The sequence below is a fragment of the Gobio gobio genome, assembly GCF_949357685.1.
Source record: "Gobio gobio genome assembly, chromosome: 22".
Classification (NCBI taxonomy): domain Eukaryota; kingdom Metazoa; phylum Chordata; class Actinopteri; order Cypriniformes; family Gobionidae; genus Gobio; species Gobio gobio.
In genome coordinates, this window is record NC_137118.1 from 6,389,508 (window position 1) to 6,533,686 (window position 144,179).

General features: G+C 38.0%; 4 protein-coding genes across 33 annotated transcripts in view; 2 read left to right on the plus strand and 2 right to left on the minus strand.

Annotated features, from left to right (window-relative positions):
• The window catches only part of sytl2a (synaptotagmin-like 2a), a 31,233-nt gene extending 24,926 nt beyond the window's left edge, over positions 1-6,307 (minus strand). For 2 of the 5 annotated variants that reach the window (XM_079804154.1, XM_079804153.1), the window contains exons 1-2: positions 6,053-6,307; positions 2,943-3,202 (exon numbers count right to left, since the gene is read on the minus strand). In XM_079804154.1, the coding sequence (XP_079660280.1) occupies positions 2,943-3,043 (101 nt within the window). In that variant the 5' untranslated portion in view covers positions 3,044-3,202; positions 6,053-6,307. The remainder of the gene's footprint in view (positions 1-2,942; positions 3,203-6,052) is intronic. The other 3 variants (XM_079804155.1, XM_079804152.1, XM_079804156.1) reach the window with 2 other exon arrangements.
• Positions 6,308-17,104: 10,797 nt separating this feature from the next.
• picalma (phosphatidylinositol binding clathrin assembly protein a) lies at positions 17,105-89,312 on the minus strand. Of its 26 annotated transcripts, none has more exons than XM_079805142.1 (25): positions 89,100-89,223; positions 88,725-88,979; positions 62,202-62,344; positions 60,764-60,839; positions 56,434-56,536; positions 56,257-56,350; positions 55,986-56,097; positions 53,018-53,124; positions 52,896-52,937; positions 49,885-49,970; positions 49,064-49,187; positions 48,826-48,959; positions 46,544-46,644; positions 44,058-44,210; positions 42,128-42,211; positions 41,822-41,902; positions 34,770-34,877; positions 33,869-33,964; positions 32,520-32,550; positions 32,336-32,435; positions 30,189-30,212; positions 27,093-27,152; positions 23,848-23,952; positions 21,154-21,257; positions 17,105-17,801 (listed from the first exon to the last, which is right to left on the minus strand). In XM_079805142.1, exons 2-24 carry the CDS (start codon positions 88,852-88,854, stop codon positions 21,165-21,167), a joined length of 2,187 nt encoding a protein of 728 aa, XP_079661268.1. In that variant the 5' UTR covers positions 88,855-88,979; positions 89,100-89,223; the 3' UTR covers positions 17,105-17,801; positions 21,154-21,164. The 26 variants fall into 26 exon arrangements, with proteins under 26 accessions (XP_079661268.1, XP_079661258.1, XP_079661247.1 ...); XM_079805132.1 differs by having other exon boundaries at positions 33,869-33,985; XM_079805121.1 differs by having other exon boundaries at positions 33,869-33,985; positions 48,826-48,965.
• Positions 89,313-104,931: 15,619 nt separating this feature from the next.
• Positions 104,932-113,512, plus strand: zpld1a (zona pellucida-like domain containing 1a; the record flags this gene model as incomplete). Its single annotated transcript, XM_079804428.1, has 10 exons — positions 104,932-105,037; positions 105,119-105,339; positions 105,685-105,866; positions 106,191-106,263; positions 109,123-109,220; positions 109,633-109,713; positions 109,804-109,975; positions 112,607-112,703; positions 112,954-112,983; positions 113,337-113,512. The coding sequence occupies 10 exons, from the start codon at positions 104,932-104,934 to the stop codon at positions 113,510-113,512; spliced, it is 1,236 nt and encodes a 411-aa protein (XP_079660554.1).
• Positions 113,513-129,800: 16,288 nt separating this feature from the next.
• LOC307119149 (zona pellucida-like domain-containing protein 1) lies at positions 129,801-139,970 on the plus strand (the record flags this gene model as incomplete). The annotated part of the gene is made up of 11 exons (XM_079805228.1): positions 129,801-129,810; positions 129,906-130,031; positions 130,193-130,413; positions 130,639-130,823; positions 131,108-131,180; positions 131,268-131,365; positions 131,450-131,530; positions 133,222-133,390; positions 133,720-133,831; positions 133,930-133,950; positions 139,816-139,970. 11 exons carry the CDS (start codon positions 129,801-129,803, stop codon positions 139,968-139,970), a joined length of 1,251 nt encoding a protein of 416 aa, XP_079661354.1.
• Between the last annotated feature and the right edge of the window lie 4,209 nt (positions 139,971-144,179).

The following is a 144,179-nucleotide window of genomic DNA, read 5'->3' on the forward strand; positions in this document are numbered from 1 at the left end:
TGAAGCGGTAATTTTCTGTTCTTATTCATAAATCGGTTGAAAATTACATGGACAGACGAACTAACGTTTGTGGAACAATTTCCTGCGGTTTGGCTCATTTTATAAATTGCATCACTGACAAAATGGATTTTAACAAACAACAAACAAATCCCTGCACAAAACCACAGCAGCAAAAGTCGCATTAATGGTAAGTAGTGTTAAATTCACTTTTATGTATATTGATACACCGTTTACTATTACTATTTTATTTATGAAACTATCAAAGTTAAGAAAACCCAAGTGACTGGCGAAATGGTTACGTGAAAGGACTTTATTATACTATTTTTGAATATTATGCAGCATTATGAAATAAGTCTCTTATGTTCATCAAGCCTACATTTATTTGATAAAAAACAGCAATATTGCGAAATATATTAAAATAATGGTTTTCTATTTTAAAATAATTTAAAATATAATTTATTCCTGTGATCACAGCTGTATTTTCAGCATCATTACTCCACTCTTCAGTGTCACATGATCATTCAGGAATCATTCTAATATGAGGATTTAATGTCAATGATGGAAACTGATACTCTTTTCAAGATTCTTTGATTAATAAAAAGTTAAAAAGAACACAATGTAATAATATTTCACAATATTAGGCTATTGTTTTTTCTGTATTTTTGATTAAATAAATGCAGGCTATATATACACACATGTATATATATATAGCTATAGGCTATATATTTACATATTGCCCCTTTTTTACATTTGAGCCCCTGCCCCTGACGAACTCTCTGCACGGCCCTGCTACAGAGAAAGTCGAACATGACCTAAAACAGCCACTAAAGAGACTGATGAAAAGAGGGGAAAACATCATCCTACACAACCATTAATTAAGCTTTTTAATCTACTCATGACCACCTTTACTGGAATCGATCACATTCTATTGTATTTATTGTGGTACATTTTGATAGCCTAGAAATCTAGACGCACCCTAGCGACAGCAAATCTAATTTGCCATGAGTGTAGTCTAGAAACTCTCGGTAGACCTGCGAGCTGGAAAAAACAAACTCTGGTCAGGCCAATCACATCGAGTCGGTGGGCGGGCACGTCACGGCAGAGTTGCGGTGGTTCTGCTTGCTACTCATAAACAAAGAAGCTGGCGAACAGCGGTCTTTCGAATCGGCTTTGGCCGCGACTCTGGAAGAATTGGAGTTAAGCTTTTCTTTGAGAAAAGAACAGCACTGAAGTCATTCTTAAAAAAGCAAGATGTGTTCGGAGGTTTGCCGACCGGATACGTAGAAAGTTTAATCTATCAACTAGCTCCACTTCACGTTGCTCTCTGGTTGGTTGTAGCGCTATCCTATTGCGTGCAGAGGGAATTTGAAAGACAACCGTTTGTCCCGCCCCTCAGATTGAGCCCTGCCAATGGTGAGTTCCCAGACCCAACATCTTGATGTGGGTCTGGCTTGTCAAGCTAACAATGTGACTAACTTGTTGTAGAATTTATAATAGATAAACTGTCAGGGGAAAATATTTTTCAAAAAAGATTTATATTACAACTGTGGCATGTTGTAGCTATAGTTTCTATGCGTAGGTTGCTATTTGTCATAACAAATGCTATATATATATAAAAAGAAAGAAAGAAAATCGTTAGCCTTAGCATGGTAACGAGGAGCCGCCAATGGTCTTACCTGTAACTATATACTTATTGTAACAAATGCAATAGTCAAACAATTACAAGAACTAGCCTATGTTAGGTTACTTTTTCATAAGGACAAGCACAAGTTGATCAAGATTTTTAAAGTTTGGACCTTCTTGAGTTATTGACTAAGTGTTCTGCTAATAATGACAGATATCAGGGAAAAAACTGGCTTTCAGATATTCCATGAGATGACAGGATATTGACTTCCCATGGCACTTTGTAAACAAGTGATTGTTAACTATAGGCTACTTTATTGCAGTTAAATTATCAACCAACTTTGCATGTGCAAAAATAAATAAACATCAAGAGGAAGCATATGCCCTGGGATCCTATTAAACGGTTCACACTTCAACCCCCCGATGTTCAAACCAAAACTACAAAGGAAGACAACCAATCACCCCATAAAAACACCCAGAATTTTGACCACCTGACCACCAATTATTACCCCCCGTGTTGAAGTCACTACCTGACTGCCTAATCCGAACCTCACCCCTAATCCTAACCCCTCCCCCACACCTACTCCTAAACCTACCAATACTAGGGGGGTAATAGTCTGGCAGGGGGTCAGAATTTGGCACAACACCGGCACTTTATTTTCTCCTCTTTGAACAGCAGTACAGTGGAAATGTGGTATGTTCTGTGCGAACGGCCCATTAGAGTGAAAATCGTATTTGTTCTTAAAGGGGTGGTTGCATGCGATTTCACTTTTTTAACTTTAGTTAGTGTGTAATGTTGCTGCTTGAGCATAAACAGTATCTGCAAAGTTACAGCGCTGAAAGTTCAATGCAAACGGAGATATTATCTTTTAAAGTTATGGCAATTTATTGCCTTCAAAAACGTCCGGTTTGGACTACAACAAGCTTCTTCCCGGGTTGGTGACATCATAAACCCTTGCTATAAACATAAACACTGCCCCCGCAAACACGCAACAAAGTGGGCGAGGCCACGTCGCAGTCATTACGAAAGAGAGAGAGCTGTTGCAGAACTACAAACTACATTTGGCCATCTAACCAATCTAAGACCATTGCGTTTTTCGGAGGGATGGGCTTCACAGAAGCAGGAAGCAAACGAGCCGTTCAAAGGACAGTGGAGACAGCGGTGTGGAATAAAGGTAAAATATAAGAAAAATATGGCGTTTAAAAAAAAAAAGAAGTATTAAGACATGTTATACTGCGACCCATAAACACAACCAAGCCTAGAAAGAAAACACGGAACCACCCCTTTAATCCACCACGAATCTTTTGCCTACACTCACTTAATCCTCTGTTCTTCCGACTTCTTCAGCTCTGCGTCCCTCTTCAGCACCGTCAGGATCATCTCTTGCTCTTCCTCTGTCAGGTAACTCAGGTCAATCATGATGAATGGCTTCGGGGTAAGTGATAACCGATGAGTGTCAGATCGCCTCGGACTGGTTCACTGAAAGTGTCAAGAGCATCACTGTGGGTAACTTGAAGGCTGATGCTTGACAAGTCACTCCATCACATCATGGAGACCATCAGAGGAGACTTGTAGCACCTGCACCAGACAAACAGCAAACGTTAATAACCACAAATATTTAACAAAGTATGAGCTCGGCTCACAAAGAACTACGTCTTCCCAGTGAATTCTTCTGACCATTAAGACATCACATGATCTGTATTGTTTCTAATGAAGCCGGGCTATCAAGACGTTGAGCATCATCTACGCTTCCCTACACATTTGTAATGACATACTGTTTCTCCGAATCAGCTCCGGTCCATACAGTATGTGCTCAACACTGGACATGTGACATGGCATTGTCAGATGACTATCTGAGGATTTGGGTATTGGCTGCTTCTAAGAGCAGAGAGCACAGTCAAAGACTCTTTTATTCCTAAATCAAATTACACTTAACTCAAATTAGGTGGCAGCACACAAATGGTATCAATTTGAACAGTCTGCTTTTCTCAAAGACAGTATAAAATAATCCATGAAAAAGTAGAAATATGACTAAAACCATTTTAAATAACTGGAATCATGATATTTTTGGAGGTTGGCAGAATTCCACATGTCTGGATAAGGTAACATAACGCATTTGAGGGGGGGCTCTTTTTCCCTAAAAGAGCTTTCTATAGTAAAAAACGAATTCGTTCTCATTTAATTTGGCCAATGATTTTTATCGATAAATTGTCAAAATGGCTAAAACAGATAAATGCCTTTTGCCAGAGACACTTTTTTCATAAATAAAGGATTTAAAATTTGTTTGTTTGTTTATTTATGCATATTTTATCATGACATTCAGATTTCAGGTTATCCTGTCAGGCTTGCATGATTGATTGCAATCAAGCTACATTTAAAGTAACATGCTTATAATAAACAGGTTAAATTAACAGTTTCTCCAAAACTCTTGCACGGGCATATCTAGATTTTTAGATACAGCCATGATACATTCCAGCCAAAGAGGAAGTTTGTTGTTACTTTCCTATTTTGGAAACCTGTTCCTGAGTCTTTTTCACGATTGAGTCATTTCCTTTAGAAACGCCTCAACTACAACAAAAATCCTTGCTCCAAGATAGCTAATATGATTGTATAATAAAGATTCTCTAGTCGTTATACATTTTTAAATCTAAATTTCTAATCTAACCTCAAAGCACACCACTAAATGATTTCTCTCAGTACAAACCAGATTTCAAAATGACAGAAAGCATTTAAGTGTCCAGTCGTTCTGAGAAAGGCATGTCATGACAACGTCGGAGGGATGATTGCCTGAGGCGGGATCTGTAAATCATAACTTTTCAAGGGATGCATCATTACCGAAAGAGAGAAGAACTAGTCTCATCCAAACACAGTAAACATTAATAATGCATGTTAACCGTTTGTCTATTCCACATCCCTTTGAGGCATGTACCATAACAAAGAGTTGCCACATGGTTTGGGTTCACTTATTACAGGGGCCAGTTAAATAAAATGAGCCACTATGTTAAGACTGAGCCTTAAGAGCTAGTTTGACTAACTAGCAGTTAACAAAGTGGCAATCAGTCATACTTTTCCAGTTAAAATTAGAGCGATCTACTTTTTTTATGTAACTTACTTTACATAAGTTAGGACCAGTCTTGAAGAAAAAAAATGAGATTACTAACTTTTAAGACTGGTCTAAGCAGTTTATGCAACCGGCCACAGTTTTACTGTATTGCAAAGAATTTTGAAAGGGTTTTAAGCACTTGTGCACATTTTTTTTTTCACAGTGACAAAAAATCCTACTGTACATGTTGTGTTATACACTCTAAAAAAAAAAAGGTTCTATATGGCACCAAAAAAGGTTCTTGGCTCGTAATCATAGGGGAACCTTTTTTAGAGCTATACAGCACCAATTTTGGTGCTTCAGTGGTTCTTCAGCGGTTCTTCAGAGGCGCTATATAGCACCTTAGTCAAAGAACCGGTGAAGAACCACTGAAGCACCAAAATTGGTGCTATATAGCACAAAAAAGGTTCCCCTATGATTACGAGCCAAGAACCATTTTTGGTGCCTTATAGAACCTTTTTTTTTTTTTAGAGTGTACCAGCATTATCAAATTACAACTATATAATAACATTCAGCTCTGAACACTCCTTGTCAAGTGGAACATAGGCCTATATTTACACACTCTAAAAAAAAAAGGTTCTATATGGCACCAAAAATGGTTCTTGGCTCGTAATCATAGGGGAACCTTTTTTAGTGCTATATAGCACCAATTTTGGTGCTTCAGTGGTTCTTCAGCGGTCCTTCAGAGGCGCTATATAGCACCTTAGTCAAAGAACCAGTGAAGAACCTCTGAAGAACCGCTGAAGAACCTCTGAAGAACCACTGAAGCACCAAAATTGGTGCTATATAGCACTAAAAAAGGTTCCCCTATGATTACGAGCTAAGAACCATTTTTGGTGCCATATAGAACTTTTTTTTGTTTGTTGGTTGGTTTTGGAAAATGCATATCTTAAACCAAGACGTGCTTCAAATTGGTATTTTTAAAATGTAAAATAGATGCTTTAATATACTTTCCTGAGGAAGAAAATGTAATAAACTGGTTCAGAGACAATAACCATAAGAGTCATTGTGGAAGTGGTCATGTAACTAATCACAGTTTGATCTGGATGTAAATAAATACTCTGCATTCTTTCCTAAATAGCTTTACACGCATTAACAGATTAGGGAAGCAGGAAATGAGAAAAGATTGAGAATGGCTCCAGAGATAAAAAAGCACAAAATTCCAGACATGAAAACAACTTAATGAAATGAGCGCCTGTTGAGACAGAACCCATCCCTGTCACAGCATGCAGCAAAACTTCAAACTCAACGCAGTGAAGTTCAAATCTTAAGTAAAAACAGTAAGTATTACGGCAAAATAAAACAGCTGACAAGAGAAGGTTTACCTGAACTCTGCTTGTGTGGCTGCGTTATTCTTTCAAGACTGTTAATGTAACATCTGAAACACCAGAGGAGTGTATAAATCCATTTGCCAGACACTTGCTGATATGAACCGAAGCATTGAAGTCTCCAGCTTTAAAGTGAGGCGTGTATTTCTACCGGTGTGTGTGTGGGGGGGCTTCTCAAAACCTAAAGGGCTAAAAATGCTGTAGAATGACTTGTGGTGAGTTCCGAACGATATCCAGAATGTTGTCTAGGTAGGAGGTTCACTACAGTTTTGACACGCTTATAAAGGCGTGGTCACGCTCTGTCACTTTCATACACTTTTAATTGTATATCACACGCACGTGCCATATGCATCATTGTGTAATTAAATGTCCTCTCGGTGACAGCACAAAACATCATGTTCATAATTTAATAACGAGACACGCATGGAAATGAAGCATCATCCACTCCCTGTGAATCAGAGTTTAATGAAGGTGAGTTCACGTCATTCTGATCTCCCTAAACATCAGCTTTAAAAATAAGAATATGTTTATATATTATATAGCCTACAAGTACATTCTGATATTGTGATGAAGCCTAATATAGGCCTATGATAAATAAAACAAACTGAAAACGTTTGCCAAATGTGCTTAATGTATATAATTTATCCAGCAACGTCATAAGGTTTTTTTTATATATATATATATATATATATATATATATATATATATATATATATATATATATATATATATATATATATATATATATATATATATATATATATATATATATATATATATATATATATATATATATATAAATATATATATATAGCCTATTATTCAAAATAAAAAAAGCATGCATGACCACCTGACTTTCCCCACTTTAAATCCTGACACTATTGGTTGGTAAGTTTGTCCAGGAAATTCAAATAAATTCATGAATAAATAATAATAATCAGTTTTATATACACTTTTCTTGTTCTCCTACATTCGACCGCTCCAGACAGACACGTATTCGCGTCCGCCATCTTGCAACGGTCAGCGTGTCGTTTTGCTGCCTTCACAGTTTCCTAATAAAAAAAAGTGTACATTATTTGCACAGCTGCTGGTCGTGAAACCGCCAAGATTTAAATTCCTATGTAATGGGATAACATTTTACAGGTGATATTGTGTTGGTTTGTGTTTTTATATGTATTAACTCAATATTACATGTTTACTATGGTACTTTTAATGTTTTTACTTTTACTATGGTAACTTTTTAATGTCGTGTCAGCTGACGTATTGTGTTAGTTTAACAAAACCATCTACCGTCTGAAGCCCATTTCAGATATGCAGAATTAAAAAAAAAAAAGATTGTTGAGCTCTAAATTGAAAAATATATATTTTTTTTTCTTCAGGTGCGTAGACGCCGTAGAGCCATAGATATATCTTATTTTATAGATTGCATCGTGCACAACGTGCAAGGTGCATGTAAAAACAAATGAACAAGAGCAACGTTTCAGCACATTGCTATCTTCAGTGCTCGTTTTATACTGTATATATAGATATTCATACATGCGTCTAAGGTTCACGGACCGCTCCAATATGGCTGACGGCTAATGATGAATCTATGTATATGTGTCTATGCCTGCACCGTTTTGTGAACCTGTAATGTCGCCCCCTGCTGATCGAGTTCGCAGCGGCAGTTAGTTTCCATAACAACGTTTAAACATACGATTAGGAAAAAAATAAATAGGTAGAATATAAAAAGAAAACACTCGCAGATAACGGGTAAGATCGCTCTCTTACCCACAGATTATCTTAACACGGCCTGTTGAAAGGTTTAACGTTAATACATTTAGTTTTTGTTTGGTTTTCATTTCAAGGATACGATGTAAACAACTTGTGTAGGCCTATAAGAGAACATGAGCAAGACATCAGATACAACATCTCTAGCAGAGGCCGTCATACAGTTCCAGTCAGTACTTATTGTGTTTCATTGTCTATCTTAGTGCTTTACCTGTTCTCATGAGTTAATATGATATATTTGTATTTATTTCTAATAGAATTCAGGTTAAAAAGAAAGAAATCCAAGATTTTAAGCACGAAATGTCCCAGCTAGAAGATGAGAAGCAAAAACTGATGAAGCTGGTAAGTTGAGTGGTGAGCTTATGTTTGTGAAGATGATGATGAAGAAGAGGAGGAAGGCTCAATTCAAACACCTGTATCTGCAGCAGGAGCAGCTGAGAGAAGAGCAGAAACGTTGCGTGGTTGAAGTAAATAAACAGATACAAGAGCAGGAGAGAAACCTGGAGCAAAGGCAGCGGGAAGATGAAGAGCAGGTGAAGCACACGACTCAAGAGAACCTGGAGATAAAACAAGAGCAAGAGAAACAACTAGAAGGTACCTGAGGGACACAACACAGTTTTAAGGGGATTGTACACTTAAAAATCAAAGACTGTCATCATTTCGCTAGCTTACTTTCTTCTGTGGAACACAGGGGAAAAAATGGTGTTATAACATTCAGTTATGGGGACAAAGTCTTTCAAAGTATAAAAGAAGTGTAATTTTTGATAAAAATTATGTGGGTACATTAATGTAATATTAAAAATAAGAATGGTCCATTTCGGTTTTCATGGTGACTTTAATGTATAAATATAGTTTTTTTTTTAAATACCTAAATTCAGCACAACTTATTAATAGTAACACTAGAAAACTGTTCCGTCATTAATGAATAACTACACAGGAACAAATGATTAATGCACTATTAACATTCTAGTAACGACTATTACCTAATAAGAAACTCTGATTAACAAATTACGTGTTAGTTCACTAGTAGTTAATTTATAACTACTATTTTTCACACCTCCCAGAGGACTACTAAGAAGTTGAACTACTGCATACTATTGTATAATAAATGTGAGTAATGCATAATATATAATTAATTCTGAAGTGAAGGTCATAGTAACCCATTAGTAATGACTCAAGTATTACCAAATCCTTCAGAAGGAATGACTAATTATTTGGATCAGTATTGTAAAGTGAAAAAGTCAATAACTCTCTAGTTATGATTGAAGTCACTGTTAGATTTTGAAGTTTTTGAAAAGTTTTGGATATTAATGACTGAAATTTTACTACATACTTCTATAGGAATGACTAATTATTTAAATCAGTATTCTAAAGTGAAGATCATGGTAACCCACTACTAATTACTCAAGTGTTACCAAATCCATCAGAAGCCATTACTATCCAAAATCTTACAATGACTTCAGTATTTACTAGAGAGTTATCATGATCTTCAATTTACAATATTGATCCAAATCATTACTTTGGAAGGATTTGATAATACTTGAGTCATTACTAATGGGTTACTATGACCTTCAATTTAGAATTAATTATATATTATGTATTATTCACATTAATTGTAAATCTGTATGTAGTAGTTTTTAGTAGTCCTCTGGGAAGTGTGAAAAATAGTAGTTATAAATTAACTAATAGTGAACTACATTACTAGCGGGTTACTATGACCTTCACTTAAGATATAATTATGCATTATTCATGTTCATTTTGAATCTATACAGGGGCTGGTCATATAGAATATCATCAAAAAGTTGATTTATTTCACTAATTCCATTCAAAAAGTGAAACTTGAATATTATATTAATTCATTACACACAGACTGATATATTTCAAATTTTTATTTCTTTTAATTTTGATGATTATAACTGACAACTAAGGAAAATCCCAAATTCAGTATCTCAGAAAATTAGAATATTGTGAAAAGGTTCAATATTGAAGACACCTGGTGCCGCTCTCTAATCAGCTAATTAACTCAAAACACCTGCAAAGGCCTTTAAATGGTCTCTCAGTCTAGTTCTGTAGGCTGCACAATCATGGGGAAAACTGCTGACTTGACAGTTGTCCAAAAGACGACCATTGACACCTTGCACAAGGAGGGCAAGACACAAAAGGTCATTGCAAAAGAGGCTGGCGGTTCACAGAGCTCTGTGTCCAAGCACATTAATAGAGAGACGAAGGGAAGGAAAAGATGTGGTAGAAAAAAGGTGTACAAGCAATAGGGATAACCGCACCCTGGAGAAGATTGTGAAACAAAACCCATTCAAAAATGTGGGGGAGATTTACAAAGAGTGGACTGGAGCTGGAGTCAGTGCTTCAAGAACCACTACGCACAGATGTATGCAAGACATGGGTTTCAGCCGTCGCATTCCTTGTGTCAAGCCACTCTTGAACAACAGACAGCGTCAGAAGCGTCTCGCCTGGGCTAAAGACAAAAATGAAAAAAAGTGGTCCAAAGTTATGTTCTCTGATAAAAGTAAATTTTGCATTTCCTTTGGAGTCTGAAGGAAGAGAGAAGAGGCACACAATCCACGTTGCTTGAGGTCCAGTGTAAAGTTTCCACAGTCAGTGATGGTTTGGGGTGCCATGTCATCTGCTGTTGTTGGTCCACTGTGTTTTCTGAGGTCCAAGGTCAACGCAGCCGTATACCAGGAAGTTTTAGAGCACTTCATGCTTCCTGCTGCTGACCAACTTTATGGAGATGCAGATTTCATTTTCCAACAGGACTTGGCACCTGCACACAGTGCCAAAGCAAACTCGCCTGACCTTAACCCCATAGCAAATCTATGGGGTATTGTGAAGAGGAAGATGCGATATGCCAGACCCAACAATGCAGAAGAGCTGAAGGCCACTATCAGAGCAACCTGGGCTCTCATAACACCTGAGCAGTGCCACAGACTGATCGACTCCATGCCACACCGCATTGCTGCAGGAATTCAGGCAAAAGGAGCCCCAACTAAGTATTGAGTTCTGTACATGCTCATACTTTTCATGTTCATACTTTTCAGTTGGCCAAGATTTCTAAAAATCCTTTCTTTGTATTGGTCTTAAGTAATATTCTAATTTTCTGAGATACTGAATTTGGGATTTTCCTTAGTTGTCAGTTATAATCATCAGCCTGTGTGTAATGAATGAATATAATATACAAGTTTCACTTTTTGAATGGAATTAGTGAAATAAATCAACTTTTTGATGATATTCTAATTATATGACCAGCACCTGTATATAGTAGTTCTTAGTTGTCACCTGGGAAGTGTGAAAAAAAATTAAGCTAGTTAATGATTAGCGAATAGTGAACTACCACATTCAACTAAGCACTATTACTTACTAATTTGTTAGAGATTCTTGTTAGTTACTAGAGTGTTAATAATGCATTACTCATTTGTTCCTGTGTAGTTATTCATTAATGATGGATCAGTATTATAGTGTTACCCTTATTAATAAAACATACCTCCTATGTACAAGCTAGCAGATGAACCCAGAATATGAACACCCACATTAAGCCTTGAAATTCAGCACACTACACGTATGGACTAGCTACTTTTATGATCATATGATACATTATAATAAATGTAGATTTCTGTGCCTCAGTGAGCCTTTTCTTGTATGGTTATGGGGTATTGTGCTAATATTTGTTGTGTGTGCATTTGTGCGCGAGAGAACTGCGCTGTAAACTTGCAAGGCTGCAGGTGCAAGTGGAGGAACTGAAGACGGAAAGACAGGAATGGCTACAGTACAAAAACGAGGGCAGCATGAAAGACCATCGAAAGATAGAAAAACTGGAAAAGTATATTGACTTATCAAAAAAGATTTTCCAGGAGTTATCAGGTGTGTTTACCATATTCTGCTTTAACTGTACAGCAATAAGTACACAAATATCTGTTTAAATGTTTTATTACATACAATTTTGTCACCGGTTCACCACTGTTCCTTCCTTGGAGCACTTTTGATAGATACTGACCACTACAGACCAGGAACAATTGCAGTTTTGGAGATGTTCCGTCTCATTCGTCTAGCCATCACAATTTGGCCCTTGTCAAACTCACTCGAATCCTTACGCTTACCCATTTTTCCTGCTTCTAACACATCGACTGTGAGGACAAAATGTTCACTTGCTGCCTAATATATCCCACCCACTAACAGATGAAGAGATAATCAGTGTTATTCACTTCACCTGTCAGTGGTGATAATGTTATGCATGATATATTTATTATTGATATTGATTATTATTTATCACCACCCTGAATAAACTATTTGTTTATGAGTTTCTTTTATGTCCTGAGTAGAAAAAAATCTATGAATTATCACAAAACATAAAAAGTCGTGGATCTTTCAAGTAAAAACCACAGTATTAAGAATCAAGTGTATGTAAACTTTTGAAATGGTGTGTAAATTGAGCCACAGTTTTGTCTTGTGGATGATGTGCTTATTGAGGGCAGTACGTAATCATTTTTACAAATGATTAACATTTTGCAGACGTATGTAAACTTGTGACCACAACAGTCATGTTTAAATGATACACAATTGAATAAAAAATATTTAGAATATTTTCAGAAATCTTTGGCTGGGATTGTTGAAGAAACCGAGCAAAAAGAAGCACAGATAACTGAGAATACACATCAGCCTGCCTTAAAGGTACCGCAGTCTGCAGACACACTGTCTAGTATTTCTGTTCTGAGGTACTGAAACTGTCTTTACGTTTCAGACAGCAGTTGAAAACTGGGAAACCAGAAAAACATTGATTCAAGAAAAGGTGAGGTGAGGTCAAGATTTAGGTTTTATCATCCATGCGTCCTATCGTACGCGCAAAGATTATAAAGTACAGCTAATCTCCCATGTCACCTTTCCATAAATATTATGAAGGTCGCAAAGTTGGAATCCACCATCCAGCAGTTGGTAGAGGAAAACCTGGAACATGTTGATAATCTGATCAGGTATGAGTTTGACTTTGAAGCTGTGAGACTTTTCTGGACCATAAAGTTTGAATTCATAGTGTTCTGTTGTTTCCCTCAGCCAAGACGATGAATTTCTTGCTCAGTCTGCTAGCCTTGGGTCCCATGACACCCGTGGTACGGACAGGAACATAATGAAAATAAGCCTTGAGGAAACATCAGGTAATCCAAACATTGCTAATAATAGCACTGCTCGGTCTAAGAATATAAAACAAGACTTAACTGAACACCTGCCGCGCTTTAAGCAAGCAGCATTGCCATTTTATAACCAATAGATGGAGCCATAAACATACTGAAACAGTAAAGAAGAGCAGCATAAGTATAACCGGAGAAAGCACCCATTATTAGCATTCCCTCATTCATCTCAATGGCAGTAGTTCTGACTCTTGGAAATGCGTGATTTGAAGTCTTTGTTCATCCATCATCTTTGTTTAAGGGAGCTCAGTTGTGCCATCAGATTGTTTTGAGCCAATCACCTGTATTGTAAATACAATACAACTATTTACTCCAGCCTGGAGACAGAAATGTGACATCATGACAATGCTGATTGGCTAATGGAACAAACCCTAACAACCATTTCTGAGGTGGAACTTCAGGGATACTATGTAAGAATTACAACAATTGCCCGATTTGTTAAAGGGTAACTAAACCTTAAAACAACCCTTTTTAGTTAATGATCTGCAAGACTGGGCTTTATTGTTGCTGTTCATTGATTCGAGTAAATGTTTTGACATTTGGGTATAAAGTGTTTTAATTCTACAATTTATGGTGTAAAAACCATAGACTGTAAAAAAATATGGACGTAGTGTCCGTGACGTCACCCATTGGATTCTGAAGAGCAGTTTTGAAGTGTAAAGTAGGGTCGAGCTGGCCGTTGCCACACCTCGATAACTGAAAATGGGCAAAGAGGCGGGACGTAGGCGGAGCTGAGGTGATGTGATGACTAACAGACAGCAGACAAACGGCAATCCACCTGTCACTCAAAGTGGCCACGCCCTTAATTGTGGAGAACTTTTAAGGTTTTGTATAATTAAACCAATGAGTGAAAAACATTCACCCCCCTCACAGTTGTCATGAAGGGCAAAATTAGCCGTATAGACCAAAACCACAATTTGTACCAGACTGTAAACATGTGTTCTTCTGCTGTAAAGTTGGGCATTTTAACATGGAGCTCAATGAGATTCTGCTCCCTTCTGGAGCCTGCCTCTAGCGGACAGTCGATGAATTGCAGTTTAAGTCACTTGAATTTCAGTGAGCATTTACATTCTGTGCGTGAGATCCCACCCCTGTGGGCGGGTTGAAAACATGCGGAACGAGCTCCTTCTACTGGCTGTAGTCTCTAGCCTCTGGCCAAAAAATCCTCAGATGACGGAAAATGAAGAGAAATGTCCAGAAATAAAATGCATCATTCTTTCATGAGGGGGGAAAGTACGATAATTCGAATATACTACCGGGTTTCTACTGATACAAAGCTTAATGCTAAATTGCTGAAGTAACCCTTTAACCCTCTGGGGTTCTTATAAAAAAATTTTTTAAATCGTAGCTTCATCAGAATGGTCCGAAACTTGGTGACTTTATTGGTACTTGGTATATGAACACCCAAAAAGACAGGATTTGAAAAGTCTAAGTGGTCGTAAAAAAATAGTCACACTCAGGACCTTCGGGTCAAAAATGACCCCCATAGGAAATGAATGGGAAATTGGCAAAAATATGAAAATACAGAGTTTTTTTGTGCATGCAATCTACATATTAGCCAGGATGCAGAAAAAAAGGACTCAACAGTGAAGGGGTGAATCTATAAAACATCAAGAGTGTAAAACAGACAAAAAAACTCTCACACACACACACACACACAATTAGCTTTTGGAATGGCACGCTTTAATTTGTGTGTGCGTGTGTTTTTGTGTGTATAAGTGTGTGTGTGTGTGTGTGTGTGTGAGTTTTTTTGTCTGTTTTACACTCTTGATGTTTTAGAGATTCACCCCTTCACTGTTGAGTCCTTTTTTCTGCATCTGATTTGTAGATTGTCAAAAAAACTCTGTATTTTCATATTTTTGCCAATTTCCCATTCATTTCATATGGGGGTCATTTTTGACCCGAAGGTCCTGAGTGTGACCCATAAATGAAGGACCCCAGAGGGTTAATTTGTGTTCCGAAAATGAACGGAGGTCTTACGGGTGTGTAACGGCATGAGGGCGAGTAATAAATTACCTTATTTTTATTTTTGGGTGAACTAACCCTATAAATCAATAACGGCCATTTAAAAAAAACCCACAGGAAATATGCCACATTCTAATTTTCTTCTGGAGATTCAAGATTGCAAACTAACCAGCTCCATTTAATTAGCGCTAAACTCTTCTTTGCCAAATAAAATTAAGCAATAAGACTTTTATTGTAATCATATCACAAGTACAACACTCTTAAACCAATCATGAAAAATAAATAAATACAAATTCCACAGCCCAGAATGACCAGTTTGGGAGACTATAACTAAAGTAGAGGAAGTCTTGTCATTATATCCCCAATACTTTACAGGGCGGCGGCGTTTTCATTAGCACTCAAAACTTCATATCCTCAGCAGTTTAAACTTAATGGCCTCTGAGTGCATGCTATAGAGCCAACAGCCACACACCTCCTCTATACATTGATGTTGGTCAGCAAATACAATCATGAATCACATAATGTCCCATTTCATTCCAGAATTGGACAACAGACCCTCATTTTCCCTCCAGCCATTAGAGGAAGCTGAAGGGGCTCAACAGGAAAGGGATGGCACAAGTCCTTCCACCCCACCTCACCTCAGCGAGACATTCAGTAGTCAGACCAACTTCACGGTAAATTGTACTACATTCATAGACAACGCTAGCTGTGTTCGCCCCACCTAGTCACATTCAAAGTGAAGATGGCATCAATAAACAAGCATTAATTTTTGATTAGCAATGAATGCATGACTAATAACACCGCCTCAGAAAGGCCCTCTGTGCTTGTTTATAACAGATATTATCAGACGAAATACCCAGAAAGGCTCTCTGCCAAAGGCAGCAAATCTTAAATAGGCCCTCTCAGTGGCACATAAGGGAGATAAGGCCAGTGGAAACACAGTGTCTGTGATTTTCCCACTGCCAGTTCCAGGCATCGTGGGCTAGAATATAGATGAAACAAGCACGGGTGGGGAACAGTCACTGCCCTTGTTAATGAAGCCAAACTGGAAGCCGATTTAAGCGCGCTGCGTTTGTGTTTGTGTTAAGGAGCCGATGCATCTGGACTTGCAGGGGCGGAGACCGCTGTGCGTGATCGGTAAAGCATCCCCCCTGCACACCCCGACGGATGAGAGCGAGGAGATGACCTTTGACCTGATGCAAACTGCAAAGTGGCCGGTTACAACACAGATCATCCATAGCAAGTTTCTGCAGTCATCTGCACAGTCTGAAGAATGTGATGTATCCGTGTCCAACAGAATCAAAATTCAGCAGTTGTGTGATGATTAAAATACAAGAACGGCAAATCATTTTCATGGATTCCAAAAAAACCCTAATACAATTATATAAAGAAACGCACTTAGTCCTGTGGAAGATGCACTTTATTTGAAAATCACCCAAATTCTGCTTCATTTTTTTTGTCACATAAACAAAATAGAATCTGCAGGGATGATGCAGTAAATATGCTAAATCAATGGATAGAATCGCCCTCATATTTGGACCACCCTTTGTGTACTTCCCTATGGGACAGGGCCTGTTTTATGTACACGGAGCACTGATCAACAGCGCATCCTCTCTTCGCTCTACTGGGCCTACAGCTAGACACTACCGACCCCATCCGTTTCTCACTCACATTTACACACTCGCACCCACAAACACACACGCAACTGCTCTCGGATGGCCCGAAAACGAAGGCGACTCTGCACATTCAGGTTGAAAAGGCAGCCATATAACTGTCAAATGTAAAATAATGACATGCCAAGCAGAAAGCAATACAGATCTTCCCCAAATGCAATGCTGCTGAATCACAAATGTAGTGCTTTGCTAAATGCTCCCTCATGAAACACACCCGCCCACCCGCCACCCGGGGCACAGAACTGACTATGGTGGCATAATGATTGGTATATTTTTTCCTATGTCCGTTACAAATGGAGGGCAGTGAGCGTTTAAGCAACAAAGAAATTGCACTAGACATACAACTGCTTCTGAGAATACTTAGTGCTGTATCAGTCAGTTTATAGGTGTCCATTTCCCCCCATTTTTTTATATTATATATATATATATATATATTTTTTTTTTTTCATAATTCAGTCACTCAAATCCGAATTATACAACCAATCATACCCATATGAAAGCATAATTCGAAACATAAGGAAGAGCTCAAAAGAAAAAAAAAAAAAAGATTATAAATTTCTTTCATGTCCTCAGTGGGTAAATCATAAATAAATACAGACAATACACAAGGAATGTCTACTGCAAATGTCATAACATAATTTTTTTTGAATAAAATAGAAATAACAGAAACCGATGTTAGAATTTCGAATTGGAGATGGTTAAATCAGGTAATGCTTGATTGATGATCGGATAAAGACAGAACTCCACCCAAATCCCAGATCCCTCGGTTCGCCATTCCATGGGAAAAAACCGTGAAGCCGTTTGTGTGAAAACCCACCACAGTCCTGCACTCGCGCTCTTTCGACATCCTCGCGTTTCGTTACAAGACAAGACGCAGATCGGTGCAATAACTGTTACCGCGTTAGACAAATTACAAAATGTCCTCCATGTCTGGGCAACCGAGTCTCACCCCTCCCAACCCCACCCATCGCATCCCATAATGCCCCTCCCACCCCTCCCTCTGATTCCTGTACAGGTTTGTACTGGGGCAGAACTCTCCTTAAAGAGCCGAACAGCCGACTGGAGAGAGATTAAAGGTTTGAGATTTGCCGTATAAATCATCCTTGGGAAGCGTCGGCCCTCCTTCACCTACATGAACTGCATCTGGAATCAGAGAAACGCACATTACTGAGACATTTCAGGACCACACGTTATGATTAACAGAAACATTATGACGTCGTAGTGTCTGGGACAGTATGTTTGGAGGATGACTGACTGAATATCCTGATTTTTGAGTCACATAATGAACTGAATATGCAAATATATCCAGTAAAGCAACCAATCAATGATGAGATGAGTATATGAAGCTGCAAAATTTAAAGGGGTCATATCACTTTTGCCAGTTTTATTTGAAAAAATAAAAAACATTACTAGTGCATTAAATGACCAGCTTTCTTAAAGGGATAGTTCACCCAAAAACGACAATTTTGTGTTTTTCTGCTTACCCCTAAGGCATCCAAGATGTAGGTGTCTTCGTTTCATCAGTACAACACAAATGAAGATTTTTAACTCTAACCGTTGCTGTGTGTCACTCATATAATGCTTGTCAATGGAGACTAATTCTATTAGAGTAAAAAAAACATGGACAGACAACTTCAAATTAAACCCCGCGGTTCGTGACGACACATTGATGTCTTAAGACACGAAACCATCGGTTTCTGAGAGAAACCCAAGGGTATTTATGCAATTAATTTCACCTCATATCAGACGAACGCTTCAGCTCTCCAGACTGCCATCACTTCCTGTAGGTGAGGTCAAAATTCCGTCCGGGTCATAGATATGTATACGTAGATTCCTCATTCGAGAGATCCACGCCATGATCCACGCAGGCACTAATGAGGTATCTATGTAAATATCTATGACCCGGCTGCTATTTGACCTCACTGACAGGAAGTGATGGCAGTCTGGAGAGCTGAAGCGTTCGTCTGATATGAGGTGAAGTTAATTGCATAAATACCGTTGGGTTTCTCTCAGAAACGATCGTTTCGTGTCTTAAGACATCAATGTGTCGTCACGAGCCGCGGTGTTTAATTTGAAGTTGTCTGTCCATGTTTTTTTTACATCATCATGATTCGGATCATGTGTCAAACCGCCAAACTGGTGAAATCACGTGACTTTGGCGATTCAAACCGCGGAATCGACTCACTGATTCATAACGCTTCGAAGCTTCATGATTCCGTGTTTTGAAATCGTCATCACTATATAAGTCGTTATTTAGGGTTTTTTTGTGCACAAAAACTATTCTCGCCAATTCATAAAGTTATTGTAGAACCACTGTAGTGAGATGGACTTTGTAACGATGTCTTTAGTACCTTTTAAGGGCCTTGAGAGTGTAAAGTGCATTGTGCCAATGGAGGCCTTTCAGAGCCATCAGATTTCAACTAAAATATCTTCATTTGTGTTCTGAAGATGAACGGAGGTCTTACAAGTGTCGAACGACATGAGGGTAAGTAATTAATGACAGAATTTTCATTTTTGGGTGAACTAACCCTTTAAGGTATGTTGAGGATAACACTTACTGAAACGTATAATATTTTGTGTAATCGCTCAGTGTTTCAACCGCGGAAAGACGTCAAACAGCTTAAACAATGTCACGCAGCATCATTTAGCTCAGCGTCAGAAGTCCTTCAGTGTCCACAGCTGTTAATTCACTAGAGAAATCAACTCTTTCACTAAATATATGACCTATATTAGCCTATAAATATATTAATTCTACTAAACCTGTTAGTGATGTCTTGATTATTTAATGTATGTTTAGATAAATCTGTCATGAAAATGACACTCACTGTGTATAAATGATTATATTTCAACAACGAATTGGAGAAAAAACAATTTTATAATTAGATTTAGGAGTTAATGCAAAAACTGCCTTATGTGAAGTTTACATGTTTGCACACAATGTGTTATTTGAGTGTTGATTATCCTATATCTAAACATGAATATCAGCTGAATATGCTCATAGTTTGGGCTCCATAACCTTTAATATTATAGTAATAATGTGCAAGTAAGGGCTCCCTATATAGTTTACAGCATCTTTAAGAAACTTTTAGTTATAATTTAATTCATTTAATTCAGACGCAATTTTTTCAATAAACCACTGTTTAATAAAAAATAAATAAAAAGCCATTTTTTAAACTGCTGTACCGAATCCGTACCGAACCGTGACTTCAAAATCGCGGTACATACCGAACCGTCCGTTTTGTGTACCGTAACATCCCTATTGGTTACTAGATTACCAATACCACCGTCATCAGTAGTGTTGTAGTACTCGAGACCGGTCTTGGTCTTGAGACTGGTCTTAAGACCATTTTTTGAAGGTCTTATCTCGGTACTCTGGATTTTGTTTCAAGACCGGTCAAGACCACAACTGCTGGGATATTACTAAATTGCCATTGCATTGTCTGATTTAATTATTATCAATAATGTGATTGGATGTAAAACTTACTGCTTCAGATGCAATCAATATCTTATTTCTACTTTGAATTATTTATTGTGCCAGTTCAGAAATGAGGGATTGTGTCAAAAACGACACTAAAATGAATACAAATGCTCACAAAATTCAAGATATTGTTGCAAAAAAGTATTTGTATGAAATCTGGATTTTTATATTATAACGTGATATAATGAAGCAATATCACCATGACAACAAACCTTATATTGCTTTTATGCCAACATTAAATAAATAAAATAAAAATTCTCAACATTATTTATGCATTTGTAATTTACCAATTCAGATGCATCTTCTGTACCACCACCAGTGCAAAGACGAGCATAATTATGTTGTTAATGATTTCAATTGATTGGTATAACAGCTGTACATATAGTGTCTTATACTAATTATGTTTATTGATTAAAAAAATAAGTCATTTCTCAGGCAATAATGTGGATCTTTATGAATTTAAGGAGTGCTGGTCTGGTCTTGGTCTCGACTTGGTCTCGCCTTGCCTTGGTCTCGACTCGGTCTTGGATTAGGTGGTCTTGACTACAACACTAGTAGTCATCAGTTCAAATAACTTGATGGAAACGCACACAATACGATTTAGTTTTTTGCCAACTTTTAAAAGATTTGGTTCATGTTTGGATGGAAACCCGGCTAGAAATCCGCTTCATTCGGATGTACGTCACAATACTGAAGAAAAGATCTGTCGCTACTTCCATTACATTGCGATCTTGAAAGATTCGACTCCGCATGATATGACCTCTTTAAAATCACAGGGAAAAACTGAACAAAATCATGCATGATTTGTAAATGAACTTCAAGAGCTCTGTAAAAATGGCTCCGTTTTAAGGGAGAACATTTCAACAAGCTGAACTGTTATAAATCATATCATGACAGTATTGCAGCACATGGGGAAAAACAGGAGTATGAGTTTTGACAATAGAAACACTGTTATGAAGCAAGAAGCTGCCGATCACAAACACACACACACACACACACACAGCAGACATGCTGTACCTAAAGACGCTCTAAAGGAAATCCTTCAAAGACAGCTGTGCAAAAGGGTCCTGTCCCGGAGCTCTGAGAGGACTTGAACTGGAAGGACTAGAGGCTGTAGAGAGCTAGTTCAGAAAGAACGAGAGTGATTGAAGGGGTCCGAGGATAGCCAGGAAACACTCACACACACAAAAGGAAAATTCAGAGCCAGACAGGCTAGAGAGTAAAAGAGAGGCTCAGAAAGAGAGAGTTTTGCCTGCCACTAAAATCCTTCTCGTTCTGCAAGGCTGTGGGATGCTACCGATTTCCTGCGCTAACACTGCTACAGAAATGAAGCAGGGGTGGCAGGGGGCACGATATGCATTTCGAGCTGAGAATTAGGTGCGAGTGTGAAATACATATGCTTCCCCAGAGATGTGTGAAGGCCACCATGCCAGCTTTCATATTCAGAACAGCGCTGCGATGGCTCATGAGGGTGAACAAACTAGAGCGCATTCTGAAGAAAGCCTTTGCCGTTCAACAGCGGCTTCTGGAATAGAGCATGATCAGTCAGGGTTGAGCTGATAGCTTTATTCCTAGAAGGATCATGGGGCAGGATAAATGCAAAAACAGAGGAGACCCATGGATAACTACTGTGCTCTAAAATGGGCAAATATGTTTGGATTAAGGTGTGGTCACATTACCGAAATTTTGGCGGAATCTCATGGGCAAAAAAGATCAAATATCTGTTGTCAATAGTATAGTGAAATCACTTTCAAACCCAGCAACCGTCTGTTGGGCAAAGCGGCAAGTTTGTGAAATCAATGTTGGGAAATCTTTCAGGAAATTTCAGATTGTGTGAATTCCTTTCGAAATGACTAGATTTTGTCTGCGAAAACCCACCAACTCGACAGTAAATGTGACCACGCCTTAAAGGAACACTCCACTATTTTTGAAAATAGGCTCATTTTCCAACTCCCCTAGAGTTAAACAGTTGAGTTTGACCGTTTTCGAATCCACTCAGCCAATCTCCGGGTCTGGCTGCAGCACTTTTAGCATAGCTTAGCATAGATAATTGAATCTGATTAGACCGTTAGCATCTCGCTCAAAAAATGGCAAAAGTGTTTTGATATTTTTCCTCTCATTGCTGCGTAATAATCAAGAAGCGTTGCTGCTGTACCACGAGTGCAGCGGCGCAATGATATTACGCAGCGCCTGAAAATAGACCCCAGCACGCTCCCTGTGCAAGCAGGTGTGTAATATCATTGCGCCGATGCACCCATGGTACGGCACCAAAGTTCCTTGATTATTACGCAGGAATGAGAGAATAGTTCCTAGCCATATCGGCCTAGAAAATTGCAACTTTTCATTTTCCGTTGGTCTTAGAACACGATGTAACTACTAGGGATGCCACAATTTTCAATATAATATTGAACCGTTCGGTACGGCATTCACGGTTCAATACGCGCTTGTGAATTGCGTTTTTTTTCGGTTTCGCATTTAATTAATTATTTTACTACAAATTCTATAATTTGCCTCCATCATACATACATTCACATCACACGTTAGTGGTAGAGTTATACTCACGGAACACTATAGTTATTCACAATCATGAAAGTTCATTATTTGCATGCGTTTTAAAGCCTTGCCGGTTTCATTTGCGTGCATGGTTTTAACATGCGCTTTTCAGAGCGCGCGCACTAAACGCCTGTCAAACACGTGATTACTGAATTAAGTAGTCGTCTTACTGCGTTAATACTATCAAATACACACAAGGTTAACATAAACACAGTCGGTTATGTCTAAAGTGAAAGTAAAATCGCAATCGTGTCTGTATATTAGATGTGTATAGGTCTTAAACTGACAGCAGCGCAGCCAGTGAACACGCAGTCCTTAAAGGGACAGTTCACCTATAAAATGATGTCATTATTTACTCACTCTAATATCGTTTCAAACCTGTATTCATTTCTCGATGCTATAATTTTCAGTTTTGAGTGAAATATCCCTTTAATGTTAATACAACAACAAAAGACAGAGAAAATCACTCACTGCTCTTGACTGAAAAACTAATACAGTAGCTAAGAATCAGTGTATATTTTATAGTGAAGTCTATGTAGTGTTTTATTTTTACATTTATTCATTCAATTTCATACTTAAATGCTGCTGTACAGCTCTGAGCTGCCAGTGTAAATCTTTATATATATTTATTTTATATTATCCAATACACTAGGATTGTGTACAAGGTTTTTTTTTAAGTAAAGTTTTAAGTTTAAGTAAGGTTTTTCAATTCTTTTAAGTAAAATAAAGAAAGAGTATTGCAATAAAAAAATAGTCTTTTTTCTCTTTAACCTCTTGCGGTTCCTGTCGCCTAAGAATAGAATAACAAAAAATGTATGTGACAAGCCATCAGAACCGACCGAAAACCGTGGGTAAAAACCGAGGTATGTATTGAACCCTGGACTAACTGTATTGTTGCATCCCTAGTAACTACAGAAGAGTCAAGTTTTAAATAGGAAAAATATCGCTAACGGTCTAATCAGATTCAATGATCTATGCTAAGCTATGCTAAAAGTGCTACTGCCAGACCCGGAGATCGGCTGAATGGATTCGAAAACGGTGAAACTCAAATGTTTAACTCTAGGGGAGTTGGAAAATTAGCCTGTTTTCAAAAAAAGTGGAGTGCTCCTTTAAGGCTTCCAAATTTGACTTGTAACCTTATTGTGTGTGCGGTCATACCTGTGCCCCTGAGACTGGGCCAAAGGGATTGGCCGGCCGCATCACAGGCTGTGTGTACATCATGGTGGGCTGGGTCATCATGGTCATGGAGCCCATTTGAGGGGGCTGGAAAGGAAATAAAACCAAAGTTAAAAGGAAATAGACAGAAATAGAAACCGAGCGAGCAATGTGCAACACACTTATCATGACTTTTTGCGATGGAGCGTTAGCATCTGGAACTTTAAATGCCAATGGTTTACAGAGTTCCTCTGTTGACATTGTGTTTGACTGTACTGAAACTCAGCAAAGAGGAATGTGAGCCAGCCTGAACCCAATGTTCTCATCAGTTACTGTTTAACTCCTGAGCTACATGACACGCAGCACACAGGAAAAGTTACGGAGACTTTGGGGTTTTTGGAGCAATTCATATTCTTCTACATTAGTTCTAACTCTTAAAAGAAAGAAAAACCTCAGATAAATACAGAATTTGGATGGGAAAATCTCAAATGGATGAGTCATAACAGCAGTTATGTAAGTGCAGATGCTGTTATTGAAAAGCGTAATTTACAAAGTGCCTTCCTCTCTTTTAACCATTAACCACGGCCTGCGCTGCTTTACCTGTACGGCTTACTCAACCTCTATTATCAAGTATAATGTAAAACTCTTAAAAGATGAGAGAGGCAAGGAAGTGATGATTATAGATTATCATTGCCTATGTGCCCCCTCAGTCCAAGTGGATTTAAAGGGATAGTTCAGCAAAAAATGTTAATTCTGTCATGATTTACTCACCCTCAAGTTGTTCAGAAGAAAGAAACTCCTGCAGGTTTGGAACAACTTGCAGATGAGTAAATGACAGAACCCAGTTCTCTTTCACGCTTGAACGAACAATAACGCAGAATTATGCCAAAATGCCAGTTTTGTCGAGTATTCTCATAAGAGCAGTCTTAAATGATTCAAATAACTTGAACTTAAAGAGTTGAGTAAATGAGATGCGCGTGACAGCACGTCAGATCCGTGTTCGGCAGCAGCAGATCTTAAAGTGACAGCAGCCTAATAAACCAGTCGCTGTGATTCTGTCATTAATGTTCATCAAAGAACAAAGGGAATACTGATTAATCCTTAGTAAACCTATCATTTTCTCTATTTCATTTATAATTTCTGTATATGTCTAACTGGTAGGCCACAGGTAAATATGACATTTATTATAATGGGTTTATGTGAAGATTAATTTAAGTGAACAGAAAACAGTTATTTTTTAAAGCCTAATACATGTTTAAATTGATAGCTTTCAATTATACTGTAATGTTGAATGTCTATCATTAATGTTTAAAAACGTCAATTTCATATAGAAATTTTGTCTGGCTATCAACAGACCAAGCTCAATTTAAGAACATTGGTCTGGGGAGTCTGCTCTGTATTTTCTACTGCACAAGAGGCGTGATAAATGAGCATAATTCAAATGACTCTACGCAATTGGATAGTCCTTCAACCAATCAGACCACAAGAGGCGTGATCAACAGGCAACGACCCATCGCTTCTCTTTCCGTCATTGTGTTAAACTCGCCAATAGCGCGCCAGGTGGATAAGCCAGCCTGTGATTGGTTCCCGCAAAAGTGTAACAGAAGCAGTAGAAATGAATGTACAGGTTTCCAGACTGAGTTGCAGGGCGAAACAAATCGCCGGCAGATCAGGCTGGGTTTACCTAGTCTAATAGAAATTATTACAATATAAATTTTTTTTTTTTTTTTTAAATTGCGATTAATTACAGAAAAAAATTTGTGATTAATTAGTTAATTTCCTTTAATCGATTGACAGCACTACTATTAATACAATTATTAGGTGCTACATCAGGATTTTAACATGCATCCTCCTTCATACTTAAATTAATAGAATTTAACTATAATTTAAAATTAAATTAAATAGTTTTATTAAAAATAAAACTTAAAGTATGAATTAGGGATCGACCGATATGGATTTTTTAGTGCCGATGCCGATTCCGATTTATTTCATCAGCCTTAGCTGATGACCGATACGGGCTGCCGATTTTCTTGAGCTGATATTTGGAGCCGATACTGCTTTTGCTCCCTCAATTTACAACATAAAAATGACACAATGATCATGATGATAACAATTTACAATTTAAAAAAGGAACATTTATTGAACTAAAAAAAAACATATTTAACAAATAGTAAAAACAGGTGAGGTTCAGTGTTCAGTGGTGAAAATAAATTCTGAAAATAAATATTTAAGCATAAATAAAATAATTACACTATTGCACACAGTATCAACAAGCAAGCAGCATAATAAAGTGTACACTGACTGTACTATACTTAATTTTAAAACGATTTACAACCTAGTCATTTAATGGTTACACTCTAAAAAATGCTGGGTTAAAAATAGCAATTGGGTTGTTTTGACCCAATCGCTGGATTAAAACAACCCAATCACTGGGTTAAAACAACCCAATTGCTGGATTAGTAAATTTTCAACCCAACTTGGGTTATTTTTGACCCATTTTTTAGAGTGTAGGTGCACTTAACTTAATCTCTTGTAGAGCAACACCAGCGGTAATTCAGGAAAAAAATCTCCCAATGCTCCACGTGAAACTTCAGTCTTTCGACCTTTTACCATTGTGTCAATTCTCAATTGATTTTGATTAATATGCGCGAGGGAGGGAGAGCAAGACAGTTTGAAGACGGTGAGAGCTGCCCTGTGGACGCCTGTCTGTAAATAACGCAGGGAAAAAAATAATCGTCGAACGCAGCAGCCTTGTATCGGCCGATGCCGATACACTTAAAAATCGCAAATATCGGCCCGATATATCGGCCGGCCGATATATCGGTCTAACACTAGTATGAATAAAATTATAAGGAGCAACATCAGAATTATAATATGGGTTTCCTTCTTATGCTTAATAAAGGGGTAAACAAAAAAACAGTAGATGATCCAGTCTCACAGTGGGAAAAAAGTTTTTCAAGAACATGTGAAAAACCCTCATTGAGGCCCATCTTTTTATCTTAAAGCTAATGGCTCATGGAGGAGAGAGCAATGCAGAAAACCCCGCTAACATGATGAATAAAAAGTCTCTAGCGATGACCTGCACTCAATGAAGAGGAGCGTGGAGCTCTAGAGAGCCCTTGATCGTGTTCTGCACACCCACACTACACCGGCGGGGACTTGCAACATCAGTGCAGTCTCTGAATATACTGGAGGGACTTCTGACACTGATGGAGTGACTAATGCACAAATCCTCCGTTTCCACTCACCATTGTGTATCCCATCATTCCTGTGGGCGTCGTGGCAGGGAAGGCCATGACAGAGGGAGCCTAGGAAGACACAGTCAATGTTAGAACAGAAATACCACAGGTAAAACATCATGGGTTTTTTTTTAGCATGAAAGAACGATTCTTCTGAACACCTTGAGTGAGAAATTTCCACTCGTGCAGCCATGAGATCACAACTGCCCCAGACACGCCATCTCAGTTTCCACATTTACACACGGCGCTCGCTGAACAAAGGCAACTTTGTGCAAGTGGACTAACAGAATGCTTATTTTTACTATTAATTTAGCAAAAGATACTTCAGTATTTTAGCTTTCTCTCTTCATGGCGAGTCGATCACATCTGGGAAACATTAGAGATGTCTTTACACGCAGAGCATCAAAACAGGAATATAGGCAAGGAGATACAAGAGGAACAGAGCGAGAAACTGTGTGTGTGTGTGTCCTCTTTGAAGGCAGAGTGATTAGTTGCAGGTGCAGAGCTCTGGTGGAAGAGAGAAGCCCTTTGTGAAGGAGCTGTGAGATTCTCAATAAGGCCTTCGGTAGTCACAGACACACTTTTATTTCCACTGGTGCCTGGTTCCTCTGAACGGCCTCCTAAATTCAATGATGGTGACCAAACGACCAATAAATTGCTAAACAAACATTTTTTTGAACACAAGGTCATTTACCCATGAACTATGACAACTTCGGAAAATGCAGGAGATTGTTTTGATGTCATAAAGCCTTTACTGCGCTGGTGTATATAGCGGCGGTGATGGTAAAAAGTTATATAATACTTAATTAATTGACAGATATTTCATTGTTCATGCTCATTTATCCTTTAAATTCAACAAAAGTGACTGTAAAGACTAATACATTGTAACAAAAATTATTGTTTTGAACTTTGTTCATTAAGGAATCCTAAAAAAAGTGCATCATGTGTCCTCAAACATCACAACCATTTTCAACATTGATAAGAAATGTTTCTTGAGCACCAGATCAGCATATTAGGATGATTTCTGAAGGATCATGACACACTAAAGACCAAAAAAAAATCAATTAAATTAAATTTTAAAATATATAAAAACTGTTTTATAATATTAAAGTTTTACTATATTTTGATCAAATAAATGCAGCCTTAGTGAGCATAATAGATTTATTTTTATGGCTGCAAAGGGGCTGAAAGTTTCGCAAAACTTTCCATGGGAACTTAATCTGGCGAATTTTGGAAATATTCCAATTTGGAAACTTAACAGGAATTTATTGGAATTAATAGGAAATATGGGAAAATTAATATAAACTGTATCATATGCAAGCATAAATATAAAAATGTTTTTTTCATAAGCAGACATGTTATTTATTTATTGCATTTTTTTGCATATTGATTAATTTTCCCATTAATTACTTCTAATTTAGTGAATGTCAAATAAATATTTTTATTGCAGCGATTGTTATGCACATGTTATTTATTTCAGTGTCACAAGATCCTTCACACATTCTAATCACAATAAACCTGTGATACTTTTTTCAGTATTCATTGATGAATAAAATAAAAAAGAACAGCATTTATTCAAAATAGAAATCTCTTCTAACAATACAAGTCTTTACTATCGCTTTTTATCAATTTAACACATCCTTGCTGAATAAAAGTATGTATAATTTTCAAAAAAAGAACAAAAAATTACTAACCCAAAACTTTTGAACGGTAGTGTATATTGTTATAAAATATTAATATTTTAAAATAAATGCTGTTATACATTTTTTCCTTTTTTTATTAATCAAAGAATCCTGAAAAAAAGTATCACATGTTATAAAAAATATATATATTAAGCAGCAACCAACATAATAAATCATCATATTAGAATGATTTCTGAAGGATCATGATTCATGTGACAATGAAGACAGGAGTAATGATGCTGAAAATTCAGCTTTGATCACAGAAATAAATTATATTTTAAAGTATATTAAAATAGTAACCCATTATTTAAACTGTAATAATATTTCACAATATTACAGTTTTTTTTTCTGTATTTTTGATCAAATGTGCATGTTATGGAGGAATGCAGTGTGCGTGTCCTCAATAGCCCTGCAGTAAATAGTGTGCGCATGTGACTGAGGAACATGAAGGGTAGAAATGCAACTGAAAGTGCATAAAATCTGGTTGTTTTAACCAAGATTATGCTGCAAGAACTACATTGAAGTTCCCTGGTATAGGCTAACCTGTAATTTTGCAAATTCCCAGTTTATATATTCCCGTTAATTCCCATATATTCCAATTCATTCCCATGTAAAGTTTCCAGCCTATTACCAACCATCATTTTTTATTTATTTTATTGTAAAGATGCGCACTGTTGGTCCAATCTGAATGTAGAGCCACGATTATCCATTTTATATTTGATTTACAGTCTAACATCGCTCTTTTAGTAAAACTCAACCATGTGTGCTTTTCTGTTTATATCACATATGAATCAGAACAAATTGAAACGAATCTCAAGATGATGAGAGATAAATATGCTGGCAGAGTTGCCGAATCTCATTAAGATACAAACATTACAATGTAAACTTCTAGACTTGGGTAAGCAAACAGCTGAGCTGTATGGCAGTCTTAGGAGAAACACCACCTAGAGAATCATTTAACTCTGCAGGAGATAATGGGACTAAATCATGCTGATGTACTTATAAATACATCAATATCCTGTTTAAGAAAAAAAAAAAAAAAATCTCTCTCTGGTGGAAGTGTTTCCATAAGAACGTTTACCGAGGCACGTTATGATCTTAATCAAACAGTACCTTGTATTAGACTTTGCACATTGTCCAGTAAACCCTCCACTGGAAACACTAGCCCATTGATTCACGCCAAAATGACTACAGTTGTTTGCTGATGGCGATAAACAAATGAAACCGATGAGGGAAGGGTAGAGGAGGAAGAGAGCCGTCAGCCATGCTGAGATAATGTGGTTAGATCAGCTCATGGGTTTCAGTGCATTTTTGGTCACTCAAAGGCACACGCACAGATCATAAACTGTGACCAAAGCAAAGGCAGTGGGGTTAATAATCTCATGCGTTCCAGAGAATGGTTCAACTCAACATTTCGACTTACGTATTGTGGGAAAAGCATGCCGTTCTGTTTATCCCCCCGACGAGAACAGTTACACAACGCAACAAACACAATTAGAGGGCATACAACACAATAACATCTCACACATTATAAACACACACAAGACAGAATACATTCCAGCTGTTTTTGAGGGTGGATTACAGCTCTGTTCCAAAAGCTAGTGTGCTGCCCACCTAGACAACAATAAGGACAGTAGGCAGCAAAATCATGTTACTTTTCACGTTTGTCCGCTAGGGCCTTTCCTTGATTCATTTCACCTTTTAAATTTGATTATCTTATTTCTAATATGCGATTTTATTTTTGGTCATCTATGCGTGTATTTACAGTTAATTTTTCTATTGTAAGGCTGTTTTAAAAGGAGCTATATAAATAAAGGAATATATAAGATACCTCAATTTGGTCAAAAATAAGGCAATCCCAGAATGCATAGCGACAACCCCAGTGAAAATACCAAAATAATAAATATAGCTGCGAGCAGCAATTATCGGGTTCAATCGGTTTAAGGCATTTAAGCACATATGCGTAAAAAGATATTAAAGGGGTGGTAAACCACGACTTCACTATTCTAACTTTAGCTAGTGTGTAATGTTGCTGCTTGAGCATAAACAACATCTGCAACATATGCGTAAAAAGATATTAAGTTTTATTTAGCAAGCATGTAACCAATGAAATCATAGAAGGAAAAAAACATTTACAGGTAATTTACCTTAGAAAATAAGTTTTTTTGAAGTTGTACACAAATCAGGCAGGAAGAAGGCCACTTTCAGCCATTTGCCATAGAAATACATAATTTTTTACATCTTTTCAACAGTTAAAGTTTCTCCGATCTCTGTAAAAGTGTCCATGTTTCTTTAGAATCATGTGACCCATTCACACACCCAATTTTGTGAAGTTGTATGCAAATCAGACAGGGCCACTTTGAGGCATTTCATGGGATTTGCCACGTTCAATACGTGCTCACGTAATGAAGCAATGTTTTGAGTTTTCCTTTAGGAACGATAGGCATTTTGGTTAGACTTGGCCACGGCTGTTTTTTAAAATGACCCTGCTATAGCTATCCAAAGTTAAAAATATATTTGATAAATATTGAGTCCTGAAAATTGTGCCGCGGCGGTGGTTTTATCGAGGTTGAGCTAAAAACCTAGGACTAGTTTGCCGAAGTTGGTTTTTGAAATAGTATTTAAAAGGAACGCGCCGACTTTTTGGGACTTAATCTTATTCACCGTATCCCCCAGAGTTAGATAAGTCCAAACATACCATTCTCATTTCCGTGCGTGCCATAACTCTGTCTAACGCACCCCCCGCTAGCCTAGCTTAGCACAAAGACTGGTGATGTTGTAGGTGGTGTGATTACTACCAGTCCTCAAAGTTTCAAGCCTCTATGACTTAAGGTTTGGTCTGCCCGATCAGTTTTATAGGAGAATGCCCCTTGGAAAATTTTACAATTACAATAGGGTTTCAGCGCTATGCACAGAACCCCTAAAAATAATAAATATGGAAAAGTATCCTTAGAAAGTGTTGCTCGAAAATAGTACTACAAATTAAAATACCATTTCATCCAACATTTGTGTGAAGTATCAAGTTGTTAGCTAAGCCACATGGTGACTTAAAAATATATTCAATTTGGAACAGTACAATAGATCACCACCTAAAGTTCCAATTCAGAAATTGTTAAAAAAAAAATCGCTGGTGTGCGAGTGTGGGGTGACACAAGAGATGAAGATATTCACAGTTAATGATAAACAGATGAAATAAATGAAATGCATCAATGAGTCGAAGTTCAATTACAAGACAATAAAACCTGTTAAGCAAATTTTTAGAGAGACAGGAGTCTCTATTGATCATTGACCACCTACAAAACCTTTTGTCTGTATACATCATCATCATCTAAGCATTTTGGTCACATCAAATGAGTTTTTGCTAATGTACAACCTTTCAATTCAGTCACTAATGATGCTGTCTTAGAAGGCAGCAGACAGCGAGGCAGCTCATCAGGGTTTGGAACAGAGCCCATGTTTCAGAATCAGTGGAGGATCTCCAGCTATTCTCCGTCTATTGGTTTATGACAGCTGTTTCTAGCATGAGTTGTGTTTCATTCGAGTCAGAGAAAGCACATATTGTTTCCTCACCATAGTGGCAGGGTTCCATGTTGTGGTCGGAGCCATCTTTGGTTGCCAGTTGGTTCCTCCAGTCAACTTCTTCTCTCCGGGTTGAATCCAGTGCATGTCACTGAGGAGGAACAGAAGAAAAAATCATGATGGAGTTTGAAGAAAACTACGAATTTGGATTGAGATGAGCTGCAAATGGTCATACTTCTTCATTGTTCCATTTCCAATACCGAGATCTGTAAAAAAGAGAAAACTTGTTAGGACTACGCCAGCCACTGTGTAATGCTAAATTCACCTTTTTAAGACCCTAAAATCAATAAATAACATGGAAGTTTCTGTTCCTGATTATTACTACCAGAATACAGAGTAGGGTCCCGATCAGACAGAATGCGTTTCTCAGGATTAAAAACGCGAGGAGCACTGCACTGCTGTTTTTTAATTTTGAAAAGAGCAGGTCTCTTGCTAGGCAACCCGCGAATCAGCTGTCCTGTCAGTCTAATCAAAGTAACCGTCACCACCACGGAAGGCCCGCCTCTACATTAATTTGATTGGACAATGGAAAAAACGGCAATGACGTCGGGCGCTTTTCTGCTCAGAGTTGATTTTTTTTTTCAACTTCATGCGCTCAGAGCGCTCCAACAAAAATGTGAGGCGCAGCAGTCGGCTAAAACACCTGGGGAGCAAAAACGCAAAACGCTCTCTAAAAAAGGCGCCTCTTACTGCAAAAAAGCGTGTTCGGTCTGATCAGGGCCTAGGGCTGCATGATTTGTGTGGGGGGGTTTCTAACTGAAATTTCTTTATTAAGGTCCAGGTTTTCTGTGCTTGTTTGATTATACCGTTTTGTTCCGAATATAAAAATGTTTTTATTTTTTTTCATAAATACATCTGGAAAAAAAACAGGTTTGTCTTAAGCCCTATTCGCACGGGATTAGTATTATCTGGGGACCTCTGGTGATTTGTAATAATTGCAGCGAATGTCTGTGATCTTAATCCCGTGCGAATCGGCCATGTCTGTAATTTGTAAAGTAAAAATTCCCCCGCAAATTACCTACCATATTTCGCCAAACACAGAGGTCCTGTGATAATATTAGTCCCGTGCGAATCGGCATCTCTGTGATTTGGCCAGGATTAGGCGGATTGTATATCATTTTTGCAAGTTTTGTGTTTCCTGTGCGCATTTCTATCTTTATCTTTCACGAAGAATTGAGCTAGGCTGCATATAATGCACACTGTTATGAATTCCTGTTAAGAAGCGCTTCTCATTACAAATTTGGTGAAATGATTGATGCATTTCGCATCCCTAAATGCACATTACAAGTGACCTGCAGAAATGAGTTTGTGAGGAGCGACATTTACAACAAACCAAGCTGCTCTGAGACACCGAAAACAGGATCGTGAGCTGCATGCGTGCCAGTGCATATATTTAATATCATATTGCAGTCTTCACGATTCGATAATTGCACCGAGCCATATCGCAACTTCAATTTTATTTTGACTAATCATGTAGCCCTAATACAGAAGGTTTGCTTGATGTAACAAAAAGAGGACGCTTACTGCCCACAAGGTTGGCTAGGGAGGACTCCAAGTCATCAGAAACCAGTTTGCCCTGCTGCTGGGCGCTGGGCGTCAAGCCCTGGTTGGGAGAGGTCACTGTGGGTTTCAGGATGCCACCTAAAATATCAGTTTAAACAAACAGAGGAGAGGGAATGGGAGAGGGATAAAAGACGCAGACAACACACACAAACACAAAAAGCACAATTAGGTTGGGTGGAGTGAGAGGCAGCTGGCCTCAGAGCAAATGTTGCAGGACTGAAAGTGAAAGAATGTGGGTAAAATCTTGTGAAGTCAACTCACCCAGACATGCAGTGCCATGCAAAGCCAGCGGCCCAAACAGATCAAACCACACAGTGAGAGGAGAGAAAGAGGACAGAATGAGGAACATCCCAAAACAAGACTGTGTAACATATGGTGGTCTTATTTTGACACAGACTCAAATTAAAGAAATGCCTTAGAAATCCATAACTTCCATAATGTACCATACGTTTTTTTCCCCTTTTAAATAACATGAAAAGACCAAGAATGTGTATTCTTGCATTGGCAGTTTTTTCTGAGAAGCCTAACGTGTGATTTTGTCACTGCAGTGTTTTAAAAGCCAGTTCCAAACATGCATTATTGAGGACATTGACACAAAAGAGATCAAGTGTTTAAACGCTTTGTGATCCCTTTTCTTTTTAAAATCGACAGAAAATTATGAAAATAGTCCTATAACCATTTTCACATGCTAGTTCCACTCTGCTAGCTTAAGCATGGTCCAATGATCTGCTCCATAAAGGCTCTGGGCCCCCAAAACACATTGGCTTTCAGCAGTAAGATGGATGTGAAGCATCGTAAAAAAAAAAAAGAAAAAAAAAAAGCAGTGAGTGAGTCACAGCAACTGGGTTAACTTCTCTCTTACCAGCCGAGTCTGTGCTGTTGGCGGCCGACTTATTGCCAAACACGGAGTCAAAGTCGACATTAAGGCCTGTCGAACTGGGTGGCTGGGCGGCGGGAGGTGCAGAGAACCCTGTGTAAGAGGAAACAAGGTCAGACCTAAAAAAAAACACCACAGGCTGATTCACCTACACATGTGATGGCTGGATAAATGCCAGAAAAGTCATTTTTAAACAGTGGTTAATGTTTTCCTCGAGTTCATGTGTAATGCATAATTGCCATCATTAATTTAAATGGCTCGTTTCTGCCGTAGTCAAGGGACTTCCAAAAACATCAGCTGTTTGACATGATTGTAGTAAAAAAAAAAAGAAGCAGCATTTAACTTGAACAGCATCTTCATTGCCAACCTATTCTCTTCATTCATTCCCCTTCTTTATTGTACCTGTAAAGTTTCAACTAGTTTCCTAAATGAGTTTGATCCATTTAAGGTAAAAGAACTAATAAAAAAATAGGGAAAATCATCAGTATATATTATTAAATTCAATTAAATAAATTGCGACATTTAAACTAATTAATCAAATTAAACGAAATATGCAAAAATTAAGTGCATATCAATATTTCCTTGAAGCAAGGATATTATTAATTAAAGCTATTAAAAAAATAGCGGTTAAAATAAAATATAAACAGATGAAAAACAAAATTATACTACTAACTGAAATCAAATTAAAAGTTGAAGTTTACTAAAATCACTAAAACTGAAATTAAAAATAATATCTATCTATCTATCTATCTATCTATCTATCTATCTATCTATCTATCTATCTATCTATCTATCTATCTATCTATCTATCTATCTATCTATCTATCTATCTATCTATCTATCTATCTATCTATCTATCTATCTATCTATCTATCTATCTATCTATCTATCTATCTATCTATCTATCTATCTATCTATCTATCTATCTATCTATCTATCTAGTAACGGTACAAGTATTCGTACTGAACCGTTTCGGTACTGGGCTTTCGGTACGGTGCGCATGTGTACCGAACGGTTACGAATACAATCTTAAACAGTTAACAGTCGCAGAACACACTTCAATCCTAGTTCCCACACGAACATATTAAGTATTCAGTCCATTTTATCACGAAATTCAAACAATAAATGCCGTTTCGACGCTCTTTAATGTAACGACTGATCATTGCAGACACGTCAGTTCAAGCGGCCGCGGCGCGCGTGCGTGTGAACGCGATCATCTCTTCCTAAAGAATAAACTTGAATTAATATCTTAAGGTATGTTGAGGATACATTAACACTGAAACGTTTCATATGTGGTGTAATCGCTCAATCAGTGTTTCAACCGCGGAAAGACGTCAATATTAAAACAGCTTGAGAACAAAGCCACATAGCATCACATTTACCTCAGGCAGTCATTCAGTGTCCACGGCTGTTAGTTCACTGGAGAAATCAACTCCTTCACTAAATATATGACCTATATTAGCCTATATATTCATTATATTCTACTAAACCTGTTAGTGATGTCTTGATTATTTAATGTACGTTTAAATAAACCTGTCATGAAAATGACACTCACTGTGTATAAATGATTATATTTCAACAACGAGTTGGAGAAAAAACATACTTTTATAAATTAGATTTAGAAATTAATGCAAAAAAAGTCTTATTTGACGCTTATGAGTGTTGATTATTATACCTAAAAATAAATAGCAACTGAATTTAGGCTAATAGTTTTGCCTCTGTTTTTAACCTTTAGTGCAAGTAAGGGCTCCCTATAGTTTACAGCAATATCTTCAATAAACTTTGTTATAATTGATTTCATTTAAGGACAGACACTTTTTTTCTTCAGTAAACCACTGTAAAAATAAATAAAAAGCAATTTAGTAAAACTGCTGTACTGAACCCGCACCGTGACTTCAAAACCGAGGTACGTACCGAACCGTATGTATGTATGTATGTATGTATGTATGTATGTATGTATGTATGTATGTATGTATGTATGTATGTATGTATGTATGTATGTATGTATGTATGTATGTATGTATGTATGTATGTATGTATGTATGTATGTATGTATGTATGTATGTATGTATGTATGTATGTATGTATGTATGTATGTATGTATGTATGTATGTATGTATGTATGTATGTATGTATGTATGTATGTATGTATGTATGTATGTATGTATGTATGTATGTATGTATGTATGTATGTATGTATGTATGTATGTATGTATGTATGTATGTATGTATGTATGTATATTAGGGATGCACCGAATATTCGGCCACCGAAAATTTTCGGCCGAAAATGCCCCAAAAGAGCATTTTCGGTTTTCGGCCGAAAGACTTTTAACACCGAAACAACATGGCCGAAATGTTGTGATGACGCAAACAGAAACCGCGACCTGCACGTGCTTGTCTGAAGCAACATGTCTGCGGTGTGGACGTGTTTCAGTATATCTGAGAAACACCCACGTCTGCTCCATGCACAAGCACTGACAGCGAGAGCTCATGTTCTCGATGAGAAGAGGACCAGACTTCACTGTGAAACCGAACGCAATCTTTAACATGTGGGCATGTTTTAAGCGCGGAACACACTTCAATAGAGTGCCGAAGTAATGACGTCACTTTGTAGGCCAAAACGCGGAAGTGAGTAAGCATTTTAGCCCTATGGGTTCCCTCGCCCTAAAGTCTATGGGTTTTTTGAATGGGTTTTTGCTAAATCGCCTGAAATAAGGTCTGTGGTTAACAAAGCCTCTATATATTTTCACGTTTTAATCTATGACATAAAACACACTAGTTATAACCTGCTTGTGATTTTTTAAGACTTTATTGTGTCTTAAAAACGATGGTTGCTAACAAGTTGCTAAAAGGGACTACATCCTTTGGCGGGGACTTTAGACGTCATCGTGACAAACAGGCATTCTCTCACTAGCCCGCGTTTCAGCCTGAAGAATGAAGAACTTATGTGGCGTGAATAAATCGCGCTATTCGCGCAAAGTTGGATGCTTGAACATTTGGAGTTTACTCTCTTCACATGTTTGTCTCGTTGAGAAATGGCTGACATGGGCTGTGTTTACACGTCTTTTTGTGTTAAAATCTACTGTTAATGTGTGACAAAACTTAGTTTTAAGACTTTTTCAGTCGATAATGTAGTTGTTTAAAGCTCAAATCTGTGGTTTATTTATAAGAAGAGTGCCTATTTAAACATTTTATCTGGTGTTATCGGAGTTGTGAGCTCCAGTGAGTCAGCGGCGGTCAGCGCTTGTTTAGCCGGCGAGAGTTGACTTTCCTCGGCCAGTCCTTCTGCCGTCTGCCGCTGGCTCTGATGTCTCTGTGTCGTCTCCAGCTATAATTAGTCTTGTGGAGATTTAACGGCCCATATTTGCTCTCATGGATCTATGATTTGTTCCCTGGCAAATCGTTTAGGCTGAGTGCAAAGATAAGTTTCATTACTTGTTTATTTTTAGGCTATAACTGTACCGTTGTAAGTTAGCCGACTAGAACTGACTTTGAATGTTTGACTGAATTGTTTGCTTTATTTCATGTGTAGCTTATTATACGTTTTGTATTATTGATCATACATAAACTTGCATTTAACAAAAAGAGACTGGGTTGTGTTTCATATCATTTAATGTTATCACAGTGATTATCATATTGTCTGAAAAAACATTAACAAAAGATCAATCTCAGAGAGGCACGCATAAACAAGATTAGTTTCTAACATTTTTGGAAAAAACGAATGGCCAATATTTCTCATGAAAAAGTGGATAAGTGTTCATACACAGCGCAGATCATAATGAGCGAGCGTGTTTTTTAAATAAAGTTTGAGGAAGCTTGATGATGACGTTGATCCGCGACCATGGTGTGCTGTAGTCCGTTTATAGCCTACCGTTAGCATTTTATATCTGACGGCTTTATTTGGGCTTCAAAATGTATACATTTTGGATTAACTTGTAAAGATTATCTTGGTAGACAAAACGTGTAAGGGTCATTACTCTTTGTTGAACACAGATCTTATTTTTTGCGATTTTCCAAAAGTCTATGGGGAAAATGAATGGCTTTTTGATCGAGGGAACCCATGCGCCGCTAACTTCCGGGTTGGCCTACAAAGTGACGTCATTACTTCGGCACTCTATCTGGCGGCAGCGCGCGCGCGTGAACGCGATCATCTGTGAGCGCGATCGATCATCTCTTCCTAAAGAATAAACATGAATGAACATCTAAGGTGTGTTGAGGATACATTACAACTTACTGTCATGTGTATATATGTGGTGTAATCGCTCAGTCAGTGTTTCAACGGCGGAAAGACCTCATTATAACTGCTGTAAACTAAACAGTCATGTAGCATCATTTACCTCAGGCACCTCAGTGTCCACAGCTGTTAGTTCACTAGAAAAATCAACTCTTTCACTAAATATATGACCTATATTAGCCGTTATATTCATTATATTCTACTTAACCTGTTAATGATATCTTGATTATTTCATGTATGTTTAAATAAAATGACAGACACTGTGTATAAATGATTATATTTCAACAACGAATTGGATAAAAAACTATTTTATAATTAGATTTAGAAGTTATTGCAAAAACTGCCTTATGTGAAGTGTACATGTTTGTGTACGATGTTATTTGAGTGTTGATTATTAGACCTAAAAATACATAGCAACTGAATTTAGGCTAATAGTTTGGGCTCTGTTTTTAACCTTTAATATTAATGTGCAAGTAAGGGCTCCCTATATAGTTTAGAGCAATATATTCAATAAACTTTTAGTTATAATTTAATTCATTTAAGGACAGACTTTTTTTTTTCAGTTAACCAATAAAAATAAATAAAAAGCAATTTTGTAAAACTGCTGTACCGAACCGTCAGTTTTGTGTACCGCTACACCCCTATTCTACAGTTAACATATGGGCTATGGCAATCTTTGCTTTGATACACTATTATGTTAAAGGCCTACAGAGAAACTAAATGTATCTTTAAGCAGTTGCACTTGTTCTGAATGCACTTTCTTGTAGTAGTCCTACAGAGAACAATTTTAAATGCACTAGACCTAAATGCACTTTGTTTTTATGAGAGAACATTTAATTTAAAAACCTTTCTGTAGGCCTGTACATTATTATTTAATGTACAAATGAGTGGGGTCAAGTTAAACATTTTAGTTTGAATTTTATTTTATACTGTGCATTGTTGCAATGTGCTAAATAAATATTGGCATAACTTGTAATTGATTTATTCTTTGAAACTTTAATATTAATGTATGCAATTGCAATGCCTTGATTTTAGTAAAGTTAGTACACATTCATAGCGATAAATGCAATGGTACTAATATTTGGCATAATTTCTTTCGGTGTTTCGGTTTTCGGCCTTGGTTTCCTCTTTTTCGGTTTTCGGTTTCGGCCAAGAATTTTCATTTCGGTGCATCCCTAATGTATATATGTATATATATATATATATGCACATGCACACACACACACATACATATATACATATATATATATATATATATATATATATACACACACACACACACACACACAAATGTATATAAATAATTCTAGACTAGCATTGCCTTGACATTAGGTGACATTAAGGAGGAAAGTTGCAAAAAAATGTCAGAATTTTCCTTTTTTGGGGGAATTTTAAATACTGTTATACTGATTAAATGTTACTTTTTAAAGAGCACCTATCATGGAATTTTGAAATGTACCTTTCATGTAGTGTGTAACATAGATCTAAGTGAACAAAAACATCCTGCATAGTTTGAAATATGACAGTGCACCGTATATATAGTTATTTTCTTTCAAAAGTAAGAGTCGACTCCGAATCATTTTTAAGAATCGTTAGAAGACCGAAGCTTTTTCTCTGACTAGATGACGTCAACTTGTCAAGTTATTTGAATACGATACGCCCACTTATTGCGCTCCAAGACGCCAGTGAAAACTAGAAAACATCATGGCGACGAGACGCTGTGTTCTGAAGTGCCACTCAGAAGCAAACTTTTTTCATCTGCCCAAGGATGAGCATTTGAAGACTAAGTGGCTTGAAGACAAACCATACATCGTCGCGATTGAGTGTTTATTAGTCGTCAAATGTATGTTTCGCGATCTCAGGAAGCTTTTATTATGGACTTCTATTATGGCACATGGTATCTTCTTCGTCTGTCTGTACCATATATGGACTACATGTGCACAGAGCGCCCTCCGGCTGCCAGTATGAATTAAAAACAACACATAAGAGACTCAATCGCTCATGATTAGGCTACATCTGCGCATATTGAGGAAGTATTGAATAAAAAATACTCCTCTGTTTAGAAATTTGACACAGACATATGAGAATCTATCAATATGTCTCCTCATCTGCACACTTTTGAACTAAAAGCCCTGAGGGATGTTGATTTGTCGCGAGTCTTCGTGACGAGAATAGAGGAGTTTTTTTATGAATGAGATCAGCTGAGGCTCATATTACAATCAAACGGTACAGACGCGGTTTTCATATTCATAACTCCTGACACATATTAACAAATTACTGTCACTATAAGACTGGCGTTCCGTTTCCGAAAATATCTGCACAGACTATACCAATCACAACTGACTGGGTCATCGGACCAATCACCGCAGATTAGCGTCACGTAAAGGCGGGGTTTTGAAAAGTGAATCACTAAAGGAATCATTTGAGAATCACTGTCAAAACAGGTACAAATAAATGCATATTATAAGAAAACTAAAGTCTTTTTTGTCATTGCATGCATGCAAAACTGTTGTTGGGGACTTCTAAAACAATATTTGGAACATTTTAAATGCCATGATAGGTGCTCTTTAACTATTCCAATTAATAATTAATTGGGCTAACTTATTAAATTAACAGCCCTATTTTAAAACAAAAAACTATTAATGTTAATTATGAAGGTTGATCTGTGAGCCGAATGTCTGAATCAACTTCCAATCTGTTCCCAGCAGCTCAACAAAAGCACACCTGTGAATGGAACAAAGACGGACAAGAGACAGCCGTAGGGCAAAGAAAGAAAGAGACAGGCTGGAGGGACGACACCTACCTCCGAATAGTCCAGCTACAGCGGAGGGCTCAGAGTGGAAGAGAGGAGTGTTAGGGTAGGCAGCCGGAGAGCAGAACGAGTCTGACAGGCCCAGAACAGAAAGCACAGGAGAGCCAGAAATGGGAAAATTAGTCAAGTGAGACGGTTTACTATAAAGCCTCTATATTCAAGTTAAGAGGTAGGAGTTAAAACAAAAACTAAGTTTAATTTTTGGAGGGTAAAAAGCACTCAGAGGGGAAACCAAGGGGTAACGCCACTATGTTTCCTGAGGTCAGAAAACATAAAATCACACTGGGACGTCTGTACCTGAGAGGAAGCAGCCCATCCGAGCAGAGGGCTCGACGGGTGACGCAACGGAACTGCTCGATTCAATAAAGGGATTGTAATTATCTGGAGAACCAAGAAATGAAATTGACATTTGGGAAAAACTTTAAAACTTAAAACTCTAAGGATGGGAGAAATAGGAATAACTAAGAAAGGCAGCAAAGCACAACCAAGCAGGTTTTTGAGTAAGGTGGTCCAGAGACCATCATACAGACCCATACAGAAAAAAATAAAATAAAAATATTCAAGGTTATTCGAGATTTAGTGTGGGCAAAACGGACCACCAAACTCAAATAGGGCGCATACATTTTCAAGCAGTTCATTTGTACTTAATAACAGCCACTCTCACTCTTGATCACACTCATCATGTATATTAAACCAGCATTACTAGACCATAAAAGCGAAGTCTCCATATTACAGCTGTACAAACACAAACACGCTTTACAGTAGCAACAAACCATCTGTCTGTCACTCTCTCAAATATGTTATTGTTCGCTCTGAGAACATAATAAATAATGTCCTCAGCATAGAACAAACTCACAGAAGCTAGACTTCCCTTTATTGCTTTTACACAATCATAGAAAGGCACACACACACATATACACACAGGCTGTGTTTCAAAACCTAGGCTGTGGTCAGAATAGTATACTATCATACTTATCTTACCATTTCTGCAGTATATAATGCATATGACAATTGTATAAATTATAACTATTTAGTATGATCTACATTTGCCAAAATGTGCAGTACACAACCCAACACTGCAACAATCACTGTATAATAAAACTGCAAGTTTTATTTTTTCCTGACTTGATCCAGTTTATTCATTTGCATTAATGGTACCTTATTGTATTATTATTATTATGCCGTGGTTGTTGTTGTTGTTGTGTGTATCAATGCATTGAAAATGCCCAAATCATGAAATTACATTTTCACAATAAAAAGTCTTAAAGTAAAATCAGAATGTTACTATATATTTATGTGTGTATTGGTCTTATTGGTTTATTTAAAGGAATTAAAGTATTAAAGGATTAAAATGGATTTAAAGAAAATAAAGAAAAAGACATAAGAACAGTAAAAGTTCCAGTTCTATTGTAGTTAAGAAGTAAAAATAAGTTTCTCGTCAAATTCAGCTATGATTTACATAAATAATGTAATTTACAATTCAAAATGGTGAAATTTCATTAAAAATGTCAAGTAGTTTGCATCACTTGATATTACTGTTGGTTGTTGAGCGTTTTTATTGGAAAACAGTTGTCAAATATTAAATGTTTAGCTACTTACATTCTACGACGCACTCTTTCACAGCTATAACTAAAGTGTCATGTTGGAATTCGCAGTAAGCCCCGCCTTCTTTGATTTGATTGGCCATCTCACTTATTCTGACAGTGACGAGCGCTGTTAGACCGCTGAGGCAGGCCAGCCTAAAATAATGTAACATTTTACTTTTGACATCCTAGCAACAAAAAGAGCGGTGTGTAATGGAGTACAGCAGAGCAGCATCAACAATATCAAATATTGGGGGGGACAATTTGTCCATTTCTAATTATTCGGGGGGACTTGTCCCCACCCTCAATGTCTATGGTGGATATGCACTACTATTCTACTATTTCTACTGCGCTGCCTTCGCACAACATTTTTGGGCATCATAGGCGCATTTGAAGTTCAGTTAGATCTAAAAATACTGTCTAGGTAGGCAGCTCACTAGGTTTTGAGTACACAGCCAACATGAACTTGAGACACACATATCAGATATTTGAAGGGTTACTCGGGTCACTGCCCAGCGGGTCTCTGTGCACAATGTGGTGGAGGTTTCAGGACAAAAATTAAAGTGGAGGGAAAACAGACCAGCACGCAGCAGGCGAAAGAAAGCAAACAGTGCACTACATGAGAGAAAAGAACAGCCGTTTACCACCAAACATTTCATGACTGGGAGTCCTAGAGGAAAAACTAACAGCATCTGAAGACACAACAGGCAGATGGACAGGATCGACAACAGGTTTTGTAAGGAAAGGATTTAAGTTTGGAATGGAGTCGTCGACGGCCTCTGTAGACGTGAAAGGATCTACACGGCCAAAGACAAGACAGAAACAGAAAATAACAAGAAGAGGTTAGAGAGAGAGAGAGAGAGAGAGAGAGAGAGAGAGAGAGAGAGAGAGAGAGAGAGAGAGAGAGAGAGAGAGAAAACATGCAAACAGAGACTAACAGACAAATGAGGTGGAGACTGTTTGGTCTAGACTTAGTTGCTTTCAGATGTAAATAAACTACCATCACACAAGACTGAATGAGACATCCGAAACGGGTTGTAATGAATATGTAACAAATCGTGCATCTAATGTAAATGGACAGGATTGATTCTTTGAATCAGGACAAATATTAGAATGCATAAAATTGTATTTGACTGGCAATCAAATACATTCAGTAAACCTTTCAAATCAGTGTGATTTGCAGCTTTAAAGTTGTACTAAAATGATTAAATACTGGGGGAAAATTAATTGTGATTAAATCGCATCCAAAATAAAAGTTTGTGTTTACATAATGTGTGTGTGTGTACTGTGTATAATTATTATGTATATATAAATGCACACGCATGTATATATTTAAGAAAATTTTTATATTTGATTAAAAAAATGATATTTATATACAAGATAAATTATATATGCAGTATATACTATTGCATATAGTATATATGCAAATATTTCTTAAATGTATACATGCATGTGTGTGTATTTATATATAGACATAATAATTATACACAGTATACACATTATCTTTCCCCAGCACTTTTAAATACATAAATATGTATACACACACACAATATTAAATATTATTATTGTTATTAATTACTTATTATTGTAAAGCTGCAAATCCACAAACTTTTTACTGGTTGTGCCTACGGTTCAATACAATTTTTGCCTGATTTGCAGCTTTAAAATTGTTCTAAATGAATAAATTAAAAGATTTATACATACACTATTATGTATTACTGTTATTTAGAACTGTTATTATTATCCATTATACAACTTTGAAAAAAATATTTTACTGGCTGTGCCAAAGTTTCTATAAACGTTTAGCCTGATTTGAAGCATACAAAACATAAAAAAAATGTTTAAAAAAAAATTATATTATATTATATACACACACACACACAATATTATTGATAATTAAGTACAACTTTACAGCTGCAATTCAGCTTTTATTTACGGAAAATATTTAATAAAAAAGTACAATAAAAAGAAATCCCAAAAATTGTTGTCTTAAAATATCCCAAAATTCAATGTGAAATTCATCAACCTCTATGAACACCTCAATATACCTCTTCTAGCTATAATTTTTTTTACCATTAACATGTTAACGTAATATCAAAGGATTAGTTCACCCAAAAATGAAAATTCTCACACCATGTTCCAAGACTTGGAATATGTTCAACAAGTCAAAGGTGTTTTTGGAGTGCGCCAGCCCAAGTTTATCTTCGAGAAGTGTTTCTATCTTAAGCCGGTTGCACACTGTGCGGTTTATAATGGTCCTTTAGGATTGTTCCTTGTCAGACTGTACGAACATGATCCCTGCTGTAAGCCATGTCACACTGTAAGATCTCAGTTGGCATTAATGTCAGACTGTACGATAGTCAAGGCGCGCTAAAAACGGACACACACAAAAAAAAACTCGTCCGGAGATTTATATCATCAATCAATGACGTGTTCAGTGACCGTGAGCTGCATTACACGTGGGACTGAGGTCTGAGGTAAATTCCAGCGGTCATTAATCGGCTGTCGGTGACCATGTCAAACTAACGATCAAAGACTTCAGATTTTAGCCTAGGATCAGAGGAATCTTTTAGGATTTGCAAAATTTGTCTCAGGATTTTTTTTTGCCAAAATCGCACCGTGTGCACCCGCCTTAAGCTCATATGATTAAAGATTTATCCTTTTTAGGTGAGCGATTCCTTTAAATGCAGTAGGACATGACAGCACTCTGGTGTTGAACAGTGAAAAGCCTACTTAAAACTCCAACGAGCTTCAACTCACATCAAGATAATACATCTGGGAAAGTGGCTGAGCGTGTTTTATGCAGTATAATCCAATAAACACTGAACTGCAGGCTTTTTCTGGATCTGCCTGGCTAATATTGGAAACCAATATTATATCAGTTCCACCAGGTTGAATATCATGTTACACACTCTATCAGCTCTTTTGGTTAAAAATTAGGCCCTCGTTTAACAGATTTATTTAGATGCATGCAACAAGAACATGGTTCCTTTAAGCGATAGCATCAAGGATAAAACTCCAGAGGGAACATTCATGGCTTCAGAGGAGAAGACAGTGTTGATGTAAGCTCGATTTCTTTCAGATAAATATTAATGCAGATCTGTGAGTTCCTGTGGTGTGACCCGCTCACCTCCCCATGTGTTGGTTAAAGGCAGGCCGGTGGAGAGAGGCAGGGAGGCGGGCTGGAACGCGGGCTGCAGGTCCAACAGATCGTTCGGCACCTTCGGAGTACTAGAGCCAGACACAGAAACACACACGGATCACATTAATGTCTTCCATTAAACGGCAGTCTAAGCACCAAGCATTTCACAGTTATATGGCAAAGTCAAACTTGGCACGTTGATTTGAAGTGCTTAAAGTGGAGACTTAGGGAGTTGAGGGGAAATTCACATGCAATCAATACCTTCTTCACAGCCAAATCCTGTCTGGGCAGGAATTCACACACTTACAGCACAAACAAAAGAACCGGAGCCTGATTTTAAACTTTTTTTAACTACACAAAGCTGCGCAGTTTCAGGACAGCAGAGATTAATCTGATTTGAACAAACCCCTAAACGCAAGTATAATAGCAATAATGATGCTCGCCTTAGCAAGCATCATTAATAACGCATGTCCCTGTTGCTCCTTGGAAGACATCATCATTACAAGCACATACGCCTGTAACGCAATCGCAGAGTTTAACTTGCCGTCATTGTGTAGTCCAGCAAAGAGCCCTAATAAAACACTAAAAGCTGAAGATTGATGCCAAACGATTGCACATGTGCACTCATGCACCAACTGGGAAAATAATCACTCCCAGCCGTGTATCATCAGAACAGAAAGACTGAGGGATCAATCATCAAATATAGAGCAATTACTTCTGCCCACAATAAGACTGGCCGAAAACCATTTGAACTTTGCTGATTTTTAAAAATCAACATAAAATAGCCCTCTCAATATTTCACAATGTGACGTGTTTTAACTTATATAATATCAAAACATAAAATAATATGGTAACACTTTACAATAAGGTTCATTAGTTAACATGAACTAATAATGAACTGCACTTATAAAGCATTTATTTAGCTTTGTTAATGTTCATTTCAACATTTACTAATGCATTATTCAAATCTTGTTAACATTAGTTAATGCACTGTGAGCTAACATGAACAAAACAAGGAACAGCTGGATTTTTATTACCTAACGTTAACAAAGATTAACAAATACAGTAACACGTACTGCTTATGGTTAGTTCATGTTAGTTTATACACAAATGTTAACTAATGAAACCTTATTGTAAAGTGTTACCAATAATATAAAATATATAAAAATAAAAAATAATGGATTTTTTATGTACATATTTTAAATGTTATGTGTGTAATTTATATTCAACAAGTAGACAAAAGTGTACACATACATATAAACACCATCGTTCAAAAGTTTGGGGTCAGTAAGATTTTTAAAAATGTTTTTGAAAGAATTGATCAAAAATACAGTATAAACAACTATATAAAATATTACAATTTAAAATAACTGTTGTCTATGTTTATGTTTAAACATGTAATTTATTCCTGTGATGCAAAGCTGAATTTTCAGCATCATTAGTTTTTAGCCAGCCAAAAACACTAGCCGCTCTGCTGAAAACGTCTCGCTGTGGGCGCTTGAGAGCGTTTTGGCAGCGCAGCGGTTTTTTCGGTTGAGACTCTTTGCTTATGATACGGAATAGCCGCGGAAGTGTTTCTAGTATCTCATTTCACAGATAGTTGATTTCTGTATTGATTCTATATAAAAATGCTCTGGCTCTTGTTTTAAATTATTTTGTTCCGGTTATTATGCTTCTTGTTTTCATCTAATGACGTTGTACAAGCAGAATGTGGCGGTTGGTCTGCGTTGCTTTTGTCCCGCCCCTCCTCCATTGTGATTGGATGGCTGGGAAAAGTGACAGTGATGAGCGCTGCGTTTTACTCGTAGTTGAACATTCTTCAACTCTCGGCGACCAGTAAAAAATGGCGAACGCTCAGCGCTTGAGCATGAAATACTCGCTCAGCGCCTCATTACGCACATGGTGTTCTAAAAGCCAGCCAGCCGCGTGAAAAAACGTTTTGGTGGACACAAGGCCAGTCCAGTCTTCAGTGTCACATGATCCTTCAGAAATCATTCTAATATGATGATTTGTAATCAATACTGAAAACAGTTGTGCTGCTTAATATTTTTGTGGAAAATGGGATAAACTGAATTCCCAGGATTCTTTGATGGATATAAAGTTCAAAAGAACAACATTTATTTTACTTATAAATATTTTTTAACATTATGAATATTTTACTATCACTTTCAATCAATTTAAACCATCTCCGCTGAATAAAAGTATTAACTTCTACCAAAAACAAAACAAAAAAAATCTTACCGCAAACTGTACATGTATAAAACGATTACCTGTTAGCAAAGCTACTGGATGTGGAGAACAGGTCAATGGCTTGGGCGGTACTGATTGTTCCCGTCGCCGTGGAAACAGGAGAAGTTGCAGTCGTTGAGGATATGGAGGGCTTCTTGGACAATTCCTTTAAACGCTGCTCCTTGGTGAAGGGAAGACCAAACAGGTTAATTACATTGTTAATTGGGTATCCTCCAATATAATCCTAAATCTACCCTTTTGTAGATGGCTGTTACACACCTTAAGTGCTTTTAATCGAGCCTGCTCCTCCTCCAGAGCAGCCTGCTTTTCCCTCTCATCAACTTTGGTGAAAGAGATACCCGTGTTGGCCAAGGAGGAAACCGCATTGGACAGCGTACTGGCTCTGTGTGGAAAGACAGGCAGAGGATCTGATACAGTAAACATGCCACCGTTGAAAGCGCTAAGGTTGCATTAGTGGACTTCAGCGCTACTAGCATGAGCACGGAGCACATTTTTACTGCTTCCGCTGCTACAGGAACCAAACTTGACTCTTTTTGTGGTAGTCCAGGGTCAATGTTAGCAAAGCATGCATTTTTTTAACCTACATCCATTTCAAACTGCAAGTCATCAAATTCCTGTAAATTCCTCCCGTATAGTTTAGTTTACACACAGTTGACTGATTGTCTAAGAAGTATATGTAACATTGAATAAAAAATGGTTAATCAAATAATGTAACATTATCTGACCTGATAGAGGATAGCAATACTTAAAAAACAATCAAATAAATAAAAAGAAAGAAAGAACCAGAACACACACACACAGTTTTATATCTACTGAAGGTAAATTAAGATTTCTAGATGGCAGTATTATATTGTTGTCTGCATAAAAATACAATATAAGGCTTTCAAAATCCTGTTTACTTGGAAAAACTGCACAGAACTTTTAACCTGACACAAAACTCCCTGAAAAACACCCCGCTCCCACACACACACGCTCAACACATCCAAAAGTCGCACACACTTGCTAAATGCAGAGCATGAAGACAGCAGCCCCCTCACATACTAGAAAGTTCAAAATTAACTGTTTGTAAATCACTGTACCTGCTGGCGGCTGTGGAGTCTTTGACCTTTTTCCCCTCTAATGAAGCCAAATGCTGCTCGAGGGCGTCCAGAAGGCTACTAGGGGCCTGGAGGAATGGAAACATTACATTATCTTTCACGTCAGGACACAATGACCACAGAACAAATATATACACGCAACATTTATGGACGATTGTTCAATTAGGAGGCACGTTCGACAACTTGAAATCTTGAAAAATGAAACGTATCCAAAATGTAAAAAAAAAAAAAAAAAAAATCAAACGAGGACCTAACTATGAACAACCTTCCACTAGATTTTGGAATAAAGTTTTTCATGTTGTACTTTATGGTAATGATTTGATATTTGTCACATTTTGGAGAAAATGTTTAAAGAGGTCATGACAGACTTTGAGGTTCTAGCGCAAAAAAAATACAAATATATAGATCTGCGGTCATATACAACACAGTGTACTGTTTTCTCTATGTTCCTTTGTGAAATCTCCATTACATTGTCTCGTTTACAACATATTCTGATGTCAAATGCTACAAACAAACATATAATCCTCAGATGCATGACCCCTTTAATAAGTCTTGGACTTGATATAAATAAACTATTATTTTTGAAAAAATAAATAAATTTTTTTGAATAGATACGGACACAAAGGTACTTCCAGATTTTAAAATGAATCATATCTGTTCTTTGACAAACTTCATTACATTATACCTATAGAGAACCTTTTTTTTTATGTTTTATAAAATGTTTGGCATGATGATAATGACAAAATATTAGGGTAATTACAGTAATTCTATATTATTAGTTATTACATATTACTAAACGATACATTGTTCACATAAATACCGAATGAACTGAAATCCGTACTTTAAATAACTTTTTTTAAATACCCCACACACACAAAAAAAATTACTACTGATAGAAAATGTCCCCCTAATTGGAGAATCACTACTGTACAAAAACACAGATAGCATGCAAAAGGTACAAACCAAAGGCTTCGAACACAGAGAGAAGAGAGTGAGATGCAGGTACTTACACAAACTGTAAACTGAAAACGAAAGATAAGGAAAGATACAGAATATAAAGGTGGTAGTTTAACAGAGGCGTTTTCAGAGTATTTCAGAAACTGCAAAATAGTGAAGAATAAAGAAAAACCCAAAGAGCTTGCAAACTGAAGTTCTTTTTCTTTTGACATAAATTATTTTACATATTATTTAACTGCAATCCAACAAAGGGGGATATATAAATATATAAATGTTTAAAAATCATCCAATGAAAAAACAATACTAACTGATCACAACCTCTGAATATTGAGGGGAACCTGTCCCCAATTAACATTAAAGGGAATGGGTCTAATGCTATTTCCTGCATTCTGACTTATTTACACTGTTAAAGAGTTGGATTCTCATGTTTTCAAAAAATTAGTTGGACATATGACAGTATTTTTATTCCAATTACACTCCTTCAGGATTCGCATAAGTTTCAGAAAAAAATTAGTATGGCCCTGTAAGACATCATAAAGGGCAGAATTCCTTGTATGGGCACTTCTCCGGGATGAGTGTGCGCGCAACAAGCTTCGCTCGGCTTACGGAAGCAGTCAGTAGCGCGGTAATTTTGTTTTTAGACCACAAAATCAATAATGTCACTAAAGAAGTGTGTTTTTTGCTGTAAGGAAAAGCTTCCCAAATAACCCAGCATTAAGTACGCAGTTTGTTTTTCTGGGGCAGCAACGGAGTTGTGTAAGTGTGTTTGATTGTTCCCGTTTTGGTGATTAATGTTCCCAGCGCTAAAATATCCTGGCCATGAGTCGAAACTGCAGGTGGTGAGTGAAACTGCATCAAATGTCTCTGTTTTGTTGGCAATCGGCATATAAATGTAAACAACACAAAGGTATAGTGAATCGAGAGTTGTCCAGGGATAATGCCATGATATATATTGTGTGTGTGTGTTTGTTTATATTACATTGTGGGGACCAAATGTCCCCACAAGGATAGTAAAACCTGAGATCACCTACATTGTGGGGACATTTGACTGGTCCCCATGAGGAAAACATTGTATAAATCAGACTAAATTATGTTTTTTTGAAAATGTAAAAATGCAGAATGTCTCCTGAGATGGGTAGGTTTAGGGGCAGGGGCAGTGTAGGGGGATATAATGTACAGTATGTACGGTATAAAAACCATTACGTCTATGGAAAATCCCCACAAAGATAGTGAACCAGACGTGTGTGTGTGTGTGTGTGTGTGTGTGTGTGTGTGTGTGTGTGTGTGTGTGTGACTCTTTAGCTCCACCCACAGCACGCCTTTACAAGCCTGGCTGTTTTCACAAAGAATCGGTGCAGCGTATCTGTCTTTTATAAATATGAGCAAACTAAAAACTCTTGGGATATATTAAAGATGCAATACTACTCTATAGATACTCGAGATTAACATGAGATTGGCAGAAACTGTGTGTGTTATGTACCCTTTAATGATGATTCTGCCCTGCTGCAACCTTACAAAAAGAGTCGCATTCTTTTTATATGGTCACCTGAACACACAAACATGTAAAAACCTAGCTGTTGAAAAGAAACAAAACAAAAGTGATCAAACCTAAATCTAGTCCTGAAACTTGTAAGCTGCTTATAGTAATCACACCTTTATGTGCTGTATGAATCAAGCATTAAGGACCCCCACCAGTGTCATGCAGAGATGTCCGCATGCACCGGCCACTGCAGGCCTGCGGGTTTGCAGCCGCACTGCACAAGCAAATTAGCTGCAGTTCTAGAACTCTCAGACGACTTTTCATTCTACAACTCATGTTTAAGAATTAAGATTTCTTGGTAACTGCAGGTTAGAGAGTTCTACAACCCGCACTTGTTTGAATCTAACGTAGCCGTGCTAAGTCTTGCTGTGGAGCTCAAGCCGTGTCTTGCAGGAAAAAGGCAGAGTGACAGATAAGTAGCCGACAGGCAGAAAGGGAAAGCAGTCAGTCAGTAGGTTTTTCCTCAAAACCAAGGTCAATATATTTGCGTCCTCACCTGTGACAGGTCCGGTATGTCCCCTCGATCGATTCCCACTTGCTGTAATGAGCAGGAAAGAGTTTTTAATGTGCGCCCCATGCGTATTGGCTCATTATATAAGCTGAGTTACACCATCCTACCTCTGCCACTTTGAGAAACTCTGAGATTCTCGTCATTCGAGTGAGGAATTTCTTATAGATGTCCAGGCCTTCTTTACACTGGGCTTTCTTCATGTCAAAGTACTTCTCTGCAGACGAGAAAAGGTCTGAAGTTAGATTTGTAAATAGGTTTTCATTCCCATTTCCCACCACATTTTAAGGGAGCTTGCTTGCTTCACTCCGTGACTTCACCAGACCGAGTTATGCTTGGCATCTGTCATCACAACATGACCCGAAGCGGCTCTCACTAGTATGTCAGTCTCTCACAGAAACTCTCATCCAACATGCAACCACTGAACGAAGCCAACGGATGCAGCTGTACTGAGCCATCCAATACAAACACTCTTAAGTAGGGCTGCTCAACTTAGTAGAAATATCATATTGTGATCGTTTTAACAAACACTGCAGTAGCGATTTGAACTGCGATATGATGATTTCATATTGCTGCTGCTTGGATATCAGAGATGCATAATAACAATAAAATACAATAACAATAAAACACCAGCTCTTCAACAGGCCTTGCAAACACTTAGCTAGAAAGCAATGTCTTGATTTAATGGAACCGAACAAAACCTCTTTTGCATTCACATTGTAGCTGAATTTAAAAGTGGACTCGGATCTGTTTTTGGTGCACTTTAGTTGATTCAGTCCTGATTCAGTTTCTGTTTGTGGAACCTATTCACCTGAAATATAATTTTCTAATGAATAAATATCTAATAATATATATTTAAAGATTTTAAAATGCGATTAATTTTTTTCAGTTTAATGCGTTAAAAATACTTAACGCAATCAATACAGAATCTGTTTTTTCTGTCATCCTTGGGCTAGCGTTACATTATATGATCACGCTCTTATTCAAAACCATTTAAGCGCGACAAGACAAAAGAGAACTAGCTGACTGTGAATGTCCTGACTCCTGACTATGGTGACACACACACGCAACGCTCAGAAAGACACGCGCCAGAATAAAAAATATAATAAGCAGATTTCTCCCAAAATGGCAGTCGAGTATTCTCCTAAAAGCAGTCTTAAATGAGTTAAATAACATCTTGTATGAATTTAAAGAGTTGTGAGAAAATGAGATGCGCGTGACCGTGTCAGATCCGCATTATGTTCAGCAGCGGCAGATCTTAAAGTGACAGCAGTCTAATAAACCAGTTACTGTCTGTCATTAAAGTCAATCAAAGAACAAAAGGTAACAGAACATTTTAGATTTAATGAGGATATATCTATATTTAATTTATATGCAGTTAAGAATGTCTAAAGGTAGGAAGGTCACAGGTAAATATGACATTTATTATAAAAGGTTTATGTGAAGCTTGTTTTAAAGTTCACTTAAAGGATTAGTTCACTTTTAAATACAATTTTGCTGATAATTTACTCACCCCCATGTCATCCAAGATGTCAATGTCTTTTTTTCTGCAGTCGAAAAGAAATTACGTTTTTGGATGAAAACGTGGTGGTTGGATTTTTCTCCATATAATGGACTTCAATGGGCTCCAAACGGTTCGAGGTCCAAATGACAGTTTCAGTACCGCTTCAAAGGGCTTTAAACGATACCAGACGATGAATAAGGGTCTTATCTAGCGAAACTATCAGTTTCTGCGAGAAACCGAGCAGTATTTATGCTTTTATTTTACCTCTTATCAGACGAACGTGATCATTTCTGAGCTCCGCCATAACTTCCGCTAAGTGAGGTCAAAATACGAGCGTGGTCATAGATGTATACGTAGATGCCTCATTAGCGCCTGCACAGATCAGTAGAACGAGGCATATACGATCAATATATCTATGAACACGTTTGTATTTTGACCTCACTTAGCAGAAGTTATGGCGGAGCTCAGAGATGATCACATTCGTCTGATAAGAGGTAAAATAGTAGCATAAATACTGCTCGGTTTCTCGCAGAAACTGATCGTTTTGCTAGATAAGACCCTTATTCATCGTCTGGTATCGTTTAAAGCAGCACTGAAACTGTCATTTGGACCTTGAACCGTTTGGAGCCCATTGAAGTCCATTATATGGAGAAAAATCCTGGAATGTTTTCATCAAAAAACTTAATTTCTTTTCAACTGCAGAAAGAAAGACATGGACATCTTGGATGACATGGGGTGAGTAAATTATCAGCAAAAGTTTATTTAAAAGTGAACTAATTCTTTAAATTAAAAGTTATTTTTTAAAGCCTAATAAATGTGGAAATTGATAGCTGTCAATTATACTGTAATTTTGAATGTTTTAGCAGTGATATTGGCCTTCATTCATAAAAAGATGCCAATACAACAAATATTTTAAAAATGCTGTCTTTAAGTTGTTTCTACATTAATTTGGAGTGTAACTGAAATTATTACAATATAAAAGCATTAAAAACTATGAAAAACAATGTTTTTAATCGTGATTAAATCACAATTAATTACAGAAAAATGTGATTAATTCGATTGACAGCACTCATATTTGTATTATTCAATAATAACAAGGAAGAGAAAAAAATTTGCTTTCTTCATTGTAAACATATCTTACTTTGATTCCTTGTGCAACCCTACTTCAATGTCTCGTTATTAAATTCTGGGTTCTAAACATCATATGATCAATCTTTGATAACAAAATGCAGTGACATTATATAATGTAATCGCACTCTCTAGCTAATCATCTCTTCAAGTTGAAATCGGCTCAGTTTTACAGCCCTAAACAGTAATGTTGGCCTTACATGGCCCAAAAATAATAATTCCTGAGACTACTGATATGTGCATGAAGGGTTTGTTTTATGAGCTACAACTTTCAATAAACAAGCCGTCATAAAACTGAGTGACGTGTCAGGTCAGAGTCTATCGATGAGTGGGTTGATATTTTAAAGTTTAAAGGTCTCTGTAACAGGAACTAACAGCAGAGATAACTGGTAAAAGCCAATATGTAGGGCAGCCCACAGAGAGTTTTGAGTAGGAGAACAGCTCACCAAGCAAGTTGATGATCCCTTCATTGTAGGCCGCAAACAGACGGATGGCGTCTTTAAACAGAAGCATGAATGCGGCGTTAATAACCCCGTTTGTGAGCTCATTGGCATTTACCTGCAGACACAAAACAAGCCAAACTCAATTTGGTTTGGGACGATTGCTGCAAGAACTGATAATTAGAAAAAAAAAATCAAATGGAAGAGTGCATTGACGAAAGGGCAAGCTGTTAGCGGACCATGTAGCAAAGTCTAGCTGTTGGCATCATAAACTCACGTTGAAGTCGAGGAGTGCATCCATCTGGTTTTGGATAATGGGGATGGTCTTTAGGAGCTTCTCTGTGTTCATAGTTCTCATTACACCTTCAGCCCTTCCCAACGAAAAGGACAACCACACAAATCATTAAAGAGTAAATGAGAGAATTTCCCTATAAGAATTAGAAAATAGACTTACCCTCGTTTTACTTTTGTGAAGTCAAAAGCCACTTGTCTGTACGAGACTGCCTTTTCGTTCAGGTAGCGGCTGTACCTCCGGATGAAGGTGGACATGTCATATCCTGCACGAAGAACAAAACATTTTGTCTTTGGAGTTCACAGCGACCCTTGGGTTATTAAACTATATTCTTGTGTTCTGATTCTAGAGTTAAAAATGCTAGCCCTTGATGTTTTAGCTGAATCCTGGGCACAATATTTCAGTATGATTGTGACTCATTTTTATTGCTAAGAGGAAAAAACATTGCGGTTTCCACAGGGTTAGTATAATGCATGACACAACCTAGAACCCGTAAGCTTTATCTGACTGTACTACGTATGACAGGTCATCGTGATGTGTACTAGAGGGTGACATGGGAGTGGATTTTCAAATCTCTCCCGTCCACCTCCCACAAAAAAAAAATCCCATTCCATCCCAATCCCACGAAAAAACTGGGGGAAAATCCTGTCTCGTCCCAATCCCAGAAGAATGACTCCCGTTCCCTCCCACTCCATGTGTTGTATTTTTTTGGCTGGAATCTGTCAGTTACAGTAAAACATTCTGTACACATTACAGCATGCCCACTTAATTGAATACAAATCCAAAATGTAGTTTGTGTTATTTTATTGAACTGAAAGCCAGCTTAAACAATGCACACACATTACATTCCATGTAAATCACCTATGCAAACACACACAAACACAGGCACGCACGCACACACACACACGCGCACAAGCAGTAAATGTCTTGCAGCTAGCGTCTTTTTTGGTTACTTCAGACTGCCTAGAAATGTCGGTGAGTACAACTGAGATGTAATTTTCCGACAGTTGTCGTTGCAGCGTGGCTTTCATGTCTGACTCTATTTTGATTATGGTTTCCGCGGCTACCAAGTGCATGGGGAAGCCCCCTCTTATATTGGTGGTTGGCATTGGCATACCAACTTGGTGCATTACCACCACTAACTGTTACAGGTGGAGCACGTCATTCACTTAAAGGGTTAGTTTACCCAAAAATGAAAATTCTGTCATTAATTACTTACCCTCATGTCGTTCGACACCCGTAAGACCTCCGTTCATCTTCAGAACACAAATTAAGATATTTTAGTTGAAATCTGATGGCTCTGAATGGCCTCCATTGGCACAATGGCACGGTTCACTCTAAAGACCCTTAAAAGGTACTAAAGACGTCGTTACAAAGTCCATCTCACTACAGTGGTTCTAAAATAACTTTATGGAGTGACGAGAATAGTTTTTGTGCGCAAAAACCCCCTAAATAACGACTTATATAGTGATGACGATTTCAAAACACGGCATCACGAAGCTTCGAAGCGTTATGAATCAGTGAGTCGATTCAGCAGTTTGGATCGCCAAATTTCAGCAGTTTGGCGGTTTGACACGTGATCCGAATCATGATTTGACTCACTGATTCACAACGCTTCGAAGCTTCGTGATGCCGTGTTTTGAAATCGCCATCACTATATAAGTCGTTATTTAGGGTTTTTTGCACACAAAAACTATTCTCGCCGATTCATAAAGTTATTTTAGAACCACTGTAGTGAGATGGACTTTGTAACGACGTCTTTAGTACCTTTTATGGGTCTTTAGAGTGTACCGTGCATTGTGCCAATGGAGGACTTTCAGAGCCATCAGATTTCAACTAAAATATCTTCATTTGTGTTCCGAAGATGAACGGAGGTCTTACGGGTGTCGAACGACATGAGGGTAAGTAATTAATGACAGAATTTTCATTTTTGGGTGAACTAACCCTTTAATCCAGCCACACAAAAACAAACAGGAGAGCATAAAGAGTCAGGGTAGAGCTTAGATCTAGCTTTTTTCTTAGAAAAAAATCAAGCCCGACCCTACCCGAGCCTGTACGGGTTGTATCCGAGCCCGGCCCGACACAAACTGTAATTATGAGCCCGAGGCAGATTTAAACCCATTTTTTAATACGTGAGCGTTCTGACGAGAACGAGCCTGTAATGAGTGAAGCGGACCGGTGTGATGTTCAGCTCAATAATCTGCTTTATGCCAGCGCTCCACTCATGAACCGATCACCGGTAAAATGACGTTCACTCAAATCCCACTGTACTGTAGCTTACTATACTTGTTATAGCCATTAAACAATGCATTTTGTTTCATATTTATGTTTAAATATTATAATGTTATTTTTACATTTCATTATAATGTTATTTTTACATTTCATCTAGGCTATATTGATTATGAAAAGTGAAAAGATGCGATTGGGTCAAAAATTATTTTGACCACTTCATTAAGTTTTGTTTTATAGAAAGCCTTTCTAGTGAATTTCATTTTGTATAAATTGTGTCTTAATTTTAATCAATGTTTCATCAGCCAATTGCCTGGATTTAATAAATAAGAAGCAAATAGGCTATAGCAGACAATAATCGTGACATGAAGGCGCCGGAGCGATCACTTTCATTGCACATGAACTGGAGCACATCTCATAAATAAACCCAAACTCAGTGAGCCTAAGTTATACTAAGTGTATAGAAATCTTGAAATGTCTACTTTTAAACAAAACAATTCAAAACTAAAAGAAATAGTTAAGCAAAGCGCAGTGTTCACGCGAGCAGCTCATGACTGGCGTCTCAGAGCGGTTCTGTTCAGGATGCTGCGCTTCATCACTGCGTGTGCTGTGAGTTTAACACGCATTGTAGAATAATCCGGACTTGTGCAACTTTGTACACATTTGTTTCTTAGTTGTAGTATTAGTTCTTACTTTGCTAAAAAAATATATATATATATAGCTATTATTTCTGGTTATGGCATAGCTTTCTGCCCACCCAATTAGGCTAATAAAGTAATAAAAACAAAACAAATGCTTGATCAAGGGCCCGGCCCGAGGATAGTGGCGGGAAATACCGTTTCAAAATTAAAACATATAGTTAATTTATATACACAGTATATGTGTATATAGTTGGTATCAGTGTTATTACAATTCCCTGTCCCGCCCACTCCCACTGAAATTTTTTTCCTTTCCCCGTCCCAATCACTTGATTAATCCCATCCCGCCTCTAATGTGTACTAGTCTTTGCCACTGGTCATAAGGCAAAATAGTCAAATGCAGGATACTATAGGATAAGGATCCTAAAAAGCCAAAAAATACAACACAAAAAAGTATTACAAATATGGCTGGACAATATATATTAAATATTTACAATATATTCTACAATAGTTATACAAGTATGACCAGTCCCGCCGCTGGCCGTTTTGATGCCCTAAGCGCGATCACTTTAAGATGCCCGCGGTGGCGGCGTTCACAAATTTTGTAGTGCCGCGTGGGGGGCATTTTCTTGTGGTGCCCTACGCGCAGCGTGTGATGGCGGCACTGAGTATGACACGAAGTATGACACGAAGACATATTTGAAGTATTATCGACGATTTCATCCTCGATTTCAATTCTTTGTTTGTTTCATTTCTGTTAAATCATTTGTTCAAACTGTCTGTCTGTGTCTTCATCTTTAAAACATTGATTCAGTCATTCATTGCATCACTCAAATGTCCATGAAAGTCCCTGTATGACATTTTAAATTCTTATATATTTTTACTAAAATATTTTAATTAAGTTACATAAAAAAAAAAAAAATGAAATATAATATATATATATATATATATATATATATATATATATATATATATATATATATATATATATATATATATATATATATATATATATATATATATATATATATATATTATTTTTTATTTATTTTTATTTTTTTTTTATTGTCTTTATTCTATTTATTTAGTAAATGCCCAGCAAAACCAAAAACTATTAAAAGTAGGATTGCAGGGTGTCTGAGAAAGAACATCAGAGCCCGGAAGTTCCAGTCACTTTTAGAAAATGGGCCCAGAGTCCTTCTTGAAGACTCTCCTCTGATTCCCCTGCTGCGTCCTGTGATTGCTGGCTGCCAGGCAGCTTCTTAACATGGGAAAAGCCTTGGGTAAATAAAACCACTAGTGCTTTATTTAAGCTGAAAGTCGGCCATGTTGCCGAACAGGTCCCAAAAGGGAGTTCAGGGAGAGAAGAGCAGACAGACAAACAGAGAAATAGCGAGAAACGGGACCTAACGCTTCCCCTGCAGACCCTCCAACACCACATCTGACCATGACTAACATTAAAATGATAGAACTGTGAAAACGCAGAGCATGTTCAGTCAGATCCTCAAATATTAATCATGTCTGCATCTGTCATAGGTTTGGTTGCTCATGAAAATGGATGACGCAGCTGCAATGTGTTTGGAAAAACAGAATGAGTAATGAAGTGTCGGGCTGAAAGCACCTACCTTGTAACCCGCTTTTGTCCAAAAAATTACTGAGGTTGAATAATGTGTTCCTGGAGGCCAGATATTGTACAAATCTCTGTCAACATAAAGAACAAAGAGTTCTTGTTTCAATTTACTCACACAATGCAAATAAACAGTATTGTCAAAGCCACAATGGTAAAACTGATTGACTGTGGCACATGTGCGGGTTTAAATGCTTTAGATAGAGCCCTAAAACAAAACTACGATCAAACAGTTAAAGGATTAGTTCACCAAAAAAAAGTATAATCTGTTATTATTTACTCACTCATGTTGTTTCAAACCAGACTTACTTTCTTGCATGAACACAAAAGGTGAATCCTGGCCACTCTTTTAAGTAAAATTAAAGTGAATAGTGACTACGGTTGTAAAGCGTCAAAAAGGACGTATTGTCATTTTTGAGACTATCAGCCCCAGTTCAAATTCATGTTCTGAATCATGAATCATTCAAGAGTGGCCAAGATATTCTTAAAAGAATAAAAACTAAAATAAATGTAATTAAAATAAAAAAAATGAAAATGTAATTAAAATAAAATGAAATGTAATTAAAATAAAATGTAATTAAAATAAATAATAGAATGTAATTAAAATAAAAAATAAATAAAATGAAATGTAATTAAAATAAAATGTAATTAAAATAAATAATATAATGTAATTAAAATAAAAAATAAATAAAATTAAATGAAATTAAAATAAATGTAATTAAAAAAAATTATTAAATGTAATTAAATTAAAAAATAAAATGAAGTAATTAAAATAAAATTTAATTAAAATAAATAATAGAATTCAATGTAATTAAAATAAAATGAAAATGTAATTTAAATAATAGAATGTAATTAAAATAAAACGAAAATGTAATTAAAATAAAATTTAATTAAAATAAATAATAGAATGTAATTAAAACAAAAAATAAATAAAATAAAAATGTAATTAAAATGAAATGTAATTAAAATAAAATTAAATGTAATTCAAAATGAAATGCAATTTAAAAAAATAAGATATATAGAAATGTAAATAAAATAAAATGTAATTAAAATAAAATTAAATGTAATTCAAAATGAAATGCAATTTAAAAAATAAGATGTATAGAAATGTAAATAAAATAAAATGTAATTAAAATAAAAAATTTAATGAAATGTAATTAAAATAAAATAAAATTAAATTAAAATAAAAAGTAAAATGTAATGAAATAAAAAAATATAATGCAATTAAAATAAAATTGTAATTAAAATAAAATGTAATTAAAGTAATATATAATATAATATAATAATTTTGGGTGAACTATTCAGGAGTTCATCTGGCTAGAGAATTCAGGCTAAAGGTGGCGAGTGTGTACAAAAACGTGTGTGTGTGTGTGTGTGTGTGTGTGTGTGTGTGAGTGTGTGAGTGTGTGAGTGTGAGAGAATGTGGGGAGGCTGACCTCATTGCCGTAGACCATAATGTGGTGAGTGGTGATGAGAGATTTGAACACGACCACCCAGCTGGTGTTGGCGGTGCGCTCGAACAGCGTGTCGGCCAGCTGAGGGATGTTCACATTCATCTCGTTGGTGCACTGGATCAGATCTGGTGAGAGAGAGTTGAAGGAGGTCAATGTGTTAATAATTCAAACTGTCACAGCGTTTGTATTTTTGCCCTAAATAACCGAAACAGTTTTGGCTTGTTAACATTTGTTCGAATTCTTCCATCCCAGACTTCCTCAAAAGGCTTACACCGTGTCCAAACTAGTGGTCAACTGATGGGTTATGCAGTGACAGATGATGATACTGATATAAAGAGAACAGGGTGGTCAGTGGTTGACAGACACCATGATTCAAACGTTTGAGGTCAGTAAGATTTTTTGAAAGAAATTATTACTTTTATTCAGCAAGTATGCATTACAGGGATCAAAGGATTTTCACAAAAAACAACGTTAATAATAAGAAATGATTAATTACCACCACATCATATTAGAATGATTTCTGAAGCATCATGTGACACTGAAGACTGAAGTAATGATGCTGAAAATTCAGCTTTGCATCACGGGAATATATTACAATTGAACATTTAAAAAATAGAAGCAGTTATTTCAAATTGTAATATACACAATGATAATGGATTTTTGATTAAATAAATGCAACCTTGGTGATCATAAGAGACTGTGATATGATTTCAGTTATTACTCAATTCACAAAGTTATCATTTGCAAATTGTAACAAAAGCTCACTGGTCAAAAATCCAATTCCATATTTTATTGTAAGTTTAAAAATGTTCTCATTGGCTATGATTGCAGTGAATCTCATCAACAAAATTACAGACAAGGTTTTGAAAAGTACTTTGTCAAAAAAAGACAAGTAAAAGATTTGAATTAGAACTGAAAGAAGGCAGATAATTTTGTTTTGCATTATTTTTGTTAACAAAACATTGGTCAATCATTATTGCCATTGAGAAAATGAATGAAAATATCAAACTGTTAACTAAATGTACAAGACGTGTGTAAAAAAAACAACATAAAAATGACGATGCATGAAACTGTGTCCTGTTAACCTTCAAATTATTAGTCAATCATTCTTATAATGCCTTTAAGAAAATGAATGAAAATAGCATGACAGAATAAATGTACAAGACATTTGTGAAAAAAAAAAAAATGACGGAGCGTGAAACTTCTGTGTCCCGTTAACCTTCAAACTCACTGCCACAGATTCCAATGTAGTGACTTTATAAAAGTCGGCTAACCTACTGAAGAAGCCGCAGTTTCCAGAGAGCCATCGGACTCTGTGGACGTGGGTTATGCTAAGGTGCCGCTGCTCAGTGCATTAGCATTCAGCGCTGAGCCGCTGACATGGTGAGAGAGTGAGACACATGCATTGATATCCTGTGCATTATTAGTTCTTTGGCTGGGCTCCACAGCCATCTGCGCTCCGAGAGCAGGAGCGGGATCCCTCAAGGCTTTCTCTACGCCACTGACACTGTGAGACTCATTCAGGGCTGCATCTTATCATGCCATTCATGAAACCTCCCACAGACAGCGAAGGAGGACAACGCCGCCTCTCTCCACAGGGAACCAGATCTGAACGGGATTATATCATCGTAAAGTTCTGGATTCAAATGAAAGAGAAAACGATGGAAGCTGGTTTCCACCACCGAATAAAAAAAACAGAACTGCAAACTTTTTCCTCACACAATTCAGACTTTCATCTGCAAGTTTATATTTCACAATTCTAATTTTATTTCTCACAAATCGGACTCTCTCACATTTCTGACTTTTTCAGATATGAACTTTGATAAGAACTGTGATATATAAACTCACAAATCGCAAGAAAAAAAGATCACATTTTGAGATGATTTTTTTTACTCTGTTGTGAAAACAAGCTTACACAGATAGGGCCCTATGAAATCGGTTTTATTTCTTCCCAAATTACATAGTTTTTTTTATTTATTTTTTTTATCAAATTTTACGTTTTATTTTTTCTGGATTCCATTTTTTCCATTTTAATTTTTTTGGACTCCACCTTAATAGTTAAATTAAAATTGAAATGATGAAACAAACTTTTAATAAATTGCTGTTAAATTGTATAATAAACTTTACTTGTTTTTAGGCTATAAAATACTTAAATTCCATTTTAAGTTTTCTGGATTCCATTTTAATGGTTTAATTAAATTTAAAATAAATCAAAAAGCATATCTAATTAATTTAATTAATATATATATATATATATATATATATTTTAAAATATATAAATATCTATGAAATGTTTTTTTATTTTCAGAAATAGTGTTTTTAATTAAAGTTTTTCTGGTAATCAAATGTAGGCATAAAACATTAATTTAATGCTATGAAATTGAACTTTTTTGTCAAACAAAGTGCTGCAAAACAGAGCTTTACTCTTAAAATTAAAACATGGAAAAATTATTTTTTATAATACTACTACTACTTTAAGACATAGCTAAATTCTACTGTACAACAGTAATATATTTCTGTCATAATTTCAAGTTAAACCAAAATTGTATTTTGACGGGTTGCCGTGAAAACCTTTGAGTTTGAGTTTGTGTTTATGATATATGACTAGTGTTGTAGTACTCGAGACCGGTCTTGGTCTTGAGACCTGTCTTAAAGGGATAGTTCACCCAAAAATGAAAATTAGCCCATGATTTACTCACCCTCAAGTCATCCTAGGTGTATATGACATTCTTCTTTCAGAAGAATACAATCAGAGTCATATTAAAAAAAGTCCTGGCTAATCCAAGCTTTATAACAGCAGTTATTGTTGCTCTATTTTTTAAGTCCATAAAAATGCAAATCCGTCAAATAACGTGCTCCACACGGCTCCGAGGGGTTAATAAAGGCCTTCTGAAGTGAATCGATGCGTTTGTTTATGAAAAATATCCATATTTAAAACTTTATGAAGTTCCTGCCGATCACCTTCCGTGGAAAAAGTGTTGAAAGTGCCTCTCGCCGTTGAAAATGCTTGCGCTACGTCTGATGAGCGCAACTGGTAACGTAAGCAATTTGAACTTCAGAAGCACTTTCAACACTTTTTTCATAAATTGAATATGGAAGGTGATCAAGCCGTCAAGATTGTTTATTTTGTCTCGCGTCCATTAGAAAACACGGATGGGCGGGGGTTATGACCTATACTGGGACCAACCACCTGGGGGCGATCGAGGCGTGGAGGCTTCAGTTTCTGAGAGGAGCGCTACAGGCTTGGTCTCAACACATGTTGGTCTTGGTCTCGACTTGGTCTTGGATTAGGTGGTCTTGACTACAACACTATATATGACGATAGTTATTCTCAAATATAATGGTGAAATGCTCATGAAAAGACATTTTACCAGGAGATGAAGTTTTTACTCTGGAGATGAAGTTCATGCCCTCATATGCTTCAGTGTGTATTCATTCTCACAACGACATGCAGAACAGGCAGGATTCATATTTAAATAGTATTTTTGTGGTTTAATATTCACAGACACTAGTCTAATCGCAATTTGATTAAAGTGTACGGACATGCTTTTTATTCATTCATCAAAAATTCCATTAAATTCCACGTTATACAATAAATTCCGTTTTTATGACTGGATTCCGCAATTCAAACCATGATTTCCGCGACCCTATAACCACTTCTAGACATACTTAAATGAAAAGCCACTTCCACCCCTCTCTACAAACCATTTCAAAAGACAAGAGTAATTACACACTCCCCGACAAATTGCCACCCAATATTAGTGCGTACGCAGCCTTTTGAAGTGGGAATGTGAAAATATGCTGCACAGTGAGCATGGGTGGTCCACAGAATGCCCTCTCTTTTACAGATAACATCCACCATTTAAACCTGCACAAAGGCTTGGCCACGTGACAACAAAAGACTTTTCAGAGCCAACACAAAACGCCTGTGCTGAGCACGAGGGAGCTGCAAGTGTACACGTCCATGGGGCTCAAGTGAAAGATCAAAGCCAGAAGACGACGTGGACTTGATGTTTGATGCCGTTGTCGTCCCACGCCAGGGTAACTGGACACTGTCGGGTTTACCCTGCACTCCCTTATGTCGCCAAGAAGCACATAATTTGAAAGGAGAAATTAGAGATCTGTAGGACTCTTGCCCAATCTAGACCCACCCTGTATCTCTATCTCTCTGGAGCAGAGACGGACATGATTGATGAGCCAGCAGGGTGCATGCGTATCCAACCATGTGATGAGAAACAAACCAGTCATGTGACCTGCTCTGCCTGAACATATAAGTGTCTGACATTTTCCTGATACTCAGCCTACTTGGAAGGGGGGGAAAAAAACTTCCCAAACTTCTTGTGTAATAAAATATCCATGTTCTTCTGACATTGATGCTCATAATCTGAAATGCCTCCAGGGTAAATAATGCAATATTAGTAAGGAGTCACACTCCAAAATGTGCAAAATGTTCTCTCAGTGCAATATCTTTATTTGCATCCATAACATATGGTGACAGAAATGGTCGATTTTAAAAGGGATTTTTTGAAAATAGGCTCATTTTACAAGTCCCCTAGAGTTAAATAGTTGAGTTTTACCGTTTTTGAATCCATTCAGCTGATCTTTGTATCTGGCGGTAGCACTTTTAGCATAGCTTAGCATACATCATTGATTCTAATCAGTCCATTAGCTTCTCATTCAAAAAATGACCAAAGACGCTTTCAATATTTTTCCTATTTAAAACTTGACTCTTCTACAGTTACATCGTGTGCTAAGACCAACTGAAAATGAAAAGTTGTGATTTTCTACACCTATATGGCTAGGAACTACTTTCTCATTCCTGCGTAATAGTCGCGGATCTTCGCGGCCGTACCATGGCTGCAGCAGCACAATGATATTACAGCGCCTGAAAGTAGACCCCAGCTAGGTAACTTTCAATGTGACCGGCACTAAGTTCGTGTAGTTGCAGAGAAAGTTTCAGGCTTGCAGCCGACAAATTGTGTTGTGGATTTACCTGTGTGTTTAGCCATGGTTCTGTGTGTTGTAAAGGGCTGTGATAGTTCTGAGTGTTGTAAAGGGCTGTGATAGTAAGTCGAAGGTGTAACTAACTACCACCATGTTTCACAGAATACCAACGAATCATTGCGCCGCTGCAGCCATGGTACGGCCGTGAAGATCCGCGACTATTACGCAGGAATGAGAAAGTAGTTCCTAGCCATATAGGTGTAGAAAATCGCAACTTTTCATTTTCAGTTTGTCTTAGCACACAATGTAACTGTAGAAGAGTCAAGTTTTAAATAGGAAAAATATTGAAAGGGTCTTTGGTCATTTTTTGAATGAGATGCTAATGGACTGTTTAGAATCAATGATGTATGCTAAGCTATGCTAAAAGTGCTACCGCCAGATACAAAGATCGGCTGAATGGATTCAAAAACGGTAAAACTCAACTAATTTAACTCTAGGGGACTTGTAAAATGAGCCTATTTTCAAAAAAAGTGGAGTGTTCCTTTAACTAAAATTAAGGTGCTTTTGCATCTTTTTTGATTACAGAAAAGCTGAAAGCTCTAGTCTATTAAAAGGGCACTTCAGCGCTGGGAAGATGAATGTGTATTTAAACTGGGTCATTTATGTAGTAGAAATGTGAAATTATTTTTTGAATTTGGTGCCTTCTAGACCGAGAAAAGACAGAAAATGTATTTGTCTCATGTGGATGAAAGACAACAAGTCCCAGAATGCACTTGCTTCGCTGCCCAACGAGGCCACTCCCAAAGCCACGGATACTGGTTATCACTTGCCCACCATGACACCGCCCCCACCGTCGTTTTGATATTCATAGTAATACAATCATTTCGTTCAGTTAGAGAATAAACACTACAATTAAAAACTGAATGTGTCTTTTCAATAACGTGCGAGTGAGCCGGACGGAAGTCACGGCACAAACGCAGCAGGAGCCAGATTTCATTCATCACGAGAGAGAAGAGCTGAGCAGAGCTGAGGTAAACGTGGCAGTCATTCTCGGCGCGTGTCCAGTCTGGCGCGATTTCAGATCATGCCTATGGAAGCTTAACTTTCATAGGAATTAATTGAAAAGTTGAAACACTCACTTTGCTCCGCTCCGCTCCGTTATTAATGCCTGATCCGAGCGGCCGTGCACATTTACATTCTGTGAGCGAGATCTCTCCCCTGTGGGCGGGTTGAAAACATGAGGAACTAGCTCCTGTAGACTCTAGCCTCTGGCCAAAAAATTACGATATTTGCGTCATTTAGAGGATTTTTTCCAGAAATAAAATGCATAATTCTCTCGTCTCAGGGGGACATGAGGGGGGAAAAGTACCATAATTTGAATATACTACCGGGTTTCTACTGATACAAAGCCTATTGCTAAATCACTGAAGTTACCCTTTAAAGGGATAGTTCACCCATTTAACCAAAATTAAGGTGCTTTTGCATCTTTTTTGATTAGGCCTACTGAAAAGCTGAAAGCTCTAGTCTATTAAAGGGGTACTTCAGCGCTGGGTAGATGAATGTCTATTTAAACTGGGTCATTTATGTAGTAGAAATTATTTATGAATTTGGTGCCTTCTAAACTGAGAAAACGCTGTATTTTTGTCTCATGTGGATGAAAGACAACCACTTCCAGAATGCACTTGCTTCGCTGCCCTACAAGGCCACTCCCAAAGCCACGGATACTGGTTATCACTTGCCCACCACAGCACCGCTCCCACCGTTGTTTTGATATTCATAGTAATAAGATCATTTCGTTCAGTTAGAGAATAAACACTACAATTAAAAACTGAACGTGTCTTTTCAATAACGTGTGAGTGAGCCGAACGAAAGTCATGGCACAGACAAAACAGAAGTCAGATTTCATTCATCACGAGAGCGAAGAGCTGAGGTAAGCGCGGCAGTCATTAACAACGCTTATCCAGTCCGGCACGTTTTCAGATCGCATATGGAAGCTTAACTTTCATAAGAATTAATTGAAAAGTTGAAACACTCACTTTGCTCCGCACCGCTCCATTATTAATGCCTGATCCGAGCGGCCGTGCACATTTACATTTTGTGAGTGAGATCTCTCCCCTACGGGCGGGTTGAAAACATGCAGAACTAGCTCCTGTAGTCTCTAGCCTCTGGCCAAAAATCCTCCGATGACACAAAATGATGATTTTTGCGTCATCATCAGATGATTTTTTTCCAGAAATTTTATAATTCTCTCGTCTCAGGGGTACATGAGGGGGGAAAAGTACCATCATTTGAATATACTACCATGTTTCTACTGATACAAAGCGTAATGCTAAATCGCTGAGGTAACGCTTTAACTGTAAAATCCCTTTTGTGTTCTACAGAAGAGAGAACGTCAATATGGGTTTGAAACAACATAAGGATGAGTGAATGATGGCAATCTTCAAGTTCTGTTCCTTTAAAACGTATTGTGCACTTCTAAACTTAAAGAAACACTGCACTTTTTTTGAAAATAGGCTCATTTTACAAGTCCCCTAGAGTTAAATAGTTGAGTTTTACCGTTTTTGAATCCATTCAGCCGATCTTTGTATCTGGCGGTAGCACTTTTAGCATAGCTTAGCATAGATAATTGATTCTAATCAGTCCATTAGCATCTCATTCAAAAAATGACCAAAGACACTTTCAATATTTTTCCTATTTAAAACTTGACTCTTGTACAGTTACATCGTGTGCTAAGACAAACTGAAAATGAAAAGTTGTGATTTTCTACACCTATATGGCTAGGAACTACTTTCTCATTCCTGCGCAATAGTCGCGGATCTTCACGGCCGTACCATGGCTGCAGCGGTGCAATGATTCGTTGGTATTCTGTGAAACATGGTGGTAGTTACACCTTCGACTTACTATCACAGCCCTTTACAACACACAGAACCATGGCTAATCACACAGGTAAATCCACAACACAATTTGTCGGAAGCCTGAAGCCTGAAACTTTCTCTGCAACTACACGAACTTAGTGCCGGTCACATTGAAAGTTACCTAGCTGGGGGCTACTTTCAGGCGCTGTAATATCATTGTGCTGCTGCAGCCATGGTACGGCTGTGAATATCCGCGACTATTACGCAGGAATGAGAAAGTAGTTCCTAGCCATATAGGTGTAGAAAATCACAACTTTTCATTTTCAGTTGGTCTTAGCACACGATGTAACTGTAGAAGAGTCAAGTTTTAAATAGGAAAAATATTGAAAGTGTCTTTGGTCATTTTTTGAATGAGATGCTAATGGACTGATTAGAATCAATGATGTATGCTAAGCTATGCTAAAAGGGCTACCGCCAGATACAAAGATCGGCTGAATGGATTCAAAAACGGTAAAACTCAACTATTTAACTCTAGGGGACTTGTAAAATGAGCTTATTTTCAAAAAAAAGTGGAGTGTTCCTTTAAGAATAACAGGTCACTGCTGTTGTAAAGCCTATAAATGGAGTATTTATTTTAGACCTGACCCACACAAAGGTTGAATTATGCAAAACTACACCACTGAATACCCACTTCCTTGTGGTTATATAACCTATTTGCATTTGAGTCAATGACATGACTCTCTTTGTCTGAATGTATTAAAATACATAAAAAAATGTAATTCATACAGTAAATGACTGCAATATACCTCCTCTGTGATGAACATGTTTAGTGTCCAGATAAATAAACAAATTACTGTTTAAAAGTTTGGGGTCAGTAAGATTTTTAATGCTTAGTTTTTTTAAAATCTCTTACACCAGACTGTGTATTATCATTGCGCCGCTGCACTCGTGGTACGGCAACAAAGTTACTTGATTATTACGCAGGAATGAGAGTATAGTTCCTAGCCATATTCCTATGCAACTTTTCATTTTCCGTTGTACACAATGGAACTACAGAAGAGTCCAGTTTTAAATAGGAAAAAATCATAGACCGTAAAAAAATATGGACGACGCGACTTCATTGACTTCCGCTGACCAAAGTTGAAGCTTTCATAGGCCCGCTCACGGCGCTGACATCTTGGGACCGAGTCTGCGCAGTAGCGATCTCGGGACCGGAGTTGCGCAGTAGAGAACAGGAAGTAGAGGCGCGATTATCAAAAGCCCGCCCACACTCTCGCAGATGCAGAACTAAGAATTATGTTGGTGTGAAATAAACAGTTATGGAAGTGTAGAAATTAAAGCTAAAGCTCCAATCTCCTCCCAAAAATCCAGAAAAAAGTCCGTTAGTGCCTCAGTGACAAGTTCACTCAGAGAAGCCGTCAATCTCAGCTGTCAATCATGACGTCACACCCCCCGTTTTTATAGCATCAAATAACTCACTAAAACTAAACTTATTTAAAAAATGAACACTTGAAATGAAATTATTGTAATAAAAACTGCCTAAAATGACATAAACCATCTTTAGGAAACAATTATTTGAAGTGTAATTAAATTGTTTAGTGTGTCTCGCGCCCATTCTAATACTTGGAGAGGCGGGGTTTAGGAGCTATACTGGGACCGGCCACCGGGGGGCGATCGAGGCGCGAAAGCTTCAATTTCTGACTGGAGCACTACAGGCTTGGAAAAAATATAGAAATGCTAACGGTCTAATCAGATTCAATGATCAATGCTAAGCTATGCTAAAAGTGCTACCGCCAGACCCAGAGATCGGCTGAATGGATTCGAAAACGGTAAAACTCAACTGTTTAACTCTAGGGGAGTTTTCAAAAAAAGTGGAGTGTTCCTTTAAGTGAACAAAGAAATTGTATCATTATATTGGATCTGTGCATTCACTCTTAAAGTGACAGCAGCCTATTCCTGCTGCTGTTCGTCAATCTGAATCAAACAGTTCTGACAAAGATTAATCTAGATTTAATTTATACAATGAAAACGATAAAGTTATTTTACATTTAGGGACAAATATAGATTACATCAATCAGACCTTTATTTATAACTATGTATTTATCTATGCTTGTAATTAATGTATTTGTTTGATTTTTCTACTGAATGTTTGTTTACTTGCCTTTAATAAAGTTTGAACTTTAGTTAGGCTAGTTTTGCTTTGGTATCGAGGTGTGCTTTAAATAATAAAACGATGGCAAAGTTTGCCCCCAATTATGTGACTCAAAAACGTAATATATGGACCGTGATTTGTGATCCGTTGAATAACTAACAATTTACAAGAACTTGCACTCTAAACTAGATTTTTTTTTAAAGATCTCAGATATACTTATTTGTCATTGAACCATTTGCATTTCATACATTGCGTCAACATCAGGAGAGCTTGACTAATATTAATAATTAACAAGGAGAACTGTTGAAGGACATTGATCTCAATGTTAGTAATGGGCTGGGCTACATACTGTCATATTAATGCATTGTGTGCCTGATGAAAAGGGTGTGTGTGTGTGTGTGTGTGGGGGGTGTTTTTTTCTGTTTACAAAGCTAAACAGATGGATGATGGTTGTGGAGCAACAACAAACTTGAACATCAATACAGAATAATGGTCTCTAGTCTCAAAAACATTATTTTTTGGAAAAGGACAAGAGAACATAGTTGACTCAGCAAGAGGATGCTGCAAACTTCCTACAGTTCATAGAAGGAAACCGATTCAACATGAATCCGTTGAAAAACTCAGGTCATAAAACAGGCTGATGATGGAGCTATTTAGACTCTCTGACCCCTGAGGTGGACAAACGACAGGAAGCTACAAGAGACACAGACCAAGAAACAGACAAAAAAACCAGGTAGAAACAAAGGCCGACCGGTATATTCCTCCATCACGGATTCTCTGTTCCGCTTCAGGCAGACCCATTTGTGAGGGCAGAGGACAGGAAACCATTAAGTGAATGATTGCTCCCCTGATTCGAAGGCTTTAACTCGCAGACAGATAGAAGACAGCATCCTGTTCTGCATCCATAAATACAGTCCACTATACATGCAGACTAAACTGGACGGAAAGTGAAAGACCAGTAACAGGGGTCAAAGACTTGGTCAAGAAGAACTCTTGACAGTTATCAGGTAATATAAATACTGTAACCTGTGGTTCACCAAATAATATGTTATAGACCAGGGGTGTCAAAAATACGGCCCAGTGACCAATCCGGTCTGGGGGATGATTTGAACAGTAATGGAAAATAGGAAATGCACCGGTCGACCGGCCATAAAGCGGAACAGTTTTAAGTTTTATTTTGGCCGATCTCTATTCTGGACTTGGGCACAAATTTTAATTTGTGTGTTAATATTACGAAGTAGGACATTAAATAAATAAATATATATATAAATAAATATATATATTTTTTATATTTATATTTATTAGGGGTGTAACGGTACACGTATTCGTACCGAACCGTTTCGGTACAGGGCTTTCGGTTCGGTGCGCATGTGTACCGAACGGTTCCGATTGCAATCTTTAACAGTTAACTGTCGGCTTGTTTTCAGCGCGCAACACACTTCAATCCTAGTTCCCACTCGAACATATTAAGTATTCAGTCCATTTCATCACGAAATTCAAACGATAAATGCCGTTTTGACGCACTTTAAAGTGACGACTGATCATTGTACAGGCGTGCGAGTGAACGCGATCATCTCTTCCAGAAGAATAAACATGAATAAATATATTAAAGGGGTCATAGAATGACATTTTTGTACAAGTTAATATGATTCTTTAGTGTCTAAATGAAAAGTTTGTAATATACTTTAATTAAAAATTCTCATTAGTATTGTAAGAAAACACTCATTTTACCTGGTCAAAATTTACCTCACCCCGCCCCCTCTGCTCTGTGGGTCGTTCGGTTCGACCCGACACAACACCACAACACAACACACGTGGAGTGTTGCCTTGACAACAGTTGAGGATATATTTTCGAGAAATAATGGCAACGGGAGTCTCTGAGGACACATCTGAGCAACCTTATCATTTTGAACCGGAGTCGGACCAGGAACAGATGACGAACGTTTCTGAATGGTTGGTTAACGTCATGTCACTTTGATCCATCTTTGTACTGGCAGAGTAGCGTAGTCGCTGTGTTTACTGATGTGTTAGTTCATTGACAGATTGATGTTATGTTATAAGATTTTTTTTTTTACATTACTTCTTAATCAGTAACAGACACCGTTATAAACCATGTACAAAAGTAAGCTTAGTGTAGTGTTACCACGTTAACTTTATCACCCGAGTAACTTACACAGTTTGTAATAACAAACATAACGCGTTGTTCATTATAAACGTGGGATTATGAATTATATTGAGAACGTCATACACAGAAAGCATGCCGTAATGACTGCTGTGTTCGTTATTACACCCAACAACACAACACCACAATCGCTTAGACGCCATTCTGCTCCAGCGTATCAACAATGGCGGACTGATGACAGCTCGCTCAGGGCGGGTCTGTGTTGAAACGCTGCTGTCAATCAACAATCTTAGGAGGGGCGTACACCGTGTAACGTCACACGATCAGACGGCTCGATTTGAGACAGGGGAAAATATATAAGGAGATTAAAAAAAAACACTGGATGTATTTTTATCATTATAGGATGGTTGTGTACAGGCACTGCCAACACACATTTCCGTATAATCAACTTGTAAAAGTGCATGTACCATTCTATGACCCCTTTAAGGTATGTTGAGGATACATTAACACTTACTGAAACGCATCATATGTCGTGTAATCACTCAATCAGTGTTTCAACCGCGGAAAGACGTCAAACAGTTTTTAAACGCAGCATCATTTACCTCAGAAGTCATTCAGTGTCCACAGTTGTTAATTCAAACTCTTTCACTAAATATATGACCTGTATTAGCATATATACATATACATATATATATACAGCATAAACAGCAAGTGAATTTTCTCAATCTTTTGTTGTTTGATTAACATTATCAAAAGAGACGGCATCAAGAAAGTCTGCCGTCAACGACATAACTGACTGTTTACGAGAGTATTTTGACATTTTTGTGTGCATTTGTCCATTGGTGCTGTGCAAAAAGACGAGGAAGAGAACTATCATTATCCCGCACTATTCATTCACTATGAGAAGCCGTTTTGTACACGTGTGTGTATGTGTCTGCAGCACAGAAAACAGCGCGTAAGTTGGTGTGTGTGTGTGTGTGTGTGTGTGTGCGCAGCGGTTAAAAAACTTTTTTTTTTTTACAAGTGTTTCACAATAATATAAAATCACTGGTTCTGGGCAATTTGGAACCGGTTCTAAAATAGAACTGGTTCTCGATACCCATCCCTAGTGATGCATGAAAGTTACAAACAATTAAATGCTGCAAATCACTCTTCAAAACATATTATAACCAGACAAAATTGCTTTCCATCCAGACCATGTGGTAAACATCCATCCAGCACCAGAGAAAGCAAAGAAAGATCATGGCAAAAAAAAAAAAAAAAGCCACATGTACACAGCTCACTGGCTAGAGGAAGAAGAACATATCTGGGTTGTTGAATCCAGAGCATGTCGAGGAAGTGGAAGTAGAGGTAGAGGGAGAGAGAGAGGAACAACAGGGAGAATGAAGGAGACAGCTGCACAGAAATCAGGGAAACACAACAAACTTGGATGTGCCAGAGAAAAAAAACAAACAAAAAAACAACTGCTGTGAACTTGGAGACTAAGACCAATAATAAAAATATATACAAAAAACTATTCATGAAGTAAAGCATATGAAAATAAAAAGTAATCTATATTCAGCAGCAGAGAGGAAGTGAAGACAAAAGAAAAGAACAGTTGCTAAAGGTAACAGAGTAAGAATGATAAACATCATTCAGTAAAACTTCATGTCTGGGCTCATTTTAATCACTGGTAGCTGGAGGCATTTTATCAATAGTTTTCTCAATGGTACTCATTAAAACATAATCATAGTGATTTACTACATCACACTGGGAAGGATATTCAAGGTAACTTTTCCCTTTCACAAACATCTTGAAAAAAAAAACACTTAATGGCTGAAAGGACCTCAAAATTATGCAAAAGCAAGTCATTAATTGCTAATCCTACATAGGAAGTGATGATTAAATAGATGAAGGATTACAGCGGGGAACACACAAACCATCACATACACAAGCAAATATTTGTTTTGCCTTTTAAATAGGACAATAAACAGAAAATCTGAATCACTCGGACTGCTTCCCCACTGGACTTTTCCCATATTTAGACAGTGACGTTCAGATTGAAGTAGCATGTTTGCGGTGAGAACAAATCTCTGCTGATTAGACTCGAGGAGTTTTGACTCATGATTTTCCTCTGACCCAGCACTCTCCTATCTGCAGACATCTCTCGTTTAATCAGCCCCCGGGTCCCGACATTTTTCTGATTTACGGAACAACTTCCTTTTGGATGTTTAGATTTTGAATAGCTGGCGGCCTACAAGAATGCAGGAAGTATCTCCAACTGGTCCACTGGGTTCATCCAGGACAAGACACTTTGCAGTTTGGAGTTTGAGAGGCATGTGGGAGCAGGAGTGATGATCAACTCCCAGTTCAAAATCTGTCAATGTTATGAAATAATAATAAAAAAAATCCCATTATGGTGCTCTTCAATGTGGTGCGCTTGTAAACCAACCATCTCTTCGTCTTTACTACCAGTTATAGCACAAAATAAACATGAATGAACAACAGAAACTAATGTTGAAAGAAGCATAATTTATAATTTCTAATGTAATCGCTCAGTGTTTCAACTGACTTCTCCAAATCATATAAGGGGCTTTCCCACCGGAGGAACATTTTCATAGTTCCTAGAACTATTGGCGGAAGTACCTGGTTTTTGGCGTGTTTCCACAGGAACTAGGAACAATTTTATTTCTAGGAACTCTTTTTCGGGAAACTAATTTAGCTAGGGTCTAAGGCCCTGTCCCAAATGGCACCCTAAACCCTCACGGTCTTCCTCCGAGTCCGCACTTTCATGACGTGCTGCTGCTTTGACTGCTGGGAAGAAGTCCGCTGCGTAGCTCGCACCAGTGCGGGCTCGGCAGAAGTGTGCATCGAGGGCTCATAATCAACCTCAAAGGGGGGCGTTCGCGAGCACCCTTCTGAGACCTAAAATGACAAATGGGACACCCTACGGTCTCGTGGACTTAACAGACACGCGCACGCAGTGGCCATTGTAAGTCCACAAGACCGAAAGCGCCATTTGGGACAGGGCCTAACTCAGCACAATAGGAACCAGTGACATAGGGGCTTTCACACCAGGTAGTTCTAAGAACTTAGTTCTAGGAACTAACCACCAGGGTCATTCCCCGAGAACTAAAAGTTCCCCTAGGAACATTTTACTGGTTGCATTCGCACCGCCAGTAGTGACTGGTGAACTCTGAAGAGATGCAACCCGCGCATTTCTTTGTTTAGCATCCAATTTCCCGTAAATTCTTTTGTCTTTTAATAAAGAACGCCGTCTCATCTTCTGTCCAAACATACCGCGTCATCTTTAAAGAATGATCCACATTTACTTGCACCAGGAGGCCTGTAAATGCGGAAAAAAATTCCATTGCATTTTTGCTAAATATTCCTTTCGAATTTGCTGAAAAACCACCTAATGCCCGCCGCGTAAAAACTCCCAAGTATATCAAAAAAGTTTTTGCGAAATTGACGCATTTCCAATGGCCGCATTTTACATTTGCGGCTACGGTTTTCCATGTTCGTAGAGTTCGTTTCTAGAGTAAATATAGACTATAATCTAGAGCCCGGCCGATATACCGGCGGGCCGATATTAGGCAGTTTCCAAACTATCGGTATCGCCATTTATGATGGGCCGATAAATGAATATTTAAAAAATTAATAAAAACGGATGAAACACCGCTCAACTACGTTATGACTGTTGGCGTTTCATAGTTTTGCTGTTACATGTAAGCCAAGAGTGAAATGGAATTAGCTAGTAAGTTATAGCGTGACAGTTTCACAGCATGACGTATCATCTCTTTCCTGCCCGTTATTTTGAAAAAGTATGTTTTACAATATTTTGCAGTATGATGTTGTCCATTTCTAAATTATGTCTTATCATAGACTTTAGCTAACCACAAAGCTAGCTAATGCCATGGCTATCAGCGGAAGACCGCTAACATTAATGTGCTTGAAAATCACAACAAACTTATTCTGCCTAAATAAAGTAAATGATTACTGCATTTATAACTAGTATATTTGTAGTTCCAGTCCCTTAGGCACACAAGTGAACGAAAGTGCGTTGCAGCATTAACGAGTCACATAATGGATTTACTGCATTTGAGAAGGCAGGCAAGCTTATACATTATATGTATTTTGCTGTTGTTATTTATCAGAACTTAACTGAACTTCCAGTCTTTCTCAAAGTTATATTTATGAATTCTATTAATACTGGTATCTTTGATTTTTTTGTTTTGATTTTGTTATTGTGTTTTCGTCCAAAGGACTTTAAGTTTCACATCTTAAGTTTGTATTTTTAATACATTTTATTTATCAGAATTTGAATATATTTTTATGTTCCTCTGTTCTGTTGTGACAATAAAACAAACAAGTTTATTTTTAAACTGCATTACCATATTATTTTAGAGATTCATGAATAACTACAAATAAGTAATGTAAGGGAAAGTTTTTTTTTACGCGTTTCTGTTTATATATCGGCCGATATATCGGAATATCGGATTTTTAAAATCACCAAATATTTGCATCGGTATCGGCCTTAATCCTTTATCGGTCGGGCTCTACTATAATCTGTGTGTGTATACGGCCATTTTAAAAATGGCGGGTGCTGGTGGTTCACGGGCGTTTGGCCATTCATATCCTGTCTAATTTCTTTGTATAACAGTTCTATCTAATAACGTATTAGACAGGCCATCGTAAGTTAAGACGGAGGATGTAAGCACTGTGTGCTCAGGCTCTGGTGTTCTGAGCGCTGTCAAAATACAAGTCACAAAAACACGCACAGCTTACATCACTTCAGAGTTCCTACTGGTGCTGCGAATGCAACCAGGAAAATAATACTAGGGGAATTTTTAGCTCTCGGGGGGGAACTACCCTGGTGGTTAGTTCCTATAAAGTTCATAAAAACTACCCAGTGCAAAAACCACTTTAGTCTGTTAAAACTCCATCCTGCACAGTCGACTGCGAGTTCACATTCATTTTTGAGTGCAACACTCATCTCAAAATCAACTGATGGGCAGAACCAAGTCTTTTTTTGATCATTTGCACTATGCTGTCTAGCCTCACTAATTACTACTAGTACTAGTTTAGACAACTTATTCTGGAACTGTTTTGCAACCCAACAGAACGGTCCGTTCATGCCCTAAATTTCTGTCATCATGACTCAAAAAGCAGTAAGGAGGGCGTCGTAACCCCTCTATCTCTGCTGTATTTGGGTTGGTGTGACTAGTTACATAATATTTGATCACTTAAAAACTGATGAGGTGAAGAGGCACTTTGCTAATGGCATACTGGGTCAATAATTTAGGAAATGGAACACTAAGAAAGTCCACTACAAATGCTTTAGGGCCAGGAGGTTCAAACAGTGACTCTAAAAGCCGTACTGGTCTCCATTCACACACAGCAGGGCAGCGAGTCAGCACTCTTTCTATCTGACCGTCATTTGATGCCTCTCTGGTCACATGCTACATTTCTACACAGGTACAGAAAAACACACACACACACACTCACATGACTGACTTACAGTGGACCTCTGCCAGAGAGATCGGACACCATAAAACAGGTCCAAGGGGTCATCACAGTGTTGGAACAGATGACATTTTATGGGTGTTGTAACCACGCTGATGAGATGAGAGCGCTAAAGTCAATGCTACGCAAGCTTTCCCGCCCTAAAACCTGGCAGACGCATAGACGCTCGGGGTGCTTTCAGACTGACATTTCCATGACTGCAACCTCAAAATTGGGCTTAAGTTTGTATTTGCAAATTTAGATACTAAACAGTAGGAACACCAATCAAGATGAGAGCACTTTAATCTACGATTACAACAAAACTGATCCGATTTCCGTCTGCTGTGTGACGGTTCATCAGACAAGATACATTTCACATCCTGAAAAACTTCAGCAACCAGGCGGACAAAACACTATCATTTTTGTTTTGACTACATTCTGAACCAGCAATCAAGTGCACTGCGTGATAAACACTACATAATCTGGAACGTTCTTCTACATGCTGCTCTGAAGAGCTTTGCAGTTATATAGGAAATAAAGTTATCTGATGAAAACGCATAACGAGTTCAAGCACCATGTTTGCTAGGAGTGGCTGTGTCTCTTAAAACTGTAAAGATAAGTGAGTGTGTGTGGCTGTTGTGGCATTTGGTCTCAGGCAGATTCTAGGAAGCGTCTATCATATTGCAGAACTGACTCATATGAATGAGCACCCAGAATAAGCCTTGATCCCACAGAACTTGCTTACACCGCACTGGGGCACGGAAGGCCAGCCAACATGACTTCAACAAGTCATGGAAATACAACAGTGGAAGCTCTGCTGTTGACGTTGGTGGTGTGTATGTGTGTGATCATCACCCTTAAATAAATTCAACAACTACCCATGAATCTCATGCGGAATCCACCAGTTTACATGCACTAAACCATCAACACACATGAGGTAGTTTGCACCCCATTTTTATATCCATGGGTCATTATTTAGAGTCAGTATAATTTGTATCCACTGTAAAGACCAAATTTTTTTTTTTTTTTTAAACACATAAAAAATCTATATAAATCAAGGTTTAATCCAAGACTTCTGTAGGAGACACAATCACTTTAAATGATTTAATGTCATTGAAAGTTAACACCATCACTTTATATTTGCAGATTAAATGTACTTTTTTATTCACATATTTATTAACATTGATCAACACATACATAAAGTACATCTAATATGGCAATTGGGGTTTGTTCTGAAGGCATTTCCGGTTTCTTTAAAAATAGCTACCTTCGGAGGGGGGGGGGGGGGGGAGTAATTGATGACAATCTTTTTTTTTTTTGGGTGCACTATCCCTTTAAAAAGGTCAAGTGTGCCCATTCTATGGGCAGGACCAACTGATTGCCCAACCACTAGCAGATGGAGGCAGTGTTTGTATTTGTAAATTTTGTTTAGCGATGCTAGCAGAGAAGAAATTACACACTTGCACCAATGTGAACCAGCATTACATTTAGTAAAGCTGGAGCAGTATAGTGAGTGCTTCGCATTTGCTTAAAGTCAGTCAAAAGTGCACGATAATTAAAGTCATTGTCTCCCAAAAGAAAGAATCAAATCTGAACCACCTATATGAGTCACTTGTATTTTGAATCCTGCTGTGTTACGGTTCTACGTCACTATAAAATACATTTGCATAATGGCCGCTTATGTTGTACGTCTCCGCCCACGAACAGCCATCCCTCAAACACTCATTTAACTGACGACAGCTTCTCAAATTAAGTTCAATGCGGGATTCACAAAACGCGTGCTCTTGAAAGAGATTGATCAAAATACGTAGTTTTGTGTTTTATATTGTCTAAGTTTCCGGCTAACTCACGTTATTACTGTCTTACTGAAATACTTCTGCTCATCAGCTGTGGGCCACTATTACCTAAAACTGTGTGTATTAAGGCAGATTGCCTGTCGCTCTAAAGGATGGAGCAAGATTTGTTCAGCAAACTTGAATGTTCCATTAGTCATTCACGTTAGTGCTGGGCTAACTAGGGCTGCCACTAATTTTACTATTTTTATATAGATTAATCTATCGACTAATTTATCGATTAATCTATCGCAATAATTTTCAACAATTTTACTTAAAACCATTTAATTTGACTTGCAACATTGGCCTTCAGTAGTGTACAATAAAAAAGTATAAATGTAAACAAGCCCTTGACAAAATGTAAAATTAAAAAAGAGTAAATTTAATAAAAAAGGTACAAATTTGTAAACCAACATAACAAAAAAAGATAATCTCAGCAAATACGTTTTATATAGAATAGTGTTGTCACGATGCCAAAATTATGACTTCGATACGATACCAGACTAAAATAACAGTTACCTCAATACCGATACTGAATCGATACCATGGCAAAAAAACTGTAAAAGTAATTGAATAATATGACAGAACTTACTATTCATTGTTTTATCATTGTTTTAGGGTTAAAAAACCCCTAAAAACTCACTTGGCCGGCATGTTCCTGCCCTGCCCTGCTTCACACAAAATATTAGGTCCGGCCCTTTAAGAGCTGCACGGACTAAATTCATTGTAACACCTGACTTCTCATTCAATCTCCTTTACCAGAATACTCGCCAGGACGTGCATTTTTACATTTTTTTTTACCATTCAAACCCAATAATCCGCGAAACTGGCGTCGCAATCTGTCTGAGTGAAAGGCGTGTGCGTCCCGGCCGCGCCGCTCTTTTCTGTTGCTTTCTTTTTCCTGAGCTGCGCGTATATATTTGACTGTTCTGCTTCCATTGTTTAGTGAACGGTGGAAGCAGAGCTCACACACACGTCCTCACTCCTGCTGTCACACATCGACACAAATTAAGAAATACTGCTCTTATTAGAGTGCTGTCAAAGTACTGGTACTAATACAATTTCATCTCGTACCCAACTTACCCAGTCGACTAAAAATATTGACCTCGACTAATTAACAGCGCCGACGCAGACGATTGTATCGACCAATCGCGACAGGCCTAATTAATAGCGGTTCACGGCGATTTAGTACGATTGCGTTCATTTCAGCAGCGAACCGTACCGGAGTTCACATGAACCATACCCCAGACCACCCTTTTTAAGCGGACTCGGGTACAGTTCACGGCTGCACACCCTAGTTTGGAAGACCGCGTTCATAATCCAAACAAACTGAATTCTGACGTCAAATCGAACCCGGGTGCACATCAAAATGCTAGTGTGAAAACACCCTAAATGCAACCGAACACACAACCGAACAGCCTGTCTAATAATGGTGCATATTATGGAACAAAAGCCAAAGTCCTAAAAGGATGTACTGTAGGCACCTGCCGATCCACAGCAACCCTCTGCAATAACTAAGACGAGTTAAGTTGCTAAGATCAAACTTCGTAATAGTGAATTCCTCTGAAGAAAAAATACATTTGTTTTTTAATTAATCAAAATCACATTGTCCCTTTATGTTTCTGTATATCAGAAATTGAGACTAAATGGAATAGCATTTGTTAGGGATGCACGATATTGGATTTTTGCCGATATTCGATATGCCGATATTTTTCAACTTATTTTGGCCGATATCGATACCGATATATGTTTATTTTTTCCCTTTGTTTGGAAACAACACCATTTTGATCAAAAACATTTTTTTTTCCATTCTGGTTTCAGATTTCTGATGTCTCCTTGATAAAAAGGATACTTGTTAAAGATAAATAAATGTTAATAAAGTTATTTTTATAATAAGAGTATATTTTCTCTAAAAATAATAATAATAAAGTCAGTGATTTTTCATCCCAGACAGATTCAGTTGTAATCTAAATATTTTATTTTTGGATTTAATGTTTGTGCCTATGTGGGAGTGGCATGGCATCAGTTGATGCTGTCTTTAGCTTTCAAATAAAAAAAATATACAATTATTTTAGTGCTCCTTGGATTATTTTTCATCATACATTTCATAAAATTGTATTACAAATTAATAAACTGTATATACAAGTATTTAATTTGAAACAGTGTCATGTTTGTGATTTGACAGCATTACTGCTTTATTTATTCAGAAAAAAAGTAACTTCAATTTATTTGTGTATTCTACTTTTAATTTTATTAATGTAACAACAGCGCCCCCACTACATATATATAACATTTTGGTGGGCGGGCACTAGGACCTGGAGGAGGCTTCTGCTGCTGTGGAGGCTGCTCGCGCTAGAGAGTGGGGAAACACTATTGTTTTTGGCTAGTTTTGTTGTGAAAACCCGGCCTGTACATTCACAAATTCAAGGCAGCATTTAAAAACGGTCAATATAAAATCACCATACATGCAGTGCATGTGCTTGTTTTTGCTTCAAGAATGACCACACGGCTGACATGATCTTATCACTATAGCAGTCCTTGCACATGTGAGTTATTGCAGGCTCGTTTCAACACGTTATCATATCGGCAAGGCATATCGGCATAATTTTTTCATATCAGCCGATGCCTCATTTTATATTTTATGGATTTAATCGGCCGATTCCGATGTCGTGCCGATAATATCGTGCATCCCTAGCATTTGTTTTTTTTTTTACCTAGAATGTTTTCCTAAACTAAAACATGAAGAAACAATTGGAGGACATTTTTCAGCCAACTGGTCTTTTCAGAAATAAGGGTAGTTCAAGAGGAATGTTCTCCCTACCCCGGAAACCCGGCCCAAATCAAAGAGGCTGGGGGACGGAGCAGGAGCCGTATCTTATGTTCAAATCAAACAGAAGGAGAATGAGACGCACTGCTATTTCTGTCCCAAAGGAAACTCCAGGCACAGAACACACTGCTGCCCTGAAATACCTACAAGACCTCGTCACACACTCCCCACGCTACGGGAACCAACCTGAGGGCAGCCGGTCCACTGTGGAACAATGTTCTTGACGCAACGATCACGAAAAACTGAACACAAGCACATACTTCTGAGGGAGGAAGGCAATTAAATCTGAACTCCACTTAGTCTAGGAACTTCTCTCTTCTCCTTCAAAACTGTCTGTCAGCACACATGCCATTCTGTATTGTCAAGACCAGGCTAAAAATAGTCCGCCATGAGGAAATTAGCACTGTAGGGTGGGAGCGAAAGCAAAAAGCTATATGTAAACAAGCAGTGTGTGGTGAAAGACTTGATGTGGTGGTGCCACCAGCCTTGATTTGACTCAAACGATGGCGCCACATTCACCGACATTTGTGCAAAAACACACACACACACCAAAAATCAAGCATGCAAGTTTTAAAACAAATACAACAACTGCAAAACTGATAATCTAAGAACAAACTGCAGTTGATTGATTGACGAATAGTTATACGAATACTGAACAGACTAGTGTTAGACCGATATATCGGGCCGATACAAGGCTGCTGCGTTCGCCGATATTTTTTTCCCCTGCATTATTTACAGACAGGCGTCCACAGGCAGCTCTCACCGTTTTCAAACTGTCTTGCTCTCCCTCCCTCGCACATATTAATCAAAATCAATTGAGAATTGACACGATGGTAAAAGGTCGAAAGACTGAAGTTTCACGTGGAGCATTGGGAGATTTTGTTCCTGAATTACCGCTGGTGTTGCTCTACAAGAGATTAAGTTAAGTGCACTTACACTCTAAAAAATGCTGGGTTAAAAATAACCCAAGTTGGGTTGAAAATGGACTATCCGATCAATTGGGTTGTTTTAAGCAAATATTTAACCCAACCGTTGGGTCAAAACAACCCAATTGCTGGGTTAGTCCATATTCAACCCAACTTGGGTTATTTTTAACCCAGCATTTTTTAGAGTGTAACCATTAAATGACTAGGTTGTAAATAGTTTTAAAATTAAGTATAGTACAGTCAGTGTAAACTTTATTATGCTGCTTGCTTGTTGATACTGTGTGCAATAGTGTAATTATTTTATTTATGCTTAAATATTTATTTTCAGAATTTATTTTCACCACTGAACTCTTTTTTTCTTGTTCTACCTCACCTGCTTTTACTATTTGTTAAATATAGTTTTTTTAGTTCAATAAATGTTCCTTTTTTAAATTGTAAATTGTTATCATCCTGATCATTGTGTCATTTTTATGTTGTAAATTGAGGGAGCAAAAGCAGTATCGGCTCCAAATATCGGCTCAAGAAAATCGGCAGCCCGTATCGGTCATCGGCTAAGGCTGATGAAATAAATCGGAATCGGCATCGGCACTAAAAAATCCATATCGGTCGATCCATAGAACAGACACAATCACAGAACTGATAAGGCCAAGTTGGGTCCCTCCTAATTGAGGCCGTTCTTCCTGAGAATTGGCAGAAACACTGGGAAGAAACACATCATTCGGGCTCTATGAGATCTGTCAGCACCAGCTCCTGTGGGAGACTGAGAACATCTCACTCAGAGAAGACAAACATGCAGTAAATATGACATCTTCATAAAGTGAAAAGTTAACATGACAGGACTGTCTCATGAGCTCAGACACTGCCAGGATTGAGCCAATTACAACCGTCATCCATAAACACCTGCCGCAGAAAATCCTAAATGGAATGTTGCAGAACTTCTGTCAGCATGTTCTTCACTTCAATTGTGAGATAAACCTTAACCGCAGAACTGAAAAACTACAGGGTTTGTCAGCATTATCTCTTTATAGAATATTCGACATGTACTCAATATCAGGTCTTTCTTTTCTTAAGACTTCCTTCTGTAAGTGTGTTAGACAGCTACACATTTAAAAGGATAGTTCACCCAAAAATAAAAATTCTGTCTTGTGTTACGCAGCACGTTTGAGCTTCAGCAAGAACCAATGAGGTTCATTCTCGTGTTACGCAGCATGTTTGAGCTTCTGCAAGAACCAATGAGGTTCATTCTTCTTACGCAGCACGTTTGAGCTTCTGTAAGAACCAATGAGGTTCATTCTCGTGTTACGCAGCATGTTTGAGCTTCAGCAAGAACCAATGAGGTTCATTCTCGTGTTACGCAGCATGTTTGAGCTTCAGCAAGAACCAATGAGGTTCATTCTCGTGTTACGCAGCATGTTTGAGCTTCTGCAAGAACCAATGAGGTTCATTCTTCTTACGCAGCACGTTTGAGCTTCTGTAAGAACCAATGAGGTTCATTCTCGTGTTACGCAGCACGTTTGAACTTCTGTAAGAACCAATGAGGTTCATTCTCGTGTTACGCAGCACCTTTGAGCTTCTGCAAGAACCAATGAGGTTCATTCTCGTGTTACGCAGCACGTTTGAGCTTCTGCGAGAACCAATGAGGTTCATTCTCGTGTTACGCAGCACCTTTGAGCTTCTGCGAGAGCCAATGAGGTTCATTCTCGTGTGACGCAGCACGTTTGAGCTTCCTCAAGAACCAATGAGGTTCATTCTCGTGTTACGCAGCACGTTTGAGCTTCCTCAAGAACCAATGAGGTTCATTCTCGTGTTACGCAGCACGTTTGAGCTTCCTCAAGAACCAATGAGGTTCATTCTCGTATTACGCAGCACGTTTGAGCTTCAGCAAGAACCAATGAGGTTCATTCTCGTGTTACGCAGCACGTTTGAGCTTCCTCAAGAACCAATGAGGTTCATTCTCGTGTTACGCAGCACGTTTGAGCTTCCTCAAGAACCAATGAGGTTCATTCTCGTGTTACGCGGCACGTTTGAGCTTCATCAAGCTTCCACAAGAACCAATGAGGTCACTCAGCAGAACGTTTTCGTTCACTGTTCCCGTGACCACTTAACCTCATCTTAAGAACAAATTCCCTCCTTTTTTCCTCTATTCCCTCTTAGTAATACTTAGTATTTCGAGCACTTTTCGTAATTTTTCGCCTCTTTGTGACGAATCGCTTCTTGTATTCCTCAGTGGTAAGTTGCTTTGGATAAAAGCATCTGCTAAATGAATTAATTTATTCACTGTACATATTCACCTGTAAATTATGTTTATAGTAATAACCATCTCTCTCTCTATATATATATATATATATTTATCTATATATATTCAGTACATATCCATGTCTTGCACTTATTCAACCATTGTATATCCTGCACTTGCTGCTATTGCACTTCTGGTTAGACCTAAACTGCATTTCGTTGCCTTGTACCTGTGTACTTGTGTAATGACAAAGACATTCAAATCTAATCTAATCTAACCTAATCTAAATGTAAATAAATGCAACCAATGAGGTTTGTTCTCGCGCATCAAGCAGGTTCGTATGGATTAGTTTTACAATCTCTTTATGAACTTTTTGTAGCATCAAAGTGGTAGTTGCGTACCTGTCAATAGAGGTAGAAAGCTGTCAGATTTCCCCAAAAATGACTCAAAAGTCTTACGGGTTTGGAAGGACATGAGGGATAGTAATTATTAATGACAGAATTTTTGTTTTTTTTTGGTGAACTAACAAGTTTTTAATCATGTTAAGAGCAGCTTAAAATTTTAGCAATTAATATATCCTTTTATGTCTTATGCATATAAAAAAGCATGCTGTTGAGTAAGTAATGACAGCATTTTTATTTCAACTATTCCTTTAAGAAATCAACAATAGTCATATATGGGAAACTGACCCTAATAAAACAGTGTATTTTCGTTTTGCAACATCAAGACAGAAAGTATGAGTGATTTTCTTTTGCAGCAAACGCACGTTTGTTTGCAATCAGATTGCTCAAGGAATCCATCCGACTCAACCTGCAAGTGCCCTAAATAGACAGCAGATGGGCTCGTTTTTAAATGTGGTTAATTATTAGTTAGCAAGTTAAATCATTAAATGCGCTGTACTCATGCTATCTGAAAACTCAATGTAAAGGGGACACAAATGCTCTAGTCACAGGTTCAACATCAGCGAAGGGCGCTGGAGGAAACTCGTTAAATAACACGAGCAGCCCTGAACGTGAATCTTTTGCAGGCCTCGAGCCCCGAACCTCTCGTTCCCAGGGCGACGAGTGACTGACGTAACTTTCAAACGGGTCCGATAGCAACATAGTACAAAATCCCATGACACTTACAATCCAAATGCTTCTTCTTTGGCCCCATGACTTCGTGCGTGGTCGCCTTGCACACCGTTTTGGACACCGCGGAACCGGTAACACTGTGTTGCGCTGCCGTTATCCGATCCGTTATGCTTTGTCCAGACATCCTCGCAGTTTTAAACAAACAGAAAAAGGGGTAAAACAACAAAAGAGGGGGGGAAATCTACTCGGGCTGTTAAATCCAACGGCAATGCTGGTAGTCCCTGTGATGTGCACTGTTCCGCCACCTGACTGAGGAAGAAAAGAGAGAAAATAAATGAGATTTCAATGAAGACGCATCCGGCGCTTTAGAGAGTCCAAATGAAGTTTGCTCTGTATGTATGCCGTCAGCTGATCGCGACATTTACGTACCAAACGTTTCCTCCTCTATTAACAGCAGCGTCCTCTCTCTCAACCCCTCTGTCACGCACTCTCCCTCTCCCTCTCTTCTCACCCTCTCTCTCTCTCTCTCTCTCTCTCTCTCTCAAACTCCCCCTTTTTTCTCCTCAGTGGCTCTCCTGTCGGATCGTGCCTCCCCCTGCTGGGTTTAAAAGGCTCGTAGGAAAATGGCGGGTCTGTTTCCTCTTTTCAGAGGATCCTCCCAAGGTTTATATAGATGTTGGATGGTCTGTGCGTTACGACGCCATGTTGGCTCTGGCCATCAGGCCGGGGTCCTCACACTACGTAGAATGTGAGTACTACGATTTGGCTTGTGAGCCAAAATGGCGGCTCTCCATGTTCAGATTCGGTGTATTATCTATCTACCAGGGCGACGGTTCACGTGACGGAATTAGTTTTTATGGTTTCATGAGCTGTCCTAAGGTGACTGATATACACTTTTCTTCTTCTTATTATTATTATTTATTTATTTGTTTATTTATTTACAACACAATCAACTTAGACGTGTCATTAATTAAATGTGTATTTATTTAATACTTTCAAAAAAACTATTCAATATGTAGGGTATATATAGGCTACACACACACATACACACACTAGTCAGTAAGGTAGTACTCATCATAATAATATAGTAGTAAATGTAATCTAATCTAAAATAAAAAAGGGAAAATAAAGTTTGTCAGTTTTTATCTTTATTACTTTCATCATTTTTGAATAATTGATACATTACTCATTATTCCTTTCCATCTGATTGTCTTGTGAAATGTGAAATGCAATCAAAATACATACATTTTACATTCATTTCCCTCAGTCCAATGATTACTTTGGCCTATCTTACTCCTTACAAAATGCATTACAAAAGGGAGACATCTAGTGATAAAAATATGCAATTACAATACAGAAAACATTGCTTTAGGGAAAAAAATAGGTTGTCTTTCGTCGAAAGTCCCAAAATCGAAAATCCCGAGCTGCATCATTAAAGCTTAAATAATGTATGTAAATTAGTTGATTATACTTATTTTGACCGTATGCTGGTTGTGTTCGGTTTGTAAGTGTCCCTGCAGAAACTAAGCGGTTCTGTCGTGACTGCATTCAAATAACATCCAGCAGCATGTTGTGAATATCTCCCTGTGTTCAAGAAAATAGAAAGTGGGATTGATTTAGAGGGAATCCATGTGAATGAGAGGTTTCCTTTTTTAATGCACCATGTAAATACCCACACATTTTTAAGCATATTTGATATGTGCAATGCTATAAAGCATCAGTATATCCAGCTCACTGGTGTAATTAGAACTGAGGAAAGCGAGAGGGGAAGGTCTCAGAGATTGAATGTCCAGGACAAAGCCAAAAGCAAAGCCAAAGGCTGATCTGTGTTAAATGGGCCGAGCAGATTGACTTATATCAACAGTATCGCACAGGTCAGGTGGCATCAGTGCTCACTGGTCTTACCGGTAGAGGGCGATATGCACATGCAGGTCTCTCACAAACTTTCAAGAGCATCCTGACAACATCCATTTGAGAGATCGCAGGTGCATGTCAGCCTTTTCTATTTCCACCAAATATGCTACCAGAATACTGAACAACATTTCAAGAGTTTGTATTTATATTCTACATGATAATAATCTATCACTTTCTCATGATCATGTAATCATCACTAAATTCTAATAGCTTTTATTAGTAAAAACAATACGCTAAATAATAAGATGAATAATATTTTCTGTATTACAACAGTGCACTAATGTTTTTTATAATCATAATAATTTGTTTTAAAACAGTAATAATTATTACTACTGATATTTATAACTTATTATAAAATGTCCAAGAGTTTGTATTTATATTTTGCAGGAATAATATTTAACTTTCAGGATACTTTGACATCTACACAAAATGCTAATAGCTTTTCATTATCTGCATTACATTACTGACACACGTTTTTATAATTATTATTTTTATGTCAAATAATTATTTTTATACTACTACAATTAATAATAATAATAATTGTATAATAATTATTTTTATTAGTAGTAGTAGTAGTATTCTAAAAAGTAATATGACATAAAAATAATAAATCAGTGTGTGTAACTTAGAAATGTCAAGAATTTGTATTTGGGGTTTTTTCAGAATCCTTTGGCATGTAATCTACACAAAATGTTAGCTTTTATTATCTGCCTTACAGTTACACTGCCTTACACGTTTTTTTATTATAATTATTAATATTTAGCTTTAAATTATTACATAATAGTTATTTTCATAATACTAATACAAATTATTATTATTACAAATGCAGTTTTAAGATACTGCGTTTTGAGATCCTGCATTACAATCCTGACACACTGATGTTTTGTATGGATCTCTGTCTGTGAGGAGAGAGCTGGTTATAGATATGGCTCATAATGAAAAGGTGTGTCCCTCAGGTCTGAATACCACATGGCTTGTGTTTCACACGTAAACAATAAGGCATCCTGTGATTTCTGCCACCTGGGACCAGAAACACAGCTTTTCTGTCTGTTTAGTCTCATAGAGATCTCTCACATGCACAAAAGTTTCCTCAAACGCTGTCCAGCAGTGATTGAACTCCATAAACCTCCTCCCGGTTCAGAGTGGTTTTTACACAGTAGCGCTCACAGTGTAAACCCTTATAAATAAAAAGAAAAATATTTAATATGATATAGACCATTTAGTATATAAAAGTAAAAAACGAATTTATCATATCATCAAACCGGATCTAATGAATTCACACAAACATGCAGATTAAGATGTTTATTAATGTTGCTTATTCATTCTGTCCTAAAATAATTGCTTCAAGCATTCTCCACCAATTATTAAACTCAATTTCACAAAACACATTCTCATATAGTTTTTTGGTAAAACTTTACAATACGGGTGCACTTATTATATATATATTATATATATAATATATATATAATACTTTATCTTACTCCCCGTATCCCCCAGAGTTAGATAAGTCCATACCATTCTCATCTCCGTGCGTGCCATAACTCTGTCTGACGCACCCACCGTTAGCCTAGCTTAGCACAAAGACTGGAGGTAAATGGCTCCAGCTAGCCTACTGCTCAATAAGTGACAAAATAACCCCAACATTTTCCTATTTACATGTTGTGATGTGTATAGTTACATTGTGTACTAAGACCGACGGAAAATGAAAAGTTGCGATTTTCTAGACATGGCTATATGGCTAGAAACTATACTCTCATTCCTGTGTAATAATCGAGGAACTTTGAGCCGTCCCATGGGTGCAGCGGTGCAATGATATTACGCAGCGCCTGCAAATAGTCCCCAGCGCTCTCTTTGCAAGCAGGTTGTCACATTGGTTATGTTGACGAAAGTTAGCCTATTTTCAGGCTCTGTGTAATATCATTGCGCCGCTGCACCCATTTAATTTTCCGTCGGTCTCAGTACACGATGTAACTATACTAGGGCTGGGCAAATTAACGCGGGCGATTAATTTTTTCAGCTTAACGCATTAAAAATATTTAACGCAAATAACGCAGCGTCCGTTTTTATATCCATTTTTGCCTAGCGTTACATGATCACGCTCCTATTTATGTAAATGCTTCCAAGCGCGACAAGACACAAGAGAACGCGCTGTGTGTCAATGTCCTGTCTGTGTGGCTGCGTCTCATGTCAGCTAATCGAGGGACACTCTGACACACACACACACACACACTCGACGCACAGACAGACTCGCGTCAGTCACCTGCTCACATCGAGTTCTCTTTTGCTCTTGAACAAACAATAACAACAACACAGAGAATTTTGAGTATTCTCATATTAGGAGTCTTAAATTAGTTAAATAACATTTTAAGTTAACTTAAAGAGTTGTGAGGAAATGAGATGCGCGGGACAGCGCGTCAGATCCGCGTTCTTAAAGTGACAGTAGCACTGATGATGCCTGTCATTAATGTTCATCAAAGAACAACGGGAACAGAGACAAGTGTAGCTTTAATGATGATTAATCTATATTTCATTGATTATTTATGCAGTTAAGAAAGGTGTTTGATAACTATTACATTTCTGTATATGTCTAACAGGGAAGGCCACAGGTAAAAATAACATTTATTATAATGGGTTTATGTAAAGATTGTTTTAAGTTCACTTAAATTAAAAGTTGTTTTTTTAAAGCCTAATAAATGTTGAAATTGGGAGCTTTCAGTTATACTGTAATGTAACGTCATTAATGTTTCATAGAGACTTTAGTATCAGTGATACTGGCCTTCATTCATAAAAAGAGGCCATTACAACACATATTTAAAATATACTGTCTTTAAATTGTTTCTACATTAATTTGGAGAGGAACTGAAATTATTACAATATCAAAATATTCAAAACGTAAAATATTAAAAATGTGCGATTAATCACGATTAATTACAGAAAAAAATGTGATTAATTAGTTAATTTTTTTGATCGATTCCCGGCACTAAACTATACACATCACAACATGTAAATAGGAAAATGTTGGCGTTATTTTGTCAGTTATTGAGCAGTAGGCTTGCTGGAGCCATTTACCTCCAGTCTTTGTGCTAAGCTAAGCTAGCGGTGGGGGTGTCAGACAGAGTTATGGCACGTATGAGATGAGAATGGGATGTATGGACTTGTCTAACTCTGGGGGATACGGTGAATAAGATAAAGTCCCAAAAAGTCGGTGTGTTCCTTCAACTAATGCACAGATAATCACGAGTTAATGTGGCGGCAGTGTTTCAGTGGTTCATGTAGGTTGTCAACAAACCGTAAGGTTGGTGTTTCAATCCCCGGGTCCACCTGACCAAGTGTCGAGATGTCCATGAGCAAGACCCCTAACCCCAGCTGCTCCCGACGAGCTGGATGACACCTTGCATGGCTGACACCGACGTCGGTGTGTGAATGTGAGGTAATATGTAAAGCGCTTTGGATGGCCATAGATCTGTTGAAAGCGCTATATAAATGCAGTCCATTTACCATTTAATGTATGACTCATGAAGAACTAAACCATTTATTAATGATTACTGGATCAGCAACTAATGAAGATTCTACATGATTAATCGATTAAGTAATCAATAACTTGTTATTAGTTAAATGTGTCATATTGTATTAATTCCTTTATAACATATTATATTAACTAATATTGTAAATTCAAATGTTAATTACCACAATGATTGAAGCCATGCATTTCAACTTCCGGATGTCTGCTTTAATTAATCATTAGCTAGCGATTTCCAAAGGTATATTATGTTATGACTTTACTTCACTGTAAAAAAAATTCAGGTCTCCAATTGAACATTTTCTAGTGACCGATCACATCTACATTTTTCAGTTGGCCAAATTGAATTTCTGTGAATTGATTTGGCCAACGAAAAAATTTAGATTGTATTTGTTGATTGTACATTTTCAATTGGAGACCTGATTTTTTTTTACATTGTTGTTGAGTCACATTAACTAATTCAAAATGAATTCAAAAGCCATAACCACAATGACATATTACTTAACAATTAGTTCATAGTCATGTGACTCAACAAGTAAAGTCACAACATAATGATATCTTTGCAAATCGTTAGCTAATGATTAATTAAAGCAGACAACTGGAAGTTGAAATGCATGGCTTTGACCATTGTGGTATTTACATTATTAGTTAATATACGTATGTTATTAGGGAATTAATACATGATGTCATTTGTAATTCACTTAATCTATTAATCATATAGAATGGTCATTAGTTGCTGATGCTGTAATCATTAATAAATGGTTTAGTTCTTCATGAGTCACACATTAACTCATGATTATCTGTGCATTAGTTAAGCATGACTTAATTAGTGCATCCGTATTGTAAAGTGTTACCAGTTTTTTTAATAGAAACATCTGAATTGTGAAACATTTAAAGAAATAGATTTACCTTAAAGACAACTATAAAAAAGGGACAAAAAATGGGTCATTAAAAGGGTGTGAGGAGAAAAGTGATATAGATGTCAGATGCTCGACATGGATATGTTTTTTCCCTCTATAGCATGTGCTATATGACTCCACTCAACAGCAGCTATAACTGTTTCTGTGTTGGACGAAGGCTTACACAGATGACAACCAATGTTCTCTCTGTTGACAGGAACAGTTAGGAGGTAACCAAGTTGGCTGCTGTGACAGACAATACAATCTACAGAGAAGAGAAAAGGCATTTTCATCCGTGCTGTACCCGACACCAGAGGCCAGAGACCTGTCACTGACAGACTTTCCTCTCTCTTTTTCACACTCCAGCTCTCTAACTGCACACGGCTGACTTCTTTCCATATTAGAAGTGTATTATAAAACATGGTGAGCATTTTGAAACTATTTCAGCTGGGTTATCCGTCCTTGTGTTGCGGAAATGGACTTCACCAAGTGCAACGTTCCTGGAACAGCATTCCAATCGACCAATCGGATTTGAGGAAAAAGTTTACAGTTTATGTCAAGTTTAGGCTTACTTAATCAGGTTTAGATGCTTCTTCATCAGTGTTAAGGCCTGTTCACTCCAAGGAGGATAACTATAAAGATAACAATAAAGATAAAGATATAGTTCTTAATATCGTTCTCAATATTAAAGAATAGCAGAGTTCACATCACAGCTATAACGATAACGGCACAGAGAAACGATATTGTTGGAATCACTTTTCCAGCTGATAACCGATAAAAACATTGACTGTACCAAGCCTGAGCAATTAAAGCGGCAGACAAGCACGCGCATAGAATAAACAGAACAAGATCGTCTTTACGATCAGGCATAATATTATGACCACTGAAGTGAATAACACTGATTATCTCTTCATCACGGCACTTGTTAGTGGGTGGGATATATTAGGCAGCAAGTGAACATTTTGTCCTTAACCCTCTGGGGCTCTTTGGGCATTTCTGACCTGAATTTTTTTTAAATAAAAAATGTTAAAAATCGTAGCTTTATCGGAATGGTCCGAAACTTGGTGACTTTATTGGTAGGCCTACTTGGTATATGAACACCCCAAAAAATTGGGGACAGGATTTGAAAAGTCTAAGTGGTCATAAAAAAAATTGTCACGCTCAGGACATTCGGGTCAAAAATGACCCCCATAGGAAATGAATAGGAAATTGGCAAAAATATGAAAATACAGAGTTTTTTGTGCACACAATCTACAAATCAGCCAGGATGCAGAAAAAAAGGACTCAACAGTGAAGGGGTGAATCTCTAAAACATCAAGAGTGCAAAACAGACAAAAAAACTCTCACACACACACACAAAAACACAATTAGCTTTTGGAATGGCACTCGTTAATTTGTGTGTGCGTGTGTTTTTGTGTGTGTGTGTGTGTGTGAGGTTTTTTTTCTGTTTTGCACTCTTGATGTTTTAGAGATTCACCCCTTCACTGTTGAGTCCTTTTTTCTGCATCCTGGCTGATTTGTAGATTGTATGCACAAAAAAACGAATTTCCCATTAATTTCCTATGGGGGTCATTTTTGACCCAAAGGTCCTGAGTGTGACTACTTTTTTTTACGACCACTTAGACATTTCAAATCCTGTCCCCAATTTATTTGGGTGTTCATATACCAAGTACCAATAAAGTCACCAAGTTTCAGACCATTCCGATGAAGCTACGATTGTTTTTTTTTTTTTCATAAAACGCAAGATGAACTGTAGTGGTAAAAATGTGCTATTGCGTGATAAAAATGCTCAATGTGTCCACCGGATGGCACCGATCTCATTAAAAAAATTGCTTTCATGAGGCCTAGGCTTGACTCTAAAATGAAATACAGCTTTAATAAAAAATTAAATTACAAAAAATATATATATAATTTTTTTATTATATTCAATGGGAAAAAATGGGTAATAATTATTGCATAAATATAATTTTATGATTTATAATTAATCTCAAAACACCAAAAAAGAAAAGAAAAAATATTATTGAACAAAAATATATTTCATTGATTTTGCTCGAATCTTTATCTTAATCTCGCCCTCTTTTACTTTTACTTTTATGGAGTTGTGTACTTTGTTCACCTCTGCTTTCCTGTTTCTTTCTCTTGCACGGTGGCTTTTAGTTCACATAATGGCTAATATGAGCACTTTGAACACAATAGTTAGATATAAGGCCATATATATGGTAAAAACCATGGCTTTTAGCTTCTACAGCACATTTCTTTGGAGGTTAATGCTTTGATGTGCAATTGCCAACTTTACTGAAAGCAAAATTACAGTACAGTTGAATAGCATTATTAGCACAGTAAAGTGGAGGCCATGGGGTGACAAAATGGTAGACTACCGGTACATTGAAACTTACAGGGGTCTTTGAGATATACAAAATTCAAGTCATTTTCTTTCTTAAAGGCTTTTTCTTTCTCAATACAGCCTCCTCAGACAGACTTGATATTCAGCATAGCATTTGTTTAGTTTTTTTCTCCATGTAAATCTATGAAACTTTTAACATGGTTCCATGGTATTAGCATATCAAAATGGCAGACTACCGGTGTAGCGAATCTGCAGGGGTCTTTCAGACATACAGCTCAAGCTATGTACTTTTCTGATGGATATGAAGAGCACAGACTCCTTAGACTTGATATTCAGCGTAGCACGCTCTTGGTTTTCCTCCGCGCACATCTACAAGACTTTTAACATAGGGCCCATTGTACTTGACCCTTCTGGATGGTAAATAAATCAATTTGTGCTGAATGCAGAAAGTGCTGTCACACGATATGAATAAAGAAACAAGGGATTTTGAGGAGAGAGGGGAGCAAAAAGGGCAAACACCCAGATGTGGGATTTATTGAATAAATAAAGAGACTAAACTTTCCCTCAAAAGACAACTGAGAGTGGAAAGACTAAGGAGAGACGAAAGACCAAGATCCGCTAGGGAAGACTGTTGCTTTATTCTGCTCTCTGCGGTATTGCCATCATAAAAGCAGCAGTGCAGATAGTGTAAAAAAATCACCTAAAACATTAAATTTGCATGTGAAAGAGAGATAAAGACCCGCTCATGAAGACAGGAATTTTGGGAGGCGTCACAACAGCCCCTCAGGCCACCGATCTAGATGTGCCGAAACCAAGCGGCAACCTCCTGTAGTTTCTCTTGAAGCCAATACGGAAGTGCCTCAAACTGCAATTCATCGACTGGCCTCTAGGGACAGGCTCCAAAAGGGAGCAGAATCTCATTGAGCCCCATGTTAAAATGGCCAACTTTAGAGCAGAATAAAACATGTTTACAGCCTGGAACAAATTGTGCTTTTGGTCTATACGGCTCATTTTGCCCTTCATGACAACTGTGAGGGGGGTGAAATTTTTTATAACTCATTCGTTTACATTAAATAAAGCCTTAAAGTTCTGCATAATTAAGGGCGTGGCCACTCCGAGTGACAGGTTGATAGCCATTTATCTGCTGTCTGTTAGTCATCGCATCACTTAAGCTCCGGCCACGTCCCGCCTTTTTGCCCATTTTCTGTTATCGAGGGAGTGACGCGCGATGACGCGCTGCCAAGATGGCAACGGCCATCTCGTCCATACTTTGCGCTTCAGAACGGCTCATCAGAATCCTATGGGTGACATCACGGACACTACGTCCATATTTTTTTACAGTCTATGGCCGAAACAAGCACATGAAGAAGAGTAAAAAAAATACCCCCCGATGTGAACCGAAGCAGCTGTGCGACGGTTGTGTGTACATAATCAACCATTTACCTCTACTCCAACTTTCAACCTTTTAAAATCGCATTTGAACGGTGCTTGCTGAAACAACACTGATTGGTCGATTAATTAATGCATTCAAATTACTTCTATAGTGCATTATACACAGAGCCATAGAGAGAGAGAGTTGCGACAACGGAAGTTCAAAATGGTTGATAGTCACGTGATTCATGTAGACCTCGAATAGTTCCAGGAAGTGCTTTGACGGATTCTAATTGATAGTCACAGTGACAGAACTGCGCTTTTTGGTAATTAATAGTCAATAAATGCATTGATTTTCAATAATTTTATTACACATCGACATGTGTATGTAGCATGAGTATGTAGTTACAGCGATGTTGTTTTTAAAATATATAATTTTTTTAATGATGAATAATCTACACAAGCAGGCTTTAATGTACAAGTTATTTTGATTAAAATGTGCTGATCATTTAAAATCTTACTGATTAAACGTCTTACCTTTTAAAAGTGCATCACAAACGGTCTGTTCTGCTGTAACTCTATGGCGCGGCTGCTACTTCCGGGAACTATTGAGAGTCTCCACGAGCCGCCATTGCTGTAAAAAAAAACGTTCCATTGGAGTCTATGGAGTTGTCGCAACTCTCTCTCTCTATGGCTCTGATTATACATAAATGCTTTAAGTAAAGTGTTACAGAATAAATCTATTCCAAAATGTGTTTAAAATACATTTATTAAGTATCCAACATATTTACTGACATATCGCTTAAGACTTACTGATTTAAATATTATAATTACATTTTATTTGCAGCACTTCTTTTATCACATAACGCACATTTCTTAATCTTAAGTCTAAATGTGTTTAATATCACTATTAGTATCGCTATATAATACCAGTCTTTAAATGCAAGATATGTAATATTACATAAATATGTAAATTTTGTATAGTATAAAATAAATGTATTTCAAATACATTTTAGTATATTTATTTTTCATTAGGTTTCCCTTTCCTGGACCACGGAGCAATGGAAGAAGGTGGCCTGGTCTGATGAATCACGTTTTCTTTTACATCATGTGGATGGCCGGGTGTGTGTGCGTCGCTTACCTGGGGAACACATGGCACCAGGATGCATTATGGGAAGAAGGCAAGCCAGCAGAGGCAGTGTGATGCTTTGGGCAATGTTCTGCTGGGAAACCTTGGGTCCTGCCATCCATGTGGATGTTACTTTGACACGTACCACCTACCTAAGCATTGTTGCAGACCTTGTACACCCTTTCATGGAAACGGTATTCCCTGGTGGCTGTGGCTCTTTCAGCAGATAATGCACTGCCACAAAGCAAAAATGGTTCAGGAATGGTTTGAGAAGCACAACAACGAGTTTGAGGTGTTGACTTGGCCTCCAAATTCCCCAGATGTCAATCCAATCGAGCATCTGTGGGATGTTCTGAACAAACAAGTCCGATCCATGGAGCCCCCACCTCGCAACTTACAGGACTTAAAGGATCTGTGGCTAACATCTCGGTGCCAGATACCACAGCACACCTTCAGGGGTCTAGTGGAGTCCATTCCTTGACGGGTCAGGCCTGTTTTGGCAGCAAAAGGGCGACCAACACAATATTAGGAAGGTGATCATAATGTTATGCCTGATTGGTGTATAGTTGTATTTATGGTTATCGTTCTTGGTGTGAACGGGCCTTTATTCACTATCATTTCCCTGTGATTTTAGGGATAAGTTATTGGTAGGGTTAGGTTTAGGGGTAGGGTTAGGACCAAAAAGTTTTGGGCAAGAATGTTGTTCCAGGATCAACAAAGCATCTAACTCGGCAAAATCAGGGGTCCCTCTGTATATTTTTTTTTTTCTTACTTTCATAATGTTTTATAGAACTTGACTCACAGTCGGCCCCAGCAAAGTCTTTCTAATGTAGGCTGAATTGCAACATTAACAGCCAATTTGTGGCCTAAAATCATTTCAGTTAGATTTCAAATTAAATTTACATCATAATAAGTCTAATTCAACTATGCCTCCAGTTACGAACCCTTATGAATAAACATGGCACAATTAAACAACAAAGCGAGCAGATTCTTTGAGAGAGAGGCAATTAACAACTTGTGGTTTACATGGCACCAAAAAGGCCACCATAAGTGTATTCCCTTGTTTGAAATTCCTCTTTTGCTTTTTTCCTCACTAGACTAGACGTATCCCGTCCGCCGGATAGCCATGGCAACCAAACAGAGACAGATTGCTTATAGTTCCTCATTCCTTCCAGGCCGTAGTGATTGATGCACTGGGCCTGACACCTGCTTGCCAGCCAACTGATGGCATTTCACACAGCTAGTAGAAAAACAGTAATTGCTTGTACCCTGTTAAGAAAGAGTCACACATTTTCTTTGAAACTATAGTCTGATTTATGATACAAGATATGCAGATAGTTTTCTGCTAAGAGATGATCAAATATTGTTAGTTACACTCTAGACCTCAAGAAAGGTTAGATATGCCATTGTCATTCCTATTGTATTGCATTACTGAGTTTCTCGCTGTAGCCTCCTAATGACCCACATTATTCACTGCACTCTGAAGAAAGTCATCAGATAAATACAAAGACAAGAAAATGAAGCAAGACCAAATGCCAGCCAAATAAAAATAGATACAGCCTTTGTGTTGTGATAAGGTATAAACGTGTTCATAAACGCAATTCATGCCGGTGGCGTTGATTTCAGAAGTGCAGACGTGAGCCAATGCCATTTCATCATTCTATGGCCAGATTTACTAAACAGGGCAAATTAGCATGAGAACCAAGCGGCAACCTCCCGCAGTTTCTCTTGAAGCCAATATGGAATTGACTTAAACTGCAATTCATCGACTGGCATCACCTGTTTTTGTCTGACCCTGCTGACCCAACGAGCATTTCACTGTCCAATGGTCATGCCTTAACTGCAATGTCTAGTATTGCATCCTTCTCATGGGCATTTAATACTTTTTGACTTTTCAGTCTGAGTTAAATCTCTTTTTTGCCTCAATTTATCTGTAAAAGAAAACATGCCTAATAATTCTGCACACCTGAATATAAGGTGATTTTCATTTCCAGCCTTCATGAACAATTATATATCACTTATACATTATTAAACAGTAAATCAATAGTAGTTATTAGGATTACTTTGGTTTGGAATTGGTCAAATGTGCCTGGAAAAAAAATATGATCAGAAAATCAACGTGCCTAATAATTCTGCACTCCCTGTATATCATTGTGCTTGTTTGATAAAGACATTTTGCGAGTCCTGTGGGCGATTCATTCCGGTTGCCGTTTTCCCACACGCTTTCAAAACAATTTCTCACATGTACTCACAGGGGAGGCGAAGCTCTTTATAATATGCAAAACTGTTATCCATCATAGCAGTGGGCCTTTACTTCCAAGTCTTCAGTGCGGCAGGCCCATAAAAACCAAACGTTCCATGAGAGAGGCTCAAAACCAGGGCAGAAAATAGCCTATTACTTATTCATTATGATGTTTTTGAATGTAAAAAACATGCAACCGTCATAAGTTGACCTCAGACAACAGTATAAAAATTTTTATAAAGCCAGTTCATGACTCCTTTAAATACTCTCCTCCCATAAATTTAGAAATAAGCTCAGCCGCAAAAATAACTGTCCACGCCTTTTCAGCTCTAATTTATAACTGCGTGTCTTAAGTAAATCCTGACTGTAGTTTTTTAACGGCAAAAGAGGGTTTGCACTGGCGCAAGCTGTTAGTAAATCTGGGCCTTGGTGTTTAAAATGGGCCCAAAACATATTCATAAACTATCAAACCATCCGGTAATTGTTCTAAACCCATTAATAATTGAGCTGAACTGAACATAACTTAGCACGCTGTCACAGGCTAGATCATTCTTTATTTGAGGTGTTGTTGGTTCATTGTGCTGCGATTCGTGATCAGAATCGGACATGTAACGTTGTGTTGGCCAGGGCTCACAAAGCCCAACGTCCCGGGGCTATGTATAGCTATTTAAACACTCAAGAACATTTATGCAATGGCTTAAATTTTCCAAGGATGCAATCAATCCATCCATCCATCCATCCATCCATCCATCCATCCATCCATCCATCCATCCATCCATCCATCCATCCATCCATCCATCCATCCATCCATCCATCCATCCATCCATCCATCCATCCATCAATCACTCAATCACTCAATCACTCAATCACTCAATCACTCAATCACTCAATCACTCAATCAATCAATCAATCAATCAATCAATCAATCAATCAATAAATCAATCAATCAATCAATCAATCAACCAATCACAACCAATTAATCAATCAACCAATCAATAAATAATTTAAGTTTGCACGGCTTAAAAATGTATTTACCAGTTATTAATATATTGAAGATGTCAAAATATGTACTTTTCCATTTTCTATCCTAGAGTGTACATGCGTTATTACATGTGGAAATCCTTACAGTAATAGTTCCGCTTGCCCTGATATCTTGCCAAGGTGAATGAGATTGTGCCACACTGATAAACGGCACTATAGCCTGCCATATAGAGACATTCAAGTGTGAAAAATGAAAGAATGACATTTGCTGGAAGCGAATAAATAGAGATACTTATCGCATGTACTGAATTGCCCCGCTATAGACCGACAGCTCCATTTTACCCACAATCCCTTCCATCTGAAGAAATTCTAAGACGTGAGGCAAACTTCGTCAGAGTTCTAGCCGAAGGGGCTCAGAGCTTCATCCGATTCGTGTCTCTGTAATATCTGAGTTGGATTTAGGATTATCAGTTTGGGATGGTGTTGCATAGTTTTGAAAATCCTTTTCCTTTGGATTTCTTGCACAGATTGACGAGCGACTTTTGGATGATGCATCGCAGCTGGAGCTGGCCTGCAGCCCGGACATCTTGAGCTTTGATTAATCAGGTAAGAACGGACAATGAAATCATTCAAATTTCCCCTTTTGCTGCAATGATGGACTGTAGAGACATTTCTAAAGCAATTAATCACGCTGATTAAAGGCATTTTAAAAATGATGATGTATAAATGGCAGCTAATTTGATGAAATATTAGTCTGCTATAAATTTGGAGCGGTTGGAACAAGCATTCATCACTAGAAGTATGCCCCATCCACAGAAGACCCCCTTTTTGTGATATAGATTCTCATATGCATTAGCCGACAATCGACGTAAGGCCAAGAGTTGCAGTCGGAAAGGGGGGGGTGACGGCCAGACAGGTGGGATGCGGCTGGGGAAGTGCTGACTGAGACGGACCAAACAAAGCCTCTAAAGCGTCCAGACAATCCTGGTCCCGACCCAGACCGTCCTGGCACACAGAAAGGCCAGCTCAGTCAGCGACGAGCCCAGTCCCGGATCCGATGAAAAGATAATTCCCCCCCTCTCAGACCACATGCGGCGTGGGGCCACTTGTGAGCGCTGACAGAGCGAGATCAAGCAGAAAGGATATGAGTGGGAAACTTCAAAACCTGCTCATGTTTCTGGGCCCGTGAAAGGATTTGTATAACACATTCACTTTTGATGGACTTTCCCATGTTCCCCCAGACAGCTCTTTTGCCGTTGACGTGTTCAAATAATGAATCTCTTATGTTTAATTTTTTTCCTCAGAGCAAGGCCGTGTTTCTAGTGGTTTTGCCGGGATGCTGGGTAATCCAGTCAGTCTCGCGCCACAGCCGAGGACAGATGGAGTACCGCTGATTCTGCAGCTGCCAGGGAAACGGGTGAGTCTTCCGAAACGGAGCGAGGGATGCTAGAGCAGACGGAGGGCAAAAGCGGACCAAGGTCAGGGTGAAACACGCAGAACTCTGTGTAAAAGCGTCATACTAACAAATACCCACAGGAAGTCAATCCGTTTGAATAGATTTGCAGCTTTTTGAATATATGCATCGAGGTGAGTTGATTTGTTCACAAACTTTGCGCAATGGCACTTCAGATCAATTTATGCTCGTTATTGGTTTCAAATTGAACAGAGGCACCGACAAAAGTATCAGATTTCTCATTTTCTGTCTTTTTCATCCACGTTTAATAGCATAATTACTGAACAATGCAGTCAAATTACCCTTTGAAGTGCCTAATCATGCGTTTCTTCTCTCGTTTCAGAAAAAGAAGCATTTTCTGATGAATCCAAAGAAATTGCTCCTACATTGTCTTCCTCGGGCGTTGAAATGGAACGTTTGTGTGTGATTCTTCTGCTTGCAAGTCAAACTTTCGTGGTGAATGCGCAATTCAATGGGTTCAACTGCGACGCCAACTTCCACAGCCGCTTCCCCTGTGAGCGAGCACTTTCTCTTTTTTGAGCGCGAGCATTTAATCGGTGACACCAATTAATTACATTTAATTCTCTCTCAACAGCTGAGCGGGACATCAGCGTGTATTGTGGAGTGCAAACCGTCACGCTGAAGATTAATTTTTGCCCGGTGCTTTTCTCTGGCTACACCGACACTGACCTGGCACTGAACGGGCGTCATGGTGATGCCCACTGCCGAGGGTTCATCAACAACAACACGTTCCCAACGGTTGTGCTGTTCAGCATCAGTCTCAGCACGCTGGAGGCGTGCGGAAACTCGCTGGTGGTAAGAAACCACCCGTTTTCACCAGTTTTAACGGCCTGCATTGCGGTAGCTGACCCATGACAGAATAATTTACTCACATTAGCCCTTAAATGACCCAGAACTTTCATTTTTAGGCTCAGTCATTAGTAAGAAAAACACATTTGTTACAGTAAATGCTAAAATACCGCTCGTGTTTGGAGAGACCATATTCTCTCTGACAATTTGGCCTTGATAAATGAAGAACATCAGCGGTGAGGTGGATTTATCTCTGATTTGGCAGAGATCCGGCATTGATAAAAGGGCTGAGGATTATGGAGGTGAAGGTGCATTAGTTTCAATCACAGTTTAGTGCCACTGTGTCTGTAGGTCTCAACGGCTCAGGGGCCCAACGCATATGGGAATCTTTCCCTGGTTCAGATTGGGAATATAGCAGGATACATTGACACTCCGGATCCCCCGACGGTCATCAGCTACCTACCGGGACTGCTTTACAAGTTCAGTTGTAGTTACCCACTGGAATATCTGGTCAACAACACACAGCTTGCTTCGTAAGTTATGTAATTCACTACTACATTGTGTCCTTTTTTTTGGAATCCATGCTAAATTATTCACAATATTTTGAGGGAAGATAAAACGGTCACAAACTGCATGTTGTAAAATATTTAGCACTTATTGTTAAGATTTAATGGGCTGAATTGGGGAGCATAATTAAATTAGTATGCACAGCGAATATGTTGTAAAACCTAATGCACGGTTGATTACAAGGACATCAGACAGTAAATCAGGAAAAATTATTACACCAGTTTTCCTTTCAGATTTAATTGGCCTGCTAAATATATTCATCGTGTTTTAATAGCTTCTTTTGTTCGAAGGTCAGCTGCTGCGATATCAGTGAAGGACAGCAACGGCACTTTTGTGAGCACGCTGAATTTACTTCTATACAACGTGAGTACATCAGTTTCATTTTTAATTAAGCGTTATATAGAGATCTATCTACATATTTTGCACTGTGCACAAAGTGCTCAGTGCATAACATATTGTAATTCTGGTTTTGAATATTATTTGAAATAATTATTTAAATAATGGAATGAAATAATGTCCAGTTCAAACTGATATGACTCAAAAATTAGTTTTACAAAATGTTGCTTATTTCTATAGCAGAGACTTCCAAAGTTTTCTTAAACAATTTATAATAATAACAACAAGAATGATTTCTTATTCTTTAAAAATCAAAAGAGAAATAAGATTGAATTTTTATTATTGCATTTTTGACAAAACAGCATTATTGTGAAACATTATTACGATTGAAAAGATCCGTTTTCTATCATTTCGATAAACTATAATTTAAAAAAGGTTGTCCGATACAATAATCCTTTATATTTGAAAGCTGATAACCGATATATTACCCGATAAATCACCTGATCACAAAAACAAAAGTTTGACCATTAAATCCATGCCCCAAGCACACAATTATAATGTTCTCATTATAATTTTATGTAGCCTATATGACAGATTTGATCTGTATTTTCCTTTTTGAAATGAGTCCAATAATATTTCAAGTGATTCAAAACCATCATGGCGAAGTGCACATCTGAAGGAAAGAATCCATTATTTATTGGCTCCAAATCTTCTTATCAGGCCCATGATATTAAAAATGATCATATATCGGCCGATACAGAAATGGTATATCATGCAACAAACAAAAAGCCATTACAGTAATGCAAAACATAAAACATTTTAATGTGAAAAATATTAAACTTCTAATTATTTATGCGCCATTTTACTGCTTTTAATTTATGCTGAGAATATAATGAGAGCCAGTGAGAATAACAGGAATGACAAAAACACCTCAGTGAAAGTCATTTGTAAGGGAAACATTCTTAGTTAAAAAACAAATCTTAATTGGTGTGCTAATTGGTGTGTTAATCCTAATAATAGGATTCATTCCATTTGTTTAATTTAAAAAGTTGGAACTGTGTTCATTTGTTACTCACAAATATTGACATCCTGGCAGATCTGCGGTAAGAGGAAGAAAAGGGACACGTCGGAAAGAACCAGTGTGGCCTCTGACTTAAAGAATATGTATATATAATATGATATTAATTTAACCCTGGTGGTCTTTTTTTTATTTCAATTTAATATACTATATTTTAGTCCGATAATGTTTTTTTATTTAATATTTTGTATTTTTTAGGGGATTTTATGGTACTAAATGATATTTATGCTGTAGTGATAATCCATTTATTCACTTTTTGAGCATAGACATGAAAATAAAATTTCCAACTTAAACTGTCGTAAATCTTGACTGTTTTAGAGTTTGATCTCTTTTCAAAGACAACACTGAGCAAATTATTGCTTAAGTGAAAAAAGTTTAAAAAAGTGAACTTAAAGTTACAGAATTTTACGTTTATTGCGTATAGCAATAAAAAATGTATAGCAATAATTTACGTATACCAATAAAAACATCAAAACACACACAGACATATATATACTTGGTAAAGGTTTTGGCACTTGCTATGTGAACACACAAAGACATGATTTGAAAAAGTTAAATGGTCCTGAAAAATAGTCACACTTGTTTTCCTCCCGGTCAAAAATGTCCACATTGGAAATGAATGGGAGATGAATTTCATCTAGTGGAAACTTTTGGTACTGCGCCCAAACAAAATCTTACTGAACGCAAATTTTTTGAGAAATCAAGCTCAAATTTGGAACACAACTTGATCAGATTCATGACTTTGATTTTCTTGCAGTTTTAGAGAAAAAATGTGTTTTTGAAAATAATAAGCCTATTTTTGGGCATTTTTCATAACAATAAACGTAAAATTCTGTAACTTTAAGTTCACTTTTTGAAACTTTTTTCACTTCAGCAATAATTTGCTCAGTGTTGTCTTTGAAAAGAGATCAAACTCTAACGCATTCAAGATTTACGACAGTTTAAGTTGGAAATTTCATTTTCATGTCTATGCTCAAAAAGTGAATAAATGGATTATCACTACAGCATAAATATCATTTAGTACCATAAAATCCCCTAAAAAATACAAAATATTAAATAAAAAAACATTATCGGACTAAAATATAGTACATTTAATTGAAATAAAAAAGACCACCAGGGTTAAATTAATATTATATTATATATACATATTCTTTAAGTCAGAGGCCACACTGGTTCTTTCCGACGTGTCCCTTTTCTTCCTCTTACCGCAGATCTGTCAGGATGTCAATATTTGTGAGTAACAAATGAACACAGTTCCAACTTTTTTTATATTAAACAAAGGGAATGAATCCTATTATTAGCATTAAAACACCAATTAACACACCAAACACACCAATTAAGATGTTTTTTAACTAAGAAAGTTTTCTTTTACTGAGCTGTTTTTATCATTCCTGTTATTCTCACTGGCTCTCATTATATTCCTAGCATAAATTAAAGGCAGTAAAACCAATACTAACATGCCGCATACATAATTTGCAGTTAAATTATTTTCACATTAAAAAAAAATATATTTTTTGCATTACTGTAATGGCTTTTTGTTTGTTTGTAGGGATGCATGATGTACCATTTCTGCATCAGCTGATTATGTTAATTTTTTATGTTATCGGCCTGATAAGAAGATTTGGCCGATCTCTTAAAGCCAATAAATAATGGATTATTTCCTTCAGATGCGCACTGTTTGCCATGTGGTTTTGAATCGCTTGAAATATGATTGGACTCATTTTATTGCTATATTTAGCTTATTTCTATATTTCTGGAGCAAATAATTTAGTGTGTGGGATCCTAACCTGTGGTGTTGAATGTTTAAGGACTCCACATACATCCAGCACCTTTCCATCCCGATGTCTGGACTTACTTTGAAGACACGAGTGTTTGCCGCCGTAAAAGCCACCAACCTAGACAGGAGGTAAAACACAGTTACTCAAGCATATCTTGGAAGAGTATCTTGGAGGCCCAACATACTGTAGATATGATACTGAATACTGATAGAGGTCAAATGTAAAATGAGACAGGCACATGGTCTTTGGACTGTCACTGCATTGTTAAAGAACTTCCCTAAATGACCTCCTCTCTTATATCTGATAGATCCAGAACTAGTTTAGCCCATTAAAGGAAGAATGCTGAGTGACTCAATGCCGGCCTTGTTTAGGACCAGCGAAGGGCGCCACTAAAATGAATGGGAAAGATTAGTATGGATCCTGAGTAGAGATAAGACACATGACTTCTATATGGAACAACAGTGGTTTGGTCGTATGGGGCGGTTTCCTATTCAAGCATCCATGTTTTAGTGACTGATTCACGCATGTCACTCTCCACAGGTGGAACGTTCTGATGGACTACTGTTACACGACTCCCTCTGGAAATCCTAATGACGAACTCCGATATGACCTTTTCTTTGGGTAATTCTTCAGATATATGGATGTGCTTGTGGGTCTATACAAGCAGAACTGAGGCTGAATGCTAAGTGTATCTTGTCTCTGGTCCAGCAGATGCGATAAGGACCCGCAGACAACGGTGTTTGAGAATGGGAAGAGCCAGATGGGCCGCTTCTCCTTTGAGGTTTTCCGCTTTGTCAAGCACAAGAACCAGAAAATGTCCACTGTCTTTCTGCACTGCGTGACCAAGTTGTGTCGCTCTGACGACTGCCCCCTGCTCTTGCCTGTAAGTATGGCTGCTTTGGGTTAAACGGGTCAACTGGTTCACCCTAAAACCTGAAATAAGATATTGAAAGAAATAATATATTGAATTTTTATTATTGCATTTTTGACTATATATATATATATATATATATATATATATATATATATATATATATATATATATTTTTTTTTTTTAAATTACTCTATTCATTTATTCGGGGTGTTTATTTCTGTTTTTTTTTAATAAAATGTGTGTATACACTACCGCCTAAAAATGTGGGATTCGTAGGATTTTTTAAAGTTTCCTATGCTCGCCAAGGTTGCATTTATTTGATCAAATATACAGTAAAACAGCATTTTTGTGAAATATTATTATGATTTAAAAAATCTGTTTTCTATTTTAATCTTTTTTAAAATGTGATTTATTCCTGTGATGGCAAAGCTGAATTTTCAGCATCATTACTCCAGTCTTCAGTGTCACATGATCCTCCAGAAATAAAAAAAGCAAACAAACACAAACAAACAAACAAAAAGGACATTACACTCATGCAAAAACAAAAAAGAAAAACTGCAAATGATTTATGCGTCATGGTAGTATTGGTTTTGCTGCCTTTAATTTATGCTGAGAATTTATTTCTGGGAAAAATATATATATAAAATGTGTGTATACACCACCGCCTAAAAATGTGGGATTCGTAGGATTTTTAAAAGTTTTTGAAAGAAGTTTCTTATGCTCACCAAAAGTCTGACCATTAAATCCATGCCCCAAGCACACAATTATAATGTTCTCATTATAATTTTATGTAGCCTATATGACAGACTTGAACTGTATTTTCCTTTTTGAAATGATTCCATATTCATATTTCAAGCGATTCAAAACCATCATGGCGAACAGTGTGCATCTGAAGGAAAGAATCCATTTAGTGGCTTTAAAGGTGCTATAAGCGATGTCACGCGTTTTTTAGGCCAAAACATTTTTTGTCACATACAGCAAACATCTCACTATACGCTAGCTGCCTGTCCCCTGAACACACTGTAAAAAAACGCGGTCTCTATAGTCAGCACAAGCTCCACAAACGGCAACAAAAACAAACTTGGGCAGTCTGGACAACGAAACATAATAAACAGTGCTCCAGCCAATAACCGACAAGAATGATTTGGGGGTGGAGGTTTGGGGTTAGTGCACGTGCACTTTTTTTTAATTTAAAAGTACATCAATTTACTCACAATGAGCGTGAAGTAGTTGGTTGAGCCATCGTTACCACAGCAGCGTTAGCACGCAAGCTACTTAAATTTTAAATGCGCGTTCATGACTGTTTCAGGAAGCAGGGACGGGAGGGTCTAGCTAGCCTCTGTTTTGTTTGACAACACTTCGAACGTCAACAAGAAGTTACTCCACCCAGGATCGCTTAGAGCACATTTAAGATATCGGCCAAATCTTCTTATCAGGCCAATAACATTAAAGGGTTAGTTCACCCAAAAATGAAAATTCTGTCATTAATTACTCACCCTCATGTCGTTCGACACCCGTAAGACCTCTGTCCATCTTCGGAACAGAAATGAAGATATTTTAGTTGAAATCTGATGGCTCTGAAAGGCCTCCATTGGCACAATGCACTTTACACTCTCAAGACCCTTAAAAGGTACTAAAGACGTCGTTACAAAGTCCATCGCACTACAGTGGTTCTAAAATAACTTTATGAATCGGCGAGAATAGTTTTTGTGCGCAAAAAAACCCTAAATAACGACTTATATAGTGATGACGATTTCAAAACAAGGCATCATGAAGCTTCGAAGCGTTATGAATCACTGAGCCGAATCATGATTCGGATCGCGTGTCAAACCGCCAAACTGCTGAAATTTGGCGATTCAAATCGCTGATTCGACTCGCTGATTCATAACGCTTCGAAGCTTCATGATGCCTTGTTTTGAAATCGTCATCACTATGTAAGTCGTTTTTTTGCGCACAAAAACTATTCTCACCAATTCATAAAGTTATTTTAGAACCACTGTAGTGAGATGGACTTTGTAACGACGTCTTTAGTACCTTTTAAGGGTCTTGAGAGTGTAAAGTGCATTGTGCCAATGGAGGCCTTTCAGAGCCATCAGATTTCAACTAAAATATCTTCATTTCTGTTCCGAAGATGGACAGAGGTCTTACGGGTGTCGAACGACATGAGGGTAAGTCATTAATGACAGAATTTTCATTTTTGGGTGAACTAACCCTTTAAAAATGAACATATATCGGCCGATACAGAAATGGTACATCATGCATCCCTACAAACAAACAAAAAGGCCATTACAGTAATGAAAACAATCTATTTATTGTGAAACTTTACTCTACTTTAATGTGAAAAATATTAAACTTCTAATTATTTATGCGTCATGTTCGTATTGATTTTACTGCCTTTAGATTATGCTAAGAATATAATGAGAGCCAGTGAGAATAACAGGAATGACAAAAACAGCTCAGTAAATGTCATGAGAATTTGTAAGGAAAACAATCTTAGTGAAAAAAACTAATCTTAAATGGTGTGTTTATTGGTGTGCTATTGGTGTGTTAATCCTAATAATAGGATTCATTCCCTTTGTTTAAAATAAAAAAGTTGGAACTGTGTTCATTTGTTACTCACAAATATTGACATCCTGACAGATCTGCGGTAAGAGGAAGAAAAGGGACACGTCGGAAAGAACCGGTGTGGCCTCTGACAACGCAGTCATGACCGCCGGACCCATCATCACCAGAAGTGGTACGATATGAACTATAATGTAGTGTTTCTGTAGCTCATGATGCTGACAATATTGTGACGTGCATGATTCACAGAGAAACTGCTAAAAAGTAAACTTTTAGTACACTCCAAGTTGGATAAAAGCATGCAGTGTTAACATTGTATCTCAACTCTCAAAGTGAGCCTGCTTTGAGACATTATTTAGCACTTTAAATTAGCCTTTGGGCAATAAGTGTTCCATCTCACTAAAACAATTTCCCTCTGTCCACAGATGAGACTCCCACCAATAATTCCCAACTAGGTAAGGCTTCCGTTTTCCTCCACTTTAGCCCTTTTAAAAGGGAGCTAAATCCATCTATCTCAGAGCTGTAGCCTTTCTGATGGAGGATAAAAGCAAGTTTTACTCCCTCCTGGAAATATAGAGGAATGTTTTTTTTTTTCTCAAAGGATGTAGCGGCTTAAAACCATGACCAAAATAATGATGAGTTGGAGGGTTTCCAACAGTGAGAAGTTAATAGAGGGTAGAAGCAAGTGGTGTTATCAAGAAATGAACAAGAGGATTGAAAGAAAGAGTGTGTGATAAGAGTTTGAACGGTGGGTTACATATTGTATGAAGTCTTCCTAACACTGTGTGTGTGTGTGTGTGTGTTTCAGCACAGTTAAACGGGCCTCCATTCAAAATCAATTCAGTGACGAGTGCCATGATTTCTGCCATTGCAATCCTCGGCGTTATGAGCATGTGTTTCTTCATCCTGTCTCTGTCACTGCTGAGGGGGAAACAGACGCCACCAACACCTCTGTCAGGAACCCACAACCCAGCGTTCAGCTAAACGCACACACACGGCTGTTCGTTCATCTAAACAATACAACAATACCTGTGTCCGGAGCTCTTCAGTTACACACAATCATGCAGTACAGGGAAATAATCTCTTTTTTTAAGATCTTTTATCTACACACATTTGCCTATTTTTGGTTACAAGGCATCAACACAGCTGCTCTCATTCCTGTAACTTTACACAAAACACAATCCTAAACCATTAGAGGTTGAATTTGAAATGATTCTCACACACAAATAAACAGGAATAACGCACTTAAAAGGTGCACTCAGTAATTTTTGTCCTCATTACACATAAAACATCATTTTGACAAAATCACATGAGATTTCAGTTATATAGGTAGTTCAAACTAATTTAGGGGTTGCCATGTTGAGATCACATGACAAGCTACTACTGACTTTATGGCTGATAATGCATTACAATTGCATTGGTAACTGAAAACAATTGATTTTGCGTAAATCTGCATCCACAACACCAGGTGTTAGTATAAATATAAAAAGATTTGCTCAACATAAACAAAAATTACCAAGCGCACTTTTAGGCCCCAAAGATTACTGCAAGTGGCACTATAGTTAAACCCGCCCACTTTTACGACTCTTTCGGGTTGACTACTGTCATGGCGATTTAAAGTGATAGTTCACCCAAAAATGAAAGTTCTGTCAATTTACCCTCAAGTTGTTCCACGCCTGTATGAATTTCTTTCTTCTGCTGAACACAAAAGATGATATTTTGACAAATGTTAGTAACCAAACAGTTAATGGGCCGTTTTTCCACTGTTGGGCCAGTGCGAGCCAGGGCTTTCAACGGGCCGGGCTGGGCTAATAGGCTCAGACCTGTAGCACCAAGCCCAAAACCACGCTGCGTTTCCATCATCAGGCTCAAAAATCTGAAGCACGTCACTAAAACCCGCCCTAACACGCCTTTCTGGAACAAAACCACACAAACCCATCATTTCACCAACAAACGGAAGTTTTATCAGAAAACCAATCAGAAAGAAAACATTGGAAACTAGCGAGATCGCAAAACCAACATGATAAAAGCGTCCGTTTGTTGGCATTTTTGTAGTTTACTTAAAGGGTTCCTTCAGCGATGTAGCATTACGCTTTGTATCAGTAGAAACCGGTAGTATATTCGAATTATCGTACTTTCCCCCCTCATATCCCCCTGAGACGAGAGAATTATGCATTTTATTTCTGAAAAAAATCCACAGATGACGCAAATATCGTCATTTTGCGTCATCTGAGGATTTTTTGGCCAGAGGCTAGAGACTACAGCCAGTAGAAGGAGCTCGTTCCGCATGTTTTTAACCCGCCCGTAGGGGAAAGATCTCACTCACAGAATGTAAATGCCTACGGCGGCTCGGATCGGGCATTCATAATGGAGTGTTGCGGAGCAAAGTGAGTGTTTCAACTTTTCAATGAATTCCTATGAAGGTTAAGCTTCCATAGGCGTGATCTGATAACGCGCCAGACTGGACACGCGCCGTGAATGACAGCCACGCTTCGCTCTGCTCAGCTCTTCTCGTGATGAATGTGTAGCGTAGTTTGTATGTTCAGGGAAGAAGGAGGATGACTGCCACGCACACATAACAAAACGTAAACAAAACACAGCTTAAAATCCAGGCCTGGTCCTCTTTCCTCCTTCACTGGAGTCGCTCATCCTTATATGCCTCTGTGCTCCCTCATGAGAGGACTCAAGACCGGTGTGCCTCGCAGTTGACGCTCATTCGCAATCACGCACACCGATCTCGCTCGCTCCTCCCATGTCTCTCGCTGGTCCACCTTGCCACATACCCTCAACACCCCTTGTAGGCCGGGGAGTACCCCCCCCTAATCTCTGCACTTGGGGATATGGGCCGATGAGACAAGAGAACGGGAGACGGAGACCCCCAGAGCGACCGGACGAGAGAGTGAAGAGAGGAAGGAAAAAAAAATTCTGCTCCGGTTCCCGGACACACTGCCGCTCAGTCCTCAGCCAGCTGAGAGGCTCTTCCTCGCGGTGCCATGCGATGGTACTGGACGCTCGGTGGACGGCTCGATCCTCCTCCGCCCCCCTGGCGGCCGGCAGTGGCTCCTCCAATTGAGGGAGCCAGCAGCAAGTCCCGTGCTCACTGCTCCTCCCCGAAATGGTGGACGGCAGCAGGCTCCGGCTCACAGCGAGCGCCGGCGACTCCTCCGCTCCCCCTCGGACGGCAGCCACCCCACCTCGACCCAGGGGCACGGCAGCGAGCTCTCCGTCCCACCGGATCTTCAGTCGCTCCAGCACCACCACCTCGGGCAGCCACTCACGGTCCTCATCCATCCACGCTGCCCGACCTCCTCAGCACCGCGATCCCCCTCAGCAGCGAGGGCTCTTTGACAGCATGTCTCTCCTTCCTCACGGGTTTCGGCACCAATGTTTGTTCGTATGGGAAGAAGGAGACGGGAAGCGGCGAACGTTCAAGAGACTTTAATAAAATAATACACACAAAATGAGCCCCTCACAGACGACTGCCGCGTACACACATAACAAAACGTAAACAAAACACTAATTCAAATCCAGGCCTGGTCCTCTCTCCTTATATGCCTCCGTGCTCCCTCTTGAGAGGACTCGAGACCGGTGTGCCTCGCAGCTGACACTCATTCTCAATCACGCACACCGATCTCACTCGCTCCTCCTATGTCTCTCGCTCGTCCACTTCGCCACAGAATGAAATCTGGCTCCTGCTGCGTTTGTGACGTGACTTTCGTTCGGCTCACTCACACTTTATTGAAAAGACACATTCAGTTTTTAATTGTAGTGTTTATTCTCTAACTGAACGAAATGATTGTATTACTATGAAAATCAAAACGACGGTGGGGGCGGTGTCATGGTGGGCAAGTGATAACCAGTGGACATGGCTTTTGGTAGTGGCCTCGTTGGGCAGTGAAGCAAGTGCATTCTGGGAGTTGTTGTCTTTCTTCCACATGAGACAAAAATACATTTTGTGTCTTTTCTCGGTCTAGAAGGCACCAAATTCAAAAATAATTTCACATTTCTACTACATAAATGACCCAGTTTAAATACACATTCATCTTCCCAGCGCTGATCATTATGAATTAATTTGCATCAAGATTGCTCATTAGTCCCACAGAAATAAAGTGGTATTTACCGTTATGTCACGAAAGAAAGAGGACATATTATTCAGTCACGTCTTTTTTTGTTTATTTGTAGTCGCAGGGCAGTATGTTTACGTCACATTTAGAAAGAATGATAATTTCTATAAATTTTACACCAAAAATACAATCGACCTGAGGAGCTTTAGCACTCTCTCCAGTGACAGTCCCAATACAGTTATATTTACAGTCAGTGAAACAGAGGAAGCTCCTGAAAAGGAAAAAAAAGTTTTTGTATTTGAGAAAGTGAAATTATTTAAAAAGTCTTTAAAAGTCTTTAATGCTGATGTTAGCTGGCATGTAAAATCATCCGCGGTGCTGCCGTCTCCAGACTCAGATAAACATTCCCACTCCTCAAGGCCAAGCTGGCCCGCTTTGGACCAAGGTATTCGGAGGGCCAATAAACCCTGGCCGTTGGCCCAGAGGAAGCAACGACGAGGCCCGATTAAGCCCCAGAAGTGACAGTGGAAATGCGACTGGCCCTGGCACACACTAACACTCCCACTTTTGGCCCAACAGTGGAAACATAGTATGGAAGTCAGTGTGACCCATCAACTGTTTGGTTACCCATATTCCTCAAAATATGAAGAATCTGAATAAATTTACTTGTGTAAAGTATATTTCTGGCCTTAAAGGGATTTTTCAGATAATTTACTCATCCTAGTGTCGCTCCTAACCTGTATGATTTTCTACTATTTGTGGAACAAAGATATTTTGAAGAATAGATCAATTGTTTTTTCCCATAATATTAACATCAATGCAGTCCAATGTTGTTGTTTTGGACCCCATGAGCAAAAACAGTTGAAATGTTCAAGACAGAATCTTCATTTTTGGGTGAACTATCCCCCAGTTTATTTTGTACTTTTAGTCATGACTGTCAATCACTACACGATCTAGAAAACATACCTGAACCACCAAACTGATACACTGATCGTAGTGTAAACACAAACACGAATAGAGATTTTTTAACACACTTTATTTAATTGCACTTGTAAATGAACTGATCAAAAGAGCAGCAAACTGTTTTATACATGTATTTAATTTGAAATGTCAATTTATCCGGATCTGTTGGCGCAGTGTAACGTAAAGTTAATACCTCAGCCCCTCGCTTCATTATTGCAGGGTTTAAGATCAGTTACATGAAGAACATAAGCTGAGGTATCTAATAGACCTGCCTAACACAAATTTCTAGTTCAGTGAGAATATTAGAGGCTATAGGATGGAATGTGAGGAGTCCATTCATCACAACGGCACAAAGGATCATGGGACACCAGCGAATCCAAGTGCATAACTCTCTGCAATAATTAGTTTGAGTTACAAGAGCTGAGAGAGAGACCATAGGGAACGAATTTAATTAAGTCGAACAGCAACCTTGATGTGATTGAGGTGGATGCAAAGACTATTTAAGATATTTTTAGTTTTAATTAATTGTATTTGTTTTAACTCATTAGTATTCATATGTCTCTGTGATACCCACTGAAAAGTAATGAGTCTTAGCAGTTAGTTTTCTCATACTCTAATATCCAGTGTTAGTTATTCTTTTTTTATTTTATTAAAGATATTTGAATGAAATTGTCCAAGATAATTTAATTAAATGTAACAACCCATGTTATTATCCCCCGAACACACAGTTGTATTACTTTGTAGGTTTTTCTTTCCCAGTTGTTAACAATAAAGTCAATTCAGATGTGCTTCTGAATATTTAGTTTGAAGATGTTGCTGTTATAATTACAAAACAGACAGGGATCACAATCCATTCGATGCTGTCATGTTGAAGAAAGCAAGCTTTTACAGCTCTTCACAATGATCGTAATCATCATGACGCCAGCTCAACAAAGAGCCTGTATTCATATAAGGCTTTTGATGACTTCCATGCTTATTATTTTTGACATCAGTGGAAAATATGAATGGCATGGTGAATGAATGGCCCAATTTAATGTGAAGAATTCAAAGGTAAAAACTGTCAGCAAACAATATATGTGTCCCTGACCACAAAACCATAAGGGTAAATCTTTTGAAAATGAGATGTATACATCATCTGAAAGCTGAATAAATAAGCTTTCCACTGATGTATGGTTTGTAGGTTTGATAGGACAATATTAGGCCGAGAAACAAGTATTTGAAAATCTGAGAGTGCAAAAATCTAAATATTGAGAGAATCGCCTTTAAAGTTGTCCAAATGAAGTCCTTAGCAATGCATCTTACTACTACTAATATTTTATATATATTTCTGGTAGTAAATTTACAAAATGTCTTCATGGAACATGATCTTTACTTAATATCCTAATGATTTATGGCATAAAAGATGTATTGTTGGCTATTCCCACAAATATACCCGTGCGACTTATGACTGGTTTATATATTTATATACTGTATATATATACTCTTAGGTCACTTTCAAATCAAAAGAGCTAATCCTTATATTCTATGCTGACACTCAACCCTTCTTTAAGGCAGATGAGGATATTCATGTCAGGAACAAAGGTGGATTTTTATTTAAGACGTGCATCCTTGTATATCACTATGGAAACCAGCATTGACACAAATACCATAATAGCCTTACATAAAGCACACTGGCGGTAATATGGTACAGTGATGGTTTCATACGGAAATATCATTATACTTTTATACTACCTGAATGATCACAATGGTATTGGTAAAATATGTTGAAATATATATGAATTTATTACAATTTATTAAATATAAAATTGTATATGTATACACATTTTATTTTATATATAAACTTCAGTCTTTGGTGTCACATGATCATTCAGAAATCCTTCTAATATGCTGATGTGGTGCTCAAGAAACATTTTGTATTATTTTCAATGTTGAAAGCAGTTGTTCTGTGGAAACTGATATTTCTTTTTCAGAATTCTTTGATACGTTCAAAACAACAGCATTTATTTGAAATAGAAATCTTTTGTAACATTATAAATGTCTTTACTGTCACTTTTGATCCATTTAATGCATTCTTGCTGAATAAAAGCATTAAGAAAAAAAAATATTACTCGCATGAAGCTTTTGTAGCAGTAGTGTATTGTATTTATTGCAAAAATAAATGATAGGCCTATATTGTGTTATATTATAAAGGAGGCTACAAATTTAAGTTTCGCCAATTAAAAGTTCCCAATATTCCAACACAAAGGCCCTGTAGCCTAATGAGGATTATGATCTAAAGATATTCTTGTGATTTGAAGGACAGTTCTGGCAGTGAAAGTTGCCAGATCTCCGTGTAGCATCATATTAACTAGTAGATGCCAATAAGAAATCTGTTTTGAAGGGAGAAATAACACTGCTGGCATCTGACAGGGGCAGGGGTCATGCTTAAGCTGTATTAAATCCATCTGTGATTCTCCACAGATTCTCCTGAGATTTATTTGGATCTATGGCTCATCGCACGGAGAAAGAAAAGAATAACGCTGAAACAAAGTGCTTAGCTTGCAGCTTAAAGCAGAGCCCTCTCATTACAGAATAATCCACTGACCTTCTCACACCACTTAACAGTGTTTACACGCAGTGGTTGCCCTTTAATCAAACGTGCCCTTCTTTTGGACCTCTTGATATATAGGATAACAGATTTATTCTACTCGGACATGTGTATAAGGAATGTGTGACGGGTCCCCCCCCCCCCCCCCATAAAAAAGAGAGCAGAGTCTTAACGAAAAAAAAACTCCCACAATTCAAATTTTCCACATGGCAATAGTTGGTCCAGCTTGTAAATCTCCCCAATCTTGTCATCTCGCTCTCTTTCAGCAACCTGGCGCCTATGTAGGAAGCACATTTAAGAAACAGAGAGAGGCAGTGAGAGAAAAGTGAGTTGAGTGAGTTAATTTGGCTTTCCAGTAAGCTGACATGTGTGACAAAATTTAATGTACACTCACCTAAAGGATTATTAGGAACCCCATACTAATACTGTGTTTGACCCCCTTTCGCCTTCAGAACTGCCTTAATTCTACGTGGCATTGATTCAACAAGGTGCTGAAAGCATTCTTTAGAAATGTTGGCCCATATTGATAGGATAGCATCTTGCAGTTGATGGAGATTTGTGGGATGCACATCCAGGGCACGAAGCTCCCGTTCCCCCACATCCCAAAGATGCTCTATTGGGTTGAGATCTGGTGACTGTGGGGGCCATTTTAGAACAGTGAACTCATTGTCATGTTCAAGAAACCATGTGGCATTTAAACGATGCCCAATTGGCACTAAGGGGGCTAAAGTGTGCCAAGAAAACATCCCCCACACCATTACACCACCACCACCAGCCTGCACAGTGGTAACAAGGCATGATGGTTCCATGTTCTCATTCTGTTTACGCCAAATTCTGACTCTACCATCTGAATGTCTCAACAGAAATCAAGACTCATCAGACCAGGCAATATTTTTCCAGTCTTCAACTGTCCAATTTTGGTGAGCTTGTGCAAATTGTAGCCTCTTTTTTCTATTTGTAGTGGAGATGAGTGGTACCCGGTGGGGTCTTCTGCTGTTGTAGCCCATCTGCCTCAAGGTTGAGCGTGTTGTGTCTTCACAAATGCTTTGCTGCATACCTCGGTTGTAACGAGAGGTTATTTCAGTCAAAGTTGCTCTTTTATCAGCTTGAATCAGTCGGCCCATTCTCCTCTGACCTCTAGCATCAACAGGCATTTTCACCCACAGGACTGCCGCATACCCTTTTCACACCATTCTTTGTAAACCCTAGAAAAGGTTGTGCGTGAAAATCCCAGTAACTGAGCAGATTGTGAAATACTCAGACCGGCCCGTCTGGCACCAACAACCATGCCACGCTCAAAATTCCTTAAATCACCTTTCTTTCCCTTTCTACATTCAGTTTGGAGTTCAGGAGATTGTCTTGACCAGGACCACACCCCTAAATGCATTGAAGCATCTGCCATGTGATTGGTTGATTAGATAATTGCATTAATGAGAAATTGAACAGGTGTTCCAATAATCCTTTAGGTGAGTGTATTTCGACACATTACGCTTCAATTTCGGCCAAAAGAAACGTGTCAAAAGTAACTTGTAAGTCTTTTTCACTCCCATATGGCCAGACGCATCATGCGCTATAACGTCTATAACATTAGTTGCTGGATAGTCTGAGGAATTACAATTTGCACCATGGGATCGCCCATTGCAAACTCTGCGGCGCCCATTTCCGAACCAGCAATCCTTCATCTAGGTCAGTGGTCGCCAACCCGTCGATCACGATCGACTGGTAGATCTTTGCCACTGTCCGGGTAGATCCCGAAAAGAAAAGATAAAAAAAAGTATAAAAAATAGGCCTACATCACACCCTATTAATGTTCAGTTTTGCAGTCATCTGTATTTCTTAATCCAAGTGCTGTATTTATTTTCAATAAAGTGACGAATGAGATAAGAGACGAGGACCGGTAAGATAACTGTCGCAAACGTCAATATACAGGTAAAACACTATCCAGGTGACTGTCAAGTTAGAATGGCGGAGGCTGCACGAAAGAAGGGTAAAACATACCATTTCCATCAAGAATGGGAACAGCAATTTATTTTTACCATGGTAAAAAATAATTGTGTATGCATGTTGTGCCACCAAAAACAAGCATTATGTAAAAGAGGGAATCTGGAGCGGCACCACAATACCAACCATCCGAAATTTAAGGACAGCTACCCGCCAAAGAGCGCGATCCGTGCAAAGAAAGTTGACGAGCTTAAATCCGAGTTGAAGGCCCAGCAATCATTTTTTACTAAATCTGCTGATCAAAATAAGGCCGCTACTGAAGCATCATTTCGTATAAGCCACCTTCTGGCTAAAAACAAAAAACCTTTGAAATATTCAAAGAAGCAATGGCCATTACCGCAGAGACCATTTTCAAAGATTTTAAAAATAAAGACGACATTAATGCCTCTCTCCGTGCTGTACCTCTCGGTCCTTCATCAGTGACAAGGAGGGTCGAGTCACTGTCAGAGGACGTGGATCGACAGGTGTTAAAGGACTTGTCACTTTGTGAATATTTTTCACTGGAGTTCGATGAATCTCTGGATGCAGTGGACACAGCTCAGCTTGTTGTTTTTGTCAGAATGGTTTTCCAGGATTTTACAACAAAAGAGGACTTCCTCACTCTTTTGCACTTAAAGGAGAGAACGCGAGGTGAGGATATGTACAATGAGTTTAAAAAATATGTAAGAGAAAATGATATCCCCATTCATAAACTGGTATCAATTACCACCGACGGAGCACCGGCGCCGGTGGTGTGCGCTCTGGTTTTATAGCACTGTGCCGTAATGACTTCAAGAATTATCATTGTGTGATTCACCGGCAGGCCTTGGCAGGGAAAGTCGTGGAATTTCTCACGTAATGTCACTGTTGGTCAAACTGATAAACTTGATACAAGCAAAAGCACTTCAGCGTCGCTTATTCAAGGCGTTCCTGGATGCGCTCGATGCCGCGTATGGAGATCTACTACTTCATGCTGATGTGTGGTGGTTGAGCCGCGGGAAAGTGCTGCAGCGGTTTGTTGACTTACTGCCTGAGATAAAGACTTTTCTGTCTGCAAGAAACGAGGAGCACAAGGAAGATGATGCGTGGCTGCTGGACCTGGGGTTTCTGACAGACTTGACCGCAAAGCTGAATACACTCAACAACGAGCTCCAGGGAAAAGACCGACACCTGCCCCACATTATCAGCGCAGTGAACGCTTTTAAGTCTAAGCTCGATGTTTGGATCACGCATCTAAAAAACGGGAGGCTAACACACCTTCCCAACCTGGAAAAAATGTCACAGAGCATTAAAGACAAGGATGTTTTTCACCCTGAGAAATACTGTGCTCACCTGCACAAAGTTGCAACAGAGTTCAATATGCGTTTTGGTGAGTTGAACGAAATGGAATGTATTGCTGCATTTGTCTCAAACCCATTCATGCTCATTGATATAGAACAGGTTGCAGCCAAATTCCAGCAAGTATTTTCTTTGTCAAGTGGAGTTGACATGGAGATGATTGATTTGCAAAATGACATAGAGCTGAAAGCCAGATCAAGGGACAGTGACTTTTGGGGACTTGTCAACAGAGAGAAGTTTCCTCTCCTCACTACATGTGCACTTAAAGTGACTGCGTACTTTGGATCAACTTACCTCTGTGAAATGGCATTTTCACAGATGAAAATAATTAAATCAAAGTATAGGATCCGCCTCACTGACAGACACCTCACAGACTGCCTCAAACTTGCTGTCTCTAGCTATGAGCCAGACTTCAGAGTACTCACAGACAGTTTTCAGTCACAGCCATCACACTGACTTGAGTGTAACAGTAACATTACTGCAGCAGTTTTGCTTTCTGATGGCATTGTGAAAAGTGATGTTGCATAAGACGGGGCATATAACTGCACTTAGCTTAATTGAGATTGTCAAGCATTTTGTTAGTACAGTTCATTTATAAAATGTTAATGGTAGTACATTTACTGCTGACAATGGCACTTTGTTCAGTTCAGTGCCATTTCATATGATCTGATCACTGCAAGTGTTACAGTGTTGTTACATTGTTACAGCATTTTCTTGGTTGCATCAGTTTGATAAAAGTTGAAAATGTAATTCAAATACAATTAAAATACTACAACCCCAAATCAGAAAAAGTTGGGACAGTATGGAAAAAAAAAGAAAAAAAAGAAGTGAATTCTAAATTTACTTTGAATTGTATTTCATTCATTGCAGACAATATGAAAACAAAATATTTCATGTTTTGTCTGGTCAACTTCATGTCATTTGTAAATATGCATCCTTTCCTGTCATTCAGACCTGCAACACATTTAAAAAAAAGTTGGGACAGTAAAGCATTTACCACTTTGTAATGTTGCCATTTCTTTTCACAACACTTAAAAGACGTTTAGGGACTGAAGACACCAAGTGATGAAGTGTTTCAGGTGTAATTTTGTCCCATTCTTCCTGCAAACAAGTCTTAAGGTGGGCAACAGTACGGGGTCTTCGTTGTCGCATTTTGCGCTTCAAAATGCCCCACACATTCTCTATTGGAGACAGGTCGGGACTGCAGGCAGGCCAGTCAAGTACCCGTACCCTCTTCCTCTGCAGCCAGGACTTTGTAATGTGTGCAGAATGTGGTTTTGCATTGGCTTGTTGAAATATGCATGGACGTCCCTGGAAAAGATGTCTTCTTGAAGGCAGCATATTATGCTCCAAAATCTCTATGTACTTTTCAGCATTAATGGTGCCTTCACAGAAGTGCAAGTTACCTTTGCCAAGGGCACTGACACAACCCCATACCATGACAGACCCTGGCTTTTGGACTTGTTGCTGGTAACAGTCTGGATGATCCTTTTCTTCTTTGGTCCGGAGCACACGGCGTCCATTCCTCCCAAAAAATACCTCAAATACTGATTCATCTGACCACAGTACACGTTTCCACTGTGTGATGGTCCATCCCAGATGCCTCCGAGCCCAGAGAAGTCGACGGCGCTTCTGGACACTGTTAACATAGGGCTTCCTTTTGGCACAGTACAGTTTTAACTGGCATTTGTGGATGTAACTACGGATTGTGGTACTTGACAAAGGTTTGCCAAAGTAGTCCTGAGCCCATGTGGTGGTATCGCTTATAGATGAATGACGATTCTTGATGCAGTGCCGCCTGAGGGATCGGAGATCACGGTTGTTCAGCTTAGGCTTGCGCCCTTGTCCTTTACGCACTGAAATTCCTCCAGATTCCTTGAATCTTTTAATTATGTTATGTACTGTTGAATGTGAAATATCCAAATCTCTTCCAATCTTTCTTTGAGGAACATTGTTTTTAAACATTTCAATAATTTTCTCACATATTTGTTGGCAAACTGGGGATCCTTGGCCCATCTTTGCTCCTAAACGATTAGACCTTTCTTGGATGCTGCTTTTGTACCAAATCATAATTACAATCACCTTTTGACATCACCTGTTTCAAATCACATCATTATTTAACCATTTTACCTCATTACTAGCCCTAAATTGCTCCTGTCCCAACTTTCTTTTAAATGTGTTGCAGGTCTGAATGACAGGAAAGGATGCATATTTACAAATGACATGAAGTTGACCAGACAAAACATGAAATATTTTGTGTTCATATTGTCTGAAATGAAATACAAGTCAAAGTAAATTTAGAAATCACTTCTTTTTTTATTTTATTTGCGTTTTCCATACTGCCCCAACTTTTTCTGATTTGGGGTTGTAAATAAAAGGCCTCAAATTGGAAGGCGAATCTGGGCTATCTTTTTCTATCTATTATTCGATAAGTAGATCTTGCCTTTCATCAAGGCCGAGGTTAGGGATCTTTGGCTTGAAAAGGTTGGTGACCACTGATCTAGGTAATACCCAGATGAGAGATTCACAATTGTGTCATCCGAAACAACTCGGTCAAATAATTCAACAAGAGTAGCGTTAGCTTTTTGTTTTTCAATCAATTCATCACGTGACACTGACAAAATTGAAGGGATTTCTAGACTTTTACAAACCACCTTCTCAGCTCAGCTTGTGTTTTACTCATAGATTGATTTATCACACAAGAAGGTACCACATTTGTAGGGCAGGTCAAAGTTCCAACACCATCATGGTGCAAGCACTAGATGTGGTGAATAATTTCGCCAGACACGATCCCCAGCCAAATCATTCCCCAGAACTACCTGTATTCCTTCCACATGCAAGCAGGAATGAACAGCCACCTCCACTTCGCCCTGAATCAACTCAAATAATTTGATGAAGTGAGACAGACATAACATTCAAGCCAATGCCCTTAACCAACATATTGCTTCCAGTATAAGAATCAGGTGATAAAGGCAACACAGACTCTAGCACAAAGGTTTCTGATGACCCTGTATCCCGCAGAATCTTAACTGGTACACTTTTTGTGGCACCAAAAGTTCTAACAGATCCTTCTGTAACGAATGGAGTAAACGCTGAAGTGCCATGGGTTATGTGATCAGATCTCTGGACGTTGCCTGTCAAGTCAGACTTGAAGAAAAGCAGGATACTGTTGGTGGAATAAGAATAGTTTGTGTATAAGTGTTAAGCACTAATTGGGAACATCTGGTACAAAACACAATATTTGTATTTTGTAAAGCATTTGGATGTCAAGCTATCAACCTAACAAAGTGACTGGAGACTAAATTAAGACATTAATACTGCGATGGGATTATAGTTAAAACAAAGCCCAGGAGTGCGCTGCGATGTGCTTAATGAATGTTTTCCTCACCCTTGTAATTATGTTGTCTGATTTCTGATCTATTTAATTGGTTATCCAATGATGCCCAGTGGGCTTAATTTTTGAAACATGGGCAGAATGAATTTGTGTAAACAGTTTGCCAAATCATTCTTATGTAAGTTAGTTATAAAAATACCTTACAAAAAGCACAGATGCATATTTTATGTTATTTTATTTTATGTCGGATGGACGGACGGACGGACGGACAAACGGATGGACAGACAGACAGACAGACAGACAGACAGACAGATAGATAGATAGATAGATAGATAGATAGATAGATAGATAGATAGATAGATAGATAGATAGATAGATAGATAGATAGATAGATAGATAGATAGATAGATAGATAGATAGATAGATAGATAGATAGATAGATAGATAGATAGATAGATAGATAGATAGATAGACAGATAGATAGATAGATAGATAGATAGATAGATAGATAGATAGATAGACAGATATGGATGGATGGAAGTATAGATAGATAGATAGATAGATAGATAGATAGATAGATAGATAGATAGATAGATAGATAGATAGATAGATAGATAGATAGATAGATAGATAGATAGATAGATAGATAGATAGATAGATAGATAGATAGATAGATAGATAGATAGATTCTAAAGACATATATATAGACAGACAGACAGTCATATAGACAGACAGACTGACAGACAGACATATAGACAGACAGAAAGACAGACAGACATACATATAGACAGAAAGACAGACAGACATACATATAGACAGACAGACAATCATGTAGACAGACATATAGACAGACAGACTGACTGACAGACAGACATATAGACAGACAGACATATAGACAGACAGACATACCTTTAAACGGACAGACAGTCATATAGACAGACAGACATATAGAAAGACAGACAGACAGACAGACTGACTGACAGACAGACATGCATATAGACATACATACATACAGACAGACAGACATATAGACATACAGACAGACAGACAGACATACATATAGACAGACAGACAGACATACATATATACAGACAGACAGGCAGACATATAGACAGACAAGAAGACTGACTGACTGACAGACATATAGACAGACAGGCAGACAGACTGACTGACTGACAGACAGACATATAGATGAACATATAGACAGACAGGCAGACAGACATATAGACAGACAGACAGACATATAGACGGACAGACAGACATATAGACAGACAGACAGACAGACATATAGACGGACAGACAGACATATAGACAGACAGAAATATAGGCATACAGACAGACATACAGACAGAAATATAGACAGACAGACAGACATATAGACATACAGACAGACATACATATAGGCATACAGACATACATATAGACAGACAGACATATAGGCATACAGACATACATATAGACAGACAGACATATAGGCATACAGACATATAGACATACAAATAGACAGACAGACAGACATATAGACAGACAGACATACATATAGACAGACAGACAGACAGACATACATATATACAGACAGACAGACAGACATATAGACAGACAAGGAGACTGACTGACAGACATATAGACAGACAGGCAGACAGACTGACTGACTGACAGACAGACAGACATATAGATGGACATATAGACAGACAGGCAGACAGACATATAGACAGACAGACAGACAGACATATAGACGGACAGACATATAGGCATACAGACAGACATATAGACATACAGACAGAAATATAGACAGACAGACAGACATATAGACATACAGACAGACATACATATAGGCATACAGACATACATATAGACAGACAGACATATAGGCATACAGACATACATGTAGACAGACAGACATATAGGCATACAGACATATAGACATACAAATAGACAGACAGACAGACAGACAGACAGACAGACATATAGACAGACAGACAGACAGACAGACAGACATGCAAACAGACATATAGATAGACAGACATATAGACAAACAGACAGACATATAGACAGACATACATAAAGGCAGACAGACAGACAGACAGACAGACAGATAGATAGATAGATAGATAGATAGATAGATAGATAGATAGATAGATAGATAGATAGATAGATAGATAGATAGATAGATAGATAGATAGATAGATAGATAGATAGATAGATAGATAGATAGATAGATAGATAGATAGATAGATAGATAGATAGATAGATAGATAGATAGATAGATAGATAGATAGATAGATAGATAGATCTTGTTAATTTATATATTATAAAATAAGTTATATTTTCAAATAATATTACAAATAAAATGATTAATAATTAAATTGTACAGTACAGTTTCCTTTAGCATTTCGCAGAAATCAGGAAACAGTCATGGTCTTTCGGGGAAAACCTTGTCCAAAGAAAACAATGGTACCATGGAAACCCTGACACAACAACAACAACAACAACAAAAAACTCAACCCATCTATTTTTTCCCATCAAAACGGTCGCATGCTTAGACTTCCATTGCTAATCATGTATGTTTGCATTATCATCCTTATTTGTTGTGTTTCTAGGATTACCTCTGGGTCAATATAAAGATCCCTGACATTTCGTACAGTGTTAAACTAAGGTGAAAAGAGCCATCGCCGTATTGTCTCCACTCCCTGGGGCACGACACTTACTCCATGAGGTCTTGTATTAAGATGCCTAGGGTATCCATGTTTAAGTAAGTAGACAAAGACACCTGGCCATTGTCAACTGCATGTCTTTGAAGGCGCACGATGTGTAGAGTTTCAGCAAGTGCCCTCAGGCGGTTGACTATGGGACTTTATTCACAAAAGGGCTGGTCCTGAACAGTGGACACACCAAACTTATCTGACCTTATTTCAATCCCATCCCACAAAGGAAGGTGCTCTATAAAAGGACTCTTAGTTCGCAAGACAATCTCACAGGCAGAGGATACCCAAACCAACCGCAAGCATGATACAAGGTGCGTACGTGTCCTAGGGCGTGTAACTGTGGGATATGCGCTGAGCTCCTGGATGTACTGATTTTGAATATGGTGTTATTTTCTTCCACGAACAGGTTCACATTCAGCAAACGGCAGGAAATATATTCTCCTCAACATCTTCCTCTTCCTCCTAGCTACAAAATTCGACAAAAGCATTCAGTTAGCACTGAGCGATTGTGGATCAGATTACAGACGTCCAGGTATAGTTCTGATTTATGGTTTCGATGAACCACACGGAAGGTGCTTTCAAGCTTGAAATGCTGATTAACAAAAATGATTGATTTAAATGGGTTTCTTTTGCCTCAAGTAAGAGTTCATGCCAGTTTTTGTACAGCTAATCCGCACGTTCTTATCACGATAGAGTACACAGACATCTCGGTGGACTGTGGAACGGAATACATCAGTCTGGCCATCAAATTCTGTCCTGTTCTATACACTGGCTACAACGAATCAGAGTTAATCCTCAACAACGTCATCAATAACCCAGATTGCATAGGGACCGTCGACACTACCGTCTTACCGCCCGTGGCACGATTTAGGTTCCCGCTGAACTCAACCCATGCCTGCGGCAGCAATTTTATCGTGAGTAATACACTGAGTTGGAAAAAAATTGCTAAACAATTACAAGAAAATGGCAAGTAACATTGAATTAAACATGAAATGTTGAAGTATTTTCTTGTAAAACATACTCTAATAATGATTAATACGGTGTACAAGTAGACTCAACAAATTCATAACAAATATTTAAAAACTAAAGGGTCAATCTTATAGCATCAAATACAATTCGTTCCTAACTTTTCTCCACAGACGATCACAGGTCCAGGGACAGGCGTGTTCTCCGATTTCTCCAACATCGAGACCGTCAACGTCAGTGGAGTTGTACGATCGAGTGAAATCACAACAGGCACCGTGACGTATAACGCCGAGCTGAAGTACTACTACTCATGCTCTTATCCTCTGGAGTACATGATCAACAACACTCAAGTGGATGTGTAAGCACTCGTTTTCTCTCACGCTATCGCAAACCAGGTGTAAGATCTGTTTACCTCGGGATAAAAGAACAAAAACTCACTGGGGAATAAGTCTTGGTGTAATGTCGCATTTCCAATCTAATTGGTCCATCCCTGTCGTTGCCTTAAGGGACAGGGAAACTATACCAGATTCACAATAGAGAGACACAATGACACATATACGCATGTCTAGTCTGTGAGTTGTCAACATTGAGTATTTGTAGGCTCTTTCAAGTCAACTTTAACCTCGTTCTGCCTTTTTAAAGGTCGTCCTCCTCGATTGCAGTAAAAGACAACAATGGCAGTTTCATCAGCACTCTAAATCTTAGACTCTTCGGAGTAAGTCAATCCTTAAACTGGACCATCCGTTAAGATTAGATCAGCTAGAAACAAATGCTAATCATCTGAATGTGTTTCATTTCTCAGGACATAAACTACACCCAGCCCCTCGTCATCCCTCCCCTTGGTATTGAGCTGAGGACAAATGTGTTTGTGCAAGTGGAGGCCACCAACTTGACCTCCCAGTAAGACACGTCTCATTGAGTATCATTGTGGCAGTAAATCGAGCAGTTTTGCGTTGAAGTTGACTATTGGTATGTACTTCACAGGTACTTATTGCTGCTGGACAGATGCTATGCCTCCACTTCCAACGCACCCGCCACCAAAACCTTCTTCAACCTCTTTATGCCGTAAGTTTAATCATAAAAGTAGTATTCTTCTTTTTTAATATTATTAATAATAATTTATATCTTTTTAAATATTTAACATTTTATTTAATATATTGTTTGTTTTTAATATTTTTTAACCCAAACTTCAATCATAATGCAGTATCCTTAGCTTATTGAAAAGACCATATGAATTCTGAGATTGAAAGTGAAAGTATTGACATAATGCGGTATCATTTGGTTCTGTTCTATATTAACCCTTAAAAAATAATTTTGACTGTACTATGGTACCCAACCGCTGGGTTAAAACAACCCATTCACTGGGTTAAAACAACCCAATTGCTGGGTTTGTCCATTTTCAACCCAACTTGGGTTGTTTTTAACTCAGCATTTTTTAGAGTATTCAGTGATGATGTCAAATCTCTCAGTTCTCTGATCTATACTATGGTACTGGACAATTACTATAGTCATATATCATGGTGTGTGTACATGGGACGGTCAGAGTACACTCTAAAAATGATGGGTTAAAAACAACCTAAGTTGGGAAGAAAATTGACAAACCCAGCAATTGGGTTGTTTTAACCAAGCGGTTGGGTTAAATGTTTGGGTAGTTTTATTTGACTCAACTATTGCTAAAAAATGGCTTAAACTCTGCAGACCCTGTACAGGGTCCGGAAGGACATCGTCATGGATATACTTTACATTATAAATGTCTGTGGAGGAGCTCTGACCTCATATGTGGTACCATTTGAAAGCTTAGAGTCTCTACTTTCTGGAGACATACATCACTTAGGCATTTGTTTTACACAAAGTAACTTATTTACACTAAATTACTCTTGAGACCATTTCCGCCTGGATTTGTCCAACCCAAATTGAAAAGCTTCCCATACCCACATACAGTGGTCTAAATACAAAATGTTGGTGTCATTTTACATAAAACACTAGTAAAAGTGATAAACATGTACAGACAAAAATCTTTTTTCCAGTATTTTCTGGAATTTAGTGGAAACAGCCAAAACTGTCTGCAGGGTGCTGGAGCACACTGGGCCTGAGTTATACACTTTCAAAAATTAATTTATAACCAAAAATTACAGATCGGGGGGGGGGGGGGGGGGGGGGGGATTACAGATCAGACAACATATACTTACATGTTTATATGTGTTTTATGTAACTTCAAAGGGTTTCCTTTAAAATGACACCAAAATTGTGTATTTAGATATGTGGGTATGGGAAGCTTTTCAATTTGGGTAGGCCAAATTCAGGCGGAAATCCCCAAAATGGTCCCAGAGCTTAAGTGGTTAAATTAACCCAAAGTATGTTGGAAATTAACATGTATTAATATTAATTCGTTTAATGAATAATAATTAAATTGCTTATTAATAAATGTTCACATTTTGATTATTATCGTTAACTATAGTAATTATGTGTCTGATTTTCATTTCCAACCTATTTTGGGGTCATTTTAAGCCAGCCATAGAGTAATTTTAAACAATAGTTGGGTTAAATAAAACTGCCCAGCACGTTGGGCAAACATTTAACAACCACCGGGTTAAAACAACCCATTCACTGGGTTAAAACCATTTCATTTTCAACTCAAACAACATAATACCCATTACACCTTGTACAAAAGCCATGTTTGTAAAATGATCAAATCTGTCTGAAAGTGATTGGAGGGCTTGTGATAGAATAATTTGTTTGATGATTTGTTTGATAAGTTGTGAAATGGGTCATCTCACTAAAATGCTGGTGAATGGGGAGATGCAGCTTGCTCGGTTCTCGTTTCCTGCCTTCCGCTTTACTGAGCAACAGAACCAGACAGTGTCGACGTACTATCTGCACTGCATCACCAGACTGTGTGAAATATCAACCTGCGCTACATTTAGGGTAAACACATACGCACACACAACATAAACTACCCATTTACATCATTTGTTCTTAGAATTTATATAAGTTATGTCTAACCAGAATAGAAGCCCTTTTGGCTTGGGCTGGATCATATTGTTAGCATCATGCTGTTTCAGTTGCGCTACATTAATATTTATGTTCCTGGCTGTCAGTGTCACTATACAGCCAAGCTTTGCTATTTTTGTGGGGACATTTGAGGACGTTTTGTCCCCACAAAAATAGCAACACACACATACAGTTCATCTACCCAGACAAATATTGGCCGAGACACTTTTTGGACTCACCAAGACCTATTGCTCTTTCCACAGCAATGTCGCAAACGAAAAAGGAGAGACGATGCACCCATCCCTCCTTCTCCAAATGGAGTCACAGAAAGCACCACCATCACATCACCAGCCATCACCATACGTGCAGAGAACGGTACGTTCCTTCCCCTTTTTGAAAACTAAATGAATCAATCTAACACTACCTACACTGCTTTCTGAGAAACTGACTCTATACTGTTTATTTCATTTCAGTGGTGGCAACAAAAGAGGAAGGTGAGCATTCACTTTTTGACATTTAAACATGTAATATTAGTGTTGGCGAGTCATTCACTGAACGTACAGTGGTGGCCAAAATTATTAGAACAACTGACAGATCTGAAAATATTGACCTCCAAAGCGTGATTTAATTTCATAATGTTCATGAAACATGCAGATTGTTGCTCTGACCATCAAATATCAGATGAAGTGAGTCGTACTGTTTTTTATCCACTTTAATATTTGGTATGTCTACCTTTCTCCTTTCCTCACATCTCTTTGGCATAGTGTCAATATATTTCCTCTGAGAACTTCAACACTAATATTATTACATGCATCTGCAACTGAAGCCAAAGGCTTTCCTTTAAATTTACAATAGATCTGGGGCCATTTTCACAAAGCATTTTATCTTACCACTAGGAGTTCTTCTAAATGGCAGTAAAGTTGTTTGTTAAAGGCGCACTATGTAACCTTTTTTCAGTAAAATATCCAAAAACCACTGGGCCAGTGTTATATATTTTGTTCAGTTGAGTACTTACAATATCCCAAATGTTTCCAATTATTTGTAAATCGTGAGAATATTGCTATTTTGAAAAGTGGAAATGGCGCCGGTGACTGTGGCATAATAAAAGTCCCGCTGCTCGCGAGGCGTGTGTTGCGTTAATCTTATTAAAGGTCCCATGGCATGGCATTTTTCTATTATTTTATAATGTTTCCTGAGGTGTACTTATATTGTTAGTATGATTTTTACATTAAAAAATTTCATGATTTAGAAATAAAAGGCATTTTTTTCTATACTGTTATTACCCCTCTGGCTGAATGCCCTGTTTCAAGGGGCGTGTCTGCTGTGAGACTTCAGTGAAAACGCCCACTGTTGTGATTGGCTGACATCTTTGCATTTGAAATGAGTGTTAGATTATGTTGCAGAGGAAGGGGAGGTAACCTTTCCTGGTATGACGTCATAAAAGGAAAATTCCAGATCAGCTCATCTGAGCTCTCATTTTCTCAAAGGCAGAGAAAGACAGCCAGAACTCGGTTTACACCCATCAACATTTCTAGCCACTTGGGGACCATATACAGGCTAGGGGAACTCATATTAATGTTAAAAAACCTCATAAAATGAAATTTTCATGCCATGGGACCTTTAACAATCGCTCCAGCGGCCTTGCTCAGCTCCACAACACTCGGTCCTGCTCTGCTTCATACTAGAGTAACGTCAATAATCACATCCATCAACATGAGTCCTATCCCGTTTCTTTTCCACTGGCTGTGAGGGGAAGAGCACAAATCCCAAGGTTCTGCGCTCAAACTTGGCGTCATCAAACTACGCCTTTGTTTTGAATAGGCGACCTCTAGAGGATGGAAAAGTTACATAGTGCAGGTTTAAGAGTTTTCTCTTAAAACCTATCCACAAAGCTGCTGAGAACAACTTTTACTAAGGAATAAAGAGAAGTCTTAAGCTAAGCGTAAGGGCGGGGTTGCCCTCGTTGCTATGGATGATGTCAACAACTATGACCACATTGATTGGCTGATAGGGGTCAGTGATTTAATTATAGAAATATTTAGTTGAACGAGGTTTCATGTTGCTATATTCAAATAAAGATTTTAAAAAGTAAGCCAAGTGTCACTAATTAAACTAGTATGTTCAGCTAATTGAACATAAAGTGTTCAGAACACATTTCTAAGACAGCTTGCTTGTGCAGGTTTGCGCTCCACAACATCAGGAAGATCAGACCGTTCCTAACAGAGCACGCAACACAGCTTCTTGTTCAGGCCCTGGTTATTTCTAGACTTGACTACTGCAATGCGCTTCTGGCTGGACTCCCCTCTTGTGCGATCCAAACACTTTGAATGATCCAGAATGCAGCAGCACGTCCTGTCTTCAACGAGCCCAAAAGGACCCACGTCACTCCTCTCTTCATCTCTCTGCACCGGCTACCACTCGCTGCTCGCATCAAGTTTAACACGCTGAAGCTTGCCTACAGAGCCACCACGCGCTCAGCTCCTGCATACTTTGACTCGATTCTACAAATCCACAACCCCACCAGAAGCCTTCGCTCAGCTAAGGCTTGTAGTACCATCACAGAGAGGCAAAAAATCCCATTCCAGAACATTTTCATTCAACGTTCCCAGCTGGTGGAACGATCTTCCCACCGCCATCCGAAACGCAGAATCATTGACAACATTCAAAAGTCAACTAAAAACTCAGCTCTTCCCTTAACCTCATAAAAAAAACCCCCCAAAAAAAAAACGTTCCTTTCCTCTTTCTTCCCCTTTTTTCCCTCCCTACTCTAGCCTGTGCTACACTGAGCAATGTACACGGTCTCAGTATTTCAGGCACTTGTTGCGCTTACTCGACTCTTAATGACCAATCGCTTCGTGTACTCCCAAGTTGCAAGTCGCTTTGGATAAAAGCGTCTGCTAAATGCATAAATGTAAATGTAATTGTCAGCCTCTTACATGTCTGCATCTCAAGAGATTGCAGAATTCAAGCAAAAATTATGTTTTATAAATAAAGTTTGTGAGTAGCACGTTCAAATGCATGGTCTATCTAATCAGCCTGAGAGGAGGTATATCCACAGCTGAGAGCTGAGTTACCTCGACAGTTTTCTGCATCCCTCTGCCACCCCGTTCCTCACTCACGGTCTGCAACGCGGGGCATAACTCTGGGTTTGGGCTAAATTCCAAGCTCGGAGCCCTCGATCCTAATATGCCTAATATGCTCATATATTCTTTTACTCTATTCGATCATTTGTAAGTGGGAACTCGTAAAAACAATGGCCACAGGTAATCTGACATTTTTTTTTTATTTTTATTATTAAATATACATTTATTATTGCCTCAATGTTGTATAGTGTCTTTGGGCGGATTGCAGCCATTAGGATTGTTTAGTGATTTGGTCTTAGTGACTTAGGAGTCCTCTCGACTACTCCTAGCGTTTCACTGATTTAGGGAGCTAGTTTTAGTGCTAAAATGCTTTGTGAAATACTCTTAGAGCTAAAATTTAGGAGTCCTAAAATTAAGACTGACACGCACGCCCATTATTTTTAAGAGTTTCTCCTAAATCGCCAAGTTAGGAGCTACTTTTACCCTTACGATGTTTTGTGAATACGGCCCCTGTCCAGTTTATTTTCCAACTCACCCCAAATGTTCTCGATGGGGTTGAGGTCTGGACTTTGAGGGGGCCAGGCCATCATTTTCAATGTTCCAGCAGATTCCTTCTGTCACAGGTAGTTCCGACAATAGAAGAATGTTTCAGGGCATTGTCCTCTTGGAAAATAAATCCAGGCCCAATAAGACGACTCCCAGATGCCAAGTGTTCTAATAATTTTGGCCACCACTGTAGCTTCGTTAACTTAACTAAATACCAAATTAACCAAGCAAACGTTGGCAATGATCAAGCGCTCACTTGTAGAATGTTAATATGTAGTGTCTGAAAGTTTGATATGTTTAAGTAAATCGATTTGTTCAGATAAATCATGTGAATGAACCAGACAAAAAAAAAAAAAAAAAAAACAGAAACATGTATGAGGCAGATCTTTTTATAAATGAATGTACAGATGAATGAACCACTGCTGTCTATCACTGTTTTAGTGTTTTTAAATGTAGCTGTTTTTCACTGTAAAAAAATTATATGATAAATAAGTTATGAGAACATATGTTTTTACATTGTTTTAACTAACCAAAATAAGTTAAGCAATTTTCAACTTTTTTTATAAGTTATATAAGATTCAACTCTTTTTTTAAAGCTGCTGTCCCTGACTTTTTTTGTGTTCAAGATTTACAAACATTATATAATGAGAATGTACAATATGAATCCATTTTCCAAACCGTGTTTTTGTCTTACCCTGAATCATTATGGTACATTTATAATAAGTGTTTATATTGGGACTATTTCAGACCGGTCTGGTAGGAACCGCTGCGGAGGAGCACAGTCCATGCGTGACTCGCCATAGACTTAAACAGAGAGAAGTAGATCCGGCTGCAATGTTCTTCCGCAAGACGCATGCAGTTCTGTTTATTAACCGCTAGAGCGCAAAAAGTTACGGACTGCAGCTTTAAAGTCAGTTTAATGTCATTTAAGTTGACATGACTTAAACATCTAAATTGATTGTATTAAAAAAATTAAGGCAGCAACTTTTTATATATATTTAAAAAAAATCTTAATATTTTAAAGCCAAAGAAATACTCTTGAAATGTTTTTTTTTCTATAATAATACTACTAGATTATATAAATATTGCTGCCTTAAATAGCTTTAAATATCCTTAAAAAGTTTGGGGTCAGTAATATTTTTAAAAGAAGTCTCTTAAGCTGTCTGAATTTGTTTGATCAAAAATACAGTAATGTGTTATTGTGCTTTTTTAACATATTTTAAAACGAAATGTATTCCTGTGATGGCAAAGCTGCATTTTTAGCATCATTACTACAGTTTCAGTGTCACATGATCCTTTCGAAATCCTTCTGACATGCTGATTTGGTGCTTAAGAAACATTTATTATTATCAATGTTGACAACAGTTGTGCTGCTTAATTTTGATGTGGAAATTTTGATAAATAGAAATTTCAAAACAACGACATTTAATTTGAAACAGGACTCTTTTGTAACATTTATAAATACCCTTAAAGGATTAGTTCAACACCCCCATCTCATCCAAGATGTTAATGTCTTTCTTTCTTCAGTCGAAAAGAAAATATGTTTTTTGGGGAAAACATTCCAGGATTTTCCTTCAAATGGTTTTCAATTGCAACCAAAATGATGAAGGTCCAAATCAATCCAGTTTCAAAGCGCTTCGAAGGGCTTCAGAGACGATCCCAGATGAGGAATAGAGTCTTATCTAGTCAAGTCAAGTCAAGAAGCTTTTTATTGTCATTTCAACCATATATAGCTGACGCAGTACACAGTGAAATGAAACAGCGTTCCTCCTGAACCCAGGTGCTACATAAGACAACATAAAGCAAACAGTCACAGAACAGAAAAACACAGGGTGAGAACTAAAATCCTCGCCACATAAAGTGCATGTGTGCAGCTAGTGAAACGATCTCTCATTTTCAAATAAAATTACAAATTAATATACTTTTTAACCTAAATTGTTCATCTTGCGCTGCTCTACGGCTGCCAGTGATTGCACAATCACGTTGAGATGTCACACTAGACGTAGGCGAAAGTACCGCCCCAACCAAACGTGCGAGGACTAATACAAACGCCCTTTACCAAAAAAAACACTCCGTCTTGAAATTCTAAATCATCCAACATCGTTGTTTTACCTTTTTTTTTTGTTAAAGGGCGTTTGTATTCGTCTTCGCATGTGCGCTTTGTAAATCCTGGGGTGTTACTTCCGCCTACGTCTAGTGTGACGTTTTCGTTGTTACTGGAGGCCGCAGAGCAGCGCAAGATGAGTAATTTAGGTTAAAAAGTATATATGTATTTTTTTTTTAAATGACCAATTATTTCTCTAGATAAGACCCCATTCCTCATCTGGGATTGTGCAGAGTCTCTGAAGTGATTCGAAGCGCTTTGCAACTGCATTGATTTGGACCTTCAATATTTTGGTTGCAATTGAAAACCATAATGTGAAGAAAAATCCTGGAATGTTTTCCTCAAAAACAGTCATTTCTTTTCGACTGAAGAAAGAAAGACATGAACATCTTGGATGAGATGGGGGTGTGTAAAATAGGCCTATAAGGAAATTTTCGTTTTGAAGTGAACTAATCCTTTAATGTCTTTTGTTCCATTTATTGCATCCTTGCTGAACAAAAGAAGTGATTTCTTCTAAAAAAAAAAAAAAAAAAAGACTAACCCCAAACTTTTGAACAGTGGTGTATAGTTAGCTACTTTTTGCTTGTAGCTCAGTCGATCTAACCTCATATGTCTTTGCATCTCAGAAGTGATAATCAGCACGAAAAAGCCTGTGGACTCCTCTGTGGGGCTCGGCGTAGCTGTGGGCATCCTGGCATTCGCCTGCATCATGATCGTGGGAATGGGAGCACTTTACTACAAAAGACACTGGAACAATGCACCTTCGAAAATGCCCCGGTGAGCTGAGATGCCCTGCTCCTTCTCCAAGAGAGGATCTCCCATCGCCGGAGGGCTGAGCAGGGCTCAGCGTAGAACTGTTTTCGGACAACAACTTGATCTTTCCTGTAATGCTTCTTGGTGAATAATCTTAGCATGTGGTTTAGAAAAGCAACAGTGCACTACATCAGCTCTACACATGAAACCTGCGTTTAAGTATAGCTTGGACCTGGGGATACATGTTAAAAGCACAACCAAAACAGAGCTTTTAATCCTTAGATTATAGATAAGGCAATATGAATTCTCTGGGATTTCCTGTTTTTCGAATTGAAGTGCATTAAAAGTGAAAGTATTGACTGACCCATCAAATGAATCCAATCCCAGTGAGCACACGCTGTGGTACCTATAAAACACAAAAAAGAGGTACATTTGAATGTGTGTGGAGGGTTTGGAAGTGAGAGCGCTTTTTAAGACAGTCCCTAATACCTTCCAAAATGTTCCACTGAATGTGTTATTTATTAAAGTACTCTTTCTGCTTAACATACTCACATACAGGCCAAAACATCCTGCATTTACAATGAAACTTGTAACATTTATATCGACACATTTGAACACGCACACACTGTAGCAGATTATTATAGATTCCTTCTGCTTGTCCAACTTCATAAATAAAGAAATGGGAATGAAAGCCATTTTAAATGAGAGTGGGCTGAAGGGGAGTGCAGCAATGCGTAGATTTTTTAGATCTGAAGTTATGTTCTTGGCTTTGCACTTTGTATCATTATACTTCCTATGGCAGGCTGAGCTCTTAAAAGTAGATGTATATTTGTGATTCATCCATTAATGCATGCTTCATATGAATAAAGGCTGCTGGTTCAAGAACAAATCACTGTCTCCTCGAGTGGACTCTATTTACTAGCATAAAACCATGACATCTGCAGTGGAAATGGAATTAGATTGCCTGAAAATATCATTTGGTCCTTTTGCGTTCGAATTAAACTATTAAGCACTTCAAAATGTGCCATAGGTCAACTATTAATCGCATGGAATGTAGGAAATACATATTTAAAAGTCGTATATGAGGTGTTTGACCCAAGCGGCAACCTCCCCCAGTTTCTCTTGACTTAAACTGCAATTCATTGAATGGCCGCTAGAGAATCTTGTTGAGCCCCGTGTTAAAATGTACCGTGACGCATTGCTGCCACATACACATTATTTTTTCCACTCAATTATGTCGTAATAACGAGATGTTATGTGGTTTTAACAAAATATTTTTCTCGTTAAACAACATATATTTTCTCCTAATAAGCACGTGTTGTATAATGATGTGTACAAAATATGCATGTATCCACATTAGAGAATTTATTCAGCCTATGTACATACCACATAACATACCGTTGAAATTCTGCAGCAGAGCGATGACATCTCAGATCATTACTTAGTATCATGTATACTTAATTTAGCTAAGGTTGCAAAGCCGCCCCCTCGCTTCAAAAATGACAGGACAATCACTGCCGCTACTAAAGATTGCTTTTTAAATAATCTTCCTCATCAGTATCATCTGCTCAGCATCCCAGATAGTATAGAAGAACTCGATGTTGCAACAGAAACTATTGACTCTCTCTTTTCCAGTACTTTAGACACAGTTGCTCCTCTGCGCTTAAAGAAGATTAAAGAAAATAGTCCAACGCCGTGGTACAATGAGCACACCCGGGCCCTTAAAACAGCAGCCAGAAAAATGGAGCGCAGCTGGAAGAAAACAAAATTAGAGGTATTTCGTAATTCGTGGAAAGAGCACATGATCACATACAGAAAGGCCGTAAAAACTGCTAGATCTGCTTATTTCTCAACTCTCTTGGAAGAAAACAAACACAACCCAAGGTATTTATTCGATACAGTGGCTAAATTAACCAAAAATAAAGCTTCAACTTCTGATGATTGTAAACAGCACAGCACTAATGACTTTATGAACTTCTTCACATGTAAGATTGATAATATTAGGAAACATTTTTTTAACCATGCAGCCGTCTACTACAGTATCACATCAGACAGAGCATTGTAGTGTCACTGAGGAAAAATTACACTCATTCACTGCTATAGGAGAAGAAGAATTGGCTAAACTCGTTAAATCATCAAAATCGACAACATGTATGCTCGACCCTATACCGACTAGGCTATTAAAAGAGATGCTACCAGAGGTCATAGATCCTCGTTTCTAGCATCTGTAAAACTGCTTTCTACCATCTTAAAAAATATATCTAAATTACGGCACATGCTCTCAATGCAAAATGCTGAACAGTTAGTTCATGCGTTCATGACCTCAAGGCTAGATTATTGTAATGCTCTACTGGGTGGTTGCCCTGCTCGCTTAATAAATAAACTCCAGCTGGTCCAAAACGCAGCAGCTCGAGTTCTTACTAGAACCAGGAAGTATGACCATATTAGCCCAGTTCTGTCAACACTGCACTGGCTGCCTATTAAATATCGCATACATTTTAAAATCTTACTTATTACTTACAAAGCACTAAATGGTTTAGCTCCCCAATACTTGAGCGAGCTCTTAACATATTATACTCCATCACGTCTACTGCGGTCTCAAAATTCTGGCCAGTTGATCACACCTAGAATATCCAAATCAACTGCAGGCGGTCGATCCTTTTCCTATTTAGCTCCGAAACTCTGGAACAGTCTTCCTAACATTGTTCGGGAAGCAGACACACTCTGTCAGTTTAAATCTAGACTAAAAACACATCTCTTTTCTGTGGCATACACATAAAACACTTTTTCAATGAAATGATTGTTAGGCTGCATTAACTAGGTCAGCCGGAACCGGGAACACTTCCCATAACACCTGATGTACTCGTTACATCATCAGAAGAATGGCATCTACGCTAATGATAGTCTCTCTGTTTTATCCCGTGGTTTACTGCAGTCAGCCGGATCCGGGCCGTATCCAGTTCAGATGGTGGACCTGCGCCCAGAGAAGACCAACACAGGACCCCGAAGTGTCTGCAGAGACCGTGATTAGACTCCCCCTGCAACTGCCTCATCGACACGGCATCTCAATAAACCCGTCTCCGGCGTGTTGACTCAGATTGTTCGAATATTACAATTAAATAATACTTAAATCGAAATGTCATCCTCAATAAACCCGTCTCCAGCGTGTTGCCTCCGATCATTCGAATATTGCACTTTAATAATTATTTAATCAGCATCATCCTCAATAAACCCATCTCCAGCATGTTGCCCCCGGTCCCTCGAATATTCTGATCTATTATGACCTCCGAGTTGTAAAACTGCCAGAATAATAATAATAATACGCTGTTTGTTAATTGGCCAGAGGAGAACTGGCACCCCGACTGAGCCTGGTTTCTCCCAAGGTTTATTTTTCTCCATTAGGTCACCTAATGGGGTTTTGGTTTCCTTGCCACTGTTGCCTCTGGCTTGGCGTGCTCAGTTGGGGACACTAAATTTTTCAACTAAACATCGAAATACATCTAAATAATAAACTAAATTAACCATTTAAACTAAATTACTGATCAAATTATTGATCTAAAGCCCACACTGTCACTGTATGATACTTGAAATTTTTCCAGAATGGCTATACAGCTGAATAAAATTATGCTGCATTATTTTCCTGTTTAACACTGTAAAGCTGCTTTGAAACAATCTACATTGTTAAAAGCGCTATATAAATAAAGTTTACTTGACTTGACTTGACTTGGTCAAAATCATGTCTGACCCCACTCCATGTCTCCAGACATATTGCGCATTTTGTCTCATCTTACAAAACAACAAAAAAAGCGCATCTTACTCATGCTGCTCACTGTTCATAATCAACATATGAAATAAAAAAATATATAATAGGCTATTATTTAAACATAGCCTAACTATGAAACTATAGGCTACGTTTTCTTTAACCCCCTGTCTGACGAAAGCGCCGGTGCACTTTTTCCTTTATGACAGGAAACAACTCACAACACTCACTGTTGTCAAGTCATTTTTAACCATACAGATAAGTTCAAGACATAATTATAAACTATAAACGGTCTACTTTTATTTTTGTAAATTCACAATAACAACAAAGGCCGTGGATGTAGGCTATTTTAAGTTGTTATGCTGCTATAGCAACCCAGTCTCGCGCCAGTCCGTTACATAGTCACGAAATTTAATAGCAGCATAAAAACTTGTCTACCTGTCTATATAGGCTACGTGTTGTACCACATTTGAGTTT

What these genes read in the sequence shown, in the direction of transcription:
- picalma (XM_079805121.1), bottom strand. Translation starts at nt 88,854, where the DNA reads ATGTCTGGACAAAGCATAACGGATCGGATAACGGCAGCGCAACACAGT. An exon ending in GGACAAAAGCGGGTTACAAG is followed by an intron (nt 56,537 to 60,763) that starts GTAGGTGCTTTC and finishes TTCTTCGTGCAG; the next exon opens with GATATGACATGTCCACCTTC. An exon ending in TGTAGCTGGACTATTCGGAG is followed by an intron (nt 34,878 to 41,821) that starts GTAGGTGTCGTC and finishes CCTCTTACACAG; the next exon opens with GGTTCTCTGCACCTCCCGCC.